Source organism: Citrus clementina, unplaced genomic scaffold, assembly GCF_000493195.1.
Source record: "Citrus clementina cultivar Clemenules unplaced genomic scaffold, Citrus_clementina_v1.0 scaffold_6, whole genome shotgun sequence".
Lineage (NCBI taxonomy): Eukaryota > Viridiplantae > Streptophyta > Magnoliopsida > Sapindales > Rutaceae > Citrus > Citrus x clementina.
In genome coordinates, this window is record NW_006262139.1 from 273705 (window position 1) to 417883 (window position 144179).

The 144179-nt window shown below is 33.6% G+C and overlaps 12 protein-coding genes, 1 long non-coding RNA gene and 1 other non-coding gene across 20 annotated transcripts; 6 read left to right on the forward strand and 8 right to left on the reverse strand.

Moving 5' to 3' along the window:
• The first annotated feature begins 6313 nt into the window (after positions 1 to 6313).
• Positions 6314 to 6417, forward strand: LOC112097568. Its single transcript, XR_002905098.1, has one exon. It is a non-coding gene; the product is annotated as a small nucleolar RNA R71 (small nucleolar RNA).
• A 29591-nt stretch (positions 6418 to 36008) lies between these two features.
• On the reverse strand, positions 36009 to 37325 carry LOC18038805 (zinc finger CCCH domain-containing protein 3). The gene is made up of 5 exons (XM_006428178.2): positions 37195 to 37325; positions 37017 to 37078; positions 36838 to 36922; positions 36629 to 36709; positions 36009 to 36380 (listed from the first exon to the last, which is right to left on the reverse strand). Exons 1-5 carry the CDS (start codon positions 37322 to 37324, stop codon positions 36271 to 36273), a joined length of 468 nt encoding a protein of 155 aa, XP_006428241.1. The 5' UTR covers position 37325; the 3' UTR covers positions 36009 to 36270.
• A 1672-nt stretch (positions 37326 to 38997) lies between these two features.
• Positions 38998 to 40542, forward strand: LOC112097205 (protein FAR1-RELATED SEQUENCE 5-like). Its single transcript, XM_024181811.1, has 4 exons — positions 38998 to 39048; positions 39185 to 39550; positions 39668 to 39786; positions 39879 to 40542. The coding sequence occupies exons 1-4, from the start codon at positions 38998 to 39000 to the stop codon at positions 40540 to 40542; spliced, it is 1200 nt and encodes a 399-aa protein (XP_024037579.1).
• A 24-nt stretch (positions 40543 to 40566) lies between these two features.
• LOC112097206 (protein FAR1-RELATED SEQUENCE 1-like) lies at positions 40567 to 41274 on the forward strand. Its single transcript, XM_024181812.1, has one exon. It carries the CDS (start codon positions 40567 to 40569, stop codon positions 41272 to 41274), a length of 708 nt encoding a protein of 235 aa, XP_024037580.1.
• Positions 41275 to 45499: 4225 nt separating this feature from the next.
• LOC18039431 (shaggy-related protein kinase alpha) lies at positions 45500 to 51543 on the reverse strand. The gene is made up of 13 exons (XM_024181952.1): positions 51360 to 51543; positions 49612 to 49786; positions 49418 to 49510; positions 48831 to 48890; positions 48450 to 48722; positions 48192 to 48266; positions 47749 to 47805; positions 47507 to 47647; positions 47364 to 47414; positions 46734 to 46829; positions 46545 to 46628; positions 45971 to 46073; positions 45500 to 45851 (listed from the first exon to the last, which is right to left on the reverse strand). The coding sequence occupies exons 2-13, from the start codon at positions 49723 to 49725 to the stop codon at positions 45769 to 45771; spliced, it is 1230 nt and encodes a 409-aa protein (XP_024037720.1). The 5' UTR covers positions 49726 to 49786; positions 51360 to 51543; the 3' UTR covers positions 45500 to 45768.
• A 2118-nt stretch (positions 51544 to 53661) lies between these two features.
• On the reverse strand, positions 53662 to 61323 carry LOC18039851 (putative RNA polymerase II subunit B1 CTD phosphatase RPAP2 homolog). The gene is made up of 7 exons (XM_006428180.2): positions 60442 to 61323; positions 59001 to 59369; positions 57573 to 58202; positions 57283 to 57476; positions 56938 to 57201; positions 55496 to 55654; positions 53662 to 54215 (listed from the first exon to the last, which is right to left on the reverse strand). The coding sequence occupies exons 1-7, from the start codon at positions 61025 to 61027 to the stop codon at positions 54111 to 54113; spliced, it is 2307 nt and encodes a 768-aa protein (XP_006428243.2). The 5' UTR covers positions 61028 to 61323; the 3' UTR covers positions 53662 to 54110.
• Positions 61324 to 63313: 1990 nt separating this feature from the next.
• LOC18038883 (xanthoxin dehydrogenase) lies at positions 63314 to 67598 on the reverse strand. Of its 4 annotated transcripts, XM_024182673.1 has the most exons (7): positions 67120 to 67597; positions 66952 to 66991; positions 66458 to 66669; positions 66022 to 66111; positions 64302 to 64428; positions 64107 to 64156; positions 63314 to 64008 (listed from the first exon to the last, which is right to left on the reverse strand). In XM_024182673.1, the coding sequence occupies exons 4-7, from the start codon at positions 66063 to 66065 to the stop codon at positions 63630 to 63632; spliced, it is 600 nt and encodes a 199-aa protein (XP_024038441.1). In that variant the 5' UTR covers positions 66066 to 66111; positions 66458 to 66669; positions 66952 to 66991; positions 67120 to 67597; the 3' UTR covers positions 63314 to 63629. The 4 variants fall into 4 exon arrangements, with proteins under 4 accessions (XP_024038441.1, XP_024038440.1, XP_006428246.1 ...); XM_024182672.1 differs by having other exon boundaries at positions 63314 to 64428; positions 66458 to 66642; positions 67120 to 67596; XM_006428183.2 differs by having other exon boundaries at positions 63314 to 64428; positions 67120 to 67596.
• A 5541-nt stretch (positions 67599 to 73139) lies between these two features.
• Positions 73140 to 77760, forward strand: LOC18038884 (FACT complex subunit SPT16). 2 transcript variants are annotated; one of them, XM_006428197.2, is made up of 2 exons: positions 73140 to 73571; positions 74179 to 77760. In XM_006428197.2, exon 2 carries the CDS (start codon positions 74228 to 74230, stop codon positions 77447 to 77449), a length of 3222 nt encoding a protein of 1073 aa, XP_006428260.1. In that variant the 5' UTR covers positions 73140 to 73571; positions 74179 to 74227; the 3' UTR covers positions 77450 to 77760. The 2 variants fall into 2 exon arrangements, with proteins under 2 accessions (XP_006428260.1, XP_024037803.1); XM_024182035.1 differs by having other exon boundaries at positions 74198 to 77760.
• A 754-nt stretch (positions 77761 to 78514) lies between these two features.
• LOC18039978 (FACT complex subunit SPT16) lies at positions 78515 to 82647 on the reverse strand. The gene is made up of 3 exons (XM_006428198.2): positions 82500 to 82647; positions 82323 to 82396; positions 78515 to 82110 (listed from the first exon to the last, which is right to left on the reverse strand). The coding sequence occupies exon 3, from the start codon at positions 82096 to 82098 to the stop codon at positions 78901 to 78903; it is 3198 nt and encodes a 1065-aa protein (XP_006428261.1). The 5' UTR covers positions 82099 to 82110; positions 82323 to 82396; positions 82500 to 82647; the 3' UTR covers positions 78515 to 78900.
• A 12538-nt stretch (positions 82648 to 95185) lies between these two features.
• Positions 95186 to 99983, forward strand: LOC18039980 (ATP-citrate synthase alpha chain protein 2). The gene is given in 15 exon segments (XM_024182356.1): positions 95186 to 95296; positions 95509 to 95628; positions 96957 to 96971; positions 96973 to 97134; positions 97222 to 97360; positions 97363 to 97382; positions 97537 to 97617; positions 97905 to 97956; positions 98375 to 98489; positions 98583 to 98664; positions 98761 to 98856; positions 99007 to 99108; positions 99217 to 99333; positions 99439 to 99555; positions 99640 to 99983. Coding segments are annotated over 14 exon segments (1269 nt in total). The 5' UTR covers positions 95186 to 95296; positions 95509 to 95529; the 3' UTR covers positions 99712 to 99983.
• A 2149-nt stretch (positions 99984 to 102132) lies between these two features.
• LOC112097243 lies at positions 102133 to 103674 on the reverse strand. 3 transcript variants are annotated; one of them, XR_002904902.1, is made up of 4 exons: positions 103449 to 103674; positions 103191 to 103368; positions 103036 to 103102; positions 102133 to 102924 (listed from the first exon to the last, which is right to left on the reverse strand). XR_002904902.1 is itself a non-coding variant. In XM_024182197.1 (4 exons), exons 2-4 carry the CDS (start codon positions 103305 to 103307, stop codon positions 102307 to 102309), a joined length of 561 nt encoding a protein of 186 aa, XP_024037965.1. In that variant the 5' UTR covers positions 103308 to 103368; positions 103449 to 103674; the 3' UTR covers positions 102133 to 102306. The 3 variants fall into 3 exon arrangements, 1 of the variants encoding a protein (XP_024037965.1); XR_002904901.1 differs by having other exon boundaries at positions 103186 to 103368; XM_024182197.1 differs by lacking the exon at positions 103036 to 103102 and having other exon boundaries at positions 102133 to 102503; positions 102683 to 102924; positions 103186 to 103368.
• A 47-nt stretch (positions 103675 to 103721) lies between these two features.
• Positions 103722 to 105775, reverse strand: LOC112097244. The gene is made up of 3 exons (XR_002904903.1): positions 105464 to 105775; positions 103867 to 104673; positions 103722 to 103804 (listed from the first exon to the last, which is right to left on the reverse strand). It is a non-coding gene; the product is annotated as an uncharacterized LOC112097244 (long non-coding RNA).
• Positions 105776 to 133013: 27238 nt separating this feature from the next.
• Positions 133014 to 134421, reverse strand: LOC112097207. Its single transcript, XM_024181813.1, has 6 exons — positions 134207 to 134421; positions 134149 to 134156; positions 133806 to 134087; positions 133567 to 133709; positions 133243 to 133485; positions 133014 to 133178 (listed from the first exon to the last, which is right to left on the reverse strand). Exons 1-6 carry the CDS (start codon positions 134419 to 134421, stop codon positions 133014 to 133016), a joined length of 1056 nt encoding a protein of 351 aa, XP_024037581.1.
• A 4215-nt stretch (positions 134422 to 138636) lies between these two features.
• Positions 138637 to 143826, forward strand: LOC112097208 (beta-cubebene synthase-like). The gene is made up of 3 exons (XM_024181815.1): positions 138637 to 138640; positions 139828 to 139997; positions 143590 to 143826. The coding sequence occupies exons 1-3, from the start codon at positions 138637 to 138639 to the stop codon at positions 143824 to 143826; spliced, it is 411 nt and encodes a 136-aa protein (XP_024037583.1).
• The last annotated feature ends 353 nt before the right edge of the window (positions 143827 to 144179 follow it).

Genomic DNA, 144179 nt, shown 5'->3' on the forward strand with positions numbered 1-144179 from the left:
CCTCGGTTACCTCCTCCATACACCAAGTGTAATTTTCTCTCTGCTATACTTCGACCAAGATCGATGGCTGCCTCAACGAACTCTTTATGTTTGCCATAGGTAAATCCAGAAAGCACACAAATGTTTTTGAATTGTCTATTTGGAGTAGCTGCCATTGTGATACTTCTCAAAAAATAATTTGTGAGTGCTTGACAAAAAAAATCACATTTAAGAGTATTGGTGACAGTGGGTCACAGTTGTATATGAGGTAACATGTCAGTGTCAAATAACGCGTAAAGCACGTGGTTCGCGAGTCAAAAAGGAAACAGTAAAAAGGAAAAAGCAAACAGTAATAAAATTATTAAAGACAATAATGCACACAATAAAACAATAGTGAAATAAAATAACAGTAAAATGAAAGGATATTTACAGGTAGTTGCGACTGTGGCTCACATCTTCCTCTGGTTTTACATCCAGAAACGGCTTGAACGCCCTCTATGGGTCGAGGATAGGCTTCCTATCCAGTTTTCTTATAAACTGGCAAACAGGGTCGTTTATAGTCAGATTCCCGAGACTATATCGTGCATGCTCTTTCTGGAATAATGGCCATAACTGGAGAATCGTTCCTTGCACATATCCATTGGGATGCGTTTCAAGAGACAAAAGGATATCATCCAATGACTCCTTATTCAAGCCATCTCTAATGAATTGAATCTTATCTTCCTTGTTATCAGACACCATTCCTAAAGAACATGGGTTTTTATTGCAACTCATTCTGGTACACTTATGACAAGCAACAGAAATTCTTCGAGCTCATCGTTTTCTTGCATAATTTTCTTTACCACAACCAGGCATGTATGCAATAAATTTTGGAGGTAACTCACCTGCCAATCGTACTTTTGCCTCGATTAACCAACGGATGTCAGCAGGTATGTTATTCCTCATGAGTAATCGCATGCGTTCGGACCGAGCTTTATAGATCGTAAGAAGGGCATTCTGAGGAAGTGAAGGGAATCGCTTGTAAAGCTTCGCTAGAATCTCGTTTCTGTCCATACTTTCGCCTCAGAATATCAGTTATTATGGGAAACTGAAGTAACCGACTTGATTGTCACGGAGTACCATTATCCGCCACTTCACCGGGGTAACAAACTAAAGCACACAAATAGAAAAACAAATTAAAACACACAAAGAAAATTAAAATCGTCCTCTTATTGAATTTACCTCAAGCTCCAACTGGATGTCGTAAACACTTCTCTCAATGTCTCTGAGTTGGCGTTCTAAACCCTCAACATAGACTACTAACTCTGGTGGTTGTAGAGCCCAAATGCGTTGTGTTTTACAAAATTGAATCTGCCTTTTAAGATGAGTTTTGACACGTTGAAGTGGTTTAAGAATGTTCAGGAGGAACGGTCTAAGTATGAGACTCATGATTAAAAATTATAAGAGAAAACTTAATGGTAAAATAAACACACTTATGCAAAAATAATTTCAATTAGCAGAAGAATAATATAAAGAAAGAAAAAAATCAAATCAACGAAAAGAAAAAAAATCAATTCAAATCTGGTGGGTCACTCAAATTTATTTCGGTGTCTTCTCCATGTGGTTGGTACTCTAGATATGGCTTTAATCTTTGACCATTAACTTTAAACATGACACCGTTCTTTGGGTCCTTAATTTCAATTGCCCAATGTGGAAAAATAGTATGAACAATAAAGGGACCAGACCATCGAGAGCGTAACTTACTTGGGAATAGGTGCAAGCGAGAATTGAATAAAAGCACTTTCTGACCTGGAGTGAAAGATTTTCTCATAATTTGCTTGTCATGGAAGACTTTCATTCGTTGCTTGTAAATCTTGGCATTTTCGTATGCGTCATTGCGAATTTCTTCAAGTTCTGCCAGTTGTAATCTTCTTTCTGAGCTGGCTTGCTGCATGTCAAAGTTGAATTTCTTGATGGCCCAATACGCACGATGCTCGAGTTCCACAGGTAGGTGGCAAGTTTTTCCATACACTAGCCTGTAGGGTGACATCCCAATCGGGGTTTTGAAAGCCGTTCTATATGCCCATAATGCATCATCAAGTCTTAATAACCAATCTTTTTTGTCCGGCCTCACTGTCTTTTCTAATATGTGCTTTATTTCTCGATTGGAGATCTCAACTTGGCCACTGGTTTGCGGATGATACGGGGTCGCCACTTTGTGTGTGATTGAATACTTTGTCAAAAGAGCCTTGAATGCTTTGTTACAAAAGTGGGCACCACCATCACTGATTATTGCTCGAGGGAATCCAAAGCGTGAAACAATGTTGCTTTTCAAAAATCCTATCACCACCTTGTGATCATTGGTTCTACATGGAATTGCTTCTACCCATTTCGATACGTAGTCAACAGCAACCAATATGTATTAATGGCCAAAAGAAGGGGGAAATGGTCCCATGAAGTCGATACCCCATATGTCAAAAATCTCAACCACTAAAATTGGATTTAGTGGCATCATGTTCCTTCTTGTAATGCTTCCCATTCGTTGACACCTATCACATGAAGAACAGAAAGTGTAAGCATCTCGAAATATAGATGGCCAATAGAAACCACATTGAAAAACTTTAGTCGCTGTTTTCTTAGCACTGAAATGGCCTCCACAAGCTTGTTCATGGCAGAATGAAAGGATATTTTGAATTTCACTTTCTGGGACACATCGTCTAACAATTTGGTCTGCACAATACTTGAACAAATACGGGTCATCCCAAAAGAAATTCTTTATCTCTGCAAAGAATTTAGCCTTATCTTGCTTGGTCCAATGCTCTGGAAGTTTACCTGTCACAAGATAATTAACTATATTAGCATACCAAGGTAATACTTCCACACTCATTAATTGTTCATCTGGAAATAACTCATTCGATATTAATGGCTCTGTAATTGTGTCAAAATGGAGACGAGAGAGGTGGTCCGCCACAACATTTTCTGTCCCTTTCTTATCTTTGAATTCCAAGTCAAATTCCTATAAAAGTAACACCCAACGAATTAGTCTAACTTTTGCATCTTTCTTTGTGAGAAGATATTTAAGAGCAGCATGATCTGTGAATATAATTATTTTACAACCAATGAGATAAGATCGAAATTTCTCTAATGCAAACACTACTGCTAGCATTTCTTTTTCAGTAGTTGAATAGTTCAACTGTGCATCATTCAATGTCATACTAGCATAGTAAATAACGTGGGGAATTCGATCAACTCTTTGTCCTAATACTGCTCCTACTGCATAATCAGATGCATCACACATGAGCTCAAATGGTAAGCTCCAGTTTGGGGGCTGAATTATGGGTGATGATGTCAACAACTGCTTTAGTTTTTCAAATGCCACAAGACATGAATCAGTAAAGATAAAAGGTACATCCTTAGCAAGTAGATTGCATAAGGGTCTAGAAATTTTGCTAAAATCTTTAATGAAACGTCTATAGAAACCAGCATGCCCAAGGAAAGATCTTACTTCTCTGACTATTTTGGGTGGAGGAAGATTAGAAATGAGATCCACCTTGGCTTTGTCAACCTCAATACCTTTGCTCGAAATGATGTGACCGAGAACAATACCTTGTTTTACCATAAAATGACATTTCTCCCAATTTAAGACCAAGTTCTTCTCGATACATCTCTGCAGAACTAGTGTTAGATGATGTAAACATTGATCAAACGAATCACTAAAGACAGAAAAGTCATCCATAAAGACTTCAAGGAATCGTTCAACCATATCAGAAAAAATGCTTAACATGCATCGTTGAAATGTAGCAGGTGCATTACATAATCCAAATGACATTCTCCTATATGCAAATGTGCCAAAAGGGCAAGTGAAAGTGGTCTTCTCTTGATTTTTTGGTGCTATGGGGATCTGATTGTATCCTGAGTAGCCATCTAGAAAGCAATAAAACTCATGGCCTGCCAATCTATCAAGCATTTGATCAATAAATGGTAAAGGAAAATGGTCTTTACGTGTGACAGAATTCAATTTTCTATAATCAATGCATACACGCCATCCTGTAGTTACTCTAGTGGGTATCAATTCATTATCGGCATTGGTAACTACAGTGACTCTTGACTTTTTGGGGACAACTTATACAGGACTGACCCATGAACTATCAGAAATTGGGTAAATGATATCTGCATCTAATAGCTTAAGGACTTCTGTTTTAACAACTTCTTTCATATTAGGATTTAATCGACGTTACATTTCCCTAGTAGATTTAGCATTTTCATCAAGGTGAATATAATGCATGCAGTCTACTGGATTTATACCTTTTATGTCTGCTATGGTCCATCTTAATGCTCCTTTGTGCTCTTTTAAAACATCCAACAACTTACCTTTTTGTTCGTCATTTAGGGATGATGAGATGATTATCGGTAGAGTATTTTCTTCTCCCAAAAATGCATATTCCAGAGTGTTGGGTAATGGTTTGAGCTCGAGTTTCGGTGGTGATTCTGATGATGGAATGAGTTTCTTCTCTGATGGTGCTAGAGTCTCAACTCTTAACTTCCATTTATTAGTGTCCATAGATGGTGCTGAGTCAAGCAGGGCGTTGATCTCATCGACCGATCTGTCAATATCAAAATCCAAACCAAAGTGAGTTAAACATGTTTGTAAAGGATCATCACTAAGGTTTGAAACAAAAGTATTATCAACTAATGCTTCTATTAAATCCACATCAACAATTCCATCATCTGCACTGTGAGGTTGTTTAGCAATGTTGAAGATGTTCAGCTCCATAGTCATGTTGCCGAAGGACAACTGCATATTTCCAGTCCTGCATTGAATGTGAGCATCTGCAGTTGCCAAGAAAGGTCGGCCTAGAATAATGGGGATGTGCTTCCTTGAATCCTGTATTGGTTGAGTGTCAATTACAATGAAATCAACAGGAAAATAAAACTTGTCTACCTGGATAAGCACGTCCTCCACAATACCACGAGGTATTTTCGTGGACCGATCTGCAAGCTGTAACACCACTGGAATTGAGTGTAATTCTCCCAGTCCAAGTTTCACAAATACAGAGTAAGGCAACAAATTTACACTAGCTCCTAAATCCAACAAAGCATTCTCAATTGTGTGGTTCCCTATACTACATGAGATAGTGGGGGAGCCTGGGTCTTTGCGTTTTAAAGGAATTTTATGTTGGAGTATAGAACTAACGTTTTCTGTTAAAAATGCCTTCTTTTGAACATGCATATTTCTCTTTTTAGTACAAAGGTCTTTAAGAAACTTGGCATAAGATGGAACTTGTTTAATAGCATCAAGTAAAGGGATGTTAACACTTACCGAATCTCACCTGTGGATTTGCCCTTCTTTCCTTTCGCTAACCTCTGAGGAAATGGAGCTTTCGGAATGTATTCTCGTGGGTTGGTTTCTTCTTTCTCCTCCGGTGGTGAGTCCTCAACATTCACAGGTACAATTTGATTTTCTTTTGTCACCGGCATCTCCACTTTGTTGTCGACTTCTTTTCCTTTTCACAAGGTCATTACTGCTTTGACCTCTCCATGCTGCTGTGGTGAACTGGTACTTGCTTCATGTACTCCTTTAAGATTAGGCACTAGTTGACTTGGAAATTTACCTTTCTTAATAGTCATTGCCAAGGTCTGGACTGAAGAAGCAAGTTGTCCCACCATCTTCTCGAGGCTTGAAACTGATTGGGCTTGTGAGTTGAAGCCTGCTCTAAACTCATTTCGTAGTCCATCAATGGTGCGGTTCTGTTGCTCAATCATGGAGTGAGTAACATTCTTGAAATTCTGGAATGCACCCTCCCATGGTCTGGGTTGAGAGTAGTTCTGGTTCTGATTGTATGGTCTAAATAGGGGCTGAGAGGCTTGAGGATTTTGAGGGATTGGTGGAGCTGGAGCTGCTGGTCCATTCTGTTGGAATCCTTGAGACCATGAAAAATTAGGGTGGTTTCTCCATCCAGGGTTATATGTGTTGGAGTATGGGTTGTAATTCGATGGTTTTCTCATTACACCAATGGCATTGGCTTGATCTGAGTATGAGTCATGGTCATGTGGCTCTGTTGATTTAGCAGTCGATAACGATGCTATTTGTCGAGAGAGATCTTCAATTATCGTTTTGACTTCTTTAATTTCTGAACTTGACTCGCCAATGTGAACCTCATTTACTCCCTTAATTCTTCTAGTATTCCTGAGTGATCGACTCCGTTGTTGGGAATTATCCGCTTGTCGCTGGAAGAATTCCCAAATCTCTGATGCACTTTTTGACATTAGCTCTCCTCCACTTGTTGCCATTAGCCATTCTTGCACATTTGGTAGTAATCCCTCCAAAAAGTATTGGCATTGGTGTCATTTCTCGTACCCATGATGTGGACACTTCAAGAGTAGCCCATTGAATCGTTCCCATGTTTCAAAAAATTGCTCGTCTTCTCTCTGTGTAAATTCTGAAATTTCCCTGCGAATAGCATTGGTTTTATGCACTGGGAAATATTTATTCAAAAATTTAGTTACCATTTGTTCCCATGATGCAATGCTATTAGCAGGTAAAGTATTTAACCATGAACGAGCTCTATCCTTTAAAGAAAATGGGAATAATCTAAGTTTAACATCATCATCTGAAAAATTCTCGTATTTAAAAATTTGACAAATGGCATGAAAATCATTCAGATGATTATATGGGTCCTCATTTTCTAAGCCATAGAATGTGGGGAGACAATTTAGCACACTGGGTTTTAATTCAAAACTCCTAGCAGCTACATTTGGGTATCTTATGCATGATGTGCTCAAATTAGCTAAGGGACTAAAATAGTCCTTAAATGGCCTCTCCTGTGGTGCTTGTAAATCCATATTATTTTTACCGTTCTTGTGCGTGCGAAGTGTTTTTTCTAGTTCAAGGTCTATAGGTTCAAGATTAGGTAATAATGACCTACGACCATGCATGCAAAACAAATAAAAAAAAATTAAAGATGGGAACAAAATAAATAAAAATAAAGAAGAGGGAGAAATTACGATACTAACCTTATTGCGCTATTAAAACCTTTCTATAAAAATACACAAAAATAAATACGTGAAATAAATTAACTAAAAATAAATTAATAAGATAAACAAAAAAAATTACAAAGAAAAAAAATAACTTGAAAATTAAATTACAGAAATTTAAAGAAGAGAAAAAGAAAAGAAATTACTAACCTCTAAATGCGGATTCACTTTTTTTTTAATAAAAAATACAATAAAACAAATAAAAGAAATTATTCACAAAAATTAATTTTATGAATTAAATTACTTACCTCCCCGGCAACGGCGCCAAAAACTTATTGTACAAATTTTAATGTACTCGCAAGCGCACGAATCTATTGTAATATAGACTAATGGTGACGAGTGTCGATCCCACGAGGAGGTGGATTTTAATTATATATAGAATTAATTTTGTAAATGGGTTGTTGGAATTGTGGTGGAAGTGATTTAAATTATCCTAAAATTGGAATTGAAATGCGATAATAAATTCTAAAATTGGACTTGCAATGGCAAGAATAAATTGAAGAGAAATCTATTGAAATGACGTACTTGGGTATTCAGATCCGTATCAACATGCATCATGGGCTAAATAATCCTTATTAATGCCAATTAAATCATGAGGGGGGAATCCACACCTCATGAACCACACTCTAATCAATATGGTGCTAAGGGCTTATCGTGCCAAATAATAATAACCTTGTACTAGAGGGCCGGTAAAACCAAGGCGGTACTAGACAAGATTAGTATTATTTGTCGACGAGAAGTCAAAACATCCACAAAAACTAGAGGGGAAGAGAAAATAAATTTACCAAATAAAGCCCATGACACATGTTGAGACTTCACCTTCAACCCAAGCTTGAAAGAAAATTAGCCACTCATAATTGAACTAGGGGCAAAATGGAAATTTATTAAAATATGAAGAAAATACAAGATGGAGAGGGAATTACAGAAAATGGAGTCCAAAAAATGGATTCAGATATATCAAATTAGGGGGGAGAGGCCCCCTTTTTATAGATACATGGAGTAAATCATGGCCATCAGATTAAAAACAGTTTGGACGCTCAGGATTGCGCCACGTCATCAGTCAACAGTACACGGTTTGACCACGCGGATGAACAGTAACACGGTTTGGTTGAAAATAATCCTGTGTGATGCATACACCGTACACGAGATTTTTCGTCCACTGATATGCTGCCACGTCACCATCAACAGTAAATAAGAATTTTAGTCCAACAGGATCGTGACACCTCATCAGTCAATGCCACATCATCGGTCAATGCCACGTCATCGATCCGTCTATGTGAACAGTGCTGTGAACAGTAACGTATACAGTACCGTATACGTGAATAGTACCGTACATGTGAATAGTGTCATTTTTTCTTTTATGCTCCTCCTAAGGTTTTCGACCGTCCTGAGTTCAAAAGTGATGTCCGTTTTGCCGTCTGATCTCTCCTTTATTGTGAAATAACTATAATGCCCCTAAAATACATAAATTACTTAATTAAAATAAAACACACGTAATTAAATCACAAGAATGTTAAAAACATAAAAGTAAGGGTTGCTAGTAAGACTTGAAATGTAAAATGACGGTTTTCTCCTTTATAAATATGCATTTTCTAACACTCAACAGGTACTTTCTTCCTATTCCTACGTTCAAAAAATGGTTTCCATAAACAGCTTAAAACTTAACATGGCATGCTAATAAAAGAATTAGAGATGGCAAGCTTCGCCACCCAGCTACTCCCCAGCCTAGCAATTAATTGACAATAAGTGGCCAAAATTTACATAGGAGCCCATAAATCTCCGTTTATCTCTCTCAAATGATGGGGTTAACCCATATAATACACTTAACACTACTTATAGTTGTTGGTTCGTTACATTGATAACATATAATCTTCCTGCCTTGATTGTGTATGAAAAAAATGTTTATGAAATTGTCTCTTTTGATATCTGGCCCTAAACAGCCTGGAAATGATCTAGATGTATACCTAGCACCTTTAATTAAGGACTTAAAAACAGTATGAGATATAGGTGTTGATGTTTATGATAAATATAGAAAACCTTCAATTTACGGGCTATGTTGATGTGGACAATCAATGACTTTCAAGCATACGGAAACCTCTCTGAGTGTACTATTAAGGGGTATTATGCTTGTCCAATTTGTGGGATAGACAATTGTGCATGTTGGTTACCGCATAGTCAAAAAATGTCATATATGGTTCATCGTCGATTTCTACCACTCGCTCACCCATTTCAGAAACTTAAAAAAGTTTTCAATGGGAAACAAAAGTAGGATAAGCCTCTTAGAATTTTTTCTAGTAAGGAAATTTTTAACATGGTGAAAGATATTGACAATAAGTTTGGGGAAAAGAAGAGCAGAAAGGAGAAACATGATGGAGTTAGTGATGGCGACAATGATGAAAGCATAACTAGAAAATTGTACAAAAAGAAATCAATCTTTTTTAACTTAGAATATTGGAAGCACTTATTAGTTCGCCATCAATTAGATGTGATGCACATTGAAGAAAATGTGTGTGAAAATATTTATGGCACACTACCTTATCAACCGAGCAAGGCAAAAGATGAGATTAATGTTAGAAAATATCTTAAGCATCTTGAATAAGAGGAAAACTAGTTACTGATGAAACAAACAAAAATAAAAAAGTCCTACCTCCAGCTCCATACACTTTGAGTAAAAAAGAAAAAAACAATTTTGTGAAACCTTGCAAAGTGTGAAAGTTCTTAATGGCTATTCTTCCAATGTCCTAAAACTTGTTTCAATTGATGATTATCGGCTTCAACGCCTTAAGTCTCATGATTGTCATACTTTGATGCAACAACCACTACCGTTAGTCATTTGAAATTGTTTGCCTATAAATGTTAGAAATGCTATAATCCGGGTGTGCTTCTTTTTTAAGTCATTATACTCTAAGGTGGTAGAACCTAGTACTTTTGACCACTTGTAAAAGGAACTTGTAATAACTTTATACTTATTACAACAATGCTTCCAACCTAGCCTTTTTAACATAATGATCCATTTATTAATCCATCTAGTTGAACAAGTTAAGTTATATGGGCGAGTTTACCTACGATGGATGTATCCTTTTGAGAGAGATATGAAAACTCTTAAGGATTATGTTCGTAATCACTACTGCCCTTAGGGTTGTATTACATAAAGTTATATTGCTGAAGAAGCACTTGAATTTTGTACTGAGTATCTCTAAAATTATGATGCTATTGAACTACCTACGAGTTGTCAAATTGATTTTTCAATCAAAAGGCCTTTGGGAGGTGCAAACATTAAGGTGGTTGATGATCTTTTATATACCGCAGGCACACCGATGCGTTCTAATGAAAGCCACTGAAATCCAATCATACATCTAGTAAGTCATTTGTTAATTTTTTTTCTAATACATACTACTATTGAATTATAAATTACTATTCTAATTTTAAGTGTTGATATGGTCTTATTATAGGGAGCATATGCATTATTTGGCATCAACAGACCCCTATAAGGCAAGAAACCATCGATGATTGCAAAATCAACACAATAGTACATTTTCCGCTTGGTTACAAAAAAAAGGTTAGAATTAATGCTTAACTAAATGCAATATAAGTTACAAACTTTAATAAGATTTTTTTTTCATGTAACTAATATACTTTTTTAATTTAAATTATAGGTAGCAGATGATAAAGCAAACAATGTGCCAGTTGAAGAAATAGTGTGGTCGTTGGCAAATAAACCGCGCTCAAGTGTGGTGACATACCCTGGCTACCAAATTAATGGCTTCAATTTTGCAACAAAGTAACGAGACAATAATCATGTAACCTAAAATACTAGTGTTAGAGTTGTCGCTAACACTCTACAAATTTCAAGCTCAAAATATAAAAGTCTTCACTCTGGAGACATGACTTTTTATGGAGTCATTGATGAGATTTGGCAGTTTGATTATCTGATGGTTTAAAAAACACTTTTCAAGTGTGACTAGGTAGATGATAAGGGGGTTAATGTTGACGATATGGGTTTCACTATATTTTATTTAAATCAAATTGATTATAAATCTGATTGCTTTATTCCTAACTTGTCATGAAAAGCAAGCATTTTATGTAATGACAGTAGATAGAGTAAATCAATAGTTTTGTTTAGTGACTGAAAAAAAGCTATCAAGTTTAAATGGGGAAAGATGTGAAGAAATTGATGTATTTTCACCATTTTCGGAACAAACTTTCAGTATGTGAGTTGGATGAGAAGGATGACGAAGGAGTTTATGATAGAAAAGATTGTGATGCTATTCCAATATATATTGATTTAGAAAATCACTAAAAGCATTATTGTAGGTAGCTTCCAACATCGCCTTTTACACTATTCTAGTGAGTGATTTATTTATTTTATTATATTCCACTACTACTGTATTGACTTTAATTTAATTAATGTACTTACTATTTTAATCATTTTCAGGATTGTAGGAGATGTGGCTCAAAACGATGTATTCACTCTTCCAAAACTCAAAGGAAGACCAAGGAGAAGAAAAAAAAAAGCTTACAAAACAAAAAATTTAGTAATAAAGCTCTAACTGAGTACATTTCTTACGATGTTCCAGTTGGGAAAGGAAGAAATGATCTAAGGAGTTACATTGGCGTCATCGTATGTGAAACAATTTCGATCTTACTTAATGATTGGAGGCGTGTGCCACTGGAAATGAAAGAAACTTTGTGGCTTCATTTTTAGGTTTTATTTAATTGTTTAATAGTATATTTAACGATTTATTTAAACTTGGTGCTAATGCATGCCATTACTTTGTAGAAAAGTTCAATTTGAGCTTGAAATGCAAAAGCCAAGTATAAAATGGATGGATGTTGCATTAAGAAACTTTAGAAGTGAGCTAGCAAAAGAATTCATTCTACCATACAAGGACGATATAAAGTCACTGAGGTTGCCTCCTATTGAATATCCAAGCATTCAAAAAGAAGATTGGAAACTTTTTGTTAACAAAATTTTGTCTTAAGAATTTCAGGTGTGTTGTTTGTTAATATTACTTGATTTATTTATTGTTAGTTACTAATAATTAGTTGTAACCCTTTTGTCTTTTATTATATTATTTGTGTAGGAAAAAAGTACGAAACCAAAAGAAAAAATAGCACAAAATGTCTACAACCATTGCTTGGGTAGCATAGGATATGGTGGCATGTTGTATAGAAAAGTATGTACAATAAGTAATTTGATAATAGAATCAATACTTTTTGTTTTCTATCAACCTGTAACAGAAAAAGGAGAATAGATTTTTTGAGCAAGAGATTGACCGCAGTGAAGCTTGGTTAATGGCGCGAGTAGACCGAGATGGCAAATATGCTTCTGAAGTGATGCCAGTGGCTGAGAAAATAGTAAAGCGCCTATATATTTAATTCTTATGTATTTTATTCTTTTATGGTATAATTAAGCTTGCTTGTATCATGAATTTTGAGATTCTGATAAGAGGTTATTAATGATCTTTAATTCCTTAATTCAACTTGTGGAAGTATTGAAAACAATTTTTAGAATACTGTATCATATTGTTTTAATGCACGGTAAAATAAATCACCTCAAAAAGAACCTTGAACCTTAGATCTAATGTGTGCTTCTAGATTATTATGTTTTTATCATATATTGTATGTATTTTATATGTTGTAAGTAAAGGTACTTATAATAATGGGTATATGTCATATTGTTGGAGAGATTAGATGAATAGCTATAGTTTACAATTTAATTTTTCGTGAATGAAATTAAAGTTCAAAGGAATTGATGAGTACACCATGAAAGAGCTCTCACGACTTCGTGATCAATAGGCCAGATATGTTGTCAAGTTAATTACAGCCTACAATTATGAGGTAATATATGAATAAGTTATTAGTATTTTTGCTTCCAAATATCTGAGACTTATTTTTTGTGGTGTATTAATTGATTTTATGTATTTGTAGGTGGGAAACAATTGAACCATGTATGGATATTCAGTGACATTCTTGTGCTTATTCTTGTTGGTTAACGTTTGTTGAAACTTAATTTAGTACTTTGTTGTTGTTTAGAACTTGTGTAAAACTTAATTTCGTACTTATATTTTTTTTTCCAAAACAATGGTGTAGTTGAACTATGTTAATTTAAGTAATGTATTTGAGATTTTTATTATGTGAATTGTGTTGCGAGATTTGGTATATTTAATATATTTTGAGTTTTTATGTCAAGTTTAGGCCAGTTCCTTTTGCCCTTAAAACCCCAGTCACTTGCAAGTCAATCCTTTTGCATGGTCCCAATCAGGTAATAAGATATTGTAAAAAAGAATAGATTTTTTATCAAGAATTTCACTAGGACTAATTACTCTTCAAAATAAAGAAAACAAACTATAGAGGGACGCTGCTGGAGCCCCTCCACTTCTCTTACGAAACCCCTATTATTTTGTATTTACAATTTTATCCTTTATATTTAAATTGCATTAAAACTTATTAATGGTCTTGCTCTCAATGTGTTTTTCCATCACAAACTCTTTACATCTATAAAGTTTACAAAAAAAAATGATTTAATTAAAAAAGTAATAATTTTGCGAAGTTTTGATAGATTATTAATTTTATGACTAGTATATATATATCGTTTCTTTTTAAAATGCAATGAGATGGAGAGAATCGCTCATTATAGTCTATTGACGAAGCAACAGATAAATACTATATCAAGAAAACGTTGAAAAGGGTTTAAGTGGGGGAGAGAGAGTGGCTCGTTGAATTTGTAGAAAAGGAAAATAGAGGTGTGCTAATGGCATCACTCCGAACTAAATACCTAACATCATTTAGTGACAACAAGTAGTGTCAAGTTGTGTGGAAAGAAATGCTTAACCCATATATAGAATAATTGTGACAAGTTTTAACCTCATATTTAGCTGTATTTTAATGACTCGAACAAATCTTCAAAAATGTTTTTAAACATATGAATGAAACCAAAAGTTGTATTTATTTTCTTTTTTTGGTGTTAACTACTTTCTGCTACTTCATATTTTAAGGATAGGGATATTATCATTTTACTACCAAAGTTTTACTGACATATCATGTCAGTACCAAAGTTTGCCGAAAAGTGTATTTTACTACCAAAGTTTTGCGTCGTTATCAATTTACTACCGTTCCGTTAACAACGTTAAAAACTTGCTGATGTCATACGGGCATCAAAGACATTTCTAACTGTAATAGTAAAATTGTCTATTAATTTGATAGATAAATTATCATTTTACTACCAAGCTTTTAGGGGAATTATCATTTTAGTACCAAAGTTTTAGGGGAATTATCATTTTACTACTAAACTCTTGGGGGTAAAATTGACTTTTAACTCAATTTCCGTTAAATATTAACTTTTTCTTAACGGAATGGTAGTGAATTAATAACGGCGCAAAACTTTGGTAGTAAAATGCACTTTTCTGCTAACCTTGGTACTGATATGATATGTCAGTAAAACTTTGGTAGTAAAATGATAATTTCCCTTAAGGATATATTGAATTTAAATTTCAATATTAGGTGTGCTATAAAAAATGAAGAAAAAATCTTCTTGATATCATTTCAAACAATTTTTTATTACTCATGTTCGGGGGGAATTTAGCAACATCATTGGATTTGGGTAGTCTATAATTAAAAAATAACTATGAATTACAATATTTTAAAAAACTAACTCATCAATGAATTTAAATCCAAAGTCGCTATCTTTATTTTGCAACTATAACCTAACTCTTTTACTTAATTTGTAAATACAACCTTGTGGATTAATCTGCTGAATTCAAAACCTAAAGGGATAAGATGGCAGCATTTCAGATTGATCATAAAAACTTCAAGAAGTCACGAGCCAGACATGTACTATACTTAAAAGACAAAACGACATCAATTGAGATCGTTTCAACCTAGTTTAAGTGAAGCACGTGACAACGCATGCGAGAAGTGTTAGCCTAAAGGGCTATATAATGTAATTTTGATGATAACAAACATGTGTCTTAAGTGATTTAATAAATATTGTATTTCACATTTTTACTAGTTTTTTAAGGATAATATTTATGCAAGTGAATCAAGTGAAATCAAGTTCAAGACACTCAACGGACAACGGCGAAATTAAGAATAAAGTTTAGAGCTCAACAGATAAATTATTACGACAAATTCTTGTAAATCTGGTATGATTTAATTGATGCATGATTTAGCATTTGAGAAGCTCAAAGAGTTTATTTTAATAATTACTTTTCATAAACTAAAAGGTTTACTATTTATAAGATAAAGTATTTTGTGGATTTGAGTAATTTGGACTAAAATAAAAAGTTTTGTAAATTTAGAATTTAATAATTATTATTTTGAAATCTGGAATTGGACCTATTCGCAAACATTTAAAACATTTTGGGCCATACTATAATTTATGAAAGTTTGAGGACCCGAATAAAATCCAAACATTTGAAATCCAAAATTGGATAGAGAGTGAGCAGCTAACCGCCTGAGGCCTACCGGCTACCGTGCTTGAGGAAAATCTCATATTTTCAAAATTTCGACTAAATTGAAAAGATATGAGAATTTTGAAATTTATGGGTATTATGTTAAATTCTGAAAAGGACCTCTTTGAAAAATATTATTATATGTTGGGTCATAACATAATTTAAAAAGGTTTTAAGAATGACAAGCATTATTTATAAATTCTGAAATTGGACCATTTGTAAAGTTTTATGGCGTTTTGGGTCATAATATAATTACAGGGAGTTTTGGGCACAAATGTAATTTTGTGAACAGTGATACTGTAGCAAAATTCAAATTTAACAGTAATATCACTGTTCTAGAGCGGCTAGCCAAATAAATCAAGCGACTAACCGCTTTAGCGCGGGAATTTGCCTATAACGGTTAGTTTTTGAGCTTTAGCTATAAAAACCCAACTCCAACGTCATTTTATAGACTAATGCAAGTATAAACAAGATCATATAACAATATTGAGCTTCCATTTCGCAAATCATCATTTATTGAATCATTATTGTGGTATTATTTGCATATCCACTCTTAAAGAGAATTTTTGTTATAATTTTCATTTCTCATTAAATTGTGAGTGTACAAGTATGAGAAACACTTGGGGTGAAGAGATTGGGGAGATAATCTCTTGATTTCAAAGGTTCATTGACACCTTGGAAGTTAAGTGTAAGAACTTGAAGCCTTAGGAGGCTTGGATAGTGAAATCTCTGAGCTTGGTTGGCTTGGAGGCGTGAACGTAGGAGGGGATTGCCGAACCACATAAAAATTCTTGTGTTTATTTCCTCTTCCCTTACTCTTTTATTATTGTGCTATATTGAATTTATTGTCTCAATTCACCCCCTCTTGGGTTGCATAACTTGCATTTCAAGAAGGGAATCAAATCTATTATGAGGTCATTATACACGCGGCGTTAATCTGTGCAAACTAGAGATTATATCAGCTGGTAGAAAACTTATGGTTGAGGTAGTTTTTGCGTGTGAAATTGAGAGCTTTTTGGAGAGATTTGACTGAGAGAAGTGTAATCTTTATTCTTGTAATCATCTATGAAAAAGCTCTATAGTTTTGACTTGAATCAGCAATAATACTCCTTCTGGTGGCTTCTCCTGTGGACGTAGGTTGTGCTCACAACACAACCGAACCACGTAAACTGAGTCTCTTTTTTCTCTGTGTGTGTTGATTGTTGTGTTTGATCATTTTCTTATTTCTTTGATTCCATTAATTTTTATCAGAGTTCCTTGCTCAGAATTAACATGTATCAAAGTCGATTTGATTGATATATGCAATTTGGTAGTTCTTGATCTCAATCTTGGGAGTACTTTAATAAGTCTGTATCTTGAGCTATTAGAGTGCTAACACGTAGTATCAGAGCGAGGATTACAGAGTCAAAATCCAAATGTAGCAGCTCCAGGGTCAATCTTGAGAAGTTTAATGGCAAAAATGACTTTAATATATGGAAAGTAAAAATAGAGGCATTACTTGTCACACAAGGCTTTAGAGATGCTATTCAACTAGTGATCAAGAAGGAAGGAAAAGAAGTGTCTTCTTCAAAAATTCCCGAATAGGCTATTGAAATCGACAGAAAGGCAAACAGAACTATAATCTTGAGCCTAGCAGATTCAGTAACAATAGAAATAGCTAAAGAACCCACTGTTGCTGACCTATGGGCAAAATTGGAGAGCATATACAAGAAAAAGTCTCTTTCCAATAGATTATATATCAAAAAGAGAATGTTCACGTTGAAGATGCTTGAAGGATTATCTCTTGATGACCATCTTGATGAGTTCAATAAAGTGTGTGACACGCTTGAAACTATAAATGCAGCATTGAGTGATAAGGATAAAGCATTACTTTTAATAAGCTCTACACAAATCTTATGAGCACTTTGTTGATGCCCTGATGTATGGCAGGCGAACGTTGACTCTAGATGAGGTAAAGTCAGCTCTTAACACTAAAGAATTGCAAGGGAAGCAAGAAAGCCTTGGCAATGGCATTGGTGAGGGTTTAACAGCAAAGGCAAGACCATAATGGAAGAAAAAGAAGCAAGGAAAGAACAAAGAACTTAAAGTGTTTCTTATGCCATAAAGAGAGGCATTTCAAGAAAAACTATCCTGGAAAGAAGCATAAAAAAAAGGTCAGAATAGAGATACAGTTGTTGTAGAGGATAAAGGATATGAATCACCTAGTGTTTGTGTTGCAACAGACAACAAAGATAAGGGTAAATGGGTTATGGACTTAGGCTGCACCTTTCATATGTCTCCACTTAAAAATTACTTTACTAAATGTCATGATTTTAAAGGGGGTAAAGTAATGATGGGGAGCAATGTTGTATGTTAGATCTTAGGAATTGGCAATATTAATCTCAAACTACATGATGATACCATTAGAGAGCTTAGTCAAGTTAGGTATGTGTCTGATCTTAAAAGAAATTTAATGTCCATAGGAATGCTCGATCAAAATGGGATGTAGTGTTAAAATTGAATTTTGTGAAATGAAAATTGTTAAGAGATCTAAGATCATTATAAAGGGTAGCAGGGAAAATGGTGTATTTATCCTAGATGGGGAAGATGTTACTGGTGAAGATGGAGTAACCTTAAAAACAATCACTGACGAAACCAAGTTATGGCATCTGAGGTTATGGCATATAGGTGAGAAGGGTCTTAAAGAACTGGAAAGACAAGGCTTATTGGGAAAAGATAGAAAAAGTAATCTGGAGTTCTATGAAGAAATTGTCTTGGGAAAAGCTATAAGGGCTAGTTTTAAGAAGTCAGTTCATAAGTCTAAAGATAAGTTAGAGTATATTCACTCTTGCTTATGAGGCCCTACACAACATGTGTCCTTGGATGGTAATAGTTATTTTTTGTCTCTCATTAATGATTACTCTAGGAGGGTATGCGTTTATGTCTTAAAGAGTAAAGATCAAGTATTTAAAAAGTTTAAAGAGTGGAAAAACTTGATTGAAAATCAATGTGGAAAAAAGGTGAAGAAGCTCAGAACATACAATGGATTAGAATTTTGCAATCAAAAGTTTGATAGTTTCTACACAAATAACGAAATTGTAAGACATAGAATAGTGAGGTTGACACCTCAACAAAATGGGTTAGCTGAAAGAATGAATAGGACACTTACGGATAAAGTAAGGAGTATGTTAGTTCAGTCTAAGCTTAAGGTATGTGGGCATAAACTCTCTTAACAACTTGCTGTTTGGTAAATTTAAGTCCTTCCTCAGCCGTTGGTTTTAAAGCCCTTTATGAAATGTGGTCTGGACAACCAGCAAATTATGAAAGTTTAAGAGCTTTTGGCTATCCTGCATATGCTTATGTGAACCAGGGGAAATTTGCTTCAAGGGCTTTGCAAAGTCTTTTCATAGGCTATCCAGAAGGAGTTAAGGGTTATAAAATCTAGTGTACAGATTTGAGTCCTCCCAGGTGCTTGATAAGTGAAGATGTGGTATTCAATGAGGATCAATTGCTAAGGAAAAGTTCAGATTATGAGCTAACAGAGAGTGATAAAGGGATATCAGAGAAATAATTTTTTGAGGTTGAATTACCAAATCCGAAAGACTCATCTAAAGCTGTAGATTTAGATGAAATCACTGATGGTGTTAGTGATTCTGAGACTCAAGATCAACAACGTGAATCTCAACCCCATATGCAAGGTTACCAGCTGACCAGAGGCAGAATAAAGAGGCATATCAGACCACCTAATAGATATGGTTATGCTGATCTTATTGCCTTTGCTTTAACAGCTGCTCAAGCAATTGATCATGAAAAGCCAAAAAGCTTCAAAGAAGCAACCCAAAGCAAGTTTAAAAATCACTGGCTAAATGCTATAGATGAATGAATAGCCACTTTGTATAAGAATGAGACCTGGGAATTGGTTGAGAAGCTTAAAGATAGAAGAATTGTACACTGCAAATGGACCTTTAAGATAAAAAAAGGAGCTGACAAGTGCTTAGCCAAAGAGATTTAAAGCAAGGCTAGTGGCAAAGGGGTATACACAGAAGGAAGGGGTAGATTTCAAAGAAGTCTTCTCTCATATGGTCAGAAATGCATCAATAAGGGTCATCATGGCTCTTACAATAGTAAATGACATTGAGCTTGATCAACTTGATGCCAAAACAACATTTTTACATGGGAGATTACATGAAGAGTTATATATGGCCCAACCTGAAGAATATGAAGACCCTGAAAAGCCAAAACATGTATGTTTGTTGAAGAAATCTTTGTATGGCTCGAAACAGTTCCCAAGGCAATGATATCTCAGGTTTGATGATTTCATGGTGTCACATGGCTTTATAAGATGTAGTTATAACTGCTGTGTATATTACAAGCTGGTGAATGACTGTCAGTACATAAATTTGTTATTATATGTAGATGACATGCTCATAACTTATAAAGAAATAGATAAAATTGAGGAACTGTAACACGTGTTGAACTCTGAGTTTGACATGAAAAAATTAGAGGTTGCTCAGAAGATTTTGGGAGTAGAAATCAGTCGGGACAAAAGTAAATGTTTAATATTCCTATCTCAGAAGAAATATTTGATCAAGGTGCTCAACACTTACAAGAAGTTAGACTCCAAACCTGTAAAGACACCCTTAGCAGCACACTTCAAGCTGAATAACTATATGTGTCCAAAAACAGATTATGAGAAGCTTGATATGAAAAATGTGCCTTATGCAAATGTTGTTGGATGTCTAATGTATGTCATGGTTTTAACAATGCCAGATATATCACATGCAGTGAGTTTGGTGAGCAGATACATGGCATCACCAGGGAGAGAACACTAGAGGGCAGTCAAGTGGATTATGAGATACTTGAAGGGGACATTAGATTGTGGTTTAGTCTATGGCAAATCTTATGGAATAAAGGCAGGATTACTGGGGTATGTAAATGTAAATTATGCAGGAGATTTAGACAGAAGGAGGTCCTTGATTGGCTACCAGTTTATGGTGAATGGTTGTCTAATAAACTGGAAAGCCACGCTTTAGTAAGTGGTTACACTCTCAACTACAAAGGCTGAATATACAACAGCTATAGAGGCTGTCAAAGAAGCCTTGTGGCTAAAAGGGCTGTTGGGTGATTTAGGAATGAACCAGGAGACAGTAACAATTTAATATGACAATGCTAGTGCCATTCATTTGTGCAAGAACCCAGCACATCATGAAAAGACTAAGCATATAGATATTAAGTTGCACTTTATTAGAAATGAAGTCTGCGAAAGGACAGTAAAGATGATTAATGTGCATACTGATCAAAATCCAGCTGACATATTTACCAAAGTGGTTTTTATAGCTAAGTTCAGGGTGTGTTTGAACTTGGTTGGTCTAAGTAATTTTTTAGCCTAGTTTAGGCTAGAGAATGAGACAAAAGGAGGAAGTTTTGATTCAATGTGGAGAAGTGTGGATTAATCTGCTGAACTCAAAACTCGAAGGGATAAATGATCATAAAAGCTTCAAGAAGTCACAAGCCAGACATGTGCTATACTTAAAGTTCAAAATGGCATCAATTGAGATCGTTTCAAGCTAGTTTAAGTGAAGCACATGAGAACGCATGTGAGAAGGGAATCAAATCTGTTATGAGGTCGTTATACGCGCGACGTTAATCTGTGCAAACTGGAGATTATATCAGCTGGTATAAAGCTTATGGTTGAGGCAGTTTTTTCATGTGAAATCGAGAGCTTTCTGGAGAGATCTGAGCGAGAGACAAGTGTAATCTTTGTTCTTGTAATCATCTCTGAAAAAGCTCTATAATCTTGACTTGAATCAACAATAATATTCCTTCTGATGACTTCTCCCGTGGACGTAGTTTGTGCTCACAACACAATCGAACCACGTAAACTGAGTCACTCTTTTTTCTGTGTGTATTGATTGTTGTGTTTAATCATTTTCATATTTCTTTGATTCTATTAATTTTGATTAGACTTCCTTGCTCAGAATTAACAAGTATCAAAGTCGATTTGATTGATATCTGCAATTTGGTAGTTCTTGATCTCAATCTTAGGGAGTACTTTGATAGCTCTGTATCTTGAGCTATTAGAGTGCAAACAAACCTAAAACTACAAACAACTTCGGCATCAGGCACAATTGACCGAATTTGATTACCAAGTTTGATGTTGTGTTTGAATTGCAAAGTCAGCAACGTCCATCTATTCGCACCTTAGTTTAGACAAAATTATGATACAAGAAACATGACTGTAATGATAATAAGTATATATACTACTGTCATTGGTCTTTGCTACGACATCGTGTTTGTTAAGAAGTGTTTAATTGTGAAAATTGAGTAAGTTTTGGCTAGAAAAATTGTTGGCTCAAGAGTTTTACCAATATTATGTTTTAGTACTGCTTTCAGACAATATTTAATGAGAAGACAAGACTTATTTTTTGATAAATGATAGTCATGCACAAATTATTTTTATAAACTCTACTTTAAAGCGCTTACAAGTGAAGTGCTAAATGGTCTAACCTTTTTTTCTCAAAAAAAAAAAAAAATGGTCTAACCTTTTCACATTTCTAATCAATTTTGTAACGTATAATTTTTTTATACTTTGTGTGAACAATAATTCACTTTTTCTTTCAATATAAGAAGTTTTATTTATTATTTTTTGTGGAGGACATTTTGGATTGTAAGAATTTGTAATTGATGTGAATTACAAGAACTTCGGTCATCTTAAAGGCTTGAATATTCTTCTAAGTTTTTCCAATTTCGATATGTATGAATTTTTATACTTTATGTAAATGAGAATTTACTCCAATGAGTAGGCGTTTTAGATGACATATATTCATATAAAAAGTTGTTTAAACTTATGAGAGGTTGACAAAGTATTCTAAGTAGTAGTAAGAAAAATATATTTGGCTACTGACCAAACACCACAATGACAGAAATGACAGCACTGTAGCATAAAGAATACTTTCGTTTTGTGTATTACGGTGGTGAGATCTTGATAGTGTTTTCTATCCTAGTGATTTATTGATAGTGTTTAAATATCAGTATTGTATTAGTAATAATTGAAACTAAATCGAACCCTAATAATAAATAATAAAGCTGATGACTGATTTCAAACAAATACTAACCAATAAAAAAGTCAAGAAGAAGAGATTTAAAAGGCATGTAATAGAAATAGTCAAGAAATAGACTTTTACCAAGAATTTAACTTAAGAAGAGTTTTAAAAGGCTTGTTTAAGAAGTTTTCAAGAAGTAGGCATTTTACTAAGAATTTCACAAGGATTAAATTATGGCAACAGGAGTTGTAATCAGTGATTGATTTTTTTACTAGATGTACAAGTACGTTGTATACATTGACCTTGTAATTAGTGATTGGTTAATAAAAAGTGTGCTAATTTTCCTTCACAATTTGGTGTCTTGTGACTGTTCTATTTCTGTTCTTCATTCTTTCATTATTATTATTATTATTATTTTTGCATTTGATTTTTTATCTTCGGTCAAGATTTGTATTTCTTTGTTCATTGGGCTCTTAAATCACAACAAACAAACCATGTTAAGCAAAAAATAATGAAGGAAAAGTTTCTTCTTATTTAAACATTTTCTTTTACTTAATTCATACTTTGATCAGCAGTTATTCACACTTGAAAATATAGTTATATAAAAAGTCCAGACAAAATTAAAAAACAAAGTTCCATAACCAAAGCAAAAGTCCTTTAATTTGGTTTTATTTTTTTTGGAACTCCAATAAGCAAATCAATCATACTTTTTACTTTCCTTCAGGCTCCGATTTGTCATGATCATTTGTAGCATCGCCACTTTGGCTTGTTGATTGCTCTGATTGAAACAAATTGATGCTCACTCGATGAGGTTCCATGGTAGTTAGCTGCTTTAGGTGTCTGATTTCCTCTTGAAGTGATAAATTCAAAGCTGCATTCATTGTTGGAAAAGTTTATGCCATAATGTAATGGTAAAAAATCTATGTGATTGCTCAATTAAAAGAAGATATTTTTGTCACAATCGATTCATGTTATTTGCCACAATTGTTATTGAACTAACTATAGCTAAACTTTAGCTATTAAAGCCTTAACACTATTTACTAAATAGAAGTTTTAACAATCTCTAGCTCCCCACAACTTAGTTGGCCAGTTTGGTATTCGAGTAATATGATGGATTAGTGCTTAGTGGATGATATTTTTCATCTGAACCCAAATCTTTAAAAAGCCTTTTAACAATCTGTCTCCATAGAAGTTCATAGGTCTAACTCATCCTCAAAAACTAACTCATAATTTGAGAGTTGTGCCAACCTTATATACTTAACCTAAGATCAATTCTTGATCGATGTGGGATATTATCCCTAACGTCCTCTATCACATATAACCTAGTTCTATTTGCCCCTAAAACCATCAGTCACTTGCATGTTAATCCCTTTCCATGGTCCTTATCAGGCGATAAGATATTGTGGGTTTTCTCATGCATGAGTCTGGCTCTAATATCATTTAGAAGCTCATGTGCTGGCTGACATTCAAAAGCTAACTCAAAAGTTGAGGTTGTCCAAGACTAATACACTTAACCTAACATTCAAGCTTAGGCAATAAGTGATATGATCCTTAACACCCTCAAGTGCAACACGGGTCATCAGATTCTAAGAGACCAAGACTCTTAAGGAATTCAATTGTAAACCAAAACTAAATGATAAACAGTAAAAAAAACTAGTATACAAATAGAAATTTGATTCAAAGAGACCGAGTAAGAGTCTAGTAAGTTAAATTGTAAATAAAAATAATAAAAGCTAAATGAGACAATAATAAGAGAACACAGGGTTCAAATTTAAGACCTTATTCTAATACCATGTAAGAGAAATCATTTAAACTAAAAACTTAAGTTATTAGACAGTTAACAGCGCTGGTATTATTTTATTCAATGATGTTACATATGCCTATAATTTCATGAAAATTGATCAAAGATTATAAAATTCTAACCATATTGAAGCTGCAACTGGTGCTCCGCTGCTTGCACAAAAAGCCTAAGATAATTGTTTTGAGCTCTAGTCACATCCTGGTCAACCTACCATATAAATGTAACAAAAGTTTAATTATGATTAACACCTTAATTGTAATTTTAAACGCCTGTAAATTGAGGCATATTAAAAGCATAAATTATCCGTAAAACATAATTATGAAATTACCAAAAGCATGTTTAATCTTTGAGAGAGCTCAGCTGCTTCTATCTCTAGGTTTCTAATCCTTCTTCTCAGATCACTTATGTAACGCATATTCCACTGGATGGATCCAGAAAGTGAAGTAGCCGAAGTTCCCCTGTTAAGTGAATTGATAATAAAGTAATGATTTTCTCATGTATGTAAAGATTTAATTAAATTTATGTTTTTAAACATTAATTTATACAAAATAGTTTGTATATAGACAGTGGCAGGACCAAGATTTTGGTATAAGAAGACTACAATAAAGAAAATATAAACTAAAATACATTGTAACATTATACCAGCAAAGTTAATGATGCCAAAAGTTGGAGGCATAATGGAGAATGTATAAAATATAGTAGGCTGTAATCAATTTATATAAATTAAAATGATAATGTATTATTTCAATTCAATTTTTTTCTTAATTTGTTTTAGCCTGGTGGCGGCAATGGCTATATACTAGGATTGTACCTATGTCCACCTTTGTGGTTCCAAGCATCGCTCCTATTTCACACACATGAGCCAGTTTAAAGAAAATACTCCTAAAAAAAGTATTTTTTTCAAATAAATTAAGTAAAAGAAATTTCATGAATTTGATGTATAATTAATTATTAATGAGCAGGGGCAAAAATTTACTTAAGACATTCTAGGATTAAATGTAAAATATCTCATTCCCATAATTAATTAATGAATCCATTAATTAAAGGCGTAAACTTATTTAATACAATATGTAAGTCCTTAATTATCTTCAGAAAATATTAAAAAATTTGTCATTTATGAGAAATTCTAGAATATATTAGAGGTAATGCAACTAATTAATAACATTTGACATAAAATCATTTGCTTGTTGTACGATAAACATGGTATATCTGATGTATTTTAGAATTTCTAGTAATGTAGATGCCAAAAAATTCTTCAAAAAATAAATCAAAATATACAAAAAAAAATAAAGCAAGTGCAATTAAACTTTACTATTTACATTTTGGACCTAAAAAGAAAACATTTTTTTTGTTTTGATTTATTTATGTATTCTCGCTGGTATAGATGATAAATAACAGATCCTTCTAAAAAGGTTTGAAAATATAAGTCTTAAATATGTTCACTTTTTTACTAATAAGATGGGCAATGTATTAATAAAAATCATACAAAATTGAACATGTGGTAGCAAAGTCTAAAAATTAAAAAAATTGTTATTAATCAGTAATGAACGGAGTTGAAATAAGAGATAAAGAACTAACCTTCTTCTATGCATCGTAATCGATGATGTTAGAGATCCAAAACCTCAACAAGAGGTCAAATGGTCAAGTCTGCTTTGGTGATTTCCGAACTTAAGTATGTACTGTTTTTATACTATATCTAAAGAGCTAGTGAGAGTTTTCTATATGGACCTCCGAGATAAGATTTTTTATGACAGACGTGGTTTATAGTGACAAATGGCACGCAATTAGGGAGAATATATTATAAATGGAAGATATGCATAAATTATTATTATACTTTATTTTAAAGAACTTACAAGACACTCAAATGGCCTAACCTTTATATATGTACGTATTTAATAAGTTTTGGTATGTATGATTTTTATACTTTTAAGTGTGTAATAATTCACATTATGATCCTTCAAAATAAGAATTTTTTTTCAAAAGTAATTTCGGATAACAAATGTATAATTAAAAGATTTTGCGACAAAAAATAATACAATGAGCACATTGAAAGAATTGGATCCAATTTAGTTGAAATAGTCGGACCTTCTTATAAGTTTTATGAATTTTTTTCTTTACCTATGTTGTTTTAAAGGTAGAGGAATTTTACCAATCTAGATATATGTAAGGATTTTGTGCTTAATGTAAACGATAATTCATATTGTGAGCCCTCAAATGAGTCTAGATGACATGTACATAAAACAAAAGAAGTTATGTCCAATGACAAAATTATGAATTATATTATGTGAAATTACGAGAGATTAAAAGACATCTTAGATGTTAATAATAATTGAAATAAATTAAACCTAGTAATGAATAATAAAGCTGATGACGTAATCCAAATAAATGCTAACCAAAAAAGGCAAGAATATGAGTTTAAAAGGCATGTAAAGAAATAATAAAAAAGAAAGACTTTTTAGCAAAGAATTTCACTAGGATTAATTAGTGCTCTCAATAAAGAAAACAAATCAAATATCTAACCTCATGTGGTGCCAACAAAACTTGTCAAGTTGAGAGGAAAATAATGCTTATCCATATATAGAGAATAACGTAAAAGAATTACTTATAACAAGTTTAACTTCATATTTAGTTATATCTTTAATGACTCGAACAAATCTTTCAAAAAAGTGCTTTAAACATGTAAATATTTTGCATGCCTTTATTCTTCTTAAGTTCGACCTCTAAGATTTTATTCTATTGAAGGATATTAAGATTTTTTTTTTTATATAGGAGAGAGATAAAACAAGGTAAAAAATGTTGGATCCTACATGTAATATAAATCAATTAGAAAAAAATATATATGAGGGGAATATAAACCAAAATCTCCAAAGATAAGCAGAAAAACAAATAATATACAAAAGTCTAAGTCCATAAAGTAAAATTAACATCAAACATATGGGATCTCGAGAGCATCCAAATAGAAAATGCCAAATAAACAAGCTGGAAGGTACCTATGACTGAAAATTCTTACAAGTCTGATGAGTACAAGAGTAGTTAACCATGAGGTCAACAGGGAATGTAGCCTTTCAAAAGACTTGTTTGAAAACAATAGAAGGGCCAAAAGACAATGGCTAGACTTGGCCAAGGAGATAAGTAAAACCCACTGCACAGAGTCATAAGAAAGAGCCCAAGAAACCATAGTGGCCGAATCAAAATCCACCACAAGAGTAGAAAAACCAAGCTAAGCAATAAGATCTAAACCCTCTGAAACACGCATCAGCTCAGTAATAAGAATGGGTTGGTGTAAGAAGTTCCGATTGACTATTTCAACTTAATCGGATCTAATTTTTTTATTGCAAATTCTTTCAATTATACAACCGTCGTCTGAAATGAATTTAAAAAAAAAATCTTATTTGAAGGATCATAAAGTGAATTACTAATCACATAAAATTCATACATGCCAAAATTGATTAATCATGTATATATATAAAGGCCATTTTAGCATTTTGTAAATTAAAGTTTATAATAATAATTTGTTCATATCTTCTACTTATCGTAGATTCTTTCTAACTGCATGCCTTTTATTACTATAAGCTATGTCAATCACTAGGAAATTTTATCTCGGAAGTCCGCATAAGACACTCTCACTTGCTAGCACATATTTAAGTTTGGAAAACACTAAAACAAACTTGACCGTTTAGACCTCTTGGTCAGGTTTTGGGTCTTCAACATAATTGAAACAGAACTGAAATGCCAGAAGTGTATTAATATTTTTAGGCTGACTTTATCATATTTTATTTTTATTTATTCTTCATCTATTTTTATACTAGATAAAAGCGTAGTATACCCTTGGCCACCACGAGTTTAATAAAAAAGTAAGATAAATAAAAAGCTTGAATTGAAAGTTGACATTGTCTAACTAATTTTTAGTTTGGCCCCTCATTTTTATAAAATTCTATTATACCCTACTATATTTTATTCACTCACCATTAAGCCGCCATCTTTTGGTTTGAAGTAATGTTACGATCTATTTTAGTTTATATTTTCTTTATTGCAGTCCCTGTTGAACCAAAATCTTGGTTCCACCACGTTCTATAGACAATTATTTTCTACATGCTAATATAACTAAATACAAATTTTATTAGATCTTTTATACATGAGAAAATTATCATTTCATTATCAATTCATTTGATAGGGGAACTTCTACTACTACACTTTTTGGATCCATTAGAAAGATTAAAAATTTAAACGAAAAAGCAGCTGATCTCTCTCAAAGATTAAACATGCTTTAGGTAATTTCATACTTTTGTTTTACTAATAACTAGTTCTCTAATATATACGTTTCAATTTACAAGAGTTTGAATTTATAAGGTTTTAGTTATAATTAAAAGTATTTATTGCATTTATATGACAAGCTGACGTGGATATGAACAAAACTGAAACCAATGATCTAAGGTTTTTTTAGCAAGAAGTGGAGCAGCAAATTTAGCTTCAAGATGGTTAGAATTCTATGATCATCACGTAGTTAATTGTCAATTTTATTTTGTTCAATTTTCATGAAACATATATTGGATGAATCTTTTAGAATAAGTTTGGGCAATTGTCAATTTTTTAAAAGGCATGGGAAGTCTTATCAATGCTGAAACATAACCAAGGATTTTATACTTAATGTAAATGAGAATTTACAATGTACAGCTTCAAATGAGATGCTATTCTAGCCTCCAGATGACATATACATTAACAGAAAAGAAGATAAAGAGGACATATACATTAACTTTGCTATTCTAGCCTCCAGATGAATATTTTCTTTGTGATCCTCCGAAATAACATTTTTTTTTTCAGAAGTCCTTTTAGATGAAAGATGGCATATAAGTGAAAGGACTTGTAGTTGATGTCATTCACAAATAATTTAATAAGCATATTCAAAGAACTTAGATAAAGTTGAAATAGCCGGACCCCCTTATAAAATTTACCAATTTTTTTTATTTATTTATATATTTGTAAAGCGTGGGGAACCAACTTGATATACGTTGGAATTTTATACTTCATATAAATGAGAAGCTATGATATATGTACACACAAAAGAATTATGTTCAATTATATTATGGGAAAGTTATGAGAGATTGACTAGAGTATAGTATAGTCATAATTGAAAAAAAAAAATTAAACCTAATTAACAATGAATAATAAAGGTGTTAAGGTAATTCAAATAATAAAGGTGGTACGGCAAGAATAAGAGTTTAAAAGGCATGTATAGAAATAAATAGTAAAAAAGAACAGACTTTTTTATCAACAATTTCACTAGGATTAATTATTGGCCTAAATAAAGAAAACAAACTAAATAATGAGAAATTCAGTTTGTACTAGTAGAAATTGTACATGCAATAGTACTGATTAAGCTAATAATTGCAATACTCATATGTATACATTCTTTAGGTAGCTCGATTTTGCGGGATCAAGTACTCAAAGAAATTTGAGATTTTTGAGAATGAATATGAAGCGTTTGGAAATAAAGTGGTGGGATGCTTTGTCGAGCCTCTCTAGAGAGTTGTTCGGAGCAAGAATTCAACATGGATACTGATTCTCAAGGGCGTCGATGCCCATATCATGCCTGGTTCAATGATCCTCCTGCTTGGGCCACCAGGTGAGAAATAATTTCATAGTTACTACTTACTACTGCTAAGTAAATGTTTTTTTATTATGTTTTTGAAAGCTCTTTTTGGTTTTCGAAAACAAATTAAAGAAAAATATTATCTCATAACTAATGTACTTTATAATGGTTACAAGATTTTGGTAGCCAATTATAAATTCTTATGTTTTGAAAGCTCTTTTTTGTTTTCGAAAACAAACTAAAGATACATACTATCTTATATCTTTTGTACCTTATATATAACGGTTACAAGAATTTGGTAACACTCATAAATTCTTATGTAACATGTACTAATTTGTGTATTATTCAATTATTCTGCAAAATTTGGAATTTGTAACAAACAATTTAGGATGCGTTTGAGATTGAGGTTGGGCAACTGTAGCTTCCAGACTACAGCCCTAAAGTGTTTTGTAAATACTACCTGTTGTAGTTTGGAAGCTATGTTAATGTAGTTTTTCACTTGTATCATGACAAATCTTTTATATCTTTAATAATTTTGTCAAAATAATTATTTAAAATTTATATTTACTATATATTACTAACTTTTGTTTCATAATTAGCAGCTGCAGTTTAAAAGTTACAGCACCTCAATCCCAAACGCACCCTTAATCGATAATGAAACGTATGACTGTTGAAACGTGTAATCATTGAAATAAATAAAGTTTGTCGTTTTCAAAATTAGAACTATAATTTTGAAAACAAATTGTTAATTTTCAAACGTATTTGAAAACATATTTTTTAAAACTATTCTCATTTTTTTGTAACCTTATATAGAACGATAATACCTACTCAATTTCGAAAATAATATGACAAGTTTTCCTCTGTTTTTTTTTTTTGTTTTTTTTCCAAAACAACATTTTCTAATTTTGAAAAATACAATTTTCAAAACTAGATCGTAAAGAACACTATTTTGAAAACGATTCCAAATGCACAAAAAGCTTGATTATAATCTGAATAAGATACGAAAGGTAGCTAATAAAATTATTGCCAGCAGACAAAATAATTTGTCACACTAGAATAATAATAAATTGAAAATACTTATTTTTACAAACACTAGAATAATATAAAATACTTATTTTTACATACTGATGTAACAATTCCATAAACACTGTTTCATGTCTCGCATTCTCAACGATATAAAAAATAAATAAATAAAGATTGAGACGCATAGCAATAACATAACATTTTCTTCTCAGTTTGCATGGAAAAAGGAGTCTTTTGTTTTTTGTGCAGCTATGTTAAGCCATTGTATATGGAGTCCAATGAGTTTCTTGAAGCTATTATAGCAGGAGCTGGCTCCAAGTACATAGAACCGGAGCGAACACCCTTGACCATTGATGAAATTATAGCAAGGTACAGGGTTTCAGATCACTACAAAGATGTGATGAGAATTGTTAATGATGATGATAAGAAGTACCTAATTGGGTAGAAAGTGAGCCAGGCTTTGGTTTGTCACATAAAACACCATCCAAGTACTGCGGCTCCGTTGATGTCCAGCCAGGATGAGAAACAGGGAACCAAGTTATTTCATATGATAACTAGAAATATGCTACTGTGCTTACAACAAATGCATTTCAAGGGGTTTAAGAACAAAAGAAGTTTCAAATTTTCTCCAGAGTACTCCAATTAACTATACTAAAACAAACCGCAATAATGAGTTCCTTAATTGCAGAATCGTGGTTGCCAAGCTTTCTACCAAAATAGCCCACTCAGGAGGAATAGAAAGTACAAGAAGGGTTCGAGTTGGAGTTGCCGTCAAGCAATATCTATTAACAATGAAGAAATGCAATACCTTTCTGTGGTACCTCAAAATATCAAGCACAAGCGTGCCTCACATGCATACTCAATGTTCAAGAAGCACAGGGTCACATTCGTCTCCAAGTTGAGCGCTACAAAGATGAGGTAAAGAATTAATGTTTTGCACTGACAAAGAAGTCAACAAGGAGATGACATTTAATGTAAATGAGCATGCAGCAGGGGCTAGAACATATATTGATAAATAGAGGAAAATTGCCTACTATGACTGACCAGTTTTCCGGCTTACAGGAAGATGAGTACCACACTATATGGGGGCAGTTCCAAAGACCCTTTGTCCAGACATGGTGGAAATCCACAAAGATTCTTGTCAGGAGGCAAATCAAGATCGCCAAAAGACTTCGTGCTTTAATGAAATTAAGGCTACGGCAGATCAAATTTTACCACATTCTCCACACTTTGCCTGCAACAAGAATCATCTAACCATGTCAACCTAACATTACATGATGCTTTAGAGAGCCACAAACAGAAAATGATACAAGTGAAAAACTGATTAATCCCTGAACTTGGCAGGCAATCGTGCTGGACATGTTTGCAGGATCCCTGTTCCATAAACTTTGTGATGAGTACAACCAACAGCAAATGAACTCAGTAAGGGCACCTGGGTTTGTATCCGCTATGAGCATAATGCTCACTTGGATTTGTATCCACTATGAGCATAATGCTCATTAATCTGGTATAGCTACCTTTATGCATGCTCCAATGACCAATATTTTACAAGCATAAGGCACAAAGATTCTTCAGAACTTCTTCATATGTAGTTGCTCACTCATAGTCAATATCCCATAGACACTCATAAAGTAACGGTCTCAATTCTCTTTCCTCAAAAGAAATATCCGTCAGAAAACTTATCTTCTGTGATTCTTGCAGGCACTGGCATACACTCTCTGTGTTTATTTTCTAGCAGGGCTATCATTAGTACAAAACGGGGCACCATTCTTTCAGTATCTGGTTCTCTTATTTGAGTATCTGATTCTCTTATTCTTAGTAGCATACTTTGGTTCATCAGTTTTCTTCTTTTTGAGTGCCAATGGTTTGGCAGGTATTTAGCTTTCCAATAACCTTATTGAGAACGAAAAATGTAAATAAAGGAAAATAAAAAAAGCAATAAATACAAAACTAAAACCAAATCAGAAAATAATCATGAAAAAACAGGTTATTTTCTTAACAGTAGTATGAACTATTGACTACTAGATCTCCAAGGTTCAACAGTTTTAAATCAAGGTCCTAGGCTAGCATGTTGCATAACAAAATTGTAATCCAGGCATTCTCAAATAAGCTGCATGATGTAAACAACCATAAGTTAATGATCTATCTAAATTAGAAAACACAAAGTTTTTCCAAGTTGTTTCACCTGCTGTGAACAAAAAATTAAAAATAAATAAATAAATCAAAAGTATCAATCTGAGAGAGATATAAAACAGATCAGGATGGTTTAAGTGGTAAGTATATGTAACTACTTTCAGTATTGTGTATTTCACACAGGTCTACTAGTTTCAATCTTTCTACACCTCAGCGGCTTTGCGATCTATCCATCCAATGACCCAATTTACTGGAAATGGCTCATCTATGCAAATCCAATATACTGGGCAAACATTCTGTATTGCAAATGCCAGTTCAATGAAGGCTACACAGACCCCTGCACCAACTTCCTTTCTGTGACCAATTCCCAACAAAGTCAGAAAGCTTGTATAAGCTTTCTTAAGTTGCTAAGAGACCCTGGCTACCTTATGCTATTCTGCTGGGCTGGACAGTACTTGCCAACTTCTTGGCATTACTGGGGCGCAGGAATATAGAATTCACAGGAGCAAGTCAGTCACTGCCCCATCTCAGAAAGACTTCAATAATTCACAGTTCCAAGGATTATTCACACAGCAAATTTCAGTCATCATGCAGTAGTGGTAGCTATAATTCAGAGGATTTTTCTGGATATTCTGTGCCGCAGAAATTATATTCAGGATATAACCACATGAATGAAGGAATTAAGGAATTTTACATTGATGTGGAGATGAATGGAAAAGGCATCCCGGTGGAGCCAGTGACTTTTGTATTTGAGGGTCTGACATTTTCAAGGTGTGTTCCTCCATCCTTTGTACTTGCAATCCTTCCATATTTCATCAGATTTTCAGGAACATAACAGAAAACATCCCACTGACTCTTTAACCCAAGTAATCTCAAATAACAACATTTTATCTGTGCATCAGGTATGAAGAAGGATCAAATGAAAGTACACCACTTTTCAGCTATGTTACATGCTATGCTAAACCCCAAAACATGTTTGCTCTATTAGGTGGTTCTAGAACAAGCAAGGTAACACTCCTCCAATGCTTGGCTGAAAGGATACCTTTTACTGGCAGTCTCAACGGCAACGTCTTGGTAAATGGCTTCCCACCAGGTGCTTCATTTTCTAGTTACTATGTTATGTTGAGAAGCTTGATGCTCACCAAACTTACTCTGTAAGTGAATCCATTCAATTCAGTGCTGCACTCCGTGTTGGAAAAACAGTCAATGCCATGAGACGTCACATCCATGTTGAGCTGGTTCTCAACCAACTTGGTTTACTTCCTTATTCCAACCAACTAGTTGGCTCCCTTCGTGATGCCACAGGAAAAACATTTGAAATAGCCAAAAAGATTACCATTGCCCAAGTATCCTCCTTCTCGAAGAACCATTATCTGGGGTTGATACCATAGGAACTTTGACCATCCTCAATATCCTCTCTCTGTGTCAAATCAGGTCGGGCCATTATTGCCTCTCTAATACACCCTATGCACGCACAGTTCCCTTCTTTGACCTGGCTCTCATTCTAACAAAGGAAGGCCATCAAGCATATTTTGGTCCAAGAGGATCTAACCACGACATAATACTGGATTATTTCTTGTTAATCCCCAAAAACCCAAGATATTCAAAAAGAGAAAGTCCAGTTAGGTACATCACGGGGGCTGTTGGCTTAGGAATAACAAAGTGGGGCACTCCTTCACTAAAGTCTGCAGAAATTTACAAGGCTAACACCTTGCTAGAGATCAACTATAATGAAATTTCCAACATAAAGAATTTCACCAAGAACAGAAAATGAAAGGATTCATATGCTACTTATCCAAGTCCATATTCTTGGCAAGCCATTTTGGTACTTGTAAGAACCCAAAGAATCTGGTAGAGGAATGTGCAATATACAAATGGCAGACTTACAGGATGCACAATGATTGATATTCTAATGGGTTCTCTCTATTTTCGAATTGAATACAAGGATATATTTGGTGTAACTTCACATTCACTTTGCATCTATATGCAAGTTATACTCATTGGTGTGATCTCAGCCAACAATGTTATTTCCCAGATAGGCACAGATAGGTTGGTTTACTTTTGAGAGAAGAGAGCTAGAATGTATCATCCAATCTTTTATCCAATATCATGGGCAGTGGGTGAGGTTCCTTACTTTTTAGTTGCAACGCTTGCAGTTGTTGGGATTGGCAATGGCATAGCAGGAATAGGAACAGGATCTGCTCAGAATTTATGAGGTATTGGACTGTGGTCTTTCTGTTCACACTGTGTATAACATATTTTGGAATGATGGTCACATTCCTAGCACCATTGCCAACGCTAGCAGCCTTTCATGTGTCAATAGTTACATCAATATGGGTGTCAGCTTCCGGTGTGGTGGTTGTCCTAGCCGACACAAGGTTCTACAGCTGGATGTAGTGGACTAATCCATTCCAGTATTTAATTAATGCAATGACCTCCATCAGCTTTTACTGTAATGCAAAGCCACAATTGCCAGATGGGCCATTTGTGTGGGATAGACTGGCAACAGAGAGAAGTTTGAGCTACGAGAGGATTGATAAAGACATACTCATATTGTCCACAATGTGTGTACTCTTTGCCAGCCTCGCCTTTGTGTTCTTTAATCTTTATTTGTTCTGAAACACAACTCACGCCCTCATGTCTAACCTCAGTCTGTGTCAGAAGGATCACATTATCCAAAAGATGAAGGAGATTGATGAAACATGTTTGTGCAACAAAATAACACCGAAGAATCCAGCAGAAGCTAGAAGATGAGACAAGACAAGGCGTGATTGAAAGAAGCAGTAAACAGAAGGGAATGGCAAGGATGTATAAACACTGCAGTGCATTACTGATATATAGATTATTGATTCATTTTTTTTCTTTCACCTTAATTATCTACTTAGTTAATCCTTCATGAGTGCAAAGGAAAAATAGATCTATATCTCTGTTAAAACCTAACCAGTAATGATTAATATTCTAGAATAAGCTCTTGCACATTCAACCACTGAATAAATGGGTTATAATGATAAAATAACCATTCACTAGATATACCAAACTCTGATACAAGTTTCAGACTTCCAGTCATGTAAAATATAGGCATTTAGTGTATGATCTATGCCAGAGCATATCTTAACACGACATGTAACGCAGTATCCACACTGAACAACTGAAATAGCAGATATGGAGGATACATTCATGTTGCATGACATGTAACCATATGAAAGCTTCACATTAGTGATCCAACAAATGGGATGGCTGAATGAGACAGCGGAACTATCCCCAATCCACAAAAGGAAGTAGGGGATATCCACCTTCAGGTGGAGGCTTCAAGGACGGAGGTAGATTTCCCCATGACATTCCCATGCTATCTCTCATCATATCACCTATGATGTAAAATGACAATAAATGTAAGCATCAGAGAGAAATGTAAAAAGTAACAAAAAGAAAGAAAGTAAAGATCAAATCCATAAATTTATAGAACTACTTAGTCATAAAAAGGGTACCAACAGATACAATTTTAACTAATGTGATTTAAGGGCCCTAAACTACAAAATAACAAACAGGCTGATCAGAATCTGACAGCTATTGACGAACATAATTCAAGCCTAAGCAGCAACTAGTGTAAATTTACCAGGGAAAGAGCTTCCACCAGCTAAATAAATCCTTTGATCAACCGATGATGACCGAGCATTAATATCCGTAAATCCAGTAGCTGATAAGAGAAATGCATCGCAAAAAAAAGTTCCAAAAAATGCCGGCTAAAATAGTACATCAAAGAGGAAGAACACAGATATCATCTACATCAACAACAAACAATAAGATGCAAGGGCAAAAAAATACCTCTGAGACCCTGATTGCCAGAATTTTGAGGGGGGTTGTTCTTGGGATGCAAGTATTTACAAGAATCACCAAATGGGCAAAAACCCTTCAAACCAAATCCCATATGAAGCACAATTAATTCAACAAAATGAAAATAAAAAACAACATAACGGATAATTTTCCCCAAAAAAGAAAAGTACTGTTTTGACGAAGCGGCTGCAAACCCCCTTTGGAAATCCATCTGGGTAGGTTTGATTTGTCTCTGCAATCAAGAAAGCACAAGCCAGAAAGAGTATGATATTGTAAATTCAAGCGTATTTTATAAATATTATTAGAAAAAGAAAAAAGAGGGGGGGGGGGGGGAGTGGGAGTACTGACCATTGAGAGAATCGTACCAAAGAGCCTTGGCTCGAAGGTGTTGGATGCCTTGAAGATGGCGTTTTCTGGCGAAATAAGTGTCTTGAAACTGCTTGTCACAGTAGTCACAGTAGTATTTTCCCAGCGGCATTTCTTTGTGGATTTGTTTGATATTTCCCTTGTTCAAAATCCATTTTTATAGGTTTTTGAAAGCATGAATTTCATTAACTGCCCTCAAGTTTTGTAATAATTATAGAGAAACGCCCTTATTAGAAAATATAAGCACATAAAACCTTGAGAAGTTATTTAATTGTGATGTGATCATCCTTTTGTGTGAGAGGCGAGTATCTAATTCACAATTGTTTGAAATCTCCTCGTAATAAAGATAAGGGAAGGCAAATCTCGAATCAACATTTTAGTCCGATATTTTTTCTATGATCCAAATTTTGGCGACCAATCAAAGAGGGTGATTGAAAATCATTCATTAAACCCCGAGGGTAAATATACAAATATTTATTTTCTTTTTCATTCTTTTTTAAAAGATTGGAAGGTGGGAAAAATTAAATCAATTTTTCATCTCCTACCTTATCTAAATGGAAAATGATGTTTGCCCCGGGTCAAACCCCGAAAATAATTTATCTGCATCGTTTTCTTTATTTTTTTTCTTTTTCGTTTCTTCATTTCTTTTTCGTTTCTTCCATCCTCGACCGAGATCCACATCCCTTGAGTCAACAGTAGAACGGGATCTACTAATTAAAGCTCCATCTTCTTTGTCTTAAGCTGAACGAGATCCACAGCCCTTGCATTTAGTGAAGAACAAGACCAACAGCAGCTGAGTTTCGGCTGCGAACTTTGTCCTTGAAAGCTGAGTTTTGACGGAACAAGACCAACAGCAACTGCGAAGTTTCGGCAGAGTAAGATTAACATTGTGCCTGAAAGCTTGAATTTTTTTTTTCGGTATTGTCTTCTTTGTAGCATTTAGTTTTTTAATTTTATTTAAAATTTTTCCCTGCGTTTTTACAACATTGTAACATTGTAACATTGAATTTATTTCTTCAGTTCTTATATTCTTGATTTGTCTCATTTCCATTCTCATGTTTGTATGAAACTTTGTTTTGGGTGATATTGGCGATATTTGACAATTACGTTAATATAATGGGTATTAAGCTGAGAATTTGTTTTTCCTCCTTATTTTCTTGAGTTGAATTTCATCTACCCCATTGCATGTCTCAGGTTATTGAACAACTTGAAGAATTGGATAACTATGATAGGATCTAAGATTTTCGGGAAATTGCAAAAGACTACCAACTAAGTGTTAAAGCTACTTTCTCAACTATGCACATACCTAGGAGTCAACATGGGTGTTTAGCATCTGTTTTAAAGATGACCTTTCATTATTTGCTGAAACATATTGAATAAGTCTTTCCATACATTAGCTGTTAGCATCACTAAGAATAAAAAAGCAAAGTTGTTTGAAGCTAAATTGATGGTGATGTTAATCTATTTTTAATCTAGAAATGATGTTGTTTATTAAATTGGGTTGTAGCTTCGTAGGATTCAAAATCAATTTAAAAAATTGTGAACGAAGAGAGGTAGAGTAATGACCTGGGCTCTACTTTTTTATAATTATGTATGTAACGTCATTTCTAATCGATTATTTGATACATATATTTCTAAGGTAGGTTAGTGAGAACAGGAAAGTTTCAAGTAAGAGTCATTTGGAGCTAAATCGACGGTGATATTAGATAATATTTAAAGTTAAATAATATTGTTATAGTGGGTGATAGGTTCGTATGATTCAAGATCATTGGTACTGAAATGTGAATGAAGAGAACTTTACAAGAATTTGGAGAAGTTTCTATTGCTAATACTCTTGTTAATTACCATCTATTGGATTTGTTTCATTTAATTACCATATGAGTTGTTTCATTTTGCTTTTTAAATTTTGTTTCTAAATTTAATGAATTTGCGATAAATAACTAATAAGATATTGAATTATTTTAATTTGCAGCAGTTAATAGATAATTTCGAACAAGTGAAGGAGGTTGATGAAGTTGGGGAATTACAGGATTTACAAGGGGCTGATTTGGAAGAAAACAATGAGGAATTGGTAGTGGAAAATGTTGTTGAGCCTACGGTTGGGATGTCTTTTGATAGTCCTGATGAAATGTTTGAATATTATAAAACTTATGGCCTACAAGAGGGGTTTCCAATTATGCGGAGATCTTGTAGAAAAGGGGATGATGGGAGTTTGAGATATGTGACATTTACTTGTAGGAGAAACGACAAGTCAAAAGCCAAAGCCACTAATGTTTTGCGGCTTCAACCAAACCAAAAAATTGGATGCAATGCTAAAATTGAAGGACGTTTGGATATTGTTAGTGGAAAATAGGTAATTGGAAATTTGATCCTTGAATACAACCATGCCGTGAGTCCGAGCAAGAGTAGGTATTATCGATGCAACCGTTCTATTAGTCCTTTTGTTAAAAAGCAGCTTGAAATAAATGAAGAAGCTGGAATTAAAATGGCTCAACGTTTTAAGTCCATTGTTGTCGAGGCTGGTGGCTTTGAAAATGTGTCATTTTTAGAATATGCAGAAATCATGTTGACAAGGTGAGGCGATTAAGACTCGGAGAAGGGGATGGTATTGCAATTCAGAGGTATTTTCAAAAAATGCAAACAGAAAATGATGGGTTTTACTTCAGTATTGACCTAAATGAGGAGGGTCGGTTAAAAAATATATTTTGGGCAGTTCCAAGGAGCAGGGCAGCCTATAAGGACTTTGGGGATGTTGTCACATTTAATACCACATACCTAACAAACAAGTATAACATGTCATTTGCTCCTTTTGTAGGAGTTATTCATCATGGTCAATCAATTTTGTTAGGATGTGAGTTAATTTCGCATGAGGACACGGAAATATTTTCGTGGTTATTTGACACATGGCTATCATGTATGTTTGGGTGTCCTCCCCTTGGAATCATTACAGATCAAGATAAAGCGATGAAAAACGCAATTCATATTATTTTTCCAGACACTAGGCATCGATGGTGTTTGTGGCATATATTGAAAAAGGTGCCGGAGAAGTTGGGAAGGTATGTAGAATATTATGCCATTAGAGTTTCACTGCTTTCTGTTGTTTATGATTTACATACTCCTGTTGAATCCGAGAAAGCTTGGCATGACATGTTAGATAAATATTATCTTAGAAATAATCAATGGTTGAATGGTTTGTATGAGGAAAGAAATCGTTGGGTTCCAGCATTCGTGAAAACTACTTTTTGGACTGAAATGTCAATCACTCAGCGTAGTGAGAGTATGAATGCTTTCTTTGATGGGTATGTTAACTCGAAGACAACTTTAAAGTAATTTGTGGAGAAATATGAGAAAGCAATGAAAAGTAAAATTAAGAAAGAATGGCAAGCAGATGCACAGAGTTTTAGCCAACGGTTGCCATGCCGTACCAGTTTTGCCATGGAAAAGCAAGTTGAAGAAGTGTATATTATTTCTAAGTTTCAGGAATTTCAGCAGGAGTTGGTGAATAAGATATATTGTGAGGTTTTCAGTTGTGGGGGGTCAGAATATGAAGTTATTGAAAACGATGAAAAGAGTAGAGAAAAGACTTTTAGAGTCATTTTCGAAAAAGATGAAGGTGAAATTCGTTATGTGTGCTCAATGTTTGAATACAAGGGCATTCTTTTCAAACACGCTATCATAGTGTTGTCACGTAACCGTGTGCAATTACTGCCTAAAAAGTATATCCTACGAAGATGGAGGAAAGATGTGCGGAGATTCTCTAGTAAAGTCAAAGTCAGTTATGATGCACGGAGTTCGAGCATTGAACATCAGCGATATAGAGAGAAGTGCACTGCTTTTTATGATGTTGCTGAGGTAGCTTCCAAAAATAAAGAAAGCCATAAAAACACTATGGGTTGGATCGAGAAAGCTATGAAGGATGTATCTGTAAATGTTCGATGTGACGGCGACGATGCAACCATTGATGGTGGATCCAGTAGTAACATACAAGATCCAGTGGTAAGTCGGCGTAAAGGTCGTCCACCTAGTCAAAGAAAGCAAAAGCAATTTAAGCGGTCAAAATAGAAATCGAACAACGTTTCGATAAACACAATTATAGAGGTAATTGTATATACTTTAGATTAATTTAATACTTTAATACATTCATTTTAAATTAATTTAATATATACTTCAAATGTGCGTTGACTGCACTCCTAAGACGCGAAGATACATGATTTATCTTCTCAGGTGGCTACTACAATCCCAACACAAGAGAGCAATATGGCTACGGTAATATTTTTTTATTTGTTATTTCATTTCATTGTCATATGTTTGATAATTTGTGTTTAACTTTTTCTTTTTTTTTGGTACAACAACCACAACAAGCACCCTCACAACATGCATTTTTCCCCCTTACTATCAATATTGGATTAATTACGGTCCAGCTCATCATGTACACTTGCAACATGCACCGCAACAAAATTTCGAGGAGGCCAATCAAGGGGAGTTTTCAACTAATGAACCAAGCATGTAATCGAAGTTAGCTTATGCTTATGTTTTATGTATTATTCAACTAATGAACTAATGTAATTTGGTGTATGTGTATTTCGACATTTTTTAAATTCTGGAGTTCATAAGTCTATTTTCAAAATTCTAGAAATGGATTAATTTGGAAAATATTAGAATCATTTGGGCCATAGTATAATTTTAAGAATAAGTTTTGGGGCCAAATTATAATTTCATAATACTGTGAATTAATAAGTCTATTTTCAAAATTTTAGAAATGGATTAATTTAGAAAATATTAAAATGATTTGGGCCATAGTATAATTTTAAGAATAATTTTTAGGGCCAAATTAAAATTTCATAATACTATGAATTAATAAGTTTATTTTCAAAATTTTAGAAATGGATTAATTTGGAAAATATTAAAATGACTTGGGCTATAGTATAATTTTAAGAATAATTTTTGGGGCCAAATTACAATTTCATAATATTGTGAATTAAATCCAGAGAGTCAAACTACTCGGAAACTTATATTTAACATGAAAATGCTATTACATATGTCTACAAGTCTTTAACTTGAAACAACTTAAAAATAATACTTTAAGAGAAAACATAATACAACAATCATCAGTATTTTAATAAAATCATATCGTGGTGCCTCTCTCTTTCGAAGTTCGTCGTCCAACAATCGCCTCTGCACTTCGCGTTCTCGCATATGCTCAAGTTCTTTATGCAATAATTGAAATTTAACGAACAAACACTCGATCTCTAAAGCTAACTTCCTAACTTCATCCACTAACAAGTCTATTTTCTCTTCGCTAGGTTTACGATCTTCTGCCCATTGAAAGTTCTACATCCGCTACAAATCCAAAATTTCCGATTTGGATTTTTTGTTGTGCGTGACGTTAACAACTCCATATGATTACCGTATCCATTACACATTTGCAATGAGCTTCGATTCTCACTTAACTCGGATGACATTGTTTGTAGTTAATAGTCCCTTGGGAATAAACTGTCCAAAAAGGAAAACAATTACAGTTAATAATGCCAAAGAAATTACCCAAATCAAATTTTAATTGCAATTACAGTTAGTTAGACTTAAAAGAAAATAAAACTGGAATATGAACAGCATGACAACTGGAACATGAAAATTGGAAACTGGAACATATGAACAACATGATTACTGCCTGAAAAGAAATTACAACTAAATTCTACAAGCAACTATCCAACAACCACCCAGCAGCTAATGCGAAAACTACAACCAATATGCCAGAAAGGCTACATATGTCTCGCGTAGCTGACCCAAATTCAAAAAGTTCAACAAAGTAACCAATAAATTCAGCCAGCAACCACCCAGCAGCTAAAATGAAAACTAGAAGCAACATGCCAGAAAGGCTATCAAAGAACCCAAGCCAAAATGCACGCAATCTATATACCAAAATGCACACAATCTATAAACTGTCAACTGGAGATAAAATACAAGCCTCCATCAATAATATTAATCATCATCACTCGGTTACATTAATTCAAAAAATAACATGAAATAAAGAAAGAGAGCAGCTGCAATTGATTCAAATAAGGAATATCTCATGCTCAAAAATAACAGACAAGTTTCAGCTGCATAAGCCCAAAAATAATAGAGAGAGCAGTTGCAATTGACTCAGGTAGCGTTTACATTTTGGATTGGAGTGGGAATCCTAGGATTGGGAGTGGGAGTAGGTTGTTTACTTACATTGGAATGAGAGAATGGAATTGAAACAAAAATCTAATTTATGTGTTTACATTGTCTTGGATTGGGAGTAAATAGTTTTAAATTACAATTTTACCCTTATTTAAAGAATTAAAATTTGTAATTAAAAAATTAATAAAAAATATATTTAAAAAATAAAATAAATATTTTATTATATTTGTAAATTAATAATAATTATTAATATTCTTAATTATGTAAATCATAATTTTTTAATTAATTTTAATATAATTATTAAAATTAATGTTTAATATTATTATTTTTAATGAATTTAATTTATAAAATAATATATTATTATTATTTAAATAAATATACTATTTATTTATTTTTATTTTATTAAATTTAATAAAATAAATATGTTTATAATTATTATTTTTAATAAATATGATATTATTTATTTTATTAAATATTATTTATTTATTTTAATTATGAGGGTAAAAAGGAAAGAGGGGGGAGTGGGAATCCACTCCCCACTCCAAAATTAGGTGGGACCCACGGAGTGGGAATCCCACTCCCCCCTTAAAAATAGTAAGTAAACACTAGAGTGGGAGGAATCCACACTCCACACTCCCACTCCAGAAAGTAAACACAACATCAATTCAAAAATCTCTTCGAAATCTTCCAGAGCAAAATGTCCTTTTCATCATCCAGAACAAAATACAAGCCTCAACATTAGCAAATTCAAAATTATACCCAAATTCAGCCGAAACTCAATTACAATTTAACACACTTAAATAAAACGGGAATCACAATAGCTATCCAAATTCAGCCGAAAATCAACATTAGCCGAACCTCAACATTGCAGAGCAATGAAATTAAAGTAAAGAGGAAAAAAATTTAGCATATGCAAAGTAATGAAATTAAATTAAAGAGGAAGAAAATTTAGCACTTGCAGAGCAATGAAATTAAATTCAACATAACTATCCTAACCTAGATCAACCAAATCGTCCCCATTTTGCCATAACCTAAAGAGGGAAAAATGAAGCATTACCTCATGCTGTGAACCTTGCCGCTTCGTGAGTTCAATTTCTCGAACAAGTTTCGGCTACCAACGTTACCAGCGTTGACGGTGACCGTGGCTGTGAGTCGGTCGTGATGGATCCCGAATGCCTGGACCTCGGGAGAGGAGGGAAAGTAACGAATTTTTTGAAGAATCGAAGAGATTTACGGTCAAACAAAACAAGACCAAGTTGGGATGTCTTCTCTCTGTTGCTCTGTTGCTTTCGCAGGTTAAACGAAGAAATCAAAACGAAGAAGAGATTTTATTCTTCTCAAAATATCATCAGAAACGTCGTTGTTTTGGAGTATTCCAAAAAAAAAAAATAATCAAAACGACACCGTTTAAGTTATTTTTGGGGTTTGACCTGGGGCAAACATCATTTTTCTATGAAAATCGAGAAGCAAAAAAAAAAATTAAAAACAAAACGACAACGTTGTGTATTTTTCGGGGTTTGACCCAAGGCAAACATCAGAGCACTCTATCTAAGTATACGAACTCAGATGGTCCATTAAAAAAAATAGAAAGAAAGAAAAAGCTTAAAACCCACTCTTCAAGTTCCTAAAGAATAAATGCCGATATTTAATATATGATAATCCAAGAATGTATTATGAATATCTATAAGTGGCTCCTACAATCGCATTCTCATGCTTGGAAGCAATCCCATGTAAGACGAAAAGTAATTATAAGAGCCATGGGCTGTTTTCATTCGACCAATACTAGCTTTCCAATCAATTTGTACAATGAGTTCCAATCAATTTGGGCAATGAGTTGCGGCCCTATCATTTTCTCCATCACCAAAAATTTTACAAAGAAAAAAAAAAAGGAAAAAGAGAAAATAGGCTCAGATTGGTGCCACCAGTTTTTGAAGGTTAGAGCCACAAAAGCAGCTCTTTCCAAGGATCTCAGTCATTCGCAGAAGTGCTTTCTACACAAGGGACAAGCAGAGTAAAACCAGAACAAAAATAGAAAAGCTCACGTTAAACCCACTACATGAATTTCTATGATGCGACCACCGGTATGTAAAGCCACAGAGAACTCTTGAAACAGATGAAACATTTAGATAAAAATATTGATATTTGTCTGCTAAGGATGTTACAATCTGTTGTGATACAGAGGGATCAGATGCATCTGATTTCGCATTGAGGTTTAGGCAAGATTTAAGTAGCATATGGCGCTAAATCTGCTTTCACATAATGACATAGTGATACATCAAAAAACATACAAGAAAGAGGAACAAATACAAACATCACAGATACGACCAATACAGACATAACTTGCATACAAGGCCAACATTTTTGTCTGCTTTTGTTACATTTCATCACATGAAATCACAAGCCAAGAAAGGGGCATTGCTTTCTAGCATGCTCTGGTATCAATTTCACCAATATTTCCACCGGTACACCCTTCAGTTCTAGTAGTTGACAAAGCATCAAATAGCACCAAGAACAATCAGTCAATTCGGTTCTGGCATTCAGGTTAAAAAAATAATAATAATTATTGAAAGGAAGCTTTTTTGAAATAAATGCCTACCATGTGATTTGAAGTTAAATAACGGTGGAAGGAAACGTCCACTTGGCAAACGAGCATTAGGGTCACGAAGCTCATCAAAGAAGGGATGGATCAATGCATCTAGCTGCAATGGAGGTTAAAATTAAGAATTTAGAGAAATCGAGGGCATAAAGTCAGCAACATAACTCCTACTAACATGAGCAATCCGATTAATAGTTTTTAATATGAAAAATCAGAAACCTGCAACCCAACTAACATTGCAAATGTATTATAAACCAATTCCATGATTAATAACATCCAACGCTGCTAATAAGAAAGCCATCCACCTCACAAAAGAAAGTGGGACAAAAAAGATTGAAAAACCTAACCAACCTACAATCAAAATTGAATATTATTATACCTTACCTCTAGAATGAGTCAAATAATTCACTAAACTAGCCCTATCATTTCCATGTTCTCCAAATTGGTACCTCCTTGGAGTTCACTCAAAATTGTCGCACATACTTCAAAAGAGTACAGCAAACTAAGAGCGAAAGCAAAAATGGTGTAAAACTAGCAATGATGGACAGTTGGAAAATAAGATTCTTTTACTTACAGCAGTGCACCGTAAGTTGGGAGAGTATTGCAGCAATCTTGATACCAGATCAACAGCCTCAGGGGGCATGCGCTTTGGGAATATCTGAAGATGCGGAAATAATCAAATATTATGATTAAATAAGGTAAAACAAAACATATCTCTTCTCTTTTGATTCACACAAAAGAATTGATTGATGATTCCTAATACCTTGTGCCACGGGTGAGCTTTTATCTGAGGGAATTTGAACTCAGTATAGTTGGGGTTCATGCATTTTATTTCCTCCCTTGTAGGAGTACCTAATACCTGAGAAACAAAGACATTGCATCCGTCATCCATCATAAAAAATCTGACCCATCTAATAGAAGCAATACAGGATTAAGATAAACCATGATTGTACCCTATTGAGAAGCATTGTTATCAAATCAATACAACAAGTACACTAATCAAACAAAGGGCATATTCCAAGTAAATATCAACCAGCTGACATTTCTCTGACACAGTCAAAGTCCTTCATTTCAAATATTTGGCAAGATTCATTTCATATATTTGGCAAGATTTAACGCAGACAAATATTGCACCTCATTTCTAATAATTGGCAAGATTCAACACTGACAAATATTGCACAATGGTACCCTATCTCACCTAAATAGATGCATACGTAGAAACATGTATCTGTGTGTGTTTTGAAGGTTGTTATCAATCCAACATCCAAGCATTTCAGGCCCATAAGATTTTTTTTTTTACTCAAAAGAAATAAAATCCACTCAGTAAACACACATTTAATGTATGCACAAAAATATATTGCATTACATAAACACTCTCAGATTATAGAATTACCTTAATAATCTCAACCAGCTGGTCAACTCCACTGTCGCCGGGAAATAGAGGCTGAAAAAATAAAATAAAATAAAATAACTAAGCTAACTTTAGACATTATTTTTTTTACCAAACAGTAAATCTTCCGTGCATCAACCGCCTACCTTTCCAAGCATCAGCTCAGCAACAACACAGCCAGCAGACCATATATCAATAGCTGTGGTGTACTCAGTTGCTCCAAATATAAGCTCAGGTGCTCTATAATACCTGGAGCATATATAGGATATATTCGGTTCACCTTTTACCTGCCAAAGATCACACAAAATAATATTGTCAAACCTTCCAGTCAAATCAAGAGAAAGTAAATAGATGTGCACGGTATTGAATTTACAGAATCCAAACATACCAAGACTTTTGCACTTCCAAAATCACAAAGTTTGACCTGGTGAGTATGTGGATTTACCTGCACCAACAAAAAATAAATGAACAAAAATCTAACCACAAGCAAGCTTCAAACTATGTTGAGATGCTGCTTAAAATAAGAATCCAAAAGGTTAAAAGCAGAATGAATTTCATATAATGAAATTCGCTTGTATCACATTCCACTGAAGCACCACACATATAATGCTTAAAAAATATCCTTGACTTCAAACATAAAATCAACTTTGCTTCTATCTATTTCGAACAAAGCATAAAGTTACACAACTTAATCTCATCATATATTGAATGTGTATAACACTAGTACAGCTCAACAATCATTTTGATTATAAACTTTATAAATAGTATTTAAGTCCCACCAGGTAAATCAATCAAATTGGAATTAAGGTTATGAAAAAAGGTAGAACATACCAAAAGATTTTGAGGTTTTATGTCCCGATGACACACTCCAATACTGCGATGAATGTAAGACAATGCCCTAAAGATCTGCAAGTTCCAGAATTATATTACCACCAAGAAATAATTCAAACAGAAAAAAGATAATCAATGAGATGTATTCCTTGTATAGGAATATCTGTATTTATCAATCAAAATCAAATTGAAGAACAGCAAAGAAGAGGTAGAGAAAGAAACACTAAAAAAGTATTGAAATTGTTTTCAACCATATACCTGGTATGCATAAAGTTTCACATATATCATTGGCATCCTTTGGTTCAACTTGTTGAAATGTTTGACCACACGATGAACAGTTTCAGGAACATACTCAAGAACAAGATTGAGATAAAGTTCATCCTTGTCAGTTGTTGAAAAGAAGCAATGCTTCAAAGAGACAACATTTGGATGGTCAAGTAGACGCATAGTTTGAAGCTCACGGTTCTTGTACCTCTTATCCTGGAGAACCTTCTTTATAGCTACAGTCTCACCTGTCTCTAAGCACTTGGCCTAAGTTACAAAAGAAAGAGAGAGGAAAATATTGTTAACCAATTTGGAGTATAATTACACCTACACATCATAGCTACCAGTAACAAAACAAATGACATAAATGCTTACCTGGAAAACAACTCCAAACGATCCCTGTCCAACAATGCGCTCAGCCATGTAGCTTATTGTCTATAATTTAAGCAGATAATTCTGTTAGTAGAAAACCAAAATCCCCTTTTTTTTTTCATAGAGAAGCATAAGTGGATAACCAATTAGAGGGAAAATATCAATATAAAACTTTCAGGACAATTTACACCATATTCATCAGCAAATGAGTATCTCACACGGCAAACTTTTATGCCAAATCAAATTTACAAACATTATGAACATCTGTTCAACTGAATAGCCAGTAAAACATGCACAGAATGAAGTTTAAATGAGATAATTAATTATACAAATCTAAAACATTTACAGGTTTATCATACATTCATCAATGACTGCAGCAAAGATTTCTAAAACAAGTGATGCTTTGTGAGGTGCAGGAGGCGGCCAGTGGTAGCAAACTGTTCCAATGCGTATAACAAAACTTATTGCTTAGGAAATGAATAAAACCCGGCATTAAAAGCAGTTCCAGGAGAAAGTAAACAATTTGACTGAGAAAATCATGATTGCAATGATATCTCAAGGAGAAGAAATAGAAGGAAAGAAAGCTATACCTGCTTTGGTTGACCATTTCTTCCACCAATGGTTGTCACAATTATATGACCTGTCTCTGTTCCATTGCCGTCAACGACTGTCGCTTCCATTTCCTATAAAGTTAAAGGATCCAATAAATGTTAATGACCTATATTAGATAATTAATAAAGACAAGAAAGAGTAAGGCGAAAAAGTTAACCAATGACATATATACCTTGTCGTCCCTAATTTTCATGTCATTCATCTCCTCAGGTAGCTTATCAACACCAACAGTATGACCACTGGATTCTCTCACACAAGATGTTGGTGCCACACCCACTGAAGCCATTTACAAGACGTAAAAGCGCCCAGTCCTGCTACTTTTCACCACACCAGTACCATGCATTCAGCTGCCACCAAAAACGATGTTAAAAATACTGAAAACTTTAAATTAAAAGATGCAAGGAACAAAATGATTTCTTTATTCATTCTTAATATCTTCATTGACAACAATGTAAACATTCAAATCAGTCAATCATCTGAATCTGTTAAAATCCTCATAATCACTACACTTGCCCCCCAAAAAATGTTCATATAGCATAGCAAACAACGAAGCTTCAAAATGATCATTCAATAGAACAAACCTGAGGTCCAAAACCACACTTTCTATCCTTGATTTAAGACTAAGAAACAAAATAAAGTCTTACCATTTTTTCACATCTGACTTAAAAGCATCTAAGCACCAAATAAACGGGCACATAACACCACTAGCCTGGATAAGCCTAGTACTTGATTTTCAGTCTTACTTCCTGTTTATCCCTATGTCTATTCCAATTAGCATTTCTAGAAAATATGAAGTAAGAACCTTCCTAAGTAGAAGAAAATAGATCCTCAATCGTTTCATATTCTCTTTTTCTTATATGTACTATGATCTTAGGCTTTGCTTCTAAAATTTCTCATAAAATCCTTGTTCTGATTGAAAATGTAGTCATCTTGTCACTAGATTTCATCACTCCTATATTAAATTACAATTACATGCACTTCATACCATCAAAACCTACCCAAAACATTCCATTATAAGGAAATATTTAAAATTTCATTCATAATGGGTTCATGATTCTAATTCGATTAATATTCAATTTATGAAGATGCTATGATATTAAACAATCATGAAGTTAATCCTACTTGTGTAGCTAAACAAACCCAACCAACTCACAGAAGATGTTTGAATTAGAACATGCTATGAGATTAGATTATCACAAGAGATCATTCAAAGTATGAAACGAAATGAGCCCAACTAATTCGATTGATATTAATGAAAACTAGACGAACCCGACTGACCAACTGGATAACAATTTCATTTCTTTTCCAAAACTCATAAGCCAAGAATCCCACATAAAACATAACACTATTTGATATGCACAATCAAAGCAACTAAAGCTTCCGCTATTGACCCATAAAAATTATAAAATAATAATAATATTATTAATATTAATAACTAATTATATTAAAAATAATATGAATCATTAAAACATACCCATAAAAGGATTCCGCACAAACATAAAGGATACATATACCCAGAAAGGAAATTTCATTAAATAAGCAAGCATAAGAACAAAACACAAATAATCATATCAACAACCACGCTCATTGAAAAAACCACCCGAAATAAGTAAGATAAATAAAAGCAATTGATTAAAAGATCTACTAATCAAACCAAAACCCCAAAATCAAAAATCCTAAAGAGATAAGTATAAAATATAAAGATAAATTTTAAAAAAAAAAGAAAAGAAATGACCCAAAACATAAAAAAGAACCCGCAGATCCCAATCAACAGTGCAAAAACCCGATCCAAATCCAACGAACCGAATACAAAAACCCATTTCAGGAGACACAAAAGTAACAAGAAAAAACAGAAACTAAAGAAATGGAAACATGCAAAAAGAAGATAAAAATCAAAAGGATTATAAATAATATGTATACCGATCGAAAGGCAAAAATTCTGAGAGACCACCAAAAACAGCGTCGTTCTGGGAACCAGCGGATTTCGAAGATCACGTTGAATATGGAGAGAGGAACTTTTGAAGATGATAGAATTTTTTTTTTTTTTTAACCCTTATTTTTCTTCTGGGCTGTGCGAATGCGCCTATTTGGCTTTCTCTCGCTGTGTTTTGCTTTTTGTGTTTTCTATTTTTATTTTTCTATATTTTTTTATATTTTATTTTATTATAAATCCTCCACAATAGTTTATCAAAATAACTATTGAGTCCACGAACTTATGACTTGTTACAAATTAGTCCCACTCCCGCCATTCTAATGATTCGTTTGAGGCAGCTGCGCCATAGACAACCCATAAAAATATAGGAGGTGAAGTACCTATTAGTGATAGCACAACTGTCTCCAACACACCCTAAGTTTGTTAGCCCCAATTTAATTTTGAATTGAAGTATTATAACTTTTGATTCATGGCCTTTATAAAGTAAAATCACTAACTTTTTTTTATAGATATTTTAACTAAAATGTTCTATTAAAATCAATCATGTGTTAAACACTATTTAACACAATAACTGACACTTGTTTGATTTTTTGCTAATTATTATTATATTTACTTGAAAACCAGTTGTCGTAACAATTAACTCCTCTCTCAAAATTTACTCTTTTCCTTACGAATCAAATCACGATTTTACTTGACGAAGAGGGATTTCTTCCATTTTTTATTTTATTATTTTATGCCTCCTTCTTATGTATAGGCAATTGTCTCCATTAATTTAGATATACAATGGATGTATTTTAAAATCTATGATGATTTACCTTCTTTCAGAATTTCATTATATGTTAGTAAATTTTCTTCTAGCTATGACTGTGGGAGGCTTCTAAACTTTGAATTTGAAAAATTACAAATTTTAGATCAATTCTTATAGAAGATCTATTAAAAAATTGACTATAGTGATGATTGGTCTTCTAAAATAATTAAGTAATATTCTTACCTAAGTTTTAATGTGTTGTGTGCACGTTAGAATGAAAATATCTTGTGTAATATTTTTTTTTCCCGTTCATCAAAATCATTTATCAATTTTCACCCAATTGTAAAGTGGTATAGATTGACTGCGAAGTAATCTTTAGCTTGTTTTTTACATATAATATGCACTATTGAGAACTCTGCATGAAACGGGCTACTTGGAATGTAATGATAATTTTGTATGGTACAAAATAATCCCTTGAAAGGGGCTAATATGGGCGAGTGGTGAATAAAAAGGGTTTTATCAGATTTTAGAACTACCAAGGAGCGGTGCGATAATAATCCTTTTCCAATGGAGTGTGGTGTGCTGTGCTGGCGACAGAAAAATGATAAGCTAAATTATAAAATAATAGTATCCTCATAATGGGTCATGTTTTCAATATTTTTTTTTATTTCTTAGGAAGAAATATTTATGATAAATTTTGTGGACTACATTGGCTTTTCGATTTGTGTTTGACCACTGAATTACATACGACATTACTTTAAATGGATTTTGAAGTTTTAAAATTAGTGTGGCTTTCAAGCTTTTGGCAGGAACGAAAAAATGATTTAGGCACCCGACAAAAAATCTGACCATTTCAACTTCATTGATTTTATTTTACCTTCTGAGTGGCACTGAAAAAATTAATATAAACCAATTTACAATTCAAGTCAATGTTACCAAACAAAAGATAGCGGCGGCATGAAAGATAAAGAGAGTGTTTATTTTGTCAAAAACAGGCACCAAAAGATCAAGCTGCTATTTCTGAAAATGTTGGTTTTTAGAATATATGCAATAATACACATAGCTTAATGTTTCAGTAAACACATCATCAAGAAAATTATAGTACTGCTAATTTAAAGCTTAAAGTAGCCAAAAATGAAGCTTCTCAAGTAAAACGGTCCTGGGAAATTAAAGCCCCCCAACCCAAAAATAAAAAATAAAAAAAAATCCAAACTTTTTAACAATTATCCGGCATTTACTAATTTTGTCAAAAATATTATCTAAAAAATAATCAACTTTCATTTCACAAATAGAATTTTCATTTCCCAAATAGAATTTTTCCTGCAACAATTGCGATTTTATATAACCCTAATACCCAACAAACCCTAAGCAACGTGTCTCATACATATCCTAATGGAGGCTGATTACGTTATGAAAGAGAAATCTATAACTTTAAATGATTCCCTGAAAGATATAATCAACTTACATATCCTCAAAGCATTTAAAAAAAAAAAAAATCCTTTTCAAACAAATATTCATCATGCGAAATAATTAGAATATCAAATTTGAATTGGAAACTGACAGATTTCAAGGTCTTTGAATCTATTCGATTCCAAAAGCTGAAATCCCAATTTTTCTTTGTACCAAATATATTACACACATCTCGAATTTCGGCATGCAAAAAAATAGCAAAAACAGATTCAACATAATCAAAAGTTTCACATTTACATTTCTGTTGAGTACATGTATTGTTGTTCTATTAACAGGCCACAACACCAAATCATCTATCATGATTCTAATCCTACAAACCATTCAGGTAATCCAATATGCCAACATGTACAATATGAACTGCCCACCCTAACAATGTAGGGGGTGAAAAAAAAAAGAGCAATAAACTTTTGTCTATTCAACATTTCGGGGAACCTGGGTCTAAGACTGGATCTCTAATGTTTATATGTCCATAATCAGAAATCTCAATTGCATCAACAAGAAATTATAAGTTTATCCCAAATTAAGCACCAGATTGTGATGAGAACTGAGGTGCTCGGCCAAGCGGCATTAAAAAATCCTTCATAACTTCATACTCTTCTGCACTTATTTGAGCGCCATCCAACACCTATTCAGTCAACAATAAGAAAGAAATAGTGAATTTTCAAACGCACATAATTTATATTACCACACTGTCAAATTTAGTAACTCTACGCAGAATTCCAAGATACCCCATTGGTTCTTCCACCAGCCCCATAATTGTTATGTCAACATTCACCGTTACTATTTTAACAATCTGCAATTTGATTGGATATGATAACTGCCAAGTAAACCTTATTCAATATATATTGAAGACAGATTCCTAATTTAACTTCCCGAGACTTCAATCACCTAACTGCAAGACTATAATTAATTCTTTACACACCTCATAGAAACTTGAGTAAGACAATGCCACATAAACTTTTAACTTAAAAGTTACGAGAAATGATGAGTAAAAGGTCTCAATATCAATCTTTCGTCACAGAATATTGCATCTTGTCTATAATACATAGAATTGTGAAATAACCATTTTAGGGTGCGTTTGGCAGTATTGTATTAGGTCGTATTGCATTATTTTAATATTAGTGCATTGTATTATACTGTATTGTATTAGCATTATATTATAATAATGTTGTATAATGTTTGGTGCTACACTATATTTTATTAATTTTTTTGTGATTAATTTAAATTATATATTATATTATATTAATATTTTATATTATATTATATTCATATATTTAAATTGTATCAATATTTTATATCATATTAATATATTTAAATTGTATTAATATTTTATATTATTATTAATTTTAAATTAATATCATTCAAATTTATTCATATTTAAATATTTATTATTAGTTATATATTAAATTATAAATTTATTAATAAATTATAATGTAAAAATAAAAAATATAATATAATATTATTGAATAATAAATTATATATTTATTAATTTATATTAATAATTATAATGTAAAAATAAAAAATAAAAAAATTATATAATATTATATTTAATTAAAAAGTTATATTTATTTATTATTATTATTATTATTATAAAGCAAAAGCAAAAGAAGAAGAAGAAAAAAAAAAGAAAAGGCAAGCTAATGAGGCAACAGCCGCATTAGCTTAAACCTGACTCACAGTTGGGTTTAGCTCATGCGGCAGTTGCCGCATTAGCACAGTACGTGTAATCCATTCCCATGTTCTTCCAAACATAGTATTAGTATAAATTTAATGTGAACAGTATTTTTATACCCCATAATGCAATGCACCAAACATAAGTGACAACATTTTTTTGGGGCAAGTTTCATCAATTGTTAGCATCATAACATAAACAAATGAAACAAATATCATATCCAGGGGTCTCACCTTGCGAAGCAACATGGTTCGATTAGTCATATGTGGAGTAAGAGCAGGGATCCTACATACGGAGAGAGCATCCAGGAAGAGAACTGTAATCACTTGCCACTGCTTCACTTTGAATGCTGGAAGTGGATCAATAAAAGACATTGTATTCAACAAGCCTTCCTGTAACATAGGCGAGGGTTCAGCAACCAGATGCATAATCAGATTAAGATGATTATAAATACTTCTTTAAAAAGTTGTAATCTACTTCAAAACCATCACACCTCTATTGCACAACCATAACATCCTCGTTCTTACAAGCAAACAAACAATTATCACAGAAGACTCATAAGAATCAAGAAATACATCTCAGAGAAAAAATTAGCAAAGAATGAAACTGAAATGTGGAGTTTGCTTTACTACAAGCACATAGGAATGGGAATAAAAAGATTAGATTGCTTTGCTACAAGCACATAAGAATGGTAATAAAAAGATTAGATCAACAACAGAAAACCTAGCATATTGGAGAAGTTGCCTGGGAACAGCCCTGTGGAATCAGGATCAGCATTCACATTCACATTCAGATTCATCAACCTAGCAATATGGGAATCTTTCAGCATAATAGAAGACAGAAAGCAAATGCAGCAAGAGAAAGCAAACGATAAGTCAAACTCTCTCAACCTTAAGTGTTCCATGTAACATGTCAATTAATTCCTCAACGATGTTTTAAAAGGATATACAATCTCTATATACATTTGCTCTAAGAAATATGCAATGGGTCTTTAACTTCATTACTTTTCTCTATTATTAATTGTAATCACATAAATTTAGACAGAGAACATATAGGTCATATAAAGCCAATGAAGCATAGCTGCTCTAGTCAAACAGAAGATGATAAAAATATGCAGTGCGGAGACAAAGTCGAAACAGTGTTGAGATTTTGCAACACTGAGATACAAACTCATCACTGTGAATCTTGCGGCAATATTCAAGTGTTTTCCTATTATTGTTATTGTTTCTTGGCATAACACATAAATACATATACAACTCAAGCTTAAGATCACAATGAATGTTAACATCTTGAGAATGCTACAGTGTCCAGCATAAGCATATAAGCTTTGAAAACCTCAAGCTTCAGGCAAATTTCTAGAAAGTTCTCAGTCTCTGTTATGTGAGTTCACATGTGCATGCCATCCATGATAAATGAAAGGATGTTACCATCAAAGAACATTCTAAGGATACATTAAAAGGGTAACCTAGGAAAATCTTGGATGTGGTGAAGCTAAATGGCATAATGCATCAATTACAGCTTCAGTGAAAAATATTAATAGAATTAAAACATAATAATCTCAAACAAATCACATTTTATTCCTTATTACCAAAAGAACACATATTGTTTCAACTCAATTGGGAGCACAAAACCCTTAATAACTGTCGACACAGAACATCCAGTTCAGAGTTATTACCAGTCCCTTCTCCAAAGTAGATACTGGAATACGCAGCCTGAGATCAGCAACAAGTGCGGGAAAAGTCCGAGCAAGACAACCAGAAAGAGTTTGCTTAATTGCAGAAGAGTGACCGTCTCCCATAATAATCTTCTGGGAATATTCCCTTCCATTAACTGATAAATATTCTTCATGGAAACTTTCATCCCTCCCATAAATGTAAGCCAAAGAAGACGATGATATCCAAGCGAAGATTGCCATCCACATGGTTGCAAAAGGAGACAACTAACACACATTAAAAGCATTAGTAACATAAATCTGAACTAAAAATAGAACATAATGATAGGAAAACTTAAAATGACTTACCGTCAAGCTGAACCCCTCTGGTGGTTCATCATACCACGAATCCTCAGGGTCAAACAATTCAGAACGTGGAATCCCCGGCTTACTTGGCCACTTTAAGAGAGCTGCTTCTGGCTCAAGCACATCAGGATCCTCCATTGACTCCCCTTCATGCCCATCGCGTGGACTTGGTAATATAATAACTCCAGCTTCAGACACTGAATATCACAAGTAACATGATGAAAAGAAATATCCAGAAAATTAGTTTACAAAATATAAACAAGATAATTTAGCATAGTGCACAAATTAACTACCAGCATCAGCAACATCAGAATCTCCAGACATAACAGCTTCTGCTACTCGGCTCAATGCCATCGCACAGGCTCCAGCAGACGCAAACCGTAACATGTCATCAGCATTATTATCATTACCATCATCACCCATATCTCTAACTTCAAAAAGGTCTCTACTGCCACAACCGTCAATTTTCTCATCTGCCCACGTGACAGAGAGACCAACCTTCTTTGAACCTGATGATTTAAGAGAGGATTTGGGCATTGATACACCTGATATAGATTCTTTCGCAACCTGAATTTCCCTTTCAGCGTCAACAGTACTGATATTGGAACCAGTGAGGGGAAGAACTGAAGCTGAAGGCACCTTTTGAGCACTGAGTTCAGCTTTCACAACAGTTTTACTCTTTCTACAAGAATCATCCTTAATTAAAGCTAATGATCCCAAAGCAGCACATTGATCCTCCAAGTTTTCACCATCCGCATTTTCTTTTGTTTCTTCAAATTTTGTCTTGGTTATTGTCTTCGTTGAACCACAATGTGGCTTTGAAATGCTATACTCATCGTTTGTCATTATCACACTCGTGAAGTCCATTTCATTGAAAAGCAAATCCTTTTTACTATTTGGCTTATTAGTCTTAGAATTAACCCCTGCAATGGACAATTACTTTAAACACAGTTTGAAGGATAACAACCCAAATAATCGAATGATCAATTAGACATACTATAGCAGTAGGGATACTCACACAAGTAACAGAGTTGCAGACAACCAAGAACATATAGTAAAAAAGAAAGAAAAGGGGGAAAAAGAGAGAGTATTGTTAATTACAACAGCCAAAATGATGCAGAAAAGATAGAAATAAACAGAACTACATACACCAGCTTATCGAATGCCATAACAGAAATAACTTGAAATAAATTGCAGGATATCTGAAAGTACAAAGATTTCAAAATGTGCCCCTATGAAAACTTGGATCAAGTCAGAAGCCATGCAACAGACTTCACTCTGTTGATAACACAATAATTAATCATCAATAAAAAAAAAAAAAGCTTAGTGTAATGATTTAAAATTTGGCAAAATATTCTGTTGAAGAAGCTTCCACCTCCTATCTAAGAGTCTAAAAAAGGCAGTCAACAACTCAGAATAATATAATCATATCTAGTGGATACTTGTCAGCTGAACTGATAAGACCTCTTGTGGTGGCACAAGAGGTTTAGTTTTAAATTCTGCTCACAACAGAATTAGCAGATTGGGGATAGGTCTGGTTATCATTTGATGTACTATTTTCAGAGAATGAAATTCATGTCGAAATTAGTTGCAGAGAATGTACTTTAAAAAAAAAAAGTTCCGTAACATAGAGCCATGGACTACTGCATTCAGTTCCTTCTTAGAATTGAAGAAATGAAATAATGTAACAATTACTAAACAAGGAAAGTGAAGATCAAGACCTTCTTTCTTCTTAATCGAAGACTTGATCATCGACCTTGTTTGCGGAACATGGCCTTCAATTGCATCCAAAGCCGAAGGCATCTCCTGAGCATCAAGTTCATCTCTTCCTGTTGATTCTCTTGAATGCATGCAAGAATCATCTTTAATGGAAGCTAGTGATCCTGATGTGGTACATCGATTATCCAAGATTTCACCATCTTCTTGCTCTTCTGGTTCTACAAATTTTGACTTGGATTCTGTCTCAGTTGAACCACAAGGTGACTTTGAAATGCTATACTCGTCATTAGTGATTATGACACTCTTGAAGTCCATCTCATTGAAACTTAAATCATTTTTAGTATTCAGTTTATTAGTCTTATCATTAACCCCTGCAATGGAAAACTACGCAATTTAATTGAAGAAAAGAAAATAAAAGAATATCGAGTAAAAACAATACAGCAGTATCATAATGGTTGAGAGTTGATATCTGATCAAGAAAATGTAATAGATAAAAAAGTGGGAGAAAAAAGAAAAAGGAAAACTGTTTTTTATGACAAATCATAGAAAACAAATAAGACGCATACTAAGAATAACAATAAACAATTATAAACACTTCGATCAAATAATTATGGAGAAATTAAACTATAAGGATCAGTAAACAGATATGAGAGTAGCCAAAACAAGTTTTTACAGAAACTTCCACCTTATGTCTAGAGTTATCAAGAAGTCAATAAACAATTAAGCACAACATACTCATCTCAATTAGTTGCACAGAGACATGAACAAAAAGAGGGCATAATGATTCTACCTATTAAATAAACCCTAATCAAAACTTTTGCATATTGTTTATACACCATCTAGAAATTGATTATCATCACTTGGGTGGCAGTCACCGTATTAGTGGCAACCACATATATTGTAAGGTGTTGCCACTTTTAATCCATGGCTACTACCATGGAATGTAAATGTAATCACTGGTTACCATGTATAATGTGGGTGGTGAACAACCAAACTAAAACTACAAAATAAGAACAGATGTTTATCGGACATTCTACCTACAATACTTTCAAAATCATGCAGAAGCATGACAGTTACAAACATACCCTTAATTCCTTTTTAAAATGATGAGAGTAAATATATTTGATGTAGAATACTAAGAATTTCATTTTTCTTAATCGAAGAAGACTTAAAGATATCTGGAAATTAAGGTACAACAGTTGAGGATCATCAAACAGCTGTGCGATGAAACCACTAGCCAAATATATAAGTGTATTTAAGCATACAATTCAATATAAATAAGAAGCACAACTATTATGCACATACCCTAAATTATTTCTTGAAATTGATGAACCGAAATCCTTATCCAACTATCAATAAAGAATTGAAACAACTAGCTTTGCACGTTTAAACTTTAAAAATAACATTCAAAAATAATTCCACGCACAACACTTACGAACATACCCTTACTCCGTGGAGGCACAGGTTTAGGCTTGTGCTGCGGAACATATCCTTCAATGGCATCTGAAGCACCACCACCACCACCACCACCACCAACACTCACTCCTCCAACATTCCTTTCCGCATTCTCATTCTCCTTCACCTCCAAGCCACCAAACAGCTTCACAATCTTACTCTCCACATTTTCGTCATCCTCAACTTTCCCAATAACCACTCTCAAAACCTCCTTAATCTTCTTCTCGTTCACGACCACACTCCTCTCCTCGTTCAAACTCCCGCTAAACGCCTTGCTATTCACGAGGCAATTCGTCGAACAGTACAGATAATTCTCCCGAACGTCGTAGACTTTATGCTCCTTCAGAGAAATCCGGTACCGGCCCTTCCGCGTCCGAGAATCGGCCGGCGGCAAGGGGTTTGAGCAGAGAGGGTAGCCGCAGAGGTCCGCGATTGATCGTTCCGTTACGACGTCGTTGTAGTCGCTTTTGGAGATTAAAGTGCCGGCGGCGAGTAGTTGTTTTTCGGCCTCGATGCCTTCGAGTAAGGCGAGTTGGAGTTTGTGAACGGCGTCGTTCACCGCCTTAATCGCCATGACTTTGCAAAGTTAAAAAGAGACACGGTTCGATTATTTATCTAATTAATCCAGCAAAAACGATGTCGTTTTTAATGATGTAATTTGTTAACTTGTGAATTGTCGGGAGCCGAAGAAATTAGTTATATCAGCAGCGGAAGGAGAATGGAGAAACGGTGTCGTATGTTTGGGTTACAGGATTGCGGTTAGAGAGGAGCTTCGAATTGAATTGATCGCCGATCAGAACAGATATTGAAAGAGGGAGCGTGTTGGTGCTGTTAAGCCGTCATGGAGGATTTACAGCAGGTGAAGTGAAAATACATAAATAGCCTGCTTTAATACGATGTTGAAGCGAAAATACATAATACCCCTTTATTATTTTTATTTTACTTCGCCTTAATTTTTTTTTTATTATGGTACCAATGGATGACCTAAAAGTTTGGATGTGAACTAATTTCATATTTGTTAAAATTTTAGAACTTTCAACCTCAAAACTTGTGTAGAGATCTACAAGTTCTGAAGTCTAGATTATAATTTGAAAAAAAAATCCAACACTAAACTCAATTATTAATGATGAGATTAGGGATGGCAATAGGTACCATCTGCAGCGGGTTTTAACAATTATCAAACCTGTAATGATACCGGATGAATTTTATTTTTGTGAATTTCCAAGTTTAAAATCACAAATGTTCAATATGCAAATTTATACTCATAACCTAAAATTCCATATAATATATTTAATTCTAAATTTAATCAATATAAATGGAAAATTAAAATTTCAACATCAATCAAACACAAATTCTTAAATTTAAGTATAAAATATATAAATGCATAAGAAAAAGCCACAAACTAGTATCTAAAGTTCTAAAAATAACAGTTATCATTTCATATTATCATTCAGCACAAGATCTAAAGAAGATCATCATTTCATTCACCACCATTAGCACCTATCCAATACAATACCTACAATAATGATTAAGATTAATAATTTCTAAAGAATAATACATTTGAGATATTAATCTAAAGAATAAAATTATAATAATGAAATAATCCATACATTAAGTTAACGAATAATAGTCCATATAAAATTATAATAAGTATATTTTTATATTCAAATATTTTTGAATTAAAATTAAATTAAAAAATAATTAAAAAAGTTGCGGCTTGGCGAACACTCATGCTAGTATCTGTCGCATATTTAGTTAATATCAAACCCAACCGCAAAATTAATCTTATGATAAATGTGAAAGGAAAATTATAATAAGTATATAATAATTCATGCATTAAATCAAAGAAAATTCAATCAAATTATAATAAGTATATTTTTATATTCAAATATTTTTCAATTAAAAATAATTAAAAAAGTTGCGGCTTGGCGAACACTCATGCTAGTATCCGTCGGATATTTAGCTAATACCAAATCCAAATTAATCTTATGATAGATTTTAATTTATAACACCATATTCACTTGCGACTTACAAAATTATCCACAACAAGCGGGTTTTAATGGGTGAGTTTGGACATATTTGCGAATTTGCAGGCCCCGTTACCATCCGAGTATAATATATCCCAATGATGTTTTGTTGCATATACATTTCAATATAATTCATTTTATTTTATAAGAAAAAGGTACTAAATCAAAAGTACCTAACACTTAAAAATTCAACACTTTTATCACTGTAAATTATCAAAACAAAAACTTAGACTCAAAAATTAATCTTACGATAGAGTTTAAAGGAAAAAATCTAACCTTTTTAAAGTAAATGTGATTTTTAAATTATTTTGAAATATGTTTATTAAAAAAATTAAATTTTTGTATGAAATTCAATAGTGAAGAGAAAATTAAAATTTTTGTAGAGAAATTTAAGGACTTCTGTTGGGAGAGGGACTGCTCGTTATGAAAACGAGACTTGGGAAGGGTAATTTTTGCTTTCTGCTTCCTTCACTGGGTCATTTTCACTTACCAACCCTCAGGTTATGACTTTTCTCAATTAAATAGAATCCTTCGTTCAAATTTCAAATCTAATTTCAAAGATCACCCGGGCCGGTAGCGTTAATGATTCCGTCAATTGATTGTTTAAAATACCCACCAAAATCATCTACTGATACCTCTACTACAATCTTTAGGTTGCCGTTGACACAGCTGATAATCCCCAGAGACTAAGAAACCCCTGGGCCAATTACAATTGACAATGATATTCACACTAAAGGATGACCAAATAAAAGTAAAAATAGAGCTTACTTATCTTGTAGTTAAGGTGCTTTGCATTAATGTTGATAGGCATTATCATAAATCAGGCTTTATTCTTAGGCGTTAATCTAATTACTGTATTGAACATTTCAACCCATGAATCATGATCAAAAGGTTTCAAACACATACATCAACAAGTTTTCATAATCTAAGAAGTACATGCTTACGAGTTCTCAATAGTCCTAACAAGTAAACCCCAATCACATTTGCATCACACTTTCTTAAACGGTTCATTCTTATGCAACCCAATAATCTACCATGATACTTGAAATATGGAATCAATTGCAGGTATCTAACTGAAATAACGAAGAAACTCAAATGCTCCAATCACCTTTTATGCATCTAATTGTTGATTGGCGTGGAACCAATATTTTATCTAAAGACTCGAAGTGAATGATTCACAGATGTGAAGCCCCCATCAACCATCAGATTCGTTCCACTTATGTACCTAGCTTCATCACTTGCTAGGAAGAGCACAGCATTAGCCACATCATTGGCTGTCAACTCCGTGCCCTGCATGTTAGCATTTCTTGCAACAAAATTACGGAAACCTACCATGGCATCCTCTGTCCTCTCCTCTTCAGGCAAGTGAGCCAAAGCCAAGCCTGTTGCAACAGCATAAGGAGAAACACAGTTCACGCGGATGCCATATTTTCCAAGCTCTGCGGCAACATTCTTGTTGAGTCCCAAAACGGCATGCTTGGACCCCGTATAGGCATGTGGGCCAAGACCACCAATGGCACCTGCAACACTGCAGATTGATATGATAGTGCCCTTAGTTTGTGGGATCATGATCCGAGCTGCATGCTTCATTCCATGGAAAACTCCCTTCACATTTATGTCAAATACCTTCTCAAACTCTGATAAGTCCGCCTCACGGATGTCAGGACAAGGAGCCCCTGAAATGCCAGCATTATTGACCATGATATCAAGTGTGCCAAATTTTTCAACTGTGAGGTCAACAGCAGAGCAAACATCTTCCTCCTTTGTGACATCACAATGGCAAAAAAAAGTGTCTGGCTCACCACCAAGGGATTGACAGACCTGCTGACCAAGATTGTCTTGCACGTCTGCAATGCAAACTTTTGCACCATGCTTGTGGAATAGGCGTACAGTGCTCTCTCCAATGCCAGTAGCTCCACCTGTGATCAATGCCACTCGTCCCACTAATCTGAGGAAACAAAGTGCTCATAACCATCTAAATTATTAAAACAATAAGTAAAACAAAATAATTATACCAACAAAATGTTAGGAAAAGAAAACACGTCTAAGGCCATTTAGGAAGACGTAGAGCATTTCACACAATAAAACTATTGCCCAGCAGATTGCTTCCAGAGGTGCCTTGCAGTAGGTTTAAATTTATAAGCCAATGGTAAGGGGACAAGATGTTGAACTCATATCATGTATGGTAACAACAACATAACCGTCATGCTCATTATGCAATTATACTGCAAAGATAGCCTAAAATTTCAATATAGATTGCCAGGCATTATTTTGCTCTCATACCGATAGAATTAAATCTTGCCATGAAATGAAACACGCTTCATTGTTTTAGAACAAGGTTTAAGGTTCTGCTAACAAATTAAACTGATCCGGCACATGCTAACAAATTAACCATGTTGCAAGAATGTCCATACAATTTTATACTCAAAAAGGCTGCTTGTTAAACAAGTCTCATTTCAAAAATGCCATTAATCCTATTTATGAGTAATCATTTTGGAGTGAAGTATGGGTTATCAGTATCTATTAATGAAGCTAAAGCATGAGGACTAAATGGAAATTGAGTGACTTCTCAAGTATTTGGTAATTATAATTACAGGCACTCAGCAGAAGTTTAATGTCTAGGCACCTACTTAATCAACTATAAAATTACCCACTTGCTTATGAGGTAAAATGAAGTGATATAGAAAGTCTTCTATAGTCAGGGGAAAAAATAAATTAAAAAGGAACAATACAAAGCTAGCTTTCTGTAGGCCTCTTGCCATCAAAGCCAGTTTAGTATTGAAGTCAGTCTCATCTTATACATTTCAATCTTTCTTGTTCATATAGTGTGTTCCCAAAAACATTATCTTCCACCAATGGCTATCAAAACCCCACATCACATCAGTTACTACATAACCAGAAATTTGAAGAACTCTAAACAAGTTTCAGGCCACAAGCGCAATAGTATTTTGGTTGGAAGCTGATTTCCAAATACAGGTTCAAAGATGACTCCAACTTGATTTGGGTTTCATTATCGACTAGGGAAAATTTGGTTTGCAATTTCCAAATTCAACCATGAAACAACAAAATCAATCAAACCAAGGACAAGGCTGCAAATCCAACTCAATTTCCGTCAATTTGGCTAGTAATCCAGAAAACTTGATACGAACAACATCAATCATTAACTGCGGCACTGAGATTGAAAAATAGTTCAAACAACAAAACATATAAAAACACCATATATTGACTGGTATATAATAAAACTCACCCATTTGCTGAAAGCTGGTTTAGTCACAGAATAAAGCATAAGAGTAGTGACAAAGAAACCCAAATAAACAGGCTCTAGCTCTACTTGCAGTAACAGACAACTTGTTGCTTTGAAAGTTCAAACCATCATTATATCACAAACCTAGTTAAGACTTGCAGACGAAATAGAAAACGTGAACCTTGATTGTAAAAGAAAGGGATAACACAAAAGAAAACATGCATAGATAAAAGGAACTAAATAAATGAGTATGGAATATGGAATGAAATGAAGCATCAAGAGAGGAAAGGTTAGTACCTCTGGACAGCAGGCGATGAGTCAGTCGAATTGGAGTTGGACATGATTGGAGAGCTTGTAGCACTTTGGCCTTTTCTGACTCTTTAGTCTCTGATTAGGATGAAAATAGAACAATCAACTTTGAGTTTACATGTTCAGGAGGCAAATGAAGGACTATAAATGGCTCAGACAAAGTGACTCAGATGCCTAAACTAGCCCATATTGTATTGGCCTCAATATTACATGTCCAATAGAGAATATAAATGCATGCTCACACTTTCTCAGTAGACTTGCTTTCACAAAGCTAGTCTTAAGACTCTGACCACAGACTGTAAGTTAACTTTTGAAACTGAAAGAAACAACAGGAACTCCAAAAAAGATATTTAAACATTTACTGCTTATATACTTTAGTTTCTAGCAATTGAAACAACTTGAAGCCAAAAGCGAAAGCCCCTACCAAGTCTGTGAGGGTGGCCAAAACAGGATTTTGACCTCAAAGGCCTGAGAATGCCCTTTATCTTAGAATCCCAAAGGCCCACAAGAAGTCTTCCGAAGTGACAGGGTGCAGAAATAGTTGTTGGAGGGGGAGTATGATTTCTTCTTCTACTTTTAAGTGTTTGTTCCAGACATATTCTTTCGCACCTAATATGGTGTTCAAATGATGGGTTCCTGGATCAAATAAATCAAAATCACAAGTACAAGTACACATGTAGATAAGAGTCAGCTAGAAACTTCAATTATATTGGTAACTTGGCCCAAAATCAATCATCTGTGTTCAGTTTTCACTTGCTCTAGACTCGTAGTAGTGATAGAAAGATCAACTTTGTAGCTGGTTCCCGAAGCAAAAGTTTCTTAAGATTATAAAGTGAATTTGCATCAAACTACACTCATCATTCATATGTTTCAATTTACAATTACAAACCACATATTTCTAAAACCTCACACACCAACCTTGAAGCTCAACAAGCTCCTCTTCAGACCTGCAATGAACCTGAAGCCATTAACACAACATTTGATCAAACTCAAAACACTCAAAACAAAACAACCAAAGAAACATATTAAAAAGCGTAATAAAGCAAGCGCACAACACAGTCGGGAAGAATATCAAGATAAACCCACCAAGGAGTAAGCTTCAATCCACTACACAAGCTTCCAATCGCAGAAGCTTGAAACCGTATCTGGGTTTATCCCCAGCTTCCTTGGGAACCTCCAAAACGACTCTTTTCTTTTTTCTTTTTTTCCCCCCTCTTTTGGGTGAAACCAGCCAGAGTTCTTACTTTTGGGACTGTACCTAGGCTAATGGGTGACTTGGGGGAGCTGACTTTCTCGTCACAGAGCCATTGCAGAAGGTCTGGACCTCTGATAGTGGTGACGGTGGCGGCTTGGTGGGTTTGTTGCTAACTTGTTGCTGAGTGGAGTGTAGCAGTTGCTCAAAAAGATCTGCTTTTGTTGCGTTGCTACGATGAGAGTGGCAAATTAAATGAGTGGCCATTTTCGTGAGAGAAACTCTCATCCGGGATATATTGCCAAATTAGCTTAAAACAAGGGGTCCCGCAGCTGTGGTGCCGTACAGCAGCTGTGTCTAGCCATTAAATATAGCTATGGTGTTAACTGTAGGTCAGATTTAATGGCCGGGTGCAGCTATAATATGATACTATAATTACATCATAATTTTGCCCTAAAATAAGATAATGTAATCTCATGGCTGGAAATCTATTCCAGAAAGTATTTTATCGGTAGGAATGAGGATTCAGTTTCATATAAAATATATATATCATCCGCGATTTTATATTGTTACCCTCTCAAGTCTCAAAATTTGAATTTATTTAATTTTTCCTCGTAAACTTGTAATTTATATCAAATTATCAATTATTCATTAAACTATTAAGGTTTTCTTTGGGATTAAAGTTATATAGTTGTAGACTTGTAGTTTAAAAGTTATAATTATAAAATATTTGGTAAATATTAACTGCTGTAATTTATAAATTAAGTTGATTTAATTTTACACTCATATGATAAAAAATCTATTATATTTTTAATAATTTCATTAAAATTATTATTTAAAAATTATATTTATTATGCATATTAATTTTTATATACAGCAACTTGCATTATCATATTTAAAATATTTTTTTTTATAGTTACAAATTTTTTTCTCATAGCAGTAACTTTTATCCTCCAGTACCTTAATCTCAAAAAGAGCCTAAATGTCAACTATACACTAATTTATACATTTATCAAGTATATCTCTAATTTATTTCTAAATTAATAAAAATTTTCTCTTCTCAATTTATCTTCACAAGTTTACTTAACCAAACTCAATTCACAAATTACCCTAAACCCTAATTCATAAATTAATCATATCCTTCAAATTTATTTCATAATTTATAAAAAAAAATTGCTAATTCTTCTTCTCAGTTTTATCTTCACAAATTTATGTACTCAAATCCAATCTATAAATCATCCAAAACCCTAATATACAGACACTCAATTAATATAATTCCTAAATTTGATTTCATAAACACCCAATGAAACCCATTTAGCACTGTCTTAGCCACCATGGCCGCTGATTGCCACTATCGCCGGCTCATGGATAGCTGTAACTACCACAAGACTCCTGACAATCGATCTTTATAGCTCAATGCAAGTTTTTGTCAATTACTTATGCTGGGTGTTTAGGGAATAAAATAGGGTGATCATGATCTTCTCGAGGTAAAGAGTGAGCAAATAGTTGATAAGCTATTATGAGAAGATTTTGGTGACCTCAAGCAGGCCGCCTCAACCAAATGATAATTTTGATGATCTCGACCAAGATGTTATTTGGTGACATTGAGCAGATTACATTGACCAAGAAGTAATCTTGATGACCTCAAATAAAAAATGCTCTTGAATTCAATCAAGAGTAAAATAGTCATTTTACTTAGATTCCTTTAAAAATTATAACAATGTTAACATTTTGGTGCATAGTTGATATAAATTATAAGCTTAGAATGGAAAATCAAATAAACACGAATTTTTGTAGTATTTTTTTATAACTGTATAAATTTAAGGTGGATGATTGATAATTTCCTATTTTATTATTTATTATGGTACAAAGTAAAAAATGCACTTTTCAAGGGTAAGATGGTCATTTTACTTAAATTATAATAAATATTCTAACAATGTTGGCCTTTTGGTGGACAATTGATACAATTTACAAACTTAAAATAAAAAATTAAACAAATTCGCAACTATAATATTATTTTTTTATAATACCATAAACTTTGGTGGATAATAAATTTTCATTTCGTGATTCACAACTCGTGCTTTTTGATTTATTTTATTAGTTTTTTTTTCCTGTAAATTTTGGGGTTAGCTAGCACAATGGGTGCCCATTGTATGCTGAGTGAGCACCTGGTTACTCTTAGCGGCATTCTATAACCGTTGACAAATAACATTAAAATTATTGTAAATTAATCAGACAATATCACCCGCTACTTCACTATATCATTTTTCTATAAATTTTGATACCATAAATTATTTGAATATGAATTAGCGAGGTGACAGCCAGGGGCACTACTTATTTCCCCTCTTAATTATATGAGTAGATGGGTGTAGATATGTCTTTTAGCCTTACAAATATGAGCAGGAGTAGAATAAATAATATTAGATGGGATGGATGTATCTTAATATAAGAATAAAAATTTACAAACTGTAATATAATAGTCTTAGTCTTGATTTAATTAATCTGACTCAATTTCTGATTTCCACTCATTTGGGGGTATGATAATTAAAAAAGAAAAAAGAAAATAATCATTCCACCATCTTTCTTTTACCTTATTTTCATCCAACCACCGTAAAATTTTAATATGTTCTTTACACCACATTTCTTTTTAAATTTGTATCAACTAGCTAGTTTTTAACTAACACTGTTAAATAATTTAGACGAAACAATAATTTTACCCGTAAATAAATTAAAATACTATTTTATTTTATAAAAACTTTAAAAATTAAGAAAATTATAATTATAAAAATACCCTTAAATTTAATAAAAAATAAATCTCAAATAGAGGTGCTCAACTGATTTTTATTTAATTTAGATTTTACAAAATTTTAATAATTATTTTTATTAAAAAATCACAATTTTGCAAAATTTTAATAAAAATGATTGAATTTATTGATTAAAAAATAAATCCCAAAATTTTAATAATTTAGGCGATTTTTATTAAATCTCAAAATTTTGCAATTATTTTTATAATTATAATTTTATTTAGATTTTTATTAAAAATAAAAATTCTAATTTTGAGATTTATTTTTTTATTAATCTTAGGGGTATTTTTATAAGTATAATTTTTTTTAATTTTTCAAAGCTTTTATAAGATAAAATATCTTTTAATTTATTTAAGGATAAAATTATCATTTCGTTAAAATTATTTAACAGTGTTAGTTAAAAAGTGGCTAGTTGATACAAATTTAAAAAGAAAGATGGTGCAAAGAACATGTTAAAATTTTGTGGTGGTTGGATGAGTATAAAACAAAAGAGAGGTGGTGCAATTATAATTTCCCTAAGGGTAAAAGCTTGTTTAATCCCTATATTATGAGCTTAGTGCCTATTTAATCCTTATATTTTTTAAAATACCTCAAAAAGGCCTTACTATTAAATATTGACACTTATGCCATTATTTTTTATTTTTTTTATCATGCTTTTACAATATTACACTTTTACAGTAATGTTTCTTTTTTGGATATTAATAAAAAATTGGGTTATCAAATTAAACCCAAAAATAAAATAAAAAATAAAAAAAGATCTATATTAATTTTAGTGGAAGCTCATGTGTGTCCAAAAAAAATTATTTTTGTAAAAAAAATTAAATTATCAATTTTTTTAGAAAAATTAATATTTTAACTCCTCAGCAAAGCGTTCCACAAAAATTAATATATTTGTTATGCCCTTTGGTTTAAAGAATGCACTCTCAGAATTTCAAAGAATTATGAATGATATTTATAATCCTTATTTTGATTTTTGCATTGTTTATATTGATGACGTGTTGATTTTTTCGAACTCAATTGTCAATAATTTAATGGTCGGGATGCTTTGAGGTATTTTAAAAAATGTATGGACTAAACGGACACTAACCTCAAAATATAGGGACTAAACGAACTTTTAACCTTTCCCTAAAAAAAATTCCACAGCTTATAAATTAACATTTTTCAATCTCATTACATAGTGACACCAACTGCCTTTGAGCTTGTAAATGTACTTGAAATCTGTAAACAAATATCTTTCAAAAACTCTTGAGCAAATTTAAAATTTTTATGCAAAGTAAATTTTTTTTTTTATAAAAAAATACATTGAAATATAATTAAAAATCTACTATATTACAATCATAAATTTATTAGAATTTTTTAAGATTAAATCTATTGCGGCACAGCCTATAGTTGCTTCTCGACTAACGTTCAAGAGGATTAATATAAAACTCGAACCAATTATAACCACTAACCAGTAAGTATGAAATGGTTCCCTCCAAGGCCGTGCTAATTCCCTACTGCATTTGAGAGTGGATCTGGGCCTCGAGCTAGTACATGTGGGTTCGCAAAGTAAATAATGTGGTTTCTCTAGAAATCCAATTTTTAAATATTCCGAACTGCATTTGAGATAGGAAAGTTCTGTAAGAAAATTTGTGCGTGGTATACAAAACTACTTATTTTATAATTTTTTTTTTTAATTTTGACAGTAGTTTTTAAAAGTAAATAGGGGATTCCATGTTATAATAACTTATTAAATAAGTTATTACACTTTGTTAAAGTTCATATTATAACCTTAATAATTTAACAAAAAAAAATAATTATATTTTATTTTTCCATACATCCTAATATATAAGCAATTAAATATCATATCACCACAATAATTTACCACGACAACTATTTTACATTTTCTTTAGTGTCAAAGTTTTGATTCACTAAGTTCATTTTTTCATATTTTCCTTTTATTTTCAATTACAAGATTCAATTGGACTTGCATAAGATTATGTATATTTTTCTTTGAATTATTAATAATTTCATATGAAAGTTAACCATAACTCTTAAAATCAACTTCATAACCACGACTTTTAATGTTCAACACTTCAACCTATTTATATTTTTTCTAGAGTCATGATCTTCGTTTTATTAATTTTTTATTTTATTTGAATTATGTATTAATATGAATTTTTATCATATTTTATGCAATTGATAATGGGGTTCATTATATTTTATTTAATTGAGTTTTTTTTTTTCACTTTATGTGTTAAAAAAAGAAAAAGGCATATTTAAACATTATTAAACATACTAAAAAAATAAAAGATAATTAAACATATATTTATTTTAGTTATTATATAATAAAATAATATTTTTACAATAAAATTTACAAATACGTGTACATTACTTTTTAAACTTATAACAACTACAATGACATATTTTACCGAACACTAAATTATTTTTTTAATTAATAATTTATTTTACTTATACAATAAAAACAACTTATTTAATGGCTTGCGTAATTCCAAACTGACACTTACCGCAATTGGAATCTTGTCGCCTTTTTTTTTTTTTCCGTTTTGAGATTTTGTAGGTTATTAGGCTTTTTATTTTTCAACAGTTTTTGAAAGGAGTAGCTCATTATATTTTTATTATACAACATTTCTGTTATGAAAATTGTAGTCTAATTTTTTTTTTGAATAAAACAAAATAAAAAGGGATAAAATTATTGTAAGTTCAGTTTTTTTCTTTACCATTGTATATAACAATATATATTATTATATGATATATTTATGTATGTGTAAATAAATTTCATTTAACAATATAATAATTTTATTCTTATAATCTTATTACAGTTAAATTTCGTTCAGCATTATATTCATTGAATAATATCTATTCTTACTACAGCAAATGTAATTACTTTAAACCCACTATATTAATCCTAAATTAAGGAAAATTAAAAAACCCTGAAAATTGATTTTTTTAATGTTTAGAAAAAAATTGTTTTTGGATATTGTTTAGAATAAATTTAAGATTTAAGAATTTGAATGGAATATACCTATTACAGATTTCATGTATCTAAATTACATGAAAAAAAATTAAAAAAATCTAATCATCAACATAATTTTCCAAAAAATATATTATTAATATCATGGAAAATGTTGCACACAGAAGTGAGAACACGTATTTAAACTTATTTTCCAATCCAATTTCCCCGTCTTCAACCTTTTGTCGTCTCTGCAACTTCAATTTTCTCAATCAAATCTTCACCTATTTCCTCAAATCCTTTCGATCCAAATTATACCCTTTAAAGTTCCCGCTTTTTTTTTTTTTTAATGCTTACTAGTTTTTTGAATTCACATCAACTTTGTTTGCTTGCAAAGTTGCCTGATCGCGTATGATTCTATGATCGTATTTGAATTTGGATGCTTTCTTCATCTGGGTTGTTTTTATTTTATCAAGTTCAGATGATTCTGCAATCCAAATTAAAATTTTAACCCAAAAAGGACAAAAAATTTGACTTCATTTTGGGATATAAGGATAGAAGTTCAGAGCTTTGATTAGGAGACGCTGAGGTGATCTTTTATTTCGTTGATTTTCAATTGAATTTGGATTTTAGTTTTTTTTTTTTCAATTAATGGAATTTGCTTTATGGGGTTGAATGCATGTGTTATACTTATTGGTAGTATCATCTATTGCTTTGTTTGGTTGCTGAGAAACTGTGGGAAAGTTGAAAAAGAAACAGTAGTATTGTTGTTAAATATTTACATTTTATCGAAATTTTGGAAAAAGAGAATATTTTAATCAATTTGTGCTAATAAAACTCTTGAACTTGTTGACTTGATGAATTAAAATATAAATGAAAAAAAATCGTTCTAAATGCAGATAATTGCATCAATATTGTGTTACTGCAATGAATTTATGGTCGATAACATGCAAATCTTAGAACACTTGACTACATGATGCAAACTTATGATATATTTGTATTTGTATTGCAGTCAAATGTGCTAGTTTTAATATTACTAGCTGAGCTTGATTTTTCAGAAAATGTTACTCTTGTCCTTTTTTCTTCTTAATTGTTTGCCTCCCTCTATCGATTTATGGAACATTTCTATAATTAGCATTAACATTTACTCAGCATAACAAAAAGCTAAACAATCAATTGTTTGTTATTTCTCATAGTTTATACTGAGTTGTCAAGGATAAAAGTTGCGATCTTGAATCATTTCCAATGGCCGAACATCAGAACAGTACTGTCAAACCTGCTGCTGGCAAGCCCTCTGGGAATGCCGCTGCCAATACATATGCCATCAATCTGGATAACTTCAGTAAGCGGCTGAAAATGTTATACTCTCATTGGACTGAACACAACAGTGATCTGTGGGGTGATTCTAATGCTCTTGCTGTAGCAACTCCTCCGGTTTCAGAAGATTTGAGATATTTAAAGTCCTCGGCATTGAACGTCTGGTTGGTCGGTTATGAGTTCCCAGAGACCATTATGGTTTTCTTGAAGAAGCAGATCCATTTCTTGTGCAGCCAGAAGAAGGCGTCATTGCTTGAAGTCATTAAAAAGTCCGCCAAAGAGGCAGTGGGTATTGAAGTTGTGATACATGTGAAGGGGAAAACGGATGATGGCTCTGGTTTGATGGACAAAATTTTTGGCGCTGTTAATGATCAGTCGAAATCTGGTGGTCAGAATTCTCCTGTTGTTGGACACATTTCAAGAGAGGCTCCTGAAGGGAAGCTTTTGGAGACATGGAATGAAAAATTAAAGAAAGCGAATTTTGCGCTAAGTGATGTATCGAATGGGTTCTCAGACTTGTTTGCCATCAAAGATGACACTGAGCTTACAAATATCAAGAAAGCTGCATTCTTGAGTTCGTCGGTGATGAAACAATTTGTGGTTCCTAAGCTTGAAAAGGTAATTGATGAGGAGAAGAAGGTATCCCATTCCTCGTTAATGGATGAGACAGAGAAGGCTATTTTAGAACCAGCAAGAATTAAGGTCAAATTGAAGGCAGAGAATGTTGACATTTGTTACCCTCCGATTTTTCAGAGTGGAGGAGAGTTTGATCTTAAACCAAGTGCATCGAGCAATGATAATTACCTGTACTATGACTCTACTAGTGTGATCATATGTGCAGTTGGATCCCGATACAACAGCTACTGCTCTAATGTAGCTCGGACGTTTCTGATTGATGCCAATACAGTGCAGAGCAAAGCTTATGAGGTCCTTCTTAAGGCACATGAAGCGGCAATCAGTGCTTTGAAATCTGGGAACAAGGTGAGTGCTGCTTATAAAGCCGCATCCACTGTAGTGGAGAAGGATGCACCTGAATTAGCTGCAAACTTGACCAGAAATGCTGGAACAGGAATTGGCCTTGAGTTTCGCGAGTCAGGGCTTAGTCTTAATGCCAAGAATGATCGTATATTGAAAGCAGGCATGGTTTTCAATGTTTCACTTGGTTTTCAGAACTTGCAGACAGAGAACAAGAACCCAAAGACCCAGAAATTCTCAGTGTTACTTGCAGATACTGTTATTGTTGGTGAAAAGGTACCTGATATTGTGACATCTAAAAGTTCTAAAGCTGTAAAGGATGTGGCATACTCATTCAATGAGGATGATGAAGAAGAAGAACAACCAAAAGTCAAAGCTGAGGTTAAAGGTGGTGAACCAACCTTGTCTAAGGCGACATTGAGATCAGACCATCAGGAAATGTCAAAGGAGGAGCTCCGGAGGCAGCACCAGGCTGAACTTGCCCGTCAGAAGAATGAAGAAACGGCTAGAAGGCTTGCTGGTGGGGGTTCATCAACAGCAGATAACCGTGGTTCTGTAAAAACAATTGGTGATTTGGTTGCATACAAGAATGTAAATGATCTGCCCCCTCCGAGAGACTTGATGATTCAGGTTGACCAGAAGAATGAGGCAATCCTCTTGCCGATATATGGAAGCATGGTTCCTTTCCATGTTGCGACTGTGAAGAGTGTCTCAAGCCAACAGGACACCAACAGATCTTGTTACATCCGAATAATATTCAATGTACCAGGAACTTCTTTCACTCCTCATGACTCGAACTCTCTAAAGTTCCAAGGATCAATTTATTTGAAAGAGGTTTCACTACGTTCCAAGGACTCAAGGCATATAAGTGAGGTGGTTCAGCAGATCAAAACACTCCGTCGGCAAGTCACTTCCAGGGAGTCTGAAAGAGCTGAGAGGGCAACTTTAGTTACTCAGGAAAAGCTTCAACTTGCATCGGCCAAATTTAAGCCACTAAAATTGTTTGATCTATGGATTCGTCCACCTTTTGGTGGTCGTGGAAGAAAACTGACTGGGTCTCTAGAAGCACACACAAATGGGTTTCGGTATTCTACCTCAAGGCCTGATGAACGTGTTGATGTAATGTATGGTAATATTAAGCATGCATTCTTCCAGCCAGCAGAAAGGGAAATGATCACTCTGCTACACTTTCATTTGCATAATCACATAATGGTGGGAAACAAAAAGACCAAAGATGTCCAATTTTATATTGAAGTAATGGACGTGGTGCAGACGCTAGGTGGTGGAAAGAGATCTGCCTATGACCCGGATGAGGTAGAGGAAGAACAACGTGAGAGGGCGCGAAAGAATAAAATCAACATGGACTTCCAGAACTTTGTGAACCGGGTAAATGATCTATGGGGTCAGCCTCAGTTTAAAGCATTTGACCTTGAGTTTGACCAGCCTCTGAGGGAGCTTGGTTTCCATGGTGTTCCCCACAAAGCATCTGCTTTTATTGTCCCAACATCTAGCTGCCTGGTGGAGCTGATAGAGACACCTTTTGTGGTAATCACTCTAAGCGAGATTGAGATAGTGAACCTGGAGAGAGTTGGTCTCGGGCAGAAGAATTTTGATATGACTATAGTATTCAAGGACTTCAAGCGTGATGTCCTTCGAATTGATTCTATTCCGTCTTCATCACTAGATGGAATCAAAGAGTGGCTCGACACTACAGACCTCAAGTATTATGAGAGTAGATTAAATTTGAACTGGCGGCCTATACTGAAAACCATAACTGATGATCCAGAAAAATTCATAGAGGATGGTGGGTGGGAGTTTCTAAACATGGAAGCCAGTGACTCAGAATCTGAGAACTCACAAGATTCAGATCAAGGATATGAGCCTTCAGATGTGCAGTCTGACTCGGTATCTGACGATGAGAATGACGACAGTGAATCATTAGTGGAGTCAGAGGATGATGAGGAAGAGGATTCTGAGGAAGACTCGGAAGAGGATAAAGGAAAGTCGTGGGAAGAGTTGGAAAGGGAAGCAAGCTATGCAGACAGGGAAAAAGGGGCTGACTCAGACAGTGAAGATGAGAGAAAGAGAAGGAAGATGAAGGCTTTTGGGAAAGCTCGAGCACCTGAGAAGAGAAATCCCGGTGGTAGTCTTCCCAAGAGGGCCAAATTGAGGTAAACATGTTTTCGGTATTTTTGGTCTGATGTGTAAATTATGCACTTGTACCAGCAATAGCTGTTGATGTTATAACATAGTTAGCCTGTAAAATACCGCAATTATGGGAGCTATGTTTTGAAATGTTATGGTTGTACTATCTTTTTTGTGTGCTGAGCAAATATTTTAAGTTAAAATGCTTATCGTGAAGTAGCTGAGCAAAAAGTTTCTGAGAGGATTTTGCTTTGTACATCTCTATGTTTGTGTTTATTTTCATTGTCATTCCGCCTTCAATTTCTTCTGAATCTTCTGACACCGATTTATCATTGCTTTATTGTGCCACTGAATTATTTGTAGCTGTATCAAGAAATTGAGATGATATTTCTGTGGTTCGATATGCTTGGACTGCTTCACCCATCAAGCAGTAGCCGGCATTTTTATGCGTGAGAGTTGATAGCTATCTACTTTGTTTCAAGGTGTAATATTTGTTGAATAGCTGAAACTGTAGTGTCAGGCTGTAATGGACTGAATAGAACTTTATCTTATCAGTCAGAACTGCCGGAACTTACAGACAATAAGGGCTATAGGTAGTGAGTTGTTAAAAACTGGGAATTTTCTTCTTGAATGTGCGCAAGTCATTTCATGAACACGAACAAATTTTGATTACAAAATTCTTGCTCCTTTTGGCTACCAATTCAGGTTGGCTTACTTTTGAAGAAAATTTTGCAAAACGTTCAAATTTACTCCCAGCTTTGAGAGTGATCTGTTGCTTGTAATAGCTTATTATATACACGGGCATTGGATCTTATTTTTTTGGTGTTCTTGCATCTGGCAAAGATCCTTTTGAGTTCTGACAACCAACAGGCTGCAGAGCGAGCAGGGAGCACAATCGCTTAGATCAGCCTCCTTCAAACATATAGTTTCATTTTTCAAGGAAATTAAAGCATATTTTTCGTTTATATTCTTTAGAACAAGTTAAAATATACCTTACACTGTTTGTCATGCCACTCAGAAAATAAAAATAAGCTAAGGAATATAAAGATGAGAGGTCAAATAACTTTTTGATAGCGACTATTTTTGTAACTAAAATTCCAGAAACAACTGCAATTGTAGGTTCTCAATACAAGCCCCAAAGAGCCCTCACTAGCAAATGAATCCTTTCAGGCTGTTGAAGATAAGTTGACCAACAAAATTGCAGCAAAATATCGATAATTAGCTGAAACAAACGAAGTAGAAAGTGATAACAAGAGAACCTTGCTTTAATCTAAAACTAATCCTGGCAATGTACAAGCAAAAATCTTGTCTTCTAGGCTATACACAAATGTACGCCCAAAACACAGGATACAAAAACTAGAAAGAAATCAAATTCCAAAGCTAAGTTAGAACACTGCATTCTAATTTCTAAAGCCGCTACTACAGATAAATCTTGTTCAACCACAAATTATAAGAACACGGAAACCCAGAGTTCTTCAGATCTATCTTAACTTGGTACGTTTTGGGAAACCGCCACTGGGTGGCCCGCGTGACTTCCCAAAAGTCTTTCCCTTCCTTCTCTTTCGTTCCTCCTCACTGTCTGAATCATCCCCTTTTTCCCTGTCAGCATTGGTGGCTTCCCTCTCCAACTCTGCCCATGTCTTCCCTTTCTCTTCCTCGGAGTCTTCCTCTGAATCCTCTTCTTCTTCATCCTCAGATTCCACCAGCGACTCACTGTCTGAGTCTTCATCTTCTGTAACGGAATCCACCTCCATATCTGATGGTTCGTAGCCCTGATCTGATTCCTCCGAGTTCTCAGATTCAGAATCACTGGCTTCCAGATTTAAGAATTCCCAACCACCATCATCTATAAAGCTCTGTGGGTCATCGGTGATTGTCTTCAATATCTGCCTCCAGTTAAGATTCAATCTACTCTCATAATATTTGATATCAGTTGTGTCAAGCCATTCTTTGATGCTATCGAGAGATGATGAGGGAATAGAATCAATCCTCAGCACATCCTTCTTGAAATCCTTAAAGACAATGGTCATGTCAAAATTTTTCTGCCCAAGTCCAACTCTCTCCAGGTTCACAATCTCAATCTCACCAAGGGTGACAACAAGGAAAGGAGTCTCTATCAGCTCAACCAAGCAACTTGAAGTTGGGACAATGAAAGCAGACGCTTTGTGCGGCACTCCATGGAAACCGAGATCTCTCAAAGGTTGATCAAATTCAAGGTCAAGGCCATTGAATTTAGGCTGCCCCCAGAGATCATTTACCCGATTCACAAAGCTTTGAAAATCCATGTTGATCTTGTTCTTCCTGGCCCTCTCCCGTTGTTCTTCTTCGATCTCATCTGGATCATAAGCAGACCTCTTTCCACCTCCCAATGTTTGGACCACATCCATCACCTCAACATAAAATTGCACATCCTTGGTTTTCTTGTTCCCCACCATTATGTGATTGTGCAGATGGAAGTGGACAAGAGTGATCATCTCCTTTTCTGCAGGCTGAAAAAAAGCATGCTTTATATTGCCAAACATTATGTCTACCCTCTCCTCAGGTCTAGAAGTGGCAAATCGGAATCCATTCAAGTGAGCTTCAAGAGTACCAGGAATCTTTCTTCCACGGCCTCCAAAAACTGGTCGAATCCAAAGATCATGCAGCTTTATTGGCTTAAATCTGTTACCAGCAAGTTGGAGTTTCTCCTGTGTCACCAAAGTTGCCCTCTCAGCTCTCTCAGATTCCCTTGCCATAACTTGACGACGAAGTGTTTTAATCGCCCCTACCACTTCACCTATGTGCCTTGGATCCTTAGATCGAAAAGATACCTCCTTCAGATATATTGCCCCTTGGTGTTTCAATGAGTTTGTGTCATGCGGATTGAAAGGCGTCCCAGGGACATTGAAAATAATGCGAATATAGCAATTCCGATTTGTGTCTTGCTGGCTGGAAACTGTTCTTATGGTAGCCACATGGAAAGGGACCATACTTCCATAAATAGGAAAGAGTACTGCCTCATTCTTCTGGTCAATCTGAATCATCAAATCTCTTGGAGGAGGAAGATCATTAACGTTCTTATAGGCAATCAAATCAGTCGTTGTTTTAGCAGAAGCACGATTATCTCCAGCCCCGCTTCCCCCACCAGCAAGTCTCCTACCAGTTTCTTCATTCTTCTGACGAGCAAGTTCTGCCTGATGCTGCCTCCGAAGCTCCTCTTTCGAAATCTCCTGATTATCAGATCTGAGTGTTGTTTTAGATGGCAAGGCTTCGGTGCCATTAGCCTCAGCTTTCACTTTAGGCTTTTCTTCTTCTTCCTCATCCTCATTAAATGAGTAAGCAACATCCTTAACAGCTTTCGAGCTCTTGCAAGTCACCACCTCTGGATTATTTTCACCAACAATAACTGTGTCAGCAAGTAACAGAGAAAACATCTGATTCTTTGGCTTATTGGTCTGGTTCTGCAAGTTCTGGAAACCAATTGACACATTAAAAATCATTTTTGCTTTCACCACTCGATCATTCTTGGCATTCAGATTTAGACCAGACTCGCGAAACTCAAGGCCGATACCTGTGCCGGCAGATTTTGTTAAATTCGGAACCAACTCAGGTGCCTCCCTCTCAACCACTGAAAGGGCAGCCTGGTAAGCAGCACTAACCTTGTTCCCAGGCTTCAGAGCACCAATAGCTGCTTCATGAGCTTTCAGAAGAACCTCGTACGCCTTGCTCTGCAAGGGAGTGGCATCAATCAAGAATGACCTGGCAATGTTCGAGCAGTAACTGTTATACCGTGACCCAACTGCACAGATAATTACACTTCCAGAATCATAATACAGTAACTCATCATTGCTGGCAGCACTAGGTCTAAGATCAAACGCGCCCCCACTCTGAAATATAGGAGGGTAGCAGATGTCAACATTCTCCGCCCTCAGCTTCACTCCAGCTTTAGTAGGTTCCAATATTGCTTTCTCAGCCTCATCCATCAACAACGAATGAGTGACTTTCTTTTCCTCATCAATAACATTCTCAAGCTTTGGAACCACAATTTTATTCATCACATTATACGTCAAGTAACCAGCTTTCTTCACATTCATAATCTCCTCTTGATCCTTAACAGCAAACAGTTCAGACAACCCATTCGTCATATCACTGAGCTGAAAACCACTATTCTGCAATCTATCAGCCCATGTCTCCAAAAGCCTCCCTTCAGGAGTCTCTCTTGCTATGCTCCCAACAATGGGGCCATCACCACTATCCACATTTGACTGTGAACGAACAGCATTGAATATTGCATCCATCAGTTCAACACCATCATCAGTCTTTGCCTTAACATGAATCACAACATCAACACCCACAACATCCTTTGCAGACCTCTTAACCATCCCAAGCAAAGACGCCTTCTTCTGACTACACAAGAAATGGATCTGCTTCTTCATGAAAACCATTACAGTCTCCGGAAACTCATAACCTAGCAACCATATATTCAAGGCTGACGATTTCAAGTACCGCAAATCCTCTGAAGCTGGAGGTGTTGCTATTGCAAGCACATCAGCAGAACCCCAGTAATCAGATTTATGTTTATTCCAGTGAGAATAAAGTGCCTTCAATCGTGTACTAAAATTCTCCAAATTAATCGAATAAGCATTCGCCCCTCCAGTTCCATTCGCCATTTGGGCATTGCCATTTCGATTATCAGCCATTTAAAGCACCAACTGTAAAAAAACACTAGGGTTAGGGTTTCTAGTTCAACATAAAACCACTACTACACAAAACAAATCTCAATAAGTTTCAACACTTCAGATTCTTACTCAACTAAACCCCGAAATCCCCAAATAATCGTAAAATTAGGGTTTCAGCCACTTCAAATACACAGAAAAATCAACGAAATTAAAAGATTAAAATCGATAAAACTCTAGTTACTTACTCTTCGACGTGATGCTTCCGCTCCAAAACGTGGAATTTTGACAGCTAATTAGTCTTCTATCTTGCTTATCGATGCTGTTCTCAAACGAACACTAGGGTTAGGGTTTGTTAAAAGGAAAACAAAATTTAATAACGAATTGAAGATCAAAAAAATTAAAAAAACAAACTGAGCACTTACAGAGATTGAATCTTCTAGATGCTCGACATCAAAACTGAAAATTAAACAAAATAAAGAGAAATCTGAAAAAAAGAAAAAAAGGAACAGAAGAAGAGAAATCGAGGAGAGAAAAATGGGAGGGTCAGCGGGAGAGCGAAAAATAGATTTTTGATTTCGAGTGCTCCAGAGCTCTGTTTATATATGTTGAGTGATTAACAATTAAGGCTTGGTTTTGATATTATTTACGGTAAATGCCACCGACACTTGGCTCTTGGATTTTTGAATTGTTATGTTTTGGACGATAAAGTACAGAAGCTGAGAGGGACATTTGTGAGCGATCAAGCTGGAGGATGGTGTAATTTAAGCGCTGTTCGTAGGGGTTGATTAGTAATATCAAACTTCCTCGCGCTTAGCGGTCGTTTTGTATGAGGGCCTCATTTGTTCAAGGATGTGGGACCAGAAACGGCGCCGTACAAGTGGGACTTTATTTCGTGCAACGCGTCGTTTTGGTTGGGTCCGTCTGTTTATCACCATCAAGAAATGGCGGGAGTGGAATTAGAGCCCTAAAATGAGGCGGGAGGTCGCGTTTCTCGTGTCATTCTTTTCTAATCCATTCACTATTTAAATTTCAAATTAATTTGATTTAAAATTTAAGAGCCTTTTTTTTAAATTAATATTTTTTGAAAACAAAAGTAAGAATAAAAATGATGTTTTACAGTTATTGTATTTTAAATTTAAATGAGCATTTGATTTTATTTCCTATATCCTATATTTTAAAATTATAAATTATAAAATGTGTTCGGTAAACACTATTAAAAAGAACAAAAACAGTATATATGTGTTCGATAATACTATTTTTAAAAATAATTTTTTCTAAACATTTAAGTCTTAATTAAAATAAAAAGTCTAGCATTTGCTAATAAATGTAATAACTTCAATAATTAAAAAGTCTTGCATTTGTTATTGTTCCTAGATTAAAATTAAGTCATATATTAAAGAATTAAAATCCTCAAACATTATCTCAATTGGTAATTGATCAGAGTAAAGATTGCTATATCAATGGAATGATTTACTCTAAGAAGACAAACTTTTTATAAGAAATTCTAATCCCCATCCACGGCAGCCATTTGCACCCATGGCAAGCATTAAAAAAGGTAACGAAAGGCCCGATATAATTCGATTTATATATATACTATATATTTTGTTTAGAAAAATACCCACCATCAAACTGCTCTCGATCATCCCAAAGCTAAAAATTTAACAGACATGAATCACGGCTTGATGACAATTTTGCAGCTACTCAGCACATTTTCTTACAATTTGTAATTTAAGATAATCAATAAAAGAAATAATAAATAGTCCCAGATATTTAAAATAACAAATAATATATGGCCAGATATTTAAAATTACAAAATCAGGAGCCAAAGACCATAAAACAAAATGGACCTAGATGAATAAAACATAACAAAATGACTCAATAATCTATAGAGATTTGGCTCTGTGTAAACGAAGACAAGGAAGGCCATGTTTGATAAACCAAAAAGTAAAAGAGAAAAAATTATGTGAAAGAAATGAAAAAAATTAAATTAAATTAAAATAAAAAAATTACATAGAAGAGATGAAGACGATCGGAATTACAGAAAAGATTTTTTGGTAAGAGAGAAAGAAAAGAAGATGATGATAGTCGGAGAAAATATGTGGTGCAAGGGAGAGAGAAGAAGATGAGAGAAAAAAATATTTTATTTGTTCTACTTTGGAGAACGTGCAGTATATTACGGCCTATTCGGTATTGTTTCTGAATTTGTATTTTCTGAAAATAAAAATAAAAATGAAAATGGTGTTTTACAGTCGCTGTATTTTGAATTTAAGTATGCGTCTGGTATCATTTTCTGTATCATGTATTTTAAAACTGAAAACAGTAATATGCATTCGGTAGACACAGTTGAAAATGATAAAAACAGAACATATTCGTTCGGTAATACTTTTTTCAAAAACAGTTTTTACTAGCATTTACGTCATGTTTATAGTTATAAAATAATTATTTAGCTAATACATACACAAATACAACATAATAATTTAAACAAAATTATTGTAAAAAAATTACATGATAATAACGTTTTAGAGTTAACATTAATTAAAAAAAGGTTTTACATTGTCATTGTTTTTACATCATAATTAAGATATATATTACAACACATGATTTAAACAAAATAATTATAAAAAAATTACAACACAATTTGATTTAGTTCATTGCTCTTCTTCTTAAGCACTTCATTTTCTTTCATTAATTCAGCAACATGTGATTTCTCATGCTCATATGAAGTACTTTGTTTGCATTTAAATGATGCAATTCTATCATGCAACATTTTATTATTTAACTCTAGTCCTTTAATCTTTTCATTTAATGAATCATTGCATTTTTGTAAAGTATCATTTTCATTTTTCAAGTAATCTACATATGATTCTAGATGCTTGTGTGAAGTGCTAAATTTCTCATTTGATAATGCAACTTCATCATGCAATGTTTTCTTCTCTAATTCTAATTCCCTTATCTTCTCATTCAATGAATAAATGCATTTTTGCATGGTATCCTCTTCATTTGTAAGTTCTAGCATTTTCTTCTTAAGGCATGCATTATTTTTACCAAGTTTCATCCACTCATCAAGAAATTCTTTATCAGCATCATGTAATTCATCTTAAGTAGGATGATCATTTACCTCATCAAGTTCATCATCCGATTCATCTCCAATTGCCATAAGTGCCAAATTCGATACTTCATGAAATCCCTCCTCGTTTGTAGTGTCCTCATACACAATTTCAAGTTTTCTCCAAATTTCATAAGCATTAGAACAATTTGAAACTCTATGAAATTTCTTTTTATCTAATGCACAAAATAAAGCATTCATAGCCTTGGAATTTAAAGATATATTTTTCTTATCCAATTCACTTAAAACATTCTTCCTAGGAATGAATGAACCATCACAAACTATTTCCCATAGTTCATAAACTAAGGCTTGTAAAAACACTCTCATCCTAGTTTTCCAATAAGGATAGTTATTACCATCAAAGAATGGAGGTCTAGTGGTGGATTGGCTTTCCATGAAAGTTGAACTAATTTGTGTTGCTATTAATCTTTAACCATAGACGGTTAAGTCTACACAAGAGCACCTCTCTCTGATACCAAATGAAATACTAACTAGGCAACCCAAGAGGGGGGTGAATTGGGATTTTAAAAATTAAGCTAAGCAAACCACACAACAATCCAATCTAATGCTTTAATAAATTCAAAAACAATAAAATTTAATGAAAGCACAATAATAAATGAGCAAGGGAAGAGAAAACAAACTCAAGGATTTTTACGTGGTTCGGCAATCCTCGCCTACGTCCACGCCTCCAAGCACACAGGGCTTGAGGATTTCACTATCCGAGTCTTTCCAAGGCTTCAAACGTTTACAATTGACTTCAAGGTGTCAATGAACCTTTACAACAAGAGATTATTTCTCCAATCTCTTCACCCCAAGTGTTTCTCACACTTGTACACTCACAATATAGATTATCAAAAATTAGTTGTTATGCACATTTTGGTCGTAACCGGATTGCCGGTTATGGACAACCGGTTAGCCGCTTAATGTTACCGTTACATCTACAATTTTGAATTTCTGAACATCCGGTATGCCGCTTTGTCAAATCTGGATTGCCGTTTATGCTCAGAAGCTTACTGCCCAACAACCGGATTTCCGTTTATCAGGATCCGGTTAGCCACTTGCTACAGTAACTGCTACAGAGAAATATTTTCTAATTTTATAGTTTGACCCCAAAACTTTATAAAAACTATATTATGGCCCAAAATGTTATGAAACTTTGCAAATAGGTCCAATTTCATAATTTCTAAATATTACTTTGTCAATCCCAAAACTTTTTGAAATTGTGATTTCACCCAAACTATGTGAAATTATAGAATGACCCAAAATATTTAAATAGTTTCAAATAGGTTCAAATCCGAAATTTAAAACAATATCAAAGGTTTTAAAATACATTCATTTTAGTCCAAAACACTTTGATTCCATAACATCATTTTCTTATTATAAAAACACAATTCATAAATCTTTGTTTAATCAATATATGTGGTTTGTTATCATCAAAATCAATATCTATAGCCATATAGGCTAACATTTAAGGCATCCATAAACACCCTTGAGTCACTGGCGGTACCCTCCCAACCCGTATACACAAATGTGAACATCATGTCAAAAGAACATACACACATGATATTTTGAGTCACCTAAGTCTTTCTATCTCAATATGATATCTGTTTATGTGCCGGTGACCATGTAGTAATGTGGGTTCCATCAATTACACCGATACACTTCTGTGAAAATATGTAAACATTATTAATTTATTAACCAAATGTTAATGTCACATAAACATTGAAGTAATGTGTATTGAATTTCTTACCTCAAAATATGAAAAAAAAATTGGATTGTTTCCAATCTCTGGTGGCATTTCCCCTTGAGGTTTTGGTTTTATAATATGATTTGCTAAGCAACAAAGTGCTTTTAACACACGCTTAAAGTGTGTAAACACAGTATCCACTGAATGTTGAAAACGTTCAAAAACAACCTGCACAGCAGCACCATGGGACAATACATACAAGCACATTGCTACAACCTCCTTAATACAAACATGCCTATCATTCTTTAATAACTGTAAATGTTCAAGTGAATAACATAATCAAATAAAAACTTCTTTATACATTCGAAACATGTTATACATCCTATCCGGATGACCATTTAACAACTCTTGAACAAATTTAATGCCAGACAATTGTCCTGTATAGCATTGCCTCTTAACAACATGCTGTTGTTTCTCATTAATTTTTATAGCAATGGCTACCTCTAAAACATCTTCTTTAATATCTGTTAAACTATCAATATCATCATCTTCATTGTTGTTGTTGTTCATTTTTTCTACTCTAATTTAAAAAAATCACAAATTTTATATCTCAAGTATATGATAATTGATCAAAAAAATAAAAAATAAAATGAACATACAAATACAAATAAATAAATAAAACATTAGAAAGTTCAACTCACAAAATAAAATGAAGTTCAACAAATACATTTAAGCTTATAAAAAAAATAAAGTTCGACAAATAAAAGTACTACAAAGTTCAAACCATAAAATGAACAAGCACACAATTCACAACAAATAACATCCAAGTTAAATATATTACATCTTAAAGAACAAACTACAAACTAATTAACCAATATTTTTTCTTATGCTCAAGCATGCTAAGAAAAGCTTTCCTCCACTCAATACTGGGTACTAACTTATCCATCTGTTTGTTGTATGTATCTCCATTAATGTCTCCTAATTTCTCCACAGCTTCAATACACTCTTCAATATACCACTTTTCAACACATTGAGAAGTTGACTCCGCACTTTTGCCTTTAACCATCTCTATTCTAGCATTCATCACTGAACTAGCCATTTTAAAGTAACCGTCAAACTCACTCTTTTTTTTTTACCACGCTCAGTTGAAGTTGCAACTGGCCGACGATGCCTTTTTCTTTGTGTCCTAGTCTCGAAAAGAGGTTCCATTGAATCGTCATCATCAATATCAACATGAACTCCATGACTAAGAAAATTCTCTTGCAATTCACGATCCTCATCCGAGGACAATGAAACTTGGTTAGAAGAAAAACGTAAATGGCCAGAACTGTGGTGGTGTTGAATATCTCCCCTAAGGTTTGGTAGTGCTCTAATCATTTTTTACGATATGGCTTCACTCCAGGCACTCTCTGTGGAAAAAAATAAGTGTATAAAATTAAAAAAATAATATTTTAATTTGATACGAAACTATTTAATATACTACGAATATAGTTTTACCTTAATATATTTAGCCTAAACAGCTTCCGATGCTGTGATCGTATTTGAAACAAGATCCCAACCAAACCCGGTATGAGCTATTAAGTCAGAAAACTCTCGATGTTTTTTGCGCAACCTATTAAACTTGGACTTAAGTTGCCTTATATTGAATCGTTTTTAGGATTTTTCAAATAATTCATCACTTATAGTGGTCCAAAGTTTCTTAGTGAAAGTTGATCTTTGTAAATCACCATTTTTAACATGGTCATGTACTATACGAATAAAAACAGTTTCGATCCAGCTAGACCAATCAGCCTTATCCTCAACATCAACATCATGTGGATCCATATCTTGAAAAATTAGAAAAAAAATATATCAAATATTAATCAACTTCAACATAGCATGAAAATCATTTCAGCAACATGTCATACATTAAAAACTGAATGTTACCTAAAAAATTTTTCAAAAAATTAACATATATCATATATTAATCAACTAAAAACACTGCTCTTACATATACATAGATTATAAATTACACAAGCCAATTTAAATTAAGGTTGAGCTCTCATCAAAATTTATTCAGGGCATAACAAATAAATGGGTTTCTATTTTTTATTCTCACTTCTACAAGTTGCAGATTGGAGTGAATTCTATCCGGACAATATTTTTGGCGTGACAGACAATAAATTCAAATTGTGAATTCCATCTAAAGTAATAAATTGAAATTACAGATTGTTTACTGAATTCTATCTAGGGCAAAACTTGAAAAATCCCTATTTCTCTCTAATAATAAAAGCCTAATTGCCTAAATCATTTTCTCTGTAAAAAAAAAAGGAATTTGTAATAAAATCAATATCATGGCAATGACAATCGTGAAAAATATCATCTTTACATGCTATTAAAAATAATTAAAATCACTCAAATAATTTCTAAAAATTTTAAGTCAAACAAAACAAATACCGGCAAGTGACAAATTCGAGAGAGCAACAGTGGTTGGGTGAAGACGGAGCAGCAACGGCTGAGCAGAGACGAAGCAGCAGCGGCTGGGCGGAGTCGAAGCAGCAGCGACTGGGCAGAGTCAGAGCAGCAGCGCGGCGAAAACAGAGCAGCGACAGTGGTTGAGACGAAGTAGCGACAGCAGCTGGATAAGGAGGAGAGAGTGGATCGGGAGAAATAAAGAGAGAGAAAGATGTTGAATGAAGATAAGGGGAGGGAGAGAGTGTAAATTTGCTGCAACTGGATCAAGAAAGCTGCAGGGGAAGAGAGCGAGGCAGTGACGAGATAAGGAGGAGAGAGTGGATCAGGAGAAACAAAGAGAGAGAAAGATGTTGGATGAAGATAATGGGAGGGAGAGAATGCAGATTTGCTAGAACTGGATGAAGAAAGCTGTGGGAAAGAGAGAGCGGCAGTGAATAGATAAGGAGGAAGAGGGTCATGGTTTTGCTTTTATTTTTTAATTCATTTTTAGGTTTAGTTTGTAAAATTTGGAGAACATGTTTAACATGTTTTCAGTTTGGTAGTTATAATAATGAATCCAGATTTTGTGTTTTGTAATATGTTTTTTTTTAAAAATTAATCCACCGAACATGTTTTATGTGTGTATTATAAAAACGAACATAAAAACATTGCTTGGAAAAGGATACCGAACGGGCCCTTATTTTATAATTTGTTTTATAATTCATTTTGTGATTTATATAAAATGTGTCTAACATGTTTTCACTTTTATTATTGTCAAATAGATTTTGTTTTCTGCATTTTATAATTTGATTTTAAGTTTAGGCTCACCGAACATAGATTACATTTGTACTATTAAAATGAAAATGAGGACTACAAAATGATACCGAACAAGCCCTAATTTTCTCAAATCATTTTTCATTTTGCATTCTACTACCTTCTTTATTGGAAGGTGCTGCATACTATTTTGCAAACTAATAGAAAAATCATTTTTTTCCTCTTTTCAAGAACAACTAGGGACGAAGGTCAACTTACAATAAGCAATAGGGCTTTGAATATTACTATTCTAATACTACATTCATCTTGCATTTTGAGAGAGTGAAACAATCGTAGAGCGTGTGAGTGTGACCATTGACAAATGAGTAGTCCTATACATCTCAAAATTTAATTTTAAAATATGTGGCATTCATTCATTGGTTGTTATGATAATAAAACTAATTCACTTAAAATATATGAAAAATTATTAATTATTTAATAAATTACCTTCTAAGTGAAATTTTGAGAATCGCTATAAATATTAATTAATACAATTTAATACTATGTTGCAAACACACCCTTATTTAATTATTGTCCTTAGTATTTTTATCATCTGTTCCAACAGCAACAATAATAATGATAAAAAATTATAAAATAATAATAAGACTAATAATAAAAAATATTTTAATATATTTTAATCGGCACAAGGCACTGGATGACATTGTCGTTTACTATTTTCTTAACAAATGACATGCTATCCAAAAAAAATAAAATAAACACATGACATGTTGTCCTTTGCATTTACACAAATAACATGCCTAAATAGTATAAGTATACTCTAGATGACGTGTCATGCAAAACGACATGCCGATAGGCTTACTGTCGCATGGACGCCATCACATCTCTATTATTTCTTGGTAAATGACACATCACCTGTAAAGTTGAAATCCAATCAATTTTAATAAAAATACAAGATTGTTTGATTTTAATAATTACATGGAATAATGATATAATGTAGTATAGTATTACTAAATAAAATAATAATGTAATACAATACTATTAAATAAAATAATATTTTAATACAATGTATTTTTATATTTTATTTAATCCATCATTTGGTGCATTGTATTGCATTATAATAGTAACAATAATAATGATAAAAATAATAATACACCATAGTCCAACTTTCAAGACTTCCAAACATAGGTAAGCAATTAATTAATATGAACATTAATATAACATAGTTTGATACTATGTTCCAACCACAACCTTAGTTAATTATTTATCCATAGTATAATGTTATCTGTTATAATAATACTAGTAATTGTTGTTGTTGTAGTAGTAATGATGATGATATTGTTATTATTACTATCATCATCATCATCATTATTATTACTAAAAATACTACTAATAATAATGACAATAATAACAATAATAATAGTAACATATTTTCAATATTTTGATCGACACACAGGTACTAGATGACATTGCTATTTATCATTTTGATAACAAGCAGCATGCCATGTACAAGACAAGTACGACGATGACCTGTCATCCTTTTCATTCACACAACCAACATGAGTGAATAGTAAATACTGGCGCATACTTTAGACGATATGCCATTTATGTTTTTTGTGCCAAAATGATATATCACTAGGTTTACTATAGTAAAGGAATTCATGACATCCTCCCTTGTTTCCTTGGTAGCGATGGTCATATATAAAGTTAAATTTAAGTATAATAAGTAAATAAAATAAAAAAAAAACTAAAAGAAAAATATCTTATTATTAATTTTTTATTCATATCAAGATATATAATTTCTTATTTTTATTTTTATTTTCATTTGTATGACTTATTAATTTATGATAGATACGAATAGAAATGTACTTGAAAAAAAGACTAATATTGTAAAATTATGGTGCCAAGAGGATTATTGGATATTATAAAAATAGTAAGGGGAGAAGTGATATATATTCATTTCAATAAGGAGAAATTGACAATCTCTCCATAATCAAGCTACGTCGAGAAGGTTACCAACTTGATAATGGCATAATTAATTTGAGGTAAAAAAATAATTCTTAAGTAGTTTAAAGTGAAGATTCCACTATTTGTAAAGTTAATTTCAGCGGGCACCACTGAAATAATGAAATATTAAGTATATAGATATCAAGTAAAAAGAATGATAAAATTTGAATCACAAATAATTGACTTAATTGAGAAATGTAACTGAATGGGTGTAATTTGCCAATTGTCATTTAAAATGGGTTCCTATTTCTGATTATCAATAAATTTGAGTGTAATTTTGAAATTCACCCAAAAATATAATATTTTAAGTAAGCATTGATTTTTTGAGTAAGAATAGCAAAAAGACCCAAAGTGGTTCTTGGTCCGACACCCCACCCTAATTTTTAGGGATTTGTCTCAAATTTAAACGGGTCTTAAGATTGAGTTAGCGCTTAAAGAATTAGGCCCAATTATACATAGGTTAGGGTCGAGGGCAGGGCCTTACAAAAATGTCTCGACCCGATCCTTTATTTTTAAATTACTTTTTAAAATTAAAAAATATAATGCTTAAAAGTAAAAAAAAAAACACAAATATGTGGTTACAATTCAATCTACTAATATTTATCTCTATTTTGCATTTAATTTATTTACTTGTTAACGTAGTTATATCGTTATATGTCATATTGTTGTTAAAGCTAAATAAAAAATAATTTATTAAATTTCTTATAACCAAATTCAACATAAAAATGGAATAATAGTAATATAATATTGTTAAAAAAATGAAGAATTGAAATTCTATTATAAAAATTGAAAAAAAGGGTAAAAACAGCTTATGATGGGCTCAAATAAAGCGTAAACCCGACCATGATTCAACGAGGGGTAGCCTTTTAAGGGATCGGGCCTTTTAAGGGATGGAGTATGAAACTTTATACACTCTTCCAATCAGTGCAGTGCCATGATTGGTCCATACATTCTTCTGCGGAGGATTTTCGAGTTGAGCGGCCATTTTCAGTTATAAATGAGTCATTTTAATAGTTTCAATCAATTGGTAACTGCCAACTGTCACGTTTTTAATTCCCATCACATCACTCCGCGCACATGTTCAACGGATTTGCTTAGATATCAAACTCTCAATACCAATAATGCCACTAATTTTTCATATAAATGTAAAATATCCATTTCATGGTCTCGTAAATCTTCACTTCGGTAATTATTTTTATCCAACTGTATTTTTTCATTTTTTTGATTTAATTTATTTATACAGTAAATTTTTTTAATGAAATAAATATAATCTACCAAAAATTACACATTTTCTTTTGCTTTATATTTTTTTTTTCATGATCATAACAAAAACCCGTACGATTCATGGTCACATGACATTATTTAAGGTTTGACTATGAAGCCTTTATTTCTTTCTTCTGGTGAATAGTCTAGTCAATCACAATGTTCTAATAAGGAATTCATCTTTTATGGTTTCTAATTGATCATTACGATTTGACCAAAATATCCTCACTCGATGGTCCCTAGTCTATCTGTATCATCATAATTTTAAAAGAATTCCTCCTCCATAGTCAACACTGGAAGAAATCCTAAAATGCACCAAATTTAATACAATTAATTGGTGTGTTATAAAAAATATAATTAATTAATATATATATGATGTATGTAGTTAGATTTAACATAGCCACCGGTTGTATGTTAGTTCCTTAAAATAAATGTACATATATCATAATATTATTTTTTTGTTGCATTATTGACATTAAATTGCACAAGAATTTCTCCTCTATGGTCTATTACTAATAAACCATTATTGATCTAGTATTACATATACTAGTTGTCTGCAATGGAAAATCAAACAAAATAAAAAGAACAAGTGATAAATAGGTTAATGAGAGGAAATTTAAATCTCCATGAATATTTTTTAGTACTTTGAGGGACCAAATACATGTTACTACAACTTCTCAATTACCAAATAAAATATGCCAACCCTCCCATTAACGACATTAGTGCAAATTTAAATACTAGCTTACATATAAAGCTTGAAACTAAAGATTAAAAAGTAGGAGCCACAATCCTAAACTAATGCAAATAATTAGCTAATTAACTAAATGCTAATTTACTGAATCCAAGTACATGTTAACACATTAACAACAACCAATTGGATAAATATAATTTAAAATAAAATAAAAAATAAATATATCTCAAGACTTGAAGATCTTATCATTCCTAGTTAATTTAGATGTGCTTTGTTTGTAATTTAAAAGCAGTTATCTATTTGTGTATGTATGTTGTGATAAATGTATTAGAAAGGAGGTAAGTATTTTCTAAACTAGGGAGTCTTGACTTGGAAAGTAATTCTCTCAAAACAATCTATTTTCTTTCTATAAATTCTCTTTTCTCTATTAAATACTAAAAGGCATGTACCATCTACCATTATGGTCTGCCCAAGAAATTCTTGAACTATTTATGATGGGTCTATAGAATTTGACCAAGAACTTCTTCCTCAACCAACTTCTTCATTTTTTTTTAACTCTTTATCATTATATTTGATGTACTATTGTAACAACATATAAGTCAACTTATGCTCAAATTTTAACTTAAATGTGAGTCTAAATACAGTAAAAATTCTATAAATTAATAATTGATGATAACTAAATAATGTTTTTTTTCATGAGTTGACTTATGGCCAACTTGCTAAATTAAAAATTCAATAAATTTATTAGATATTGCATTCGGAGATTGTCGGTTTTTCTTACTAAAATTAATATATATCACTTAACCTTATTATTTCCATAATATCTAATAATCCACCGACACCACAATTTTATAATATTATTTTGATTTTCATATACACTTTTTTTTAATATTTATTGTAAATTAAATAAATCATATAAATTAAAATATAAATATAAGTTTTGGTGTGAATAAAAAATTAATAATATAAGATATTATTCATAAGAGTGGTGAAAAACTGAAAATGGAGAAAATTAATTAAAAAACTGAAAATTAAGGGGAAAAAAATTAGAGTAGTAAGGGCAAATAATATGAAAAACAGAGGGGAAAAAAGGGGTAGGTGTGGAGAAGAGTTTGTTGACTTTGGCACCTAATTCTTAATTCTTATTTCTCAACGTCTCTTGCAGAATTCGCCAACCAACCAACGGCAACTTACCAAAAGCAAAGCCAACTCCTCAAAACTTCTCTCATCTTCACTTCTTGTTTGCTGTTCTGTCTGAACTGTAAGCTTAATTTTTTTATCATAATATTAATAATTGAAAAAGTAACAATCAATCCTTTATCTTGTCTTATCTTTCAAGCAATAAACCTCCTTCTTGATTCTCTCTCCTTCTCTGTGTGTGTATATATATAATTCAATCAAGAGACTGTATCACACAGCATTAGCTTGATATATTGATTTGAAAAATACCTTCTTGTTTTGTTGTTCCTGCAGAGGTATTGAGTTGTATTTGATATGGCTAGGAAGAAGATCAGAGAGTATGATTCTAAGAGACTTTTGAAAGAGCACTTGAAGCGTCTTGCTGGCCTCGACCTTCAGATCTGCTCTGCTCAGGTGATCTTTTATCTGATTTGTCAGTGTGTTTATGTTGCTGGAAATGTCAAAATTTCATCCGGGTTTGACGGGGAATTATTTATTTTGATGATCACTTAGTTGGGTTAGAATTTGACCATGATTTTGGCATTGAATTGCCCTGAAGTTTGTAATATGGACGTGTAGGGGACAGTTTATTGAACAAGTAGTGATAATGAATTGAGATCACTGTATTGTTTTGGTTGTGTTATTGGACTTCAATGAAAAATTTAAGTTTTTCGACAAGTTGACTGAAATGGGATTGGATCTGGGGCTTGGAATTGGATTTGGTTGATATTTGTGTAGCATAATGGTTGCCGATCATTAGGATAGCTGCAATTTGGAAACTTCTATTTTATTAATTATCCTAAAAAGATAAATTCTTTGTTTGTGTAACCGTGTTTATGTTTTCTTGTGAAAGTGTGTGCATCTTGTGGGAAATGGCATTCATCTGGGGTTTGTTTGAAATTCTTTATTTTGATCATTTGGTTAGAATTTCATCATTGTTTTAGTTTGTAATGCTCTGAAGATTGGAAAGTACGTTTTATTTGTATGAATGACTTGTTTTTGAGCTTAACTAGTAACAATGAGTTGAGATCACTATGGCTTTGTGATTTTATAACAGGATTGAATGAACTATACGAATTGTTTAACTAATTGGCTGAATTGGGATTGGATCGAGCACTTGGAACTTGATTCGGTTGATATTTGAGTAGCATAATCTGTGTATCTGTTTATGAAGGGGTTACCGTTCATCTGTGGTTGTGTTTGTTTTTTATTTGATTGTGCCTAGTGTGAGCATCCTCGGGGAAAGGCCAAGACTTCATCTAGGTTTGGTGGGGTATTCTTGATTTTGATAATCACTGAAGATTGTTCATTTGATCGTGATTTTATTTTTGAATTGCTTTGAAGGTGTTAAAGTTTGAATATTTATTTGTATGAGCTTGTAGTGCTGGTTTTTGTCCTTAAATAAAGTGATGAGATGAGATCAGTATGTCTTTCTGCCAAGTTCTAAGCTTTTTGTATAGTTGGCTGAACTGGGATTGAAACCAGAGCTTGCGACTGGATTTAGTTGATATTTGGGCAGCATAATGGTTTCTTATCATTAGAATATCTAACATGAGGTGATTCTGTTTCATAGATCCAAAAGATTTCCATATTCTTAGATGTTATGGCATCTTTTTCTGTAAATTGACGACTGAGATTGTTATCTAAGTTAACATTTTTTTTAAAGGACGATAAAAGGAAGAAAAATACTTGTGACCTTTTCAGAAATTTAGAGAAATAATTATTTTAGTTCTTTTGTTTAGGTGACAGAATCTACGGGACTTCTCTGAGTTGACAAACAAAGAACCATGGCTTTCATCCTCAAGATTGGTTGTGAAACCCGATATGTTGTTTGGGAAACGTGGGAAGAGTGGTTTGGTGGCATTGAATTTAGATCTAGCTCAAGTGGCTGAATTTGTCAAAGGACGCCTTGGTACAGAGGTGATGAATGGATCAAATAAAGCAGAGACTTCACACTTTGTTAATTTTGATTTCATTATACTGATGTGTGGATGGGATCTTTATTAGGTTGAGATGGGCGGTTGCAAGGGACCAATAACTACCTTTATCATTGAACCATTTGTCCCTCACAACCAAGAGTACTATCTTTCAATAGTCTCCGATAGGCTTGGATGCACCATTAGCTTCTCAGAGTGTGGGGGTATTGAATTGAAGAGAACTGGGACAAGGTGTAGCCATAAAGTACAATTCTTCCAATTCTTATTTATTTTGGAATCGAGTTTTCTGTTCGATTACAATTTTGTTTAGAATTGGTGGAGTCTATAGCATACAGGGACTATATGAATTGAAACACATTTTTTTATTATTTTAAAAATTTTACAGGTGAAAACAATATTCCTTCCAACAGAGAAACATATGACACTGGATGCATGTGCTCCTTTGATAGCCACACTTCCTTTGGAGGTGAGTTCGTCTATGCTTGCTCAGTTGTTTATGGTTTTTATTCTAGATTTATTTGAATACTAGGAAAAACTTTGTTCTCAATAGATGTAACATTATTTGATATGATTTGGTCCAACAAATTCTGTTCACCTGCTCATCTTAAATGATGCTACTCTCCTTCATCTTTTAGATTCCTCATGGTTGAGGGCTTTCAGGATCCTGTATCAATTACTGATTTCATTCTCTCTTTTGTCTTATAGATTTCTTTGGACCTAGCATGTGCTAACCTGAATTTTGTATTATTTTAGTTTCGTGGAAAAATTGGTGACTTCATCATGGGGGTCTTTGCCGTATTTCAAGGTACGCCGTCTTTAAGTTTTAAAATTTTCTACCACCTGCTTTTGGAACAGACGTCATCACGAGTATAGAAAAGATTTAGAAGCCTCATACTGAAATTTCAGCTAGTTACTTTTGTATGCAGATTATTTGAACCTACATTGTTCTGATGGTTAGGAACCATCAAGAACAGGGTCTCAAAGTCGCTGGAAGATGAATGGATATCCCAAATTATTTTGGGGATCATAAATATGCAAAACTATTTTAATCATCTATAGGATCCTTAACGGGTAAAAAATTTATTGAAGGAGAAAGAGAAGGGGGTGGGAGAAAGGAATTCTTATTTTTATTTAAGTTTTTAAAATTCATTTTTATACTTGATTGTTAGATAATATTCTTCATGGTAACAATGTTAACTTTTAACTTCATCCATTTTTCATAGATCTCGACTTCAGTTTCATAGAGATGAATCCCTTTACACTGGTTAATGGGGAGCCATACCCGCTGGATATGAGGGGAGAGCTGGATGACACTGCTGCCTTTAAGAACTTTAAGAAGTATGTGTATATATGCTTGACGTATATGGCCATGTAATCTGAAGATATTCTATTAGGTATCTTGTATTAACTAAAATACTTTTGTACGATCAGGTGGGCCAACATCGAGTTTCCTTTGCCTTTTGGAAGAGTCTTGAGTTCTACCGAAAGCTTCATTCACTCATTGGATGAAAAGGTGCTTCTACCCTTGTTCTAGCGTCTATTCATCAGGAAATTTATTCCAGAAAGCAGAAGATATTGTCTTTATCATGTTCTTGCTTTTACGTTGCAGACAAGTGCATCTTTGAAATTTACTGTATTGAACCCCAAAGGGCGTATATGGACAATGGTAGCTGGAGGTGGTGCTAGTGTAATATATGCTGATACTGTAAGTGTGCCAGCATGTCCTTCTGTTCACTTTTCCATTGGCACATTTGTTGAACTACGTACATTACAATGCTTTTTAGAAACAATATTGTTGCAAGTTTCAATATCTACTCTTGTTTACGAGCACTTAATTCTGTTTGAATTTCTTTAGGTTGGAGACTTGGGTTATGCATCGGAGCTTGGTAACTATGCAGAGTACAGTGGAGCTCCCAACGAGGAGGAGGTGTTGCAGTATGCAAGGGTTGTTATTGATGTAAGAGATTTTACTAACTTTGGTTTGTTTTTTGGAACTCAAGCTCTCTATGTATCCTGGCAATTTTAACATTTCTGGTGAGGAACAATGTAACCTTGGGCATTGTAGTGTGCCACTGCAGATCCTGATGGTCGTAAGAGAGCCCTTCTCATTGGAGGGGGTATTGCAAATTTTACTGATGTTGCTACAACATTCAATGGGATTATTCGAGCTTTGAGGGAGAAGGTATGTAAATATTCTAGTTTGAATTATATCAACTTCATTTGTAGTTTCTCATTCTTTTGGCTTACTCCTTGTTTTTGTATTAATCTGATTTTCTTCTCCTCGTAGGAATCCAAACTAAAAGCAGCAAGAATGCACATATTTGTTCGAAGAGGTGGTCCGAACTATCAGACTGGTCTTGCAAAGATGCGTGCTCTGGGAGAGGAACTGGGAATACCACTTGAGGTACGAGATCAATACGTATCCGTAAACTATGCTATTAGATTGAAAATGTTTCTAAATTCTGTGAAACTTTTACCTGATTTGCAGGTCTATGGCCCTGAGGCCACGATGACAGGCATATGCAAGCAGGCAATTGACTGCATCATGTCGGCATCATAGATTCAACAATTCCTTTTTCTCCATCGTTAAGGTGTCGCGAGAGAGTAAGTCTGCGTCATCCTAGTGGAGAAAAATAATTTGGCATTTATGGGTTCATTGGAGGCAGACGATGGAGATATTGTTGTCAAAAACTTTGAACCTTTTTTTATTTCTTTTTTAATTTTTTTGTCCTTTTTTGAGACAATGCTTTTCAATAAGGCTTGAACTCTTGTAACTTTGTACATCATATTTGTGAACTTTTGATCCCATTTATTTGAAAATGTGTTTTTTTATTGTGATAGAAATCGTACTTCTATGTATCCATTTTATTTCTTCAATTTTTTTGTTATCATCATACGGGCATATCTCTATAATTAAAAAAAAAAAAAAGAGAAGGTATAACAGCATAAGTCAATAAATCAAGTGGTTAAAATTTTTCACATGTTTGAGAAAATATATTAATTTATCACTTGGCAAAGAATTTTATATATTTATTTATTTATATTAAATTGTCTATGATAGTAATTTAAATCATGAGTATTTTTGCAATAAAGCTTTGCACTAAAGTGTGAGAGATTGAGAGTCAGGAGTATATATATATATATTAGGTGCAAATATCTCACACAGCCTATATTAAGTTTAAAGCAATTCCAAAATTAATTTTTGGTTGTTCAAAATTATTTTCTACATATTATATTACTAAATTAAACTAATGAATTGGAGTTGTATATCCGGAGAAAAGAGTTGATCTATGATCATGGCTAAAGTCAAGTGCTCGGATGATTGAATCACCAACTATTCACGCGATTGAAAAAAAAAAAAAATTGGAAAAAGATTGCTGAGAACTTATAACTTGAAGCATACGACCATGAAGCAAATGCCTTGTCTTTTGTTAGTCGTGATGGGTGGATGCCATTTTACTGAAGGTTTTACTTAATTATTATAATTTCATGTGAGTTGAAATTGTGATCACTTATATTAAATTCATTGTTAAGTTGCCTCTTATGAACTAAAATTCGGACTACGTCCTTAACAGCAAGGACCTGCGAATGATGTATAATTTTGTCATATTTGCCACTTGGGTTGATGAATATGATTTCACTGTCATTGACAAATGGTGTTGGCAGTTAATGTGGTTATTGTCATCTTGATTGCATTTCATGCACTTGTTGAAAATTTCACTGTCATTTTCTTGACTTCCGATGCCTTGCCGTCCTGTAATTTGTTGCCCTCACCCTGTTCTGATCATGCCTTGTTTTAGCCTGTTCTTCAACTTGTTTTGGAAACAATATTTCTTAATCGTTGCGTGTACACAGGAAGATTCATATTTTTGTAGTCAGCAGTGACACAACTGCTCTAGTTTTTTGGGATATGGATTTAGTGCTGGGCTGATTTTTTTTTTTTTTTTTGTTACTAATATTTTAGAACTACACAATTAGTAGTTATTAAAGAAGAATATACAATTAATTAATTCTTAATCGTATAATACTATACATGTACATGTGATAAAATATTACAAAGTGTTTAGCATAAGTAAACCCACCACCGGATCCAAATTACTGATCTGCAATGAGACAAGTGGCCAATATAGTGCAGATTGATATGTATTAAGCTGATGCACGCCTCTGGGTTGTGTCCATATGAATCATATCTGATTATTCCTTTGCCATTGATCTCTTCCTCTGACCTTGTAGATTGTCCCTGGAAATTTGTGCCCATACATCTTTTTGATATCTTGATCCATTTCAACAAGCTACAGATTCTGCAGCTGTATATCTTGCTTGCAGGAATGTAAAAAGTTGCGTGTTGGACCTGGGAATGGAGATGTGATGGCTATAAAAATTAAAAAGCATGAATCATTGTGTCCAATGAAATAATGCTTAGAATAAACAAAGGGCTTAATCGATTGACAAATGTTTAATCAGGAACGCTGACCTTAGTTTATTTTATTGGAGGTAAGCATTGAATGAATGATAAAAAGTCAACAACCTGCATTTGTAACTGGTAATGATAGCTGTAGAATTTTTATTTCAATTATTGGGTTGAGATTGATCAAGCTTAACATCTCTCTTTCTCTGTTACACATAACTTTCATTTTTTATGTTCAAATTTGTAGGTCTCTAGATTCTCTTTCACACTTGTGGAGCCATATATTTTTTTTTCCCCCTCTTCAACCGCATTGTCTATTTTAAATATCAAGCGTAAGAATGATGCATTGCCTTACTTCATCTCATAATGTATTATATATATATAAAGTAATGTAATGGATTTTTGATTTGTGAAACTCATGAGATGTGTGTTCACTAACCAAATGGGAAAATTTGGAGCTATCAAAATTTAAAATTAATCATGCTTCAGCACTTTATTGTGAACTTTGCCGTTTGTTGACATTGATAACTCAGGTGTCATTACAAGGTTCTATCAAAGCAAATAGAGAAATAAATTTTACATGGCTGTACGAAGAAAATAAAAGCACGAGGATGATCTTATTTTCTCGGTAATAAAAGTAAAGCAACTACTGTTCACTGAGACTAAATGTTAGCAAACGAAGAGCCACAGGTTATTTGTAATTCGAGGTTAAAACATTAAGTAGAGATTTCACGAAGTTTGGTTACTTCAATTTCGTAACTTCTCCCAGGAGGTATCAATGTCCATCTCCTTTGCATTTTTCGGAGATCTCAGACTTTTGAAATGTGTTTTTGATGACTCCATGAGACTCATGGCTTCTTCCACTAGATCAGCTTTTGATTTCTCATTTTCATATAAGTCCTTTCTTTGGTCTTGTGACTTCTCCTCGACAACCTTGATCTTGCCTGTAATCATAAGGAAGAAGTTATGTTTGTCTCCCAGACCTTCCCTCAAGGACTGAGCATATCCCTTTAACACATCAAGCATGTTAATGTTTTAATCCCTCTGATTATGTAAAATGTTCATGGAGCAGCAAAGATTGAAGCAACTCTTTCCCTCATTAATTTGTTTTGGAGTGACTCACAGGTGTTGTGAAGAACCTGGAAGTTCGCCAAGGAACTCTTCCAGAAGAGGATGAAGGTTGCAAAGAATACTTGCTCTTCACCTAAGAGGTTGATCTCCACTCTCTCATCCTTCACTTTAAATAGATCAGTAATTATTGCCTTCTTCTTATGGCTGGAGACCAGTATTTGTAGCTTGTGACGGCAGTGCTGATGCTTTGGGGGCCTCGGCTGATAGCGGTTGAGGGTTTTGATAGGAAAGCTTCTGTAATGTAAACAAATTAAAGCATTCAAGTGTGTATATTACTCATATTCAGTTCTACAATCATAAATGACCAGAGAAGTTTCAAAAGACAAAACTATTCAAAAAAACTACCTTGCAAATTGATAAAAATATCACACTTTTACTCGAATTCCAAGACCTTGATTCAACTTATTAAACTCTGCGAATTCCAAGTATCAGCAATTACTACATTGAATGAATGATGCGTAGACAAAATCAACAGAAACAACAAAGGAGATTTACCTTACAAGGATGTTCTTTTGGTGATGAAGATACATTAGGAATTTCAGTTCTCTTGGGAGTAGGGACAGAGCTTGCAGCAGAACTGTTAGCCATAGAGAGTAACATTGACCCATATTCGTCATTCATTCTCTCTAACAACGTCCCGTTTGACAGTCCTTCCATTTTCCTTCTCAAAATCGCCATCTGCACAAAAAGTCCCAAATCACAATTAAGCACTTGAATATTAAGGGGAACAAACAGAAGAATAATAGATTCATTCTTACATGGTGGTTTTCATTTGAAACAAAGCTCTGATCATCAACTTTGCTACTCGCTTTATTAATCGACAAGTTTGTTTCTGCCATCTCTCTGATTCCCTTAACACATGTCTCATCTGATAGTCCCCCAACCTTAACCAGGGTTGTGATATGTTTATCAATTTGCACAGTAGTTTCTTTGAATAGCTTTGTCTTTTAGACTTCTCTAGTCATTTATGATTACATAACTGAGTACAAGCAATATACATGCTTGAATGCCTTATTAACTTGTTTACCTTAACAGCAGCTTCTCTCTCACAACCTTCAACCGCTATCGGCCCGAGGTCCCTAAAGCATCAGCACCACCATCACAAGCTTGAAGCCTAAGAGGAAGACAATAATTACTGATCTAATTAAACTGAAGGATGAGAGTGCAGACATCAACCTCTTAGGTGAAGAACAAGCATTCTTTGTCAACCTGCAGCCTCTCCTTGATGATTTCCTTTGCGACCTTCCAGGTTCTATGCAACAATTGTCAGTCACCCCAAAACAAATTAATGCGGCAAAGAATTGCTTCAATCATTGCTGTTCCATGACTTTTGAGCAGCTCTTCTAACATGATCAGAGAGATCGGTCTTTTTCCTCCCCGAACTTGCCGCTGAAAGATGGACACTTCCCTCAGAACATGCTTGACATGTTAGCTAATTTACAATTGAATTTCCTGAACAATACATGCCTACATTCTCAATGCCAGGGGCAAGTCGGGAGGCAGATGAAGAAAGAGAGCGTGCTCAGTCCTTAAGGGAAGGTTTGCCATACAAACATAAGCACTTCCTCAAGAATAAAGGAAAAATCAAGGTTGTCGAGGATAAGTTACAAGACTTAAGAAAGGAGCTCTGTGGAAATGAGAAATCAAAAGATGATCTAGTGGAAGAAACCACGAGTCTCACGGTGTCATAAAAAACACTTAAGGAGGAAGATGTACTTTTGAAAGTTTGAAATCTTGGCAAAAGTGCAAAGGAGATGGACAACAATTTATGGCAGAAGTTACAAATTGAAGTATCCAAGCTTTCGTGATATCTCTGCTTAATGTTTGATCTTGAGTTACAAGTAATGTGCCGCTCTCCAGTTTTTTAGTCTCAGTGAACAGCAGTAGCTTTACTTTTATTGCCAACAAACTGGGACCATCCTAGTACTTTTTCGGCAACTGCAATTTCTACCGGAACCAAACTGCGGTTGTTCAGATGGTATACTGCAAGCAACTGCATTGCCATTAGAGGTTTTTCCAGGAGATGATTCTGACAAATATTTTTAATACTGAATAACAAGGACATTGTAATTATCAAGCCCTGTTTTTTCACATCAGTTGCACTTCCTGATCATTTGATGCTTATAAAAATCCAATGAAGGAAGTTCTGTGAACCAAAAGTTGATTTATTAAGACCAAATACACACACACACACACACACACGTTTTAACATCAAAATGACCTGCAGCTATTTTTAACATCAATATGATCAAAACATCGTTTTTCACATCAAAATGGACTGCATGCAGGTTCAAGAACAGTGGAAAAAACCTAAAAGCCATGTTTTTTAAACAGTAAAATCACATATAAACCAGTAAGTTTTAACATGCAATTGTTTCTTTAGCTTAAACATATGGAAATTAGATCTAAGCAAACAACATAGATCAATATTGGCACGCTTCGACAGTGATAAAGTCCCAAATTTTAGCCTAAACCAGCATTTTCTTATTACGTGCACTGGTAACACAGCAGCTTGTTCACATAGCATAAGAGCACAAGTAATCAAAACAACTTTCAAATCAGTAAACCCATTTTCTTTTTTCACATAAAAATAAACCCAAAAACACTTAATTTAGCATGTGTCAGATTCTTTAACATATCATCAACAAACCCATTTACATTTTTATAAAATATAATAATAATACCAGCCGTCAGATTTTTCATTCTTAAAAATCTAAACAATTGCAAGCACAGATTCTAAAGTGCAAGGATTCTTCTTTTTTGGAAGACTAACCTTCTTCTCGTGTCAATGCCAGCTGCCTCTGACACCGGCCGCCGGGGATACTCGCTCGACAGCACCCTTCTGCCACTACCTGAGCTTTTCTCAATTGAAATTGGTGGTGATTTGTTGTAATGGCAGTAGCTTCTTCTTCAGAACTTCGAGTGTTTCAAATGGCTGCGGTGTTTAGTGAATAAAAGTGAAAATAAAATGCTCAAGTTTGGTTTGATGAAAGAGATGAAGCTATTATTACATTATGGGGTATAGATATAAGATTATTAGGGTGGCAAAAGTAGCAAATGAATCGTATTCGCATCGAATCGTAAATAAATTGTACCAGAACTCTCCAATTCAGATTGGTTTTGTTTATTAAATGTATTGAAATCTTAGGATTTGGATTCGATTTATTTATTAAACAAATGATTCCTTTAGTAAAATTAATAACGAATCAAGATGAATTGAATTGAATTTGGATTCATTTACTATTTGTTTATGCTATAATGAATCTATAATGAATTAAATTGAATATGAGTTCGTTTATAAAAATATAATTAATAAACAAAATTAAGTAAAATAAAATATAAAAAGATTACAAATTTAAAATCCTATAGAATATGAACTTATTATCATTTGTAATTACTGCATTATCGTCCAAATTTTAAAAATTTTCATACATATTTAAAGATAAATAAGTAATTTAATTAAACAAATAATAAACGAATGGATTGTATTTGATTTTTTTTATGATCCATTTATTAAACGAATCATAAACGACAAATGAATCAATGCAGTTGAACCCATATTTGATTAGTTTAATTAGCGAATTGAATCAAATTCATCCATTTATTAAATGTATCAATTTTTTCAAACTCAAACCCACTTAGTTTGTATCGAATCGAATCGAATAAACAAATTTTAACCCAAATTGCCACCTTTAGCTATTAATTCGATTTGTGTTTAATTTTTGTTTGTTTATAGTTTCAAATATGTTTTTACGAGTTTACCTATCAATACTGACGTTTTACATATTTATTCACTAAAAGTTATGTCCCAAATCCCAAATTCTAAACTCAAAGCCTTAAATTTCGAGCCTCAAATACTAAACAGTAAACTTGAAACCTACATAATACATTATTTAGGATGAAATTTTAGTATTCAATTTGGTACTCTATCATTGCTCTTATTAGTTAAGTAAGAATATCACAAAGACAATTTTATCCTTCAAATTTTATTTGTAGTACAATTTTAGATAAATTAATTATAATTATTATTCTAAAATAGTTTAAAACGACAAAGGGTTTGATCGATAAGTTTTGAAACAACAAGGGAGTTATAATCACTTTCCTTTCATTTCATTATTTTAGTTTTTTTTTTGGGTTGAGGGAAAAAATAATAAATATATTCCATTCCATAAACATATGCTTAAACTTTTGTAGTAAATACCTAATTTTCATCATAAATGACTTGTCCAATGACAATTATAGCTCTAAACAAACTTCCTCAAACCAGAAAATTCATCACTACATAAGAGAATTGAAAATAGAGAGAATATCAAATTAAAGTTGTGAGTTTGGTCCCAAAATGAAGAGAGTGCTTGTCAAAGTTAATTTTTTTATTCTCATGACAACTCTGCTTCTTTCAATTCTTATTGCATCATCATCAAATTCAAATGGGCAAGAACAGGAAATCAATGACAAAGAGATTGAGATGACTTCCAAGAAGAGCAAGAGCATGCAGGGTGTGAGCAAGCTTCTACCCTTACTGGTAGGGGGAATAGTGGCTGATTATGCCATCAAAAGCCCTGCAGTTCACTCAGCAATCAATTCTACATCTTGTTGGATCTCCAATAACTGCACTACTAACACTACAGATCAGGAGGATGCTGACGATCAGAGTACTCCTGCGGAGGAGGAGGAGGATAATCAACAATAAAATTAACAATACAATCTTCATTTCCTCATGCAAATCCTATGGATATATATGTACTCACCAGCAATAATTTTTCAATAAGGTATCCGTGATCGTATTAAAGTTAGTAATGATCTAAAAGACAAAAAAAAAAAACTCCAATATAGTGTATTTTATCCTGTAATATATTGAAATCTATATTTTTTTGTCTTTTAACTTATCTATAACTTTAACATAGTCAGAGATCTCTCAATGGAAGCTCTCTCTTTCTCTCTATAGAAATTTTTAGGTACAAGTGCCTCATTTTTTTAATACCGGCATGCTATCAAACTATATGATTTAATAGAGTTAATGCTCTATTCATTATAAAGCCATATGGCCTAATTGCGCACCCACACCTAAGAATGACTCTCTCTCTCTCTCTATATAGTTTAAATAAAGGATCTCTAAGCTCATTGTTAATTTAAAATAAATAAGATCATGTGTTTATTATGCTATTGTTGCCTTGCTTTTTTGAAACAATTAATGATAATAAAATACGATACTTGAGTTTGAAAATAATATCGATCACTTAAGGGTACTAGAGTATATTGGGAGTGCCTTCTCTATCGTTTTTAAACGCTCTTCTAAACAATTAGTCTTCGTATTAATTAAACCTACTTCATTATGCTATATTTTCAATTGTTGCATGTTGGAGTCGCTAAAATTTGAAGTTGTATTGAAAAAATTACTAGTTCTCCCTCAAAAGTTACACTTATATTCCAAAAAAGAAAAAAAGAAAAGAATTTTACATACCTACAGATTTATACAATCTAAAATCTATTGAGATTTTAGGTATATACACTTGGAGTATCCAACTAGAAGTCTATAAGCATTAGTTCGAAAATATTCGGAGAGAAATCTACCCATAATTGAATAAATAATATCTAATTAAACTTATTAAATAAAACATAAAGAGAATTATTTAACTCATTAAGGAAAATTAGAAGAGAAATTACTAACAACAACCAACGATGCAATTCTGACCGAGATACGTACAATTTCAATTGCGGGCTCTTGTTAGCATTAATAATAAAATCTCTTGAGGCGATACAAAAGGCCTGGTTGCCAAAAAAAAAAAGACTATAATGTTACAATGCGTTCTAGTGTCTAAGAAAATACAATTTCAATTGTAAAATAGTTTAAATTGTTCAATTTGTTTTTTGAAACAATATAATGTCAACCAACAGATAAAAATGGGGTGCTAAATTAAATTTAATGTACTTGGCAAGTCACCATAAATGGATTTATCTTTAAAATTTCTTGTATCGGATCAAAGTGGTAAGAACGAAACATTCCTCATGGCAGCTTCGAATCATCCATTCAAATTCTTTTGTAGAAATATATTGCTGGTAGATAGTAATGGAAGGGAGTAGAAGAAAATAAATGATGTTTATTACATCTATAATTAGGCAGAAATATCACAAATTGAGAAAGTCCTAATTAGCTAGATGAGAGTAGCTATAACAAAATCCTCCTACATTATGGTTCTGTTTAACTAAAATCCTAGTTCTCTCATTGGTTGTTAATTAACTAACCAACTTCTGAAATGATACCCAGCTAGAATTGTTATTTTTTAAAAATATATTTGAAATTACTAAAGGCATATGAAGAGAGAATAAAAATTATCCATATGCTTTAACTTTTAAAGTAGTATACCAGATTTTCGTAATAAATAACTTGTCCAGTAAAGGGTCAGTTTATAATTCTACAAAAACTTTTTCAGAGAAGAAAATTCGACACTATATAAGAATGGTGCGGATGTGATTGCCTACTCCTCGGACTCCGGCCTCCCATTGGAACAAAGAGAAAATCAAGTTGGAAAAAAAAAAAAAGATCAAACAGTTGATATCTAGTTTAGAGAGTTAATTAATTTGGTGCTAAAATGGAGAAATTTATGGAAGTCTTTTATGATTCTCATCATGATTCCTCTTCTTCTTCTCTTGATCGTCTCTTCAAATGGCCAAGAACAGGTAATGAATGGCGTGGAGATCGAGATGACACCCATTAAGCTCCAGAGGATGTGGGGTGTGAGCAAGAAACCGTTCATGAATTATGATCACCGCCGCCAGTGCCCCGGCGCCACCAACTGCGAAATGGTAACCGGGCTGAGCCCCCCTAAGAGCTAATTAAGTCGATATGATATAAATTAATGACTCATGAAAAGTCTGATTACAAAAAAAAAAATAAAGAAATAAGATGTTGCCATTGATTATTGAAGTGTCAGAAAGCTATTAACCCCAAGCTTTACACAAACACTCCCCAAGATCCTTGATCAGATACTACAAGATGCCTTTTACAGATAATCTGAATTACTTAACAAATGCTATACGAATGAACAAGATGATGATTGAGTTTAGAAACGAACAAAGATTTGAAATACAATTAAAGAATCACAGAACACAGCTATTAACGTGGTTCATTGAATTTACACATCCACGGAGGAACAAATTCATCAGTTTCATTGATTCTTCAAGTTTCTTTTTACAGAGATTACAGAGCATGTATCAAGGAACAAGAAAGCTTCTTTATCTCAAGCTAACTCTCTCACTAGAATGCTCTAGTTCTCTCTAAATTTCACACACTCATCAGCTGTGTAAAACAGCCTTATAACAAACCCAGAGGCTTTTCCAGAAACGCTCGTGATGGTCATGTGCAGTAACGGTTTCATAACAACCTTTTCACTGCACGTGCAATGCATATGCTTTACTAAACTGAAAACGGCAAGGTTATCTGTCGTTTCACCAAGTGACCATAACACTAATTAAAACGCAGACGTAACATGTCGTTTTGCTCAAATTATAAGCCACCAAACACGCATCAGCTCTATCGTTTTAACCTCTTTGATTTACTTCACTGAATACACAACAATCATATATGATATGAATATTATTATATACTCTTGGGAAATTCTATATGCATATATGTTGTTTAAAGTATGTTTTGTTGGACACCTGACTGTTGAGGTGTCTTCTAAAAGAAGTTTACAGTATATGGACTAACATTTTGCCACGTTTAGAGAAATAAGTGCTAGCTGTCAGATGGTATGATAACTAATTATAATTACCATCATTTCATCTTTGATAGAAAGATGAAATATAAGGAAATTGTTAACAATTGTTTTGGTCCCTGGGGCTTATAATCAAAGAAAATATATACTAAACCATCACTACTGATTATAGAGGCTTCAAAAGTATCAAAATCAAAAGCAAATAGTTGCATAGGACACATCAATGACTAGAGGTTCGATTCTAAATTTCTGCTCTTAATTTTTATGGGCATGTTATGTTTGTATTTGGAAATCATACTTAAGTATGCTAACTGTTGGTATCAGAGCAGTGTTATGCCTCTGTGTTGATGTGTTATGTTCTTTGTGATATAAGCAAAATACCCGAATTTCTTTTTATAAACTTAAGAAGTCATTTTTCATGTTATGGTGATTATAACGATTGTAAATCATTAGGAAATGGATTCCTAACAGTTATATGGTTTGAAATATTTAATTTGGTGTTGGTAAATCATAAATATAGTTGGGTTTGTAAAACGGGTCATTCGGTTGAATATGAAGCAGCATAGACCCGGGCGGGAGGTTGAAGACGAGTCTGGATGGCATGTCGTTTAAAATTTGTGTGCATTATTTTGATTTAGTTACTAATGCATGCAATTTTGAATAAATAATTATGATATTAAAAAAAAGAACGTCAAGTGATCTAATATGATTTTAATCAATTAAGGAGTAGCCACAACATCCTTATTTGTGCAAAATTATATATTTAATATTTTAGATCACATATAATATAATGGCATTAATTGTGATTAAACATATTTAATATAATGTATTTTATCCCATAAGAATTTATGTTATATTTGTATGTTTAATTAGGATAAAATATCAAACTATTTTCTTAATTTACCCACAGAAATTAAGAATTGGAATATGGTTTGATAGTTTTATTATAAAGATATATGTGAACCTACTTGAATTAAAACTTTAGCCCGCAATTTGTAACTTCAGATAAGGCACTTGCAAGCACCCTAATAATGAAGTTTTCATCTATGAAGCTCATCAGTATTAGAGGTGTGCGTGAGCACATCATGCAAATGAGGGACATTGCGGCTCAGTTGAAACTTCTTGAGGTTGATATGTCCGAAACCTTTATTGTGCATTACATACTGAATACACTTTCACAACAGTATGAACCCTTCAAAATTTCATATAACACACATAAGGATAAATGGTCAATTAATGAACTAATGACCATGTGTGTTCAAGAGGAAGGGGGGCTGATAATGGAAGTTGATGAAGGTGCATATACTGTAATACAAGGAAAGAACAAGCTTCAAGCCAAAAAGAAAGGGAAAGGTAAAATTCCTCCCTAGGAAGAAATTAAAAAATAATCCAAGTGTTTTTTCTGCAAAAAGAAAGGACACATGAAGAATGATTGCCCCAAATTTCAGAAATGACTTGGGAAGAAAGGTAAATCAATCTCTTGTGTTTGTTATGAATCTAATATGATTGATGTTAATCATAACACATGGTGGATTGACTCTGGTTCTACAATCCATGTAACAAATACCTTGCAGGGTTTGCAAAACCTAAGGAAGCCAGTGAGAAATGAGCAATTCATCTTTTTTTGGAAAAAAGATGCGTTCACATGTGGAGGCAATTGGAACATGCAGTTTGATTTTGAGCAGTGGTTTTGTTTTAGTTTTGGAAAAGACATATTATGTTCCAAGTTTTTCTGGAAACTTGGTTTTAGTTTCAAGACTTGTACCACTCGGTTTTTTCTTTAACATTTCAGATAAGTTTTGTAATGTATATTGTAAATTTGAACTTGTTGGGAATGGTACATTGTTTGATGGTCTTTTTCGTATTAATTTGCAAAACAATACTTTTTATACTTCAATGCATGTTCATGCTAGTATTCAAAGATGTGTTATAAATGGAAATTCCTCTATTTTGTGGCATCAGAGACTCGGTCATATCTCCATAGAAAGAATTAAAAGATTAGTAAATGATGGAGTACTTAATACTTTGGATTTTACTAATTTTGATACTTGTGTGGACTGCATAAAGGGAAATCAGACCAACAAGAGAAATAAAGGTGCTCAGAGGAGTTTAAAAATATTAGAAATCATACAATCAGATATTTGTAGTCCAGACATGGACTCATAGTCAAAATTACTTAATCTCTTTTATAGATGATTACTCAGGATATATGTATCTTTACTTAATAACAAAAGTGAAGCATTAGATGGTTTTAAGGTATTTAAAGCAGAAGTAAAGAAATAATGTGGAAAGCAAATTAAGATCGTGAGAACAAATAGAGGTGGGGAATATTATTGTAGATACATTGAGGATGGGCAAGCGCTGGTCCATTTGCAAATTTTCTTCAACAGCATGGAATAGTTGCCCAATACACTATGCCTGGTTCTCTAGACCAGAATGGTGTAGCAGAAAGAAGAAACCGAACTTTGCTGGACATGGTGCGCATTATGCTTAGTAGCTCTAAGCTTTCTAAACCCTTATGGACTAAAGCTTTAAAAACGGTTGTGTATATATTAAACTGAGTTCCAACCAAGGCAGTTTTTAAAATGCCATTTGAATTATGGAAAGGTTGGAAACCGAGTTTGCGACATATACATGTTTGGGGATGCCCGTCTGAAGTGAGAATCTACAATCCACAAGAAAAGAAGCTGGACCCAAGGACCATTAGTGGGTATTTCGTTGGATATGCTGAAATGTCTAAAGGGTACAAATTTTACTATCCATCTCATAGTATTAGAATTGTGGAATCGAGAAATGCAAAATTTCTTGAAAATGACTTGATCAGTGGGAGTGATCGATCTCAAAAAATTATTTTTGAGAAAGATTATTTAGATGTTCAACCTTCCTCCTCAAGTGATAGACTGATTGTCATTCACAACACTCCCTAGGATCAAACAAGTGTTGGGCAACTAATTGTTAAAGTTCCACAAGTTGCTAATAACAATCCAGTAGATCAGGTTGTTCAGGAATTACCCGAAACCCTAAAGCAACCAGTTGAAGATGCTCCTTAAGAGAATGTGGGTTCAACATTAAGAAGATCTACTAGAATAAAGAGACCAACAATTTCTAGTGACTATATAGTGTATCTGCTAGAATATGATTATAATATTGGAGCTGAAAATTATCATAAATCTTTTTCACAGGCCTTGAATTCCAAAGAATCATATTTATGGTATAATGCTATGAAGGAATAAATGAATTCTATGTCATCGAACGGAGTCTGGGATCTTGTTGAGTTGCCTAATAGTGTAAAAGCCATATGATGTCAATGGGTCTTTAAGACAAAGAAAGACTCATTGGGCAACATTGAAAGATATAAAGCAAGACTCGTTGCTAAATGATTCACTCAGATAGAAGGAATCAATTACAATGAGACTTTTTTCTCCTGTATCGAAGAAAGATTCTTTTCGTATCATTATGACATTAGTTGCTAATTTTGATTTGGAATTGCATCAAATGGATGTGAAAATAGCATTCCTCAATGGAGATCTAGAGGAAGAGGTTTATATGAAACAACTAGAAGGATTCACCTCTAGAAATGATGAGCATTTGGTATGAAGGCTTAAGAAATCCATATATGGATTGAAATAAGCTTCCCATTAGTGGTATTTAAAATTCCATAATGTTATCTCTTCATTTGGATTTGTAGAGAGCCTTATGGATTAATGTATATATTAGAAGATTAGTGTGAGTAAAATTTGTTTTCTTATCCTATATGTGGATGATATTCTACTTGCATCCAATAATAAAGGGTTGCTTTGTGAAATAAAACAATTTCTCTCTAAGAATTTTGACATAAAGGATATGGGTGATGCATCTTATGTCATATGCTTTAAGATCCATAGAGACAGATTTTAAGGAGTTTTGGGTCTGTCTTAAGAAACTTATATCAACAAGGTCTTGGAGAGATTTCAAATGAAAAATTGTTCACCTAGTATAGCTTCCATTGTGAAGGGTGACAGGTTTAATTTAAACCAATGCCCAAGGGAACGAATGAAAAATATTCCATACGCATCTGCTGTTGGAAGCTTGATGTATGCTCAAGTCTGTACAAGACCTGACATTGCATTTGCTGTTGGAATCTTGGGAAGATGTTATAGTAATCCAGGTTTAGATCACTAGAAAGCTGCAAAGAAAGTAATGAGGTACCTTCAAGGAACCAAGGATTACATGCTTATGTATTGATGAACTGATAATCTGAAGGTAATTAACTACTCTGATTCAGACTTTGCTGGTTGTGTTGATTCACGAAAATCAACATCAAGATATATTTTTATGCTCGCTAGTGGAGTTATATCTTGGAGAAGTACAAAGCAAACTTTGACTGCTACTTCCACTATGGAGGCTGAGTTCGTTTCTTGTTTTGAGGCTACCTCGCATGGTGTATGGTTGAAGAGTTCATATATGGGCTTAGAATTGTGGATTCAATCTCAAGGCCATTGAGAATATATTGTGAAATTTAGCTGCAGTTTTCATGGCTAAAAATAACAAAAACGGAAGTCGAAGTAAACACATCGACATTAAATATTTAGCCATAAGGGAATGCGTTAAAGAAAAGAAAGTGGTCATTGAACACGTTAATACTAAATTGATGATTGATGATCCTTTAACAAAAGGCATGCCACCACAGAAGTTTAAGGATCATGCAGACCGAATGAGACTTTGTTCCATCATGTAATTTTCATTGTATATGCAATGTAATATAAACAAGACTCTTGTTTTTGTTTATTGTGATGTTTTCTCGTCTTTATGTGCACATTCATTCATATTGAGAAAATGTCAATTTTTATTGGACCAAGAATAAACATGGGGTTTATTCATTAAGTTAAGTTATCATACGTGGCTGGATTTAAGAAAATGATGCATTGTAATACATGGAAGATAATACTCGTTCTTAGAGGACCTATCGCTATGATTCATATATTATATTTCTTAAGTCTAAAGAATTGATATATGTAAATATCAAATCAAATAAAATGTTTGGACCAAGTGGGAGATTGTTGGACACCTGACTGTTGAGGTGTCTTCTAAAAGAAGTTTACAGTATGTGGACCAACATTTTATTGAGTTTCATTTTGCCACATTTAGAGAAACAAGTGCTAGCTATCAGATGCTATGATTATTAATTATGACTACCATCATTCCATCTTTGATGGAAAGATGAAATATAAGGAAATGGTTAACAATTGTTTTGGTCCCTGGGGCTTGTAATCAAAGAAAATATGTACTATACCATCACTATTGATTACAGAGGTTTCAGAAGTATCAAAATCAGAAGCAAACAGTTGCATAGAACACATCAATAGCTAGAGGTTCGATTCTAAACTTCCGCTCTTAATTTTTATGAGCATGTTATGTTTGTATTTGGAAATCATATTTAAGTATGCTAACATGTTTACGTACTACAAGGTGTAAAGCTCATAAAAAAAGCACAAATATTTTCATAAAGATAATACTGGGTGCTGATAAATCCTGAGAACTTTTCAATAACATATCGATTTGACAGAAAAATATCAAACAATACGTGAGTGTCTGCCACGAAAATGGAGAGTATTACAAAGGTGTTTCTAAGTGTTACAAAAGTGTTTCTAATTTTCATGACTCTCTTTCTCTTGGCTGTTTCATCAAATGCAAGATCAAAATCCATGCTGTTAGTTCGTCGACATTAATGATTTTCCCCTCATAAGCCTACCAAAATCACATTCTTCTGTTAAGAAAGATGGGTGGGATTATTTTGCGCCCTAAAATATCCGCTAAACATTCTTTGTTATATGCATACGTAGTAAATTTAAAAATTAACTTTTAATCTTCACACGAACTAGTTAATACAAAAATAATACGGCTATAATGATTGTAAAATGTGTCCGAATAAATAAAATCAAAATTTTATCGCTTTAATTTTGCCTATTCAGACACCCAACTAGAGCTCCTTTTTTTTTTACTAGGTTCTATTCCAATACAAAAATAATCTTTAATCACCATACCAAAATAATCTTTAATCAATCTAGTTTATTAAGTATTTTTATTTCCTTTACAAAGCCATGCACATGTATCTCACCCTAATCCAATATCTTTATTATAAGTGAACCTAACTCTATTATTTTCCCATGCAACAAGCATACAATCCATATGCTTTGTATGCTTTAACTTTTAAAGCATGGTACCTGACTTTCATTAAAAATGACTTGTCCAATGGTACGTATAACTCTACACAAACTTTATCAAACAAGAAAACTTGATGCTATAGAATGGCGGGGATATTGATTGCTTAACCCTCAATCTCCAACCTCACAATATCACAACGAATAGAAGTTGAGAGGAGAAAAATATCAAACAGTTGAGAGTGTAGAGAGTTAATTTGGTTATATGGGTCTCCTGACTCTTCTTCTTCTCTTGATTCTTACATCAAATGGCCAAGAACAGTAGGTAATGAATGACAGAGATGGAGATGACACAAAAGGGGGGAAAGAGCATGCGGGGTGTCAGCAAGTTTCTGCCGGTTGCATTTGCTGCCGGCGGACTTGGTGTCACCGCTGCCACTGGTGCCGGAATGGATGGTTATGGTATCTTCCATGACCAAACATTCTTGTATAATCCTACGTGATTTCCAAGCTTGTTAATTATTCGGATAAGTAAGACACCTCTATATATCGTTAATTGTTTGAGCTTAATGTGATCAATTTGTGTTTAGTGTCGGTAGTTGCTTTTCTGAAATAATTTATTATAAGAAATACCCTGACAGTTATGATGTAGTTGTAAAAATTTAACCAATTCCTTCCTGCCACATAAACTACCAACTTAACTTACAGAAAAATATTTGTACAACTATTTGTGGTTGTGTGATTACTCAAGATTATATAAGATTTAAGATGATGTGAGTGCATATGCATGATTTTTCAGAAACAGAGAACAGAGAACGAAGAAGTTACCAAACGTACCTTTAAAAATTTATGGTTTTTGGTAACTAAGTCTGTTGTTTACAGAAAATGAATTAAAAACGGGACTTTGTAGAAAGCATCACTTAACTTCTTTTAACTTTATAAGTGAACCTCGATGATGTGAGGGAATTTTTATTAACTATTTTTATTAACTAAAAAGAAAGAGACTCATAATTGTGGGATTTAATGAATCTTTTCTCTTAAAAAAAACCATGCTACAAAATCAGAAAAGAAAAGACAGTGAATGCCAATTATCAAAACATATACAAACATTAAAATTGAACCAGTAAGCCATGAATTAACATCTCCTCCTCTAGTGAGGACAGTTTCTATCCGTTGATTTTTCTTCCTATTAGCTTGCTTCAACTTATTTTATTAGGATTTAGAGATATCTTGTTCCAACTATAAAGTTTTATTTGGTTTTTAACACTAAGTTAACTATGACAATAATATTTTACTGATTTTTAAGCATTTGCTAGATGAAAAAAAATCATTTTTAAACAAGATGTCAGTGTTGTCTCGACAGTGTTAAAAGCTTAATTTTAATAAAGAGCTGAAGATATACGAGTACTAAAAAGATGGATTTTATGAATAAAAGACAGGGTGATAATAGATAATTAATCATTACAAATATTAGGAGGATTTTGATTATTTTCCGTAGATTTTAAGAAAATACAATTTCAATTGTCAGTTATTTTAATTGCTATAATGTCAACCAACAGATAAAAATGGTGAGCCTAACATTAAATTTAATGCACTTGTCAATTCATTAATGCATATATCTTTAAGATTTCCTGTATTAGATCAAAGTGATAAGTTTGAGTCATTCCTCATAGCAGCTTTGGATCATCCATTCAAATTCTTTTGTGGAAATATATGGCTGGTAGGAAGTAATGGAAGGGAAGTAACTGGTTTTTGTTACTGTTAGTTAAGCAGAATTACTTCTAATTATTTGTCCCTCATGTTTCAGAACTCTTCAAAATCTCTCTGCTGTTAAAAAGAAAATATTTTAGCTTTCAACTTTCGTGTGTTTTACTTCTTTAATTTAACCCAGAATTTTTATTTTAATGCTCAAGAACACAAGGACAACTCAACATTTTTATTGATCTGTCCTTATCCGCTTAATTCACTTGTGTGTTGTCCAACCTCCGTTTGAATAAAAATTACTTCAATATATATTAAAGAAAATAACAATGAACCACCAATAAATAAGATCAAATAAACTTTCACTTAGGGTTGGCAAAATTTGGATCCGGATCCGAATGTAGGTGCATCCATATCTGAATCCGGATTTACAATTCTATATCCGCATCCGCATCCGGATCTATAAATTTTTTTACGGATTTGGATGCAGGTAATATCCGCGATAGATGTAGCGGATATTACGGATATCTGGATCCACAAAATTAAAATTAAATAATTTAAAATATTATTTAAAAATTCAACAATTTAGCCATTAATATCAAATGAAATTCAATTATAACCCAACAATTAACAATTTAACATGAAAAAAATACAACATCATAAAATCCACAAATAAAAATATCACAATATAAATCAAACATAAAAAATAACTAAATTAAAGTATACAACTATTAAAATCCATGAATAAAAAATACTACAAATCAGAAACTACATTTATCCATTTATCCTTATACGTATTAATTCACTTAAAATCAGAAATTGATTTGCTGGAAATTCGTGCTCATCTTTTGTGTTAACAGCAACCAACAATGGATTAGTGGAAAGAATGGACAAGGCAGCCAAGCGCGGTGTGTTTCACGCGAGCCAAGATGCAATGGGTTGCCGACGTTTGATGACGGCAAACTGTGCTGAGCGAGGCGAGGCAGGGTAGTCGGCGTTCGACCTTTGACAACAACAAAGTGTGCTCAGCTTAGGCGAGGCATTCGGCGTTCGATGATGGCGACTGCAAGCCGAACGACGTTCAACGGTTAGGGATTTAGGGTGGTTTCCGATTTCAACCGCTTGTGAGTGGTGGAGGTGTGAGGTGTGAACGGTTTGGTGAGTGATGCTGTTGTTGTCTGCGCTTTTCAACTTAGGGTTACTGGATTTGTTCTTTTTTTTTTTAAATTTTAGCTTATATATTTTTCAATACAAATTAGATTAAATTAATACTGTAATTAAAATTAATCCGGATCCAGATATCTGATTTTTCGGATGCACTTGCATCCGGATCCGGATTCGGATAAGCACGGATTATGATTTTTGAACTCCGGATCCACATTTTTTAAAGTACGGATCTGGATTTTTCCGGGTCCGGATCTTTGTGGATTCGGGCCGGACCCGGATGTTTTTGCCATCCCTACTTTCACTCTTATTCATTACACCATTAAATCATTATATCTGATAGAGAATGAACTCAAAACTCAAGTGTAACAAGTCGTCCAGAGGTTACAAGCTCATGTGACTTGTTTTTCAGAGCAAAACTGACATAGCCTCATGTGTCACTCAAAACATAAAGTAATACACGTGGTTTGCACGTGTATTGAAGCCGAATCTCATTAGTTCAGAATGATGTTTATGAATGCCGTTTTGACAGCTTGTGACAAGCACATGAAAGAGGAGCGTTTCGGTTGGTTTTGGCGGGAAGGGTTGTTAGCTTAACAAACCCAGGAAATAGAGGTTAAAAGGTGCAGGCTCTGGAATCATCTTTATCATTGAGAAACACTGAGAGTAGAGAGAAGATAGAGAGAGAAAGGGGTTAATAGATCTTGTTCTCTGTAATCATCATCTATTCTTGTAATGTTTCGTTCTCAGTATAGTGAAATCTATTGCTTGTTTTCCCAATGGATGTAGGCACTACTTCTTGGTGCTGAATAGGGATGGCAAATTACGGGCTTGGGCTGGGCTTTTCAAAGCCCAGGCCCAAGCCCACATTAGTTAAACGATGTCCAGGCCCTTCAAAAGCCGGTCCAACTTGGACGGGCCTAGGCGGGCCTGGGCCGGGCTTAGACGGGCCTGAGCCGGGCTCGGGCTTTTTAAATTAATTATAAAATATTTTTTAAATTAAGAAAAATATTTAAATTAAAGATAATAATATAATATATAAATAGAATAATAATCAAATACATTAAATATTAGCAATACAACCTAATAAAATAACAAATACGAATATAAAAAATTAAACTAATTTAATATTTTGATTTTTTTCTTTTTTATTTAAATTAAATTTATTTTTTATTCATAAATTTAGAAAGCCCGGGCCAAGTCCGGGCTTTTTTGTTAGGCCCTTGTCCAGGCCCAACATATGCGGGCTTTATAATTTTTAGGCCCATATCCAGACCCACCCCTTGCGGGCCGGGCTTTAGGCCCGCGGGCCTAGGCCGGCCCGGACTTTTTTGCCACCCCTAGTGCTGAACCACTTATATTTGGTGTCGTTTTGTTTCTTTTAAGCTTTGATTCTTGCGTAAGATACTTGTTGTGTAGTTTGTGTTAATTGTTCTTGGATTCTTGAGTCGGGATTAATCTCTTGGGGTGAATTTGATTAGTGTTATTAGGATCGAATTCTCAACAATATCACCATCTGTTAATTGCGTTTCATAATGTTTGCACTTATCACTGAATTCAAAATCATTGTAATTGCGTTTTGACATATGTAAATACATGATAATATAGTGTAGGATGGTGATATATGTGCGCGTTGTTGCGGTGGTGTCGGCAGCATTTAAGACTTTCTTTGATGGAATAAGGTAATGGAAATGAAACATCTTGCCAAACATTGAAACATGTTCAGCTCTTTGACTCAGTGATATACTAGGCTTTATGTACAAGATTAAATTTGGCATCTACTTACACGATATGAAACAAAATTTTTGTTGTCCAGGGAACTAGAACCCCTGCAAGCCTTGTTGTAAGCACAATTCCTAATACATCGTGTTGAGAAAATCTACAATTTAAGGATATTGATTTATATTATGGGTAGGGGTCCGGCCTAACCCCACCTTTTTAGTAAGATTTTTTTGAAAAAAAGAAAAAATTCTTAGTACACTTTTAAAAGTTATGTCAATTACACTTTCTTAATTACAAATTACACTTTTCAAATTGTTTAAGAAACTAAAATACAACGTGTACATATACACGTGGGGAATCCAAAATAAAACATGAGAAGTTAAATGATAATTTTTTGTAATGTAACAGAAAATTAGGTTCTTGTATCAGTTATTTTTGTCACCATAACCTAATTTACCTCATAAAATACTTATCCCATCTTAACAAAAATCTATTGGGACATTCTTAAACAAGAAAATCTGATACTATATAAGATTGTACCGTCTAGATGTTGCCCTTGGGATCTTAATTCACGTTGCAAACAAATTGAAGAGTCTCTCATTGAAAAATATCAAACACTTGAGACTTTAGAGAGCTTTGTACCAAATTAAAATGGTGAGGATTACAAAAATGTTCAACGTCCTCATGAATCTCTTTCTCTTGGTTCTTGCATCGAATGCTCAAGAACACAACAGCAACGATGAAGACATATTCAAGCAACCCCAAGTGCGCGACCAGGGGGAGCGCGGCGTAAGCAAGGTTGTTACTGCAGGACTTGGCTTGATCGGCAACGCTTTGTTGAGTCCTCACGCTGCTCCTCTAGTTAATGCAACAGTCAATTATGCAACCTGTAAGCTGTACAATAACTGCACCAGCACTCCTGAATCTGAATCTGAATCTGAACCGGATCCTGATGCTGAATCAGAATCTGAAACTGAATCTGAATCTGAATCTGAATCTGAACCTGATAATCTTTAATTAATTAGTCCTATTCATATGTTGATCTAGCACGTTCTTGCTAGGGCTTCTGCCTTGGTTATGTTGTAAAAAATAAAGCACTTTTAAGCTAGCTTATTATTATCATATAATAATTATTATATGCATAAATTACTAAAGTTACATGATATAGTACCCTCTATATATATATATATATTTGTTCCGTTTCATTATTGATGGCTTAATTATTCATTCTACAACAATTATAAATTAAAAGGCAAGACACTTCAATCTCAAATACCGTCTCAGGGGCCATTTAATTTTTTTTTTTGGCGCACTCAAATAAATTTTGATAATGCATACTTAATCATATTTTTAAAATAAATATTTTCAAATGAAAACTTGAAAGAGAGAGAGAGAACAAATCCGATCCCACTATTTTATAATAAGAATAAGAGATCTTTCTTGATCAATCCCCTTACGCCTAATTCTTCAAGAATTAAAATATTCTATTAGGGCTTATTTGATCCAATCGTATCACATAATTTTTTAAAGGGAAATTATCACCGGTATACCCTTAAATGTCACCAGTATCAAACGTGCTACAACACTTTTCGCTTATATTACTCGTATACCCTAAGTTGACAAAAGAGTTCTGGCGTCCACCTTTCCGTTTACTACTGTTAAGAACTTAATAGAATTTGAGCAGAATGACTATTTTACCCTTTAAACTCAAATTAACTTAAAAAGACAAATTTGCCTTGAAAGTGAAGCAATTGAAAATGTAACCGTTGGGAGCCAATAACGGTTACACTTTTGGCTATATAATGACCTAAAACACAACAACAAAAATAGCTTGCAACATTCAACCAATTTGCAACAAGAAATCAGCCACCACACAACTGATAATCTCTTTAAATTAAGCCAATTTGCTACTCTTTTCCAACTAAAAACTAGAAGCACATTAACAAATCATTGATCCATCACATACCAAGCAATCACATACCAAGCAATTCATATGAAAATGGCCTCCAGTGAAGCATCAAGTTCTGTTGACAGTGGACATACTAGATATGATAAAGTAAAATGCCAACCAAAATACTACAAGTGTGGCGTGCAAGCAATGGCTATGGTGTCAACCACATTGCAAAACCCTAATGCAATGTTTTGGTCCTGCAGGTGAAAGCATTGTGGAGCGAGACATTGTGGATTTTGGGAATGGTTCACTGTGGAATCTCTCATATATCCTAGTACTAATGGCGTGATGCTAGGGCAAAACTTGAAGCTAAATGATGATTTGGTTAAGATAAAGAAAAGGCTAAAAAGCATCGAAGGAAAGCTTAAATGGATCCTAATTGTGCTAGTGTGTTTCTTTGTAATTGTCCTTATGAGAAAGTAATGTAACACACAAAGTTTGTATTCAAGAAATATTCAACAGTCATAATTATGAACTAAAACAACATTAATCTAATCATAACATTCCCAAAATATGCAGATAACAACATATCTCATTCAAATACATATTCCAAAACCCATTTCGATAGCTTAGCTCATGCAAGAGCATAATTAAGTTCAGTTGAAATCACATAACTAGCATAATAGTTAAGGAAATTGAAGTTGATAGATTGTTTCCAGCAAAACATTGCAAAATGAGCATCAAACTCATTACAAAGCACCTGTGACAGTGGACTCATTACAAAGCACCTGTGACAGTGCACGCTTGTGATGGATTCTGTGATTGGTTGACTTGGAACAGGTTGACATGTGAAGTCTTTCCTATATTACAAAAAAGAAAATAAATTAAACTCCTTATATGCAATTATGAAATATGAACAAAAAGAAACGAAATTCAACCTCTTTGTTTTGCTTGTTCTAGCAACTCCAACAACATTTGCGCTTTTTCTTTTCATTGACCCAGCACTGGAGCTTTTACTTCGATCACTTGGTACATGGTCTCTCCTCGCTGTATTTCTCATTCTGGTTGGCTTTGATGGCTGGCTTAAAAGATCTGCTGGCTGGCCTGAAGAATTTTCTTATATGCAATTATGAAATATGAAATTCATAATTATGAAGTCTTTCCTATATTACAGAAAAGAAAATAAATTAAGCTCTTTATATGCAATTATGAAATATGAAGAAAAAGAAACGAAATCAACCTCTTTTTTTGCTTGTTCCAGCAACTCCAACAGCATTTGCGCTTTTTCTTTTCATCGATCCAGCACTGGAGCTTTTACTTCGATCACTTGGTACATGGTCTCTCTTCGCTGTATTTCTCGTTCTGGTTGGCTTTGATGGCTGGCTTAAAGGATCTGCTGACTGGCATGAAGGATCTCCTTATATGCAATTATGAAATATGAACAAAAAGAAATGAAATCCAACCTCTTTTTATGCTTGTTCCAGCAACTCCAACAACATTTGCGCTTTTTCTTTTCATCGATCCAGCACTGGAGCTTTTACTTCGATCACTTGCTACATGGTCTCTCCTCGCTGTATTTCTCGTTCTGGTTGGCTTTGATGGCTGGCTTAAAGGATATACTGACTGGCCTGAAGAATTTCCAATTGACAGCTGAAAAAACGTAACTTCTGTGTTAGATGACAATATAAACAATAAACATAAATGAATAAAACTGATGGACTAAATAGATACATGAGAATTAGTGCTTGTAGCTTTGGTTGCCCTTGCAACCGATGGTCTCAATGGACAAGATCTTACATTGTGGTTTGAGCCACCACAAACCGAGCAATTGACAAAGAATCTCCTGCTGCATTTTTGAGGTTGAGTGGCTGCTCTCTTCCTGCATTTCTTTGGCCTTCCAATCTTTTTCCGCACAATTGGGGGATCAATTAGGGGCCTATCACCACGCTCCCATGTCCGCTCATTGAGAATTGGACTAAACATAACTGAATATGTATTAATGTAGGCTTGCTTGGTAAAGCAAAATGGAATATACTCAATTTCATGCCTTGCATAGTGTATGGCAGCCATAGCATAAGAGCAAGGCAAGCCGACAATTTCCCAATACCCACAATCGCACGTCTTGTCTTCTAATTTCACTATAAACCTCATAGTTGGATAATAAGATTTATCCATGACTTGAAAATTCAAGTCTCCCAAGGATTTCACAATCATTTTTTTCTCACTTCTTGAAAGTTTGATCCAACTCTTTGTAAATCCTTGGAGCAATAGTTTTTTGCCAAGTATTTCCCTCATTTCTTCTCTTTGTAAATCTTTTTATCAGTCTGCATCTAATTTTCTCAAGCATTGACAAAGCAGGCCTGTCTCTATAAGGCAAAATCCAACTGTTGAAGCACTCGGAGGCATTGTTGTCAGTCTTTTCTACCTTGCAATTTCTGTCGTATGTATGCATAGACCAAGTATATCCCTCCAGCTCTCTTTCCAACCAATTATATGTTGCTAACTTTTCCTCTTTGATCTGTGCCATTGCCTCCTCATAATCATGCTTGTTACCTCTTTTTGCTGCCTTCCAAAAAAGAGTCCGCAAGTTGGCACCAACATATTCTTTCGCAAAATTAGCATACACATGCCTACAACATGCCCTATGATAGGCAGTAGGCCATGTGTTCGGAATTGCATTCAACAGCCCCTTTTGCCTATCACTAATAAATGTCACCCGCCTTCCATCATCTAAGTAGCTATGCAAATGATCAAGAAACCAAGTCCATGTTTCTGTGTTCTCAATCTCGCATACACACAATGCCAATGGGACAATCCCTTTATTAGCATCTGAACTGTATGGCTAACTTCTGGTGTAGCTTGATCATTCAACATATCTATAACTTCTGAAGACAGGTGTACTCCTAAGTTAAACAACAATGATTGTATTAACGAAGCATCTGGATTTTGAGGGCATAAAACATGCACGACTTCAACTTCAAATGTAGTAACACCCATCAAATTATGAAACCCAAATAAGCATTTCATCCCAAATTCAGAATCTAAAACAACCTTGACTTTACTCTTTGGATTTATAACAGTCAATAAGATTTTACCAACTGTATCTAACCCATGTACAGTAGTTATCTTCAATGCCTCAGCCTTTATTCTATCAACAGTCCAATCTTCAGGGTTAATCATATTGACATGATGTTTTTCTCCTTTGAAAGAAATCACTAGCTCCATTGTTGACATGTCTACTGTAATCCCAAAAATAACACAATGTACTTAAATATGGATCCTTTAAGATTTTCAAACACAGCGTATGAAATAAATATCATACAATACTCAACAGTCCGCAAGTTGAAAAAAGCCCCAATTAGTTTTAACGAAATACATGTAACAGCAAACAGACCCTCAATATGCAAAAACCAGAACCGATATCATTTACCATCTAAATGCACTTCTATAAACCTAAAACATTGATTACATAAGAATATAAATAACCCAAAAAATAACCACTGCTTATTTCTTTGTTTTCTACATTCTAGGGTTTGTAACAAAAATTAAATTCTCATAAATTTGGATAATTTCAAATTATTTCTTACATCTATTGACTAAATAAGAGATAAGAGATATATTGCATGAAAAAAAATTATATATGAACATACCTAACAACTCGACGCTTCGCTCGCTGGATTCGATCGAAATCAGCTTATTGATGGTTGTCGAAGCCAGCAAAAATAAATACCTACTCTAAATAAATTGTGTATAGTGATTGAGCAGGGTCGTGTCCATAGAGATCGGTAATTATTTAAATCCTTTTAAAATATAAAATGCAAAATGGGGGGATTTTTGACAATAATAAAAATCAAACTAAAATAATAAGAATGCAAATTCAAATTGTAATTCAAATTGGGAACAACTCTGGTTGAAGGAATTAACTCAGCTTAATTCGACTATTGATCATTGATTCAAATATAAATCATTACTACTTATGAATAGACCGGTTATAGCTACTGAGACCCTCTAATAGCCAATCTCTCATTAACTAGTCGATAACCAAGGTACGACCATTGGTTATTTCCCTAATCAATAGACAACCCTAGATACGATCATAGGATTTAATCAATTGACAGACTGAAAAACTAGAGAGACCCAAATCTTAATCAACACAACGCACTGCTATGCTATTTGTCAGAAACATTAAAATCTTCATACGATGAATCTTTTAATTGGCGATATATTAAGTTGATAATTAAATAGTGGTCAATTATCTAATTAACAAACATAATCATGACAATAATTTAAAGAATAAACAAATATCCAAAAAATAATAAAACAATTAAAGCATAAGAAAGATCTCACAGTAATGATGAATCAAAGCTTTATTAACCTTCAACCAGAATAATAGGTTTAGTTCTTCATAGAGAGAAGAGAAAAATTTAGATATAGGGTTTTCTTTTTTTTTCAAAAATCTCCCCTCCTTTGTTTTTCACGTCTCCTCTCTTATAGAGTTTTTCCAAAAATAAAATACTAATATCTAAAATATTATCTAAATATTAAATTCAAAATTACAAAAATAACCAAAAAGACAAAACACGTTAAAATAAAAACTGCAGGCCCTTAGTTGATAGTACGCGCCCACGCCTTATCAACAAAGTTCTTCTGAAGGTCATAAATTCTCCAGGAAAACAATCATCCTCAAATATCATCTTGTAGCTCAATTTTAGCACCAATCAATAGAATTGCACCTACAAAAATAAAACACAAGTAAATCACTATTATTAAGTGCAAAACATTGATATTAAGGGAAGTAAATAATGCAAAACTAGTGCATAAATTACACTCTAACAAATTTCCCCACACTAAGATAATGCTTGTCCTCAAGCATATAACTCAAGACTAATCCCAAATCTCCACTCAATTCTCATCTCAACTCATCCAAAAACAATCTTAAGCAAGCATACCTCAAGAATTTAAGTCGATCAACATTCGAGAGATAAGGATTTTAAAGCATAGGATCTCATAAGCTAATATAAAAGAAAAACATTCAACCACCAAGAAGATCCATTCAAAATTCAAGTGCAACAAGATTTAATAGCCCTCTCATTGACTTCACTCCATGCACTTAAAGTGTTTAGGGTATCATTTATGCACTCAAATCAAATCAAAGAATGTTATTACCATAAGCTTGCTTATATATCACATCTCAATCCACAAAACATGAATTAAATGAAAAAATCTAAAGGTCTTAAAAAGGTTGTAACGGGGTTAAATGGGTTAAATGAAAAAGAAAGGTGAAAAAGAGATCAAAATAAGAAGAATGAACTCATTGAATGAACCTTATGATGTCAAAACGCTTATTTCTACTCAAGTGGCCAAGAATGTAAACATTTTTTCCTCTTTTCTTTTCTTTTTTTTGTTTTTTTTTTGTTTTTTGTTTTTTTATTTTTTTTAATCAAACAAAAGAAATGAACCTTGCACAATTTAATTCAAGCATAATGCTTGTTGATCTAATTGAGAAACTTTAATTCAAGGTAGCAAGAGCAACAAAATATATACAAAATCTATCCAAACAATGAGTCCAAAAATCTCCTTAAATTGAGGTTAAAAAAGAAGGAAAATGGGTAAGTAGATGGAGAGAATTAGATGGGTAATGGTTAAGGCTCAAACAAAGATAACAAATAAAGGTCTTCGGGTGGAGAAAAAGAAGAAAAATGCGGAAATAGAAAAATGGAAAGTAGTTTGCCCTTATCATTTTAATGCACAAAATCTCGTAATGCGGCTTCAACATGCATAACAAAGAAAGTTCTAGAATAAACAAACTAAGATTGATATTCACATAACAAAAATAATTAGAGTAAAGTGGTTGCTCATAGGTTCAAATCCTCACAAAGTTGACAATTTGCCATCAAATCATGTACACTCTTCAAATGAATCAAGCATCAATAGTGGTGTAGAATGAGAAAAAAATATGAGTGATATATAAAAGGAAAGGTAAAAAAGATAAGAAGCGAGAAAGATGTATGTAGTAATATAAAAAGTGAAAGATAAAATGTGAGTGATGAAAGAGTATGATAAAATAAAAATAGATGTAAATAATTTGAGATAGATGGGAAAAAAGTAGTGAGAAAGAAAAGAAAAGAAAAAAAATAATATATGAAGCATACTAACTCCAAAATCATTTAAGGATGAACATAGTGAAAATAATACTTTCAGACATCAATATTGCAAAAATCCCTCCCCCACACCAAGAACTTACATTGTCCCCAATGTAAGATAATCAAAGCTCACATAAAAAAAAATAAAGCGTAAGGATAAAAGATTAAAGGCAAAACTTCTCTGAATTGTGAGCTTTGATCCACGTAATGTCTATGGGTTTGACGGAAATGGTGGGATAAATCCCACACTCTCGAAATATGCGGCCAAATTCTGCTCCATCTTGTTCAGCTTGTGCTCCATTTTCTCTAATTAAATGCTCAAAGGTGATGCAGATGTAGAAGGAATAGTTGGTGGGGCAGCAGTTTCGTCGTCAAACTCGTCATCAGAGGTAGCACCACTCCTAGCATAAAGCTTCTTTGGAAGTTGAGTGGGTCCTGGTTCAGTAAACTGAAATCTACCCTCCTTGAATTCGACCACAGTTGTTCTTTCGAACAAAGACATATCCAAAAATTCCTTTTTGCAAGCAGGGTGTAAATTATTATTGTCAGGATCAAGCACACATAAGTTTATAGCTAATAGAGTAATGTATAGACCAAGAAATAAAGTCCTATACCGTTTAAGCACACTCTGAAATTGATCTGCTAACCAAAAACCTAAATTAGGCCTCACATTATTTAACATGCACCAGATAAAATAAAACTCAGTTTTAGAGAAAACTCCCGAGTGATCTTTCTTTCCTAAAAAATTATATGCTAAGAACCGATGCACACATTTCAAAACATGATCATGTACGAAAGAGCTCTTTGATTTACTCAGGTCATAGGCATTGTGATCAAAAGATAAATTACACCAAAGATCATAGGGCTAAAAAATTTCACTAAAGTCACAAGTTGTCCCTAAATATGCATCACTAGAAGAATAATCATCATCAATGAATCCTAAAGCTAGTTTAAAATCTGTGATAGATTGTGAAAAATTTCGTCTCATTAACCTAAACTTTATAACATTCGGAGTATGCAAAGTAAAATTATTCGGTATATTAAATTGAAAAGTAGCATAGAACTCCCTAATCAACTCAACATAACCCAAACAATCAACATCAATAAACTTACACAAACCAATCTTATTTATCAAAGAATTAAAATTATCATTAACATTCAATTTTTCAAGAGTCAGGTAATGAATATACTTAGCTGGAAGTATTTTTCTCTTGTAAATATCTTTGTACATTTCTTTCTCTTGTTGAGTCATGAATGTGAGGCAACCTCCGAGATTGGATTCAACAAGTGGCAAAACACTCATGCAATTTCCATGTTTCGATCTTTTTCTCATGGCTTGGTGTGAATTTAAAATTGTGTTCCATGGGATCGTAGTGGGAGCGGCAATCTTGGATTTCTTTGCGACGGGTTTCTTTTTAGACGTTGATGACTTGGAAGTTGATGCTTTCCTCTTCGGCATTGACACAATAATTTCACTCACGGGTTTTGTTTGAATGCGAAAAGTGGCGGCCCTTTGAACCAAGGAGAGTGAGGCTGTTTACGCGACTGAAATGCTGGGCGTGGGCTGCTTGCAGGGCTGGTGCAGCTGCAGACGTGGGATGTTGCGCGGCTGGTGCTGTGGGATGGAGTTGGGCATGGGCTGCTTGCACGCGGGATGGAGCTGGGCTGGTGCATGGACGGGGCGCGGGATGTAGCGCGGTTGGTTACTCGGGATGCTGGAGCCGGTGACGCTGGTGCTGTACGGGATGGAGCTGGGCGTGGCTGGTTGCATGCGGGATGGAGATTCTGGATGTAGCGCGTGGCTGGGGATGCGACTGCTAGTTGCGCCAGGGATTAAAACCCTAAAAAAAATCCTTTTTTTGTTTTTGTTTTTCAAATAAAATAATTTTTGTTTCAAATAAAATTAAAAAAAAAACTTTTTTTGTTTTTTTTTAAATAAAAAAACCTTTTTTTTTATTTTTTTCAAATAAAATAAAAAAATAAAAAAACCTTTTTATTTTTGATTTTTTTTAATTGAAACTAAAAACTAAAAGAGACACTTGAGACACCAAAAAAATTACAGAAGTACTTTTTTAATAAGCATATGGGTAAGCCTTAAAACCATTTTTCTTTAAAATCACAGAAGTACTTATTAGTTAAAATGTGGGCACGCCTAACCAAAAAATTTCTTCTGGCTAAAATAAGCAAAAACATTATTTAAACAATCTGAATCAAAATTAAAAACAAAAGATATAACAAAAACCAAAATAAATAAATCCTTTGGGTTGCCTCCCAAAAAACGCCTTTGTTTTATGTCTTTGGCTAGACACATTCATGCATCAATCTCCATAAATTGGACTCTCGAGAGCCACTTCCTCCACAATATTCACCGAAAAACCTTCATAAAAAGGTTTTAAGCGATGACCATTAACCTTAAAAACTTTGTTAGAGGTCGGACTCCGAATCTCAACTGCACCATGAGGAAAAACATTAGTAACAATAAAAGGTCCTACCCAACGAGAACGTAATTTACCAGGAAAAAATTTAAGCTTAGAATGAAAAAGAAGAACTTTTTGACCAACAGAGAACTCTTTTCTCAAAATCATTCTGTCATGAAATATCTTCGTCTTTTCCTTGTAAAATTGCGAACTCTCATAGGATTCGTTTCTAATCTCCTCCAACAGTATTCTATGCATGCACATGGACGGACTTATCTCTTTAATATTAGCAATTGTCCACCCAATAGCCTTTTTGTAATCCTTCAGCACTCTAATAAGCTTTTCTTCCTCTAAAGTACTAAGCTTTGAAGAGATGATCACTGGAAGTGTCTCACCATCTCCTAGAAACATGTATTTTAGATGACTCGGCAACGGTTTAAGCTCTATTTTCGATGCCTGCAAAATAGATGGAAGAAGTTTTGCATGAGATGAAGGTAATTCAATATAAGACATATGATGAGTTAAAGTTCTCAAAGAATTTAATTCATAAATTGCCTCTTGTAATACAAAATTTAAACACAAACTCATTTTCATTCTTTTGCAATTTTTTGAGGCCCAAATTGTTATTTAAAGCAGCTACCAATGAATCTTCAACATCCAAATAAAAAACTTCCTGTACTATAGGGTTAATAACATTCACAGAAAATACCGGATGTTCCTTACTAGGATATTTCATGGCATCACTCATATTAAACTCTATAACCTCTCTATCAAACTCCATAGTGAGAATCCCTTTATGTACATCCATTTTAGCAGAGCAGTCTTAAGAAAAGGTCTTCCTAGCAAAATTGGGACAAACTTAGAGGAGTTATCCTCTTCCATATCAAGTACATAAAAATTAGCAGGAAAAATCAACTCATTAACTTGTACTAAGACGTCTTTTAATACCCCATCAGGATATGCATTAGACCTATCAGCTAGTTGAATTATCACGCTAGTTTCTTTTAATGGACCAACATTCAAAGATAAATAAATGGAACGAGGCATGACATTAATAGAAGCTCCTAGATCTAACATAGCCTTTTCAACTCTAACACTACCAATTTTGTAAGGGATAGTAAACATACCTAGATCCTTACACTTAGGAGGTAGTTTTTTTTGGAGAACTGCTGAAATATTCTCCCTCATGTGAACTCTTTCATCTCCTATAACATCTAATAAGGGAATATTTACCTCAACCTTGAGAAATGTCTCAAGGATGTCTTTCTCTTGTTCCTCATTCTTGAATTTTGCAAACTGGCTTGGAAAATGAGGAGGTATCACCATAGGTAGGGGTTTCGCTCTGGTGGGTTGTGCATCTTGAGATTTAGGCATTAATTCATTCTTCTCAAGCTCATCTTTACATGCTTTGTCACTTTCTTACTAGGCTCTTACAACTCCTTCATACTTCTAAGGATGACAGCACTAACATTTTGCTTTGGATTCACCTCAGATTGTGAAGGCAATCTCCCTGATACTTGAGACTCCAGGCGGCTTACTGTAGTCACCAATTGACTCATTTGGTTCTCCAAATTCTGAATGCTTGTTGTAGTTGCCTGCTGAAATTGTTGAGTGTTAGTGGCAAGTGATTTAACAATTTCTTCAAGAGATATACCTTACTTGGAGTTTGACTATGGAGGGTCTGATTATCTTGGTATGAGAATCCTGATGGCCTAACTCCATAGCTGAAGTTGAGATGATCCTTCCATCTCGAATTGTATGTTTGTGCATGAGGGTCATACATCCTCTAAGGTATGCCTGGAAATCCTTCAACTGCATTGGCTTGTTCAACAGGTTCTTCTTGAAGTGTATGACACATATCAGTTGATGACCCATATTGGAACAAATGCCACAAGTCTTCACCTGTTGCACATTACATACAACAAACTTTTCCACAAGAGAAGTAAGTTTATCTAAACGTTGTTCAATAGAAGAAATATTTACCTCATTCACCTTCCTTGAAGTGGGATCTTGCCTGCTGCCAAATTGTTGTGCATTGGCAGCTATATTTGAGATCAACTCCCTTGCTTGAGTAGGGGTCTTGTTCACCAACACACTTCCACTAGCAGCATCTATCATACTCTTATCTATTAATGACAATCCTTCGTAAAAATATTAAATAAGAAGTTGATCAGAAATCTGATGCTGAGGACAGCTGGCACACAATTGTTTGAATCACTCACAATACTCATACAAAGTCTCCCCATGAAGTTGTCTGATCCCACAAATGTCTTTTCTGATGTTGGCAGCTCTTGAAGCAGGAAAGTACTTCTCAAGGAACTGCTTCTTCAAACCATTCCACGTTGTAATCGATCCAGGAGGCAAGTAGTACAACCAGTCTTTAGCTAGCCCATCTAAAGAGAAAGGAAAAGCACGTAGCTTAATCTGCTCTTCAGTCACGCCTTGTGGTCTCATACTTGAACATACAACATGAAACTCCTTGAGATGTTTATGAGGATCTTCACCTGCAAAACCATGAAACTTGGGTAATAAATGAATAACACCAGACTTTAATTCAAAATTTACCTCCAAGTCTACATATTGAATGCCGAGTGGTTACTGATTCAAGTTTGGTTCAGCTAACTCTCTAAGAGTTCTTTCTATAGGTGCAGCTCTATCCATCACTTGTTCTTCTGAATCGTTAGATGATTCAACCAAATTAGGCACCGTATCTGTTTCAGAAAGCAGAGGCGACGAGGATCGTTGCTTAGCTCGCTTCGTCTGCTGTCTCAGCTGGCGAGCTGTCTTCTCAATTTCAGGATCAAACGAAAGTGTACCTGTACGAGAAGAACGAACCATACACAAAGTAAACGTAAAAAGGATTAAATAAACGACACTGATCCCCGGCAACGACGCCAAAATTTGATGGTTGTCGAAGCCAGCAAAAATAAATATCTACTCTAAATAAATTGTGTATAGTGATTGAGCAGGGTCGTGTCTACAGAGATCGGTAATTATTTAAATCCTTTTAAAATGTAAAATGCAAAATGGGGGGATTGTTGACAATAATAAAAATCAAACTAAAATAACAAGAATGCAAATTCAAATTGTAATTCAAATTGGGAAAAGCTCTGGTTGAAGGAATTAACTCAGCTTGATTCGACTACTGATCATTGATTCAAATATAAATCATTACTACTTATGAATAGACCGGTTATAGCTACTGAGACCCTCTAATAGCCATCTCTCCTTAACTAGTTGATAACCAAGGTACGACCATTGGTTACTTCCCTAATCAATAGACAACCCTAGATATGGTCATATGATTTAATCAATTGACAGCCTGAAAAACTAGAGAGACCCAAATCCTAATCAACACAATGCACTGCTATACTATTTGTCACAAACATTAAAATCTTCATACGATGAATCTTTTAATTGGCAATAGATTAAGTTGATAATTAAATAGTGGCCAATTATCTAATTAACAAATATAATCATGACAATAATTTAGAGAATAAACAAATACCCAAAAAGTAATAAAACAATTAAAGCATAAGAAAGATCTCACAGTAATGATGAATCAAAGCTTTATTAACCTTCAACCAGAATAATAGGTTTAGTTCTTCATAGAGAGAAGAGAAAAATTTAGATCTAGGGTTTTCTTTTTTTTCAAAAATCTCCCCTCCTTTGTTTTTCACGTCTCCTCTCTCTTATAGAGTTTTTCCAAAAATAAAATACTAATATCTAAAATATTATCTAAATATTAAATTCAAAATTACAAAAATAACCAAAAAGACAAAACACGTTAAAATAAAAACTGCAAGCCCTTAGTTGACAGCACGCGCCCACGCTTTATTAATAAAATTCTTCTGAAACTCATAATTTCTCCAGGAAAACAATCATTCTCAAACACATCTTGTAGCTCAATTTTAGCACCAATAAATAGAATTTCACCTACAAAAATAAAACACAAGTAAATCACTATTATTAAGTGCAAAACATCGATATTAAGAGAAGTAAACAATGCAAAACTAGTGCATAAATTGCACTCTAACACTTACTCTTCTGTCAAGGTCCAAATCAATCTCCACAACTATCACTTAAACTTGTTTGATGGTCAAATATTGAGGGTTTTTAGTAAAAAGATGGAAGGCATGCATACAGTCTTGCACTGGTTGTTCATATTCATGCAAACTTCTCTCGATGTGAATAAAGAATGGGGAGGATGGACCACTTCTGTCTTTTTGTCTTTGAGTTACAGTGAAAAGATGTCGTTTCTCTGTAACTTTTTTTTAACCAAAATAAAAAAAAATGACGTCGGATTTTTTTTTCTTTTCAGTTACAATGAAACGACAGCATTTTTTGGGTATTAAAACGACGTCGGCTTTCTTTGCAGCCTCTTCTTTATTAAAAGACTATATTACCCCTATGACGTCAGCATGTCTTAACGGTAGTAAACGAAAAGGTGGACGCCAGAACTCTTTTGTCAACTTAGGGTATACGAGTGATATAAGCGAAAAGTGTTATAACACGTTTGATACCGGTGACATTTAAGGGTATACCGGTGATAATTTCCCTTTTTTAAAAGGTGTTTTGAGCAAGTTATTTCTATTCCATAGGTATTTTCCTTTGAATCAAAGGTAACCTCAGCGGAGTTTTTAAGTGAACCTTTTTTTTTCCTTTTTTTTTCTTTTTTTGATGGTAACCAAATCAAGACAAAATAAGTAACGATGAATTTAACTTTTCCGGTGGGACAAGGATAGTGACATGTCCAAACGGTTGGCAAAATGCCCATCAAGATCCTCTTGTTTATATAAATAGTCTCATAGACCCTTTTCAAATAATTATGCTCAAATAAAATATAGTGGGGTCACTATAGTTAAAGTATATAATTGTCCTAAACAAAGGAGTTTATGCAACCATTTTTTAAAATAAGGGGTGTTTAATCATTTCATAGAACCATGGAGTGTTGCCACTCTTTTCCCGAAAGGCTCGTAGAGAGTCTACTTTGACCAGAGAATTTTATGGTGTGTTTACTTGTGGGTTTGGAGAATGTGAATGAAAGAATTGAAATGAAACTTATGTTTACTTGACAAAATGTAATTTGAGAATGGGAATAAAATGTGTGGGTCTCACATAATTTGAGAATAAGGAATGAGAATCTCATTCCCATGGGGGGGTTGGGAATGAAAATGTGGGAACGAGAATGAAACATAAATTTACTTTTCTATCCTTCTAATTTTTTCATATTTTCTAAATTTCCTTGTTCAAATCACAAATAATTTTATTATTTTAAATGTCATTAATAATCATAATAATAATAATAATAATAATTATTATTATTATTATTATCATTAATATTATCATTATTAACAATAAAAATAATGATAAAAAATAATTAAAAAAATTAATTTATCATTATTAACAATATTATCCTTATTGTTGTTGTTGTTATTATTATTATTATTATTATTATTATTATTATTATTATTATTATTATTATTATTATTAATTTTATTATTATTATTAAATTTTATTAACTTTATTATTTTAGTTATTATTAATTCTTGTTATTATTATTTTTATTAATATTATCATTATTAACATTTATCATTATTATTATTAATAAAAATAATAATAACAATAATTAATAATAACTAAAATAATAAAGTTAATAAAATTTAATTTTAATAATAATAATAATAAATGTTGATAATGATAATATTAATAAAAATAGTAATAACAATAATTAATAATAAATAAAATAATAAAGTTAATAATAATAAATGTTAATAATGATAATATTAATAAAATAATATTAAAAATAATTAATAGTAACTAAAATAATAAAGTTAATAATAATAATAATTTTATTAACTTTATTATTTTAGTTATTATTAATTATTGTTAATATTATTTTTATTAATAATAATAATTATTATTATAACAACAACAAAAATAATAATGATAATATTGTTAATAATGATAAATTAATTATTTTTATTAATTATTAATACTATGGGTATTTTGGTAAATTGATTCTCATTCGCATTCCTCATTTTCATTTATTTTGCCAAGTAAATACATCAATGACATTTCAGCACATTCTTATTCCCATTTATTTTTGTCAAGTAAATATTGAAATTTCATTCTCATTCCAGCCTATTCTCATTCCCATAAAGTAAACGCACTATAAGATTCTTGACTCCAATGGAATCAAGGAAAATCTGAGTCAAGAATAGTATGGTTTTAAAGAAACAAATAATAACTATTATTTTTAACAACACACAAGCTCATTTAGAACAAGAACTGCAATCTAATAATATTTTCCTGGAGAGTGCAACTCAAGTTTATAACTTAAAGGTGTTAAAAACAGATAACAACGCAATTATATTTTATGAAAGCAAACCATAAAAGTTATTCCAAGAACCTAAACTAAAAAATCATCATAAAAAAAACCAAACATGCATAAATAAAAATAATATTCGAAAAGTTATCCCAAAAGAGACACGTAAAAAATTAAAATTGACAAATCATAATTTTTTAAAGTTTTTAGATGGAGATGAGAAATCTCACCTAGTATTAACTTTGTTCCCTATTCTTATTTCTACTCAAGTTACAGCATGTGTAAAGTCGATAAATTGTTTGCTACACTACGCCTAGGACCAACTAATGATAACTTCAACCACATAGCTCAAGATGATGAAACGAAAAGCTCAATTTTAGAACAAGAATTACATTAGATGATGAAAGGGAAACCTTATGAGAGGAAAGAATAAATAAAGAAAATAAACCTTGTACAATCAAATGATTTCAGCCATGAGAGTGCAAATCAAGTTATTAAAAATGTCAAAAGCATAACAATAACGCAATATATCTATATAGAAAGAAAACAAGTATTCAAAAAAACCCACCATAAATTAACAAAAGTCGTTCGAATAATCTAAACATTTATAGTCATCAAAGAAAGGAAACATAAACAAACTATATACCAAAGGTCTATTTCATCAGAGGCACAAAAGACTAAAATTAAGTAATTATTGAAAACCAACGTCATTAAAAGGAACAATCATGGGTATTAAACTTAATGTGGCTGAATCACGACGATGAGATGAGACGACTTTCCCTAACGCGGCTCGATGCTTCCATCTTCCATGTAGTGAATTTCCAGAACTTTTTCTTCCTCCACATATTGATCTTTTGTTGATTTTAATTTTTTGTACTTTTTGTTGGAATGTCTGGAGTTCTTTGCATTCCGTGAGTTGTAATCTCTTGTAATTTTTATTTAATAATATTTTCCTTGCTTCGGCAAGGTTTATTAAAAAACAAAATTCATCCCAAATTTTGAAAAAGATCGGGATTCCTAGATTAAAAGCTAACTCTTTTCAACACACGCACATGCTCACACGCACACATATATTGATAATGACAATAATAATATAATAATAATAATAATTCTTAAGTGCAGATGTTAAAAATACAAATTTCATACATATTCACTGTTACACTATATGATGTTATAGTTAATTAAAAAAAATGTTAATATTGTACAGTGTAACAGCAAATCTGCACAAAATTTGTATTTTAATGTCGGCATGAGAAAAGGATTATGCATACATATGATAAATAAATATATATATATATATATATATATATATATATATATATATATAGTAGTTTTCCAATTTGATAAGATAAAATAAACACAAATTCTAATACACTATATTTTGTCTTGTAATGTGTTGAAATCTAATTTTTTTTAAAATATATATATATTAAAATCAGGATCTCTAATGTGTATATATATTGGAAACAAGAGTTAAAGGAGAATGATAACGTCCTGCCCAGAAATTGCACTTGATTGGTGCTGTCCAAAGGTTAGGTGTGGCTTACCACTTCGAAAAAGAGATTGAAGATGCCTTAGAGCAAATACATCACGACGAGTTTGTCAGTGATATAGCTGATCTCTACATAGTTTCTCTTCATTTTTTACTGCTTAGACAGCAAAAATTAAGATTTCATGTGGTATTTTATAAAATATTTTCTTAAGCTATCTATATATGTGTGTGCGCTAATTGCAATTAATATCAATGTTCAAGGCCTCACTCATAATAAAAAAGCCAGCTTAAGAGTTGAAAGTTGCCAAAAAACTTCCCAGTTCTTTTGACTAGTCCTTGTCACGCAGGATAATAATTTCACTATTGTTTAAATCTTTTAAAATAAATATAACTATATATTTGACATGTTTTTGAATATGATCAGATGTGTTTGAGAAGTCGAAAGATGATGCTGATGAAGCTAGATTCAAGGCATCATTGATGAACGATGTTCAAGGCATGCTGAATTTGTTCGAGGCTGCATACCTAGCCATTCACAGAGAAGATATTCTAGATGAAGCCATTGTTTTCACCACCACTCACCTTAAGTCAATGGTATCATGTTAGCCATAACCTTGCTGAACAAATAAATCATGCTCTTTTCGATCCGCTCGGTAAACCCCTACCAAGATTAAAGGCAAAGTATTTCTTGTATGTCTATACAAGAGATGATTTGCATAATAAAACTTTGTTCAAGTTGCAAGGTTAGACTTCAACATAGTACACGCAGCACACCAGAGGGAACAAAGTGACGTGACAAGGTAACTTCATACTTTTTGTATCTTTGTTAAATTATGGATAGGGATATAGCTATTGATGTGCTTTTGATTTGAAATTGAATTTAAGGTGATGGAGAGATTTAGGATTCACAACAAAGCTGCCTTATGTAAGAGATGTTTTAGGATGATGGAGTATTTTGATCGAAGATACGCTTTTGGCAGAGATTAATGACCAAAATATCATGCATTACATCCGTCATAGCTGATACGTTTCTAAAAAGCTCAGACTCTTTATAGAGGCGGTCAAAAGGTTTAAAATAATCCATACTGTATACACACACACATATAAAATAGACGTCCATTAATCATTGATTCATTTTGTATACGTTTATAATATGGCTATTTGGTTTCAGATGGGATACATTGGCGTTGTAGATATACTTCCTTAATACATGACATATATTAATAAAAAGCACTCTTAGACATTTATGTCAAAAAATTTGGCTGCAGCATCTAGAAGCTGCATCTAGAAGGTTTGAAGAAGCAAAATGGTTGGCATCGGATGTTTGAAAAAATAAAAAAAGAGCCAAAATTTTGGCTATATAAAGAGGGCATTCAATTTGTGAGAGATTGGGTGAAATATTTTCCTCATATCACTAGTGATATGAGGATTACAAGTATTCAAATATCTTGTGAGTCTAGTGAGTGAGAGATTGGGTATATTGGGGTTCTGGGAAGTGAGCTAAAATATTATAATACTTGTAATCCTCATATCACTAGTGAAATATTTTCCTTCTATTTTCGCCCGTGGACGTAGGCTAAAAGTCGAACCACGTAATTTCTGGTGTCCTCTATTGTGCTTATTCTTTATTTTCTTCCAATTTTATTTTAGCTGCGTGTCTGCTTCACCCATCAATTTCCTAACAGTGGTATCAGAGCTATTGGTTTTATTTTTGGAGTCGGGTATTGTTCGCGTAAGGGGCACTATTCCCATATACAATACTATTCACATATACGACACGGTTCACATATACGGTACTATTCATGTGAAACGATGGAAGCGATCCAAGAATTTTACGGTGCAAAGTAGGGAATAGTGGTGTGAGTAAAGCAATTGTGTTGTTTTGTATATGTTTAGGAAAGTTCTGTCACAAAGACGATAAGAGCTTAAGGAATCTGGGTTTTAAGTGGGACCATTGTGACCCCTCCAGGCTTTCCTGGGAACTTTCTTAGTGTGCATTCTCACACATACTCACAACTATTCAATGTGGTACACTAGTTTGTGTGTGGGATTTATCAACAAAATAGTGGCAAAGTATGAAATTGAGAAGTTCAATGGGAATAATTTTTTGTTGTAGAAAATAAAGATAAAAGCTGTATTGAGGAAAAATAATTGCTTGGCAGCAATTGGAGAAAGGCCCATGGAGATAACTGATGACAAGTGGAACGAGATAGATGGCAATACCATTTCTGATCTACACTTAGCACTTGCAGATGGAGTATTATCCAGTGTGGCAGAGAAAAATACAGCGAAGGAAATATGAGATACTCTCATAAAATTGTACGAGGCCAACCAACTACACAACAAAATCTTCTTGAAGAAGAAACTCTATACTTTTCGAATGGCGGAATCTATATATACCCAATCAACACCTTAAAGGCACTATTTTCACAACTCACAACGTTGGGTCATAATATAGAGGAAAATGAACGTATAGAGCTTCTACTTCAAAGTCTACCAGATTCGTATGATCAACTCATCATCAACATAACAAACAACAATCTAGTGGACAATCTGATTTTTGACGATGTTGCAGCCTCCATATTAAATGAGGAGAGCAGACAGAAAAATAAGGAAAACAGACAAGCAAGTTCGCAGCAAGCGGAGGCACTATCGGTGACGAGAGGGAGATTAACAGAACGTGACCCCAATGGGAGTCACAGTCATAGTAGATCAAAATCCAGAAGTAAGAAGAATATTAAATGCTACAACTGTGGCAAGAAAGGACACGTCAAGAAAGAGTGTTGGAGTAACTAAAAGAGAAAATAGGGTAAAGAATCAGAGACATCAAATGCTCAGATGTGTGTAGCAAGTATCTCAGATGATGGCGAAATTCTCTACAATGAGGCAACAACTATTTCAAAAGGCAGAAAACAACTATTTGATGTCTGATTTATAGACTTAGGAGCTACCTGACACATGACCTCTAGGAGAGAATGGTTCCACACATATGGACCTATCTCAAGAGGATCTGTATATATGGGTAATGATCATACCTTGGAGATCGCTAGTATTGATACTATCAAAATAAAAATATTTGATGGTACAATTTGCACAATTGAGGAGGTACGACATGTGAACGGCCTAAAGAAAAATCTATTGTCTTTAGGACAAATGGATAGTCATGGGTACAAAACTCATGTGGAGAATGAAATTATAAAGATTGTTAAAGGAGCGCTTGTATTGATGAAGGCAGAAAAGATCGGTGCTAATCTATTTATGCTTAAAGGAGAAACACTATAGGAGGCTGATGCGTGTGTTGCATCAAATGGAGAAGAGTCAACAATGATGTGGCATTTCAAACTTGGCCACATGTCAGAACAAGGTTTGAAAATTCTCTCTGAACGAAAATTGCTTCGGGTCTCAAATCGGTAAGTTTACCATTTTCAGAGCATTGTGTTACAAGTAAGCAATATAGATTAAAATTCAGTAGATCTATTGGTAAAAGTAAATGCATTCTAGACTTGATTCATTCTGATATTTGGGAGTCACCGGATATGTCCATGGGAGGTGCAAAGTACATGGTGACTTTCATTGATGATTATTCCAGGAGATGTTGGGTGTATCCAATTAAGAAAAAGTCAGATGTATTTCCAGTATTTAAAGAATACAAAGTGTGGGTGGAACTTGAATCTGGTAAAAAGATCAAGTGCTTGAGGACAGATAATTGTGGAGAGTATACAGATGGCGAGTTTTTTACTTTTTGTAAGGAAGAAGGTATTCAGAGGCAGTTCACGGTGGCATACACTCCTCAACAAAATAGAGTGGCAGAGCGGATGAATAGAACTCTTACAGAATAGATAAGAACTATGTTGAGGACTGCTGGTCTACCCAATTCATTCTGGGCAGAAGCAGCCAAAACTACATGTTATATAGTAAATCGATCGCCATTTACAACTATTGGGATGAAGACAGCGATGGAGATGTGGACTGGAAAGCCAGCTGATTATTCCTACCTACATGTATTTGGATGTCCTGTTACGTGATGTACAATGCCCAAGAAAAAATAAAGCTGGATGCAAAATCTAGAAGATATATCTTCTTGGGGTATGCTGATGGAGTAAAGAGATATCGTCTGTGGGACCCCACTGCCTATAAGATTGTCATCAGCAGAGATGTTATCTTTATAGAAGATCAACTGCAAAAGAAAGATGAAGATGATGGCATTGTGAAAGAAAAGTCAGAGATTGCGCCGATATATGTGGAAAATAATCCAGAAGATTCAGATTCTTCAGAAACAGCACTAGAGCACGAAGAACATGAACCAGTCGAGTCCGAGGCTCTAGAAGCTCGTAGGTCAACTTGTGAGAGACGGCCGCCATCGTGGCACTCGGAGCATGTCACAAAGATCAATGTTGCATATTGTCTTCTAACAGAGGATTGAGAGCCATCAACTTTCCATGAAACTTTAAACAACTCAGATGATGCTTTGTGGATGACAGCAATGCAGGAAGAAATTGAAGCTCTACACAAGAACAAGACATGGGAACTTGTACCACTACCACACGGAAGAAAAACCCTTGAAAACAAATAGATCTACAAGATCAAATGTGATGGCAATGATCAAGTGGAGCGGTATCGTGCAATATTGGTGGTGAAATGATATGCTCAAAAAGAATGTATTAATGAGATTTTTTTTCGGTGGTTCGACTTATAACAGTCACAGTAGTTTTGGCAATGTGTGCTACATTTGACTTACATCTTGAGCAGTTAGATGTAAAAACTGCATTTCTTCAT

Coding starts and splice junctions, on each gene's coding strand:
- LOC18038805 (XM_006428178.2), bottom strand. CDS start 37,324: ATGCCGCTGGGAAAATACTACTGTGACTACTGTGACAAGCAGTTTCAA. Junction 36,710..36,837: donor TGGCAATCAGGGTCTCAGAG/GTATTTTTTTGC, acceptor TTCTCTTATCAG/CTACTGGATTTACGGATATT. Junction 36,381..36,628: donor TGGTGGAAGCTCTTTCCCTG/GTAAATTTACAC, acceptor TTTACATCATAG/GTGATATGATGAGAGATAGC.
- LOC112097205 (XM_024181811.1), top strand. CDS start 38,998: ATGAAGAGAACTTTACAAGAATTTGGAGAAGTTTCTATTGCTAATACT. Junction 39,049..39,184: donor TTTCTATTGCTAATACTCTT/GTTAATTACCAT, acceptor TTTAATTTGCAG/CAGTTAATAGATAATTTCGA. Junction 39,787..39,878: donor GCAGAAATCATGTTGACAAG/GTGAGGCGATTA, acceptor GTTTTACTTCAG/TATTGACCTAAATGAGGAGG.
- LOC112097206 (XM_024181812.1), top strand. CDS start 40,567: ATGAAAAGTAAAATTAAGAAAGAATGGCAAGCAGATGCACAGAGTTTT.
- LOC18039431 (XM_024181952.1), bottom strand. CDS start 49,725: ATGGCTTCAGTGGGTGTGGCACCAACATCTTGTGTGAGAGAATCCAGT. Junction 48,891..49,417: donor GAAATGGTCAACCAAAGCAG/GTATAGCTTTCT, acceptor CTTAAATTATAG/ACAATAAGCTACATGGCTGA. Junction 48,267..48,449: donor TGAAACTTTATGCATACCAG/GTATATGGTTGA, acceptor TGGAACTTGCAG/ATCTTTAGGGCATTGTCTTA.
- LOC18039851 (XM_006428180.2), bottom strand. CDS start 61,027: ATGGCGATTAAGGCGGTGAACGACGCCGTTCACAAACTCCAACTCGCC. Junction 59,370..60,441: donor TGTGCCTCCACGGAGTAAGG/GTATGTTCGTAA, acceptor TTTCCATTGCAG/GGGTTAATGATAAGACTAAT. Junction 54,216..55,495: donor GAACCATGTTGCTTCGCAAG/GTGAGACCCCTG, acceptor TTGACTGAATAG/GTGTTGGATGGCGCTCAAAT.
- LOC18038883 (XM_006428188.2), bottom strand. CDS start 66,065: ATGTCCAACTCCAATTCGACTGACTCATCGCCTGCTGTCCAGAG. Junction 64,429..66,021: donor TCATCGCCTGCTGTCCAGAG/GTACTAACCTTT, acceptor TTGTTTCCTCAG/ATTAGTGGGACGAGTGGCAT.
- LOC18038884 (XM_006428197.2), top strand. CDS start 74,228: ATGGCCGAACATCAGAACAGTACTGTCAAACCTGCTGCTGGCAAGCCC.
- LOC18039978 (XM_006428198.2), bottom strand. CDS start 82,098: ATGGCTGATAATCGAAATGGCAATGCCCAAATGGCGAATGGAACTGGA.
- LOC112097243 (XM_024182197.1), bottom strand. CDS start 103,307: ATGACGAATATGGGTCAATGTTACTCTCTATGGCTAACAGTTCTGCTG. Junction 102,925..103,185: donor CAAAAGAACATCCTTGTAAG/GTAAATCTCCTT, acceptor TTTACATTACAG/AAGCTTTCCTATCAAAACCC. Junction 102,504..102,682: donor CCAGGTTCTTCACAACACCT/GTGAGTCACTCC, acceptor TTATGATTACAG/GCAAGATCAAGGTTGTCGAG.
- LOC112097207 (XM_024181813.1), bottom strand. CDS start 134,421: ATGGTTCGTTCTTCTCGTACAGGTACACTTTCGTTTGATCCTGAAATT. Junction 133,486..133,566: donor CTTCAAGGAAGGTGAATGAG/GTAAATATTTCT, acceptor AATGTGCAACAG/GTGAAGACTTGTGGCATTTG. Junction 133,179..133,242: donor CCTCCATAGTCAAACTCCAA/GTAAGGTATATC, acceptor CAATTTCAGCAG/GCAACTACAACAAGCATTCA.
- LOC112097208 (XM_024181815.1), top strand. Junction 139,998..143,589: donor CCACTCACCTTAAGTCAATG/GTATCATGTTAG, acceptor CAACTGCAAAAG/AAAGATGAAGATGATGGCAT.